Here is a 144,179-nt window from a genome sequence, read left to right as displayed (position 1 = left end):
GTACTTTGTACTGAGACAGTTTGTGGGGGGAAAAGTTTTGATACTACTATCATGAATGAAATGAATAACTTTATTGCTACTTTTATAATTTTACAGCATACCTACTACAGATGTCATTAAATTCATTTTACAACAAACATGAACATTTTCTTTATTTTCTCACAAGTGTAAATATGTACTAAGTCATATCTGCATGCCATGCCTTTACAGCACTATGCTTTTGTCCCTAAAAATGATATTATTAACATATGAAATGTCAAAAAAATGCTGGGATTTGAAAACTGGCATTTCAAAATTCGTGATTTGGTTTCTTCTAAAAGCAAGATATGCACGCATACATACATACATCTGCAATCCATACCTGAATATCTGATTTGTGGTCCAAAGTCCAAAAATGTTACTAATACTGCTAATTGCCTCTAGAGATAAAACCCTTTGCTAATAGATGCAACTTGCAGGCTTATGTGTGTTTATCACCATATACCAGGCTGCTAAGTCAACTGCAGTATACCTGACATCAGTAACTAATTACAGTATGATTTTAATTAAAATGGGAAATACAAACCTTGCCTAGAGCATGTCTATAATGGGATAACATTGTACCAGAAGTGCAAGCAACATGGCTTTGTGTAGAAATGTAGCAACAAATATTCTAGCATGGAAAAGTGAAAAGTGATGCAGCCAATGTAAGTGGTGGGCTACATGTTAGTCAGTAAAGGAAGACTGATGTTCTTACCTGCAGTATTTGCCTCTGTCTCCTTGAACCTTTGGGAAAATTTAGAAAAATGAATGACGGGACAGGAACTCAGATGCTGCTTTTTATACATTGTATGTAATAGTTTGACTGCCACATTCTGCCAAATTATTAAAATGATTTTCATTTGGGATAGGTATATGACTTTTTTTCTGGGAGGGGTGAATCCATAATTTATTATGCTGAGTTGTTATATCAGTATCAAAAGTGTATATAGTTCTCCAAAATACTGACATTTTCTGTCAGTAGAAACATTACGATACCAAAATGTCCTGTACTGTCAGCAGAACTGTGCCTTAGCCAACTTCTCAAGGAGTTGTGTTTAAGTTCTTAATGGAGAAATGGTGCTGTCTGGAGTATTTTTTTGACTTAGTGTCAAAGTATGATCCTCTCAAAGCTTTTCTAAGTGCATTTAAACTGGGATTAAGATATAAATTGTTATGTGTGGGTGCCAATTGCAGATTTTTATAGGAATTTCACAAAGACATCTTGGCACGTTGCATTATAATAGGTTTCTATTAGAGAGGGTATAAGAGTTAACATAAGTGCAGAGAATGTAGAAAGAGTCCAAAGTATATCTGTAATGCATTATTATCATGAGAAGTAATACATATATATATATATACATATATATATATATATATGTGTGTGTGTATATATATATATATATATATATATATATATATATATATATATATATATATATATATATGGATATATATATAGGAGCACTTTATAAGCTCAAAATCCTGAAATCTCGAATTTCGGAATCTCAAGTGGAAAGATCGGAACATCGCAACCCCAGAAGCACGAAATTCAAAATCTCGAATGTCGGAGATTTTGAATTAGCGGTTCTGGTGTTGCGCTGTGTTCATGGATTCAAGTAACTCTTTATGTTTAAGGGTGTTGGGTAGGGGCTGTAGTATGTGTTAGTGTGTGTTGTTACTGTGATGTGTATGTGCGAGAGGAATGTAGTTTGTGTGGTGATGTTTCGTGTGTATGTGTATGTAGTGCGACCTTGGAGTTAGAATATTTAAGTGGGGGGGCTTGCCCCCCTGCATATAATAAGGGTAGGTGTGTGTGCTTGTTTAGTTGTGTGCATGTGTGTTGTATGTTTTTTGACAGTGTCGGGAGATGTGTGTGTCTGTGTCTGTATGTGTTGTGTAGTGTGTGCTGTGTGTTTTCGTGGTTTTGTGGTTTCGGGAGTTTGGATTTTGTGGGTTTGTGGTTTTGGAATTTAGGGTTTTGTGGTTTTGTGCTTTCGGGTATTTGGATTTTCCACTTTATGGGCTCGAGATATACATATATATATTTATATATATATATATATATATATATATATATATATATATATATATCTCCAGAAAAGTGGCATTTCAAGTAACTGGAAAGGTGATACCACCAAAGCCCCCCCCCCCCCAATGATCATAGCAACATGGGCAAATCAAATTCAGCAAGAGCTGCCTTTAAGTTCTTAAGGGTGGAATGGCCATCATAGGTGAATTCTGTACTGACATGGCCAAGTATAACTTCCTGAAATATTTTCCATGCACTTTCAAATGGACTGTTAAACATGGCTAGCAAATTCAAGATTTTATATGCATTTGGCAGTTATAGTTTGGCATGTTGCATTACACATGGCTTCTCTTAGGAGATGATAGCTGACTTATATTTAGGGTGAAAAACGCAACACATATCTAAAATATATCTATGTTGAGTTGGCCTTAGATTGGAATAAAAAAATTGTGTACATTTTTTTCAGAACAGTGACAATTTCTTTCATTGGATTTATATGCAGTGACAGACATTACATGATGATAATATTATGAAAAGCGTTACACATAAAGTGACCAAGTTAATTTTGTAACTAACTATGAAGCTGTATATTCCTGAGTTTATTATTATTATCAGTTTTAGAAGTGTGTGCATAATCTGTAGGACTACAGTTACAACCACTGTAGTATCAACAGCAGAAATATTTATAAAAGTATATAGTATATAATAAACATTAACACTTTATAAATACAGTGCCCACTTCAGTGCTTACATTATATAAAAAAAAATTACAAAATAGCTATTCTTTGTAACCATGTTTGATACTCTCCTCCCTAAGACTGTCCCACCTATGTAGTAACTTCCATATTCACTAGGACATCTAGTCAAGAAAGTGGATTATTTAACAGTGTGCAGGATAATTATTTATGAAGGCATTAAAGAGGATATGCTGAAAACTCACAAATCCTAATAATCATGCATATAATTTCATACAGAATGAGTTAAGCAGAAAACTTACCACTTTGTCTACCACAATATAATGGACCAAATGTTGAACTGCTGTGATGAATCATATCACCACTTTTTTGTACACCTCGATCTCCACTGCAAGTCTGTGAAACATAATGAAAAATTATTCATCGTGTGAATAACACCAATAAATAGCTTGTTTAAAGTGAAATATGGAAGCTGCTGATGTTCCTTATAACTCATAAACTTTCACAAATTCTTAGCAATATAAGTAAATATTTAGATCAGTTACACTGTGGTTCACACTTTGATCTGGGTGACAATAGAAACCTTACATGAATGAGAGTCATCACCTTCCTAGGGATCAGCACTTAAACTATTGCTTATAATAATAACAGGTGACAAGAAATGAGTTGTGCTATGTGCTGCTTCAGCAATGGATGGAGAATTATCTCAGACTGTCTTTACTCTGCTTGTCTTAATTCATTCTCTATAATAAACCATTGTAAGCATGCAGTGTAACTTCCAATGTGCAGAGCTTAAACTTTTAGATAAATTAAATTATGTCCTTTCATTTCAAACTCATATCTCTGGAACCATAAATAGTGAAAATTCATGGACTTTCAGAAGCCATGTAGCTGAAACAATGGTATGTCCTTAAGGGGTCTTTTGCACATACCCCATAGGCCTCCACTACAGGAGGTTTAATGTTCATAGGTTCATAGGTAGGTACTAGGCTATTGGCCCAAGGGTCTATGTAAGCCTAGCCAACAAGGTTCCTTGGCTTATGCCACCCAAGAAAGTTATTTTCCTGTGCCACTGTCGAGCAGAGACACAGAAGTGATCCCCGGGGTGTATTTCCTATTTCCCATCCACTCATCAAGATTTTTCTTGAAGAGTGCTAATGAAGAACTTTGCTTGACATAGATGGGTAGCCTGTTTCAGAATATGGGAAGTCTCTGGGACAGGAATCTATCCCTCCAGCATGTCCTGTTTATTGTGGTGACAAGGTTTAGGTCCCTAGAGCGTGTATCTCGGAGGGATTGGGATTTCTTTAGGTGTAGCATGGCCAACAGCTCTGGGTTTGACATAGCTTTATATGTTAGGCAGAGATCAACTCTGAGTAGGCAATATGCTACGGAATAAAGCTGGAGTTTTTTGAGGCAGTCAGTGTAGGGCATTTGTTTGAGGCCAGTAATCCTCTTTATGAGGTACTTCTGTGGCCTTTCCAGCTGCTGAAGATGTCTTGTGAGGTACATTCCAAAAGGGGCATTGTACTCTATAATGGGTCTAATGAGTGTCCAGTAGAGGGGAACAATGACCTATTTTTTCCTGGCTAAGAACCCTTTTATGATGAGGTGTGCCATGTAGAAGGACTTCCTGACTACTGTGGTGATGTGACTATCAAAGGAGAGACTACTGTCCACCTGGGTCGCAAGGTCTCTTATCACACATTCGGTGTTAAGTAGATTGCTGCCTATGTGGTAGTTCATGGTTACAGACTTTTTATCAAAGGGGATGACACTGCACCTTTTGGCATTGAGCTTGAGGCCATGGCTCTGACACCAGGCATCTGTCTCAGCAAGGCCCTAATGTAGGATGTCCACATCATTTGGGGACTTGACTATGGCTCCTAGTTTGCAGTCATCTGCGAACTCCATTAGCCAGAGGCCTTCTGTGTGAGCCTGTACTTCAGAGAAGTAGATACCAAACAGGAGAGGTCCCAGGACGGAACCCTGTGGTACTCCATTTGTCACTGCTTTGAGGTCAGATTTGGAGTCTGCAACTTTTACAGTGTGGGTTCTGTCAGTGAGCCAGATAGCATCACATCTTCTGATGTAGGGATTTATACCTAGTTTAGTGAGTTTAGCTCTAATTCCAGAATGGGGGATGGTGTCGAAAGCCTTGGCGAGGTCAAGATAGGCTGTGTGAACCACCTTACCCTCATCTACAACTTTGGTGACTGCCTCAAAGAAGTCAATCAGGTTCAGGAGGCATGATCTGCCTTTCACAAACCCGAACTGGGTGGGATCCAGAGTTTGGAGGTTACCAATGTCTTTGTTTATGAGTTCCATGATGATACATTCCATGGCCTTGCAGACCAGGCTCGTCAGGCTAATAGGTCGATAGTTCCCGGGATCAGTGGTGGCTCCCCCTTTGTGGAGTGGGATAACTGTTGCTGTGCGCCATTCAGTGGGCACAAAGCCTGATGCAAGGCTATTATTGAACATGGTGCTTAAGTGGGGAGCCAGTTCATTCTGAAGTTCATGTAAAACGCAGCCTGGGATGTTGTCCAGTCCCATGGATGCTGTGCTTTTGGCTTTAGAGAGTGCAGCTTTTACCTGTGTAGTTGTGATTACATGGACTCTGCATTCTTCCTGTATATATATATGGGCCCTTTAGGGGGATGGGAGGTAAATTATGCACTGAACCTATCTGCCAGGATGTTGGCAATATCAGTTGGTTCTATAATTTTCATGCCGTTGTGCTGTAACTCAGGGCAGATCTGGGTGTTGCCATCGAGATTCCTGACATAGCTATAGAATGCGTTATGGTTCTCCTTAGAATTAGTGTCGATTTTGTTTTTGTAGCTAGCTTTGGAGGATCTTGTAAGGGATGTCATCTTCTTACTGAGGCTGTCCAGGGAGCTCCCCCACTAATGGGATTTTACTCTCTTTTGCAACAGTTTTTTCCTTTTGTTGTACAGTTTTTTTATGGCAGGGGACCACCAGATTGGCTTCCTTTTTTGGAGGATAGCGTCTTGGTTCTGTTTGGAATAGCACGATCCATGCACTTGTGTAAGTGCTTATTGAGTGCATTTGTGTAGGATTCAGCAGCTGTAACTGTATTGTCCATCTGTATGGGTGTCATAAAGTTCACCACTTCTGTCTTAAGAAGCATGAAGTTGGCTTTGAAGAAATTTTTTACCGTGGTTTCCTTAATGGGGGGTGGGGACAGGATGTGGATATCAAGGGTGATTAGCTTATGGTCGGATCGGACCAACGAGGAGTTGACTTCAGGTGTGGTACACCGGCCACTCATGTTGGTAATGACTAGGTCTATGATATTGTTGCCTCTGGTGGAGGTGTGGATAAGTCGATCCAGGACATTGGAGTTTTTGAATTCCAGAAAGAGTTGAGGTAAGGAGTTGGTACATGAGTAATTTTCCCAGTTAATGGTGGAGTAGTAGAAATCACCCATTATTAGGGTGTTTGGTTGAACCCTAATATTTTCTAGTACATAAAGAAAAGAGAAGTGGGAATCCAGGGGCATGGATCTGTAGCAAGCTACAATTTGGATTGCAGTTTTGCCCAGAGTTAGTTGCACTTGGATAACCTCAGATGCATTATGCTGAGCAACTAGCCTGGAGGTGTGGATATCCTTAATGAATATGGACACACCTCTGCCTTTGGTGTTTCGGTCCGGGTTACATGGCCAGAAAGTGTGGTATGAGTTTTAGCCTAGTAGTGCAGGGGTGCTCTCTGGAGCCTTGAACTAGGTCTCAGTCACTGCACACATATCGATGTTCTCCATTTTAAGGAGTGCCTCGAGTGAGTGCATTTTGAGATTTAGACTTCTAGCATTGAGTAGCATTACCTTCAGTTTTTGCTTGCCTGTTCCTGTTACAGTGGTGAATTTGTTATTTGAACCTTGCCTAAAAAAGGCACTATAGGGGCAGCAAGAGCCTTAGCCAGTATCCAGAATCCCAGGGGCGACAGGTGCAGGCCATCTGTGGCAAAGCATCATGGTCTGTTGACCATGTCATCTCAAGCAGACAGATACTGGATCCCCTTAGAATGACACCAGAAGCTTAGCTAATTGTTGAAGTCAATCATTTATTCCTTGTACTGCGGTATCATTCTGGGCAATGGCAGAATGCTACTCAGGGCTAGGGTCATACATGCCTGGGCTACAAGATCGGAGAGCTCTTCCATGTCTCTTTTCATGTAGTCCAGGGAGTTACATCTTAGGTAATTCACACCAACATGGACAATGACAGAGTCATATTTGTACTTGTTGTGGAGTGACCTGAGTGCATGGGTTATATGGCGGATCCTGGCACCTGACAGGCAGCTGACAGTAACCTTCTCCTTGTTTAACCTGGTGAGTAAGACATCAGTGTGCCTGACTATAGAGTCACCTATGACTAGTGTGTTGTGTACGTTGATTTGCCTTATTGGCTGTGGTTGAGTGGCACACTGAGTCTGTGGGCTATGTGTCATTTGGGTTGTGTTGGGGAATAGAGATTGCTTGTGTTTCTGATTTGGAGGTCTCTGTTGCTTAGACAGATTATTATTGAGAGCCTCCGTGAATGTTTTTGTGTTACTATGTGTGGATTTTGGTGGTTTAGATTTAGTGACACTATGTGATGAGTGTGGTGCAAATGTTTACCTTCTCCTCATGACTGTCATGTTCAGTCTTGGTTGGAGAGAGCTTTACCTCCAGTTTGGCTAGATAAGTGCATCTCTCACAGGTTGTAGTGTTGGGTGGTAGGAGGAGAGGGTTGTCTGTGTACATGAGGCAATTTCTAAATTGCCTCAAGATGCCCAGATTCATCATAGACAGGAGAGAACACTGGGAGCTGACCCTTGGACATGCCTGAATAAAAAACTATTTTCCTCTAGATAAGTGAGGAAAGTGAGTACAAGAGCTGTTTTTCTCTAAGCAAGTGAGAAAAGTAAGTACAAAAACTGTTTTCCTCTGGGTAATGAGGAAGGTTGAGTGCTATAGTAATTAGTAGCTTATTTAGTGCTTACAAGTTCTGAACAAGTGCTGAGCACAAATAAGCAAATTTAAGTGCTAAAACTAAGAATCTGTATCTGCACTAGATGAGTTACAGGACAGAAACAAGTGCAAATGCAGGCTTTCAAATCAGAAAGTTGAGAGAGATGGAAGAGATTGCCCAAACGGCCAATAACTACAATTTCTGGGCCAGAACCACTCCTTATGTGGTAGACAGGTTACCTAGTGCTTACCACTCCCACTGATATGCTAGAAGGGGTTTACTATCAAAATGTCGATCGCCCATCGTCGAAACCACTAACGTGAACTCCGAACAGCGACTGTTGGGATGTCGAACACCGATATTCTGAAATGCAAAATCTTGCCCCCCGTTGGACCCATGGTAGCACTTGTTTTGTGGTGTAGCGGTCAACAATGTTGACGTTCGGTGTTTTAGTTCGATATCTTGAGGACTCGGCATTACAGCTTTCACATAAAGGAGTCGACAGTATGTACATTCGATGATGGGCGATCGACATTTTGATAGTAAACCGCTAGAAGGCTTCTCTTCAACACAGAAGGGCTTGGGGGGCTCAGAAGCTTACATACAATCCTGGATACAGCAAATCTGTATCTGGAACACTAGTTACAGGAAAGGTAGGAAACAGGCTTACAGTTTTTTTTTTTTTTTTTTTTTTAACAGAAAAGTAGCAAAAACAGTAGTAAAAACAATTTACATGCAGTACAAGCTAGCACACTTGGGTATGTAGCAATATTAGACCAAACACAGTTTAAAAAATGCAATTAAATTAAAAAGGACTAAAAGCAAGTGCAGAAAGAGTTTATTAGGTAGAATGTGGTAAAGAGATGGGACTGGGGGAGTGTCCCAGATCAAATCTACAGTGGGGCGGGCAACTGCAAAAGCCACCAAATTTAAACTACAAGCCAAAAATAGGAAGGGCGGGTGAGACAAAACATACACATTTAAGACTTTAGCTTGGCTGGCTGTCTCTTGCAATTTTTACACAATGATATAAAGAGGACAGAGGCACTTCAAGAGGGCAGCAAACGAGTTCTATGGTCTTCCTTTAATTCACTGAAAAATAAAAAGTATAATTTAATAGCTAATTGTGCTACTGTTTAAATACCTAATTTTGTTTTATAGGTCAAGCTCAGTGTTCATCTTTCTTATCACTTATTTTGATAACATAATGGATAAAAGCGATGTGCCAGAGAATGAAGTACCTTTCAGCAAAAAGCAGAAATGTATGTCTCAAATTCGTCAAGGTGCAAACACGGCTTGAGTACAAGATGTTTATTACAAATCGAGTTAAAACACTAAGTGCTTTCGCGTCTGGACTCAGACGGTTCTTCAGACTTTAACAAAATTGTTGCAACAACTCTAAAACACAATGAATTGCCCATTCAAATTTGACCAGTGAAATGTTCTGATTAATTAAAACAAATCAACAACAAACGCAAGCATTAACCTAGTCACTCCATATAGAAAATAATACTGGGTATCAACAGCATTGCAAACACCCTTAACTAATGAAATATTATTTGTTCTTCAATTTACGTTCCATCTTCATAAATAGCTATATTATATATATATATAACAACTCAAACTCATGCATATACTTGAAACCACAGTGAATGACTTTATGTGACGTTGCTGTTAGCTCTGTAAGAACCTAAACAAGAAGGGAACTGCAATGATGGTCTAAATACATCCAAATAAAACAATTGCATTGGATTATAGATGACTACTTTGAAATAATGGAATTTTATACTGGGGGTACTGCCTATGTAATGGCATACAGCAATATGTATATATTCAGTTTCTCAGTCCGTTCATTGGAATAATCCTACTATGGCTAATATGAATGCATTGGAAATGCAAAATGTTATAATAACTAATGTACTGCAATCAAATTGTACTATATAATCACTGTTACTCACTCGTAACTACCTTTTCCTGATGTATATGTTTCAGAACTTACTGTATATAGAATCATATATGTTACTGACCTCTCCCCAATTTGTAAAACTTAAGAGAAATCTTAGACATTTATAGAGTTATATTGCCATCTAGTGTTTACTATAATGAACTGCATTTTGAAAACTTTCATTTCCGGTATAGGTTGAATAAGTTTTACGACATGGGGAGAAATCAGCAATATATACGGGAATTGCTGGGTCTCCATCAGCTGACAATATCTTGTGGAAGTTGCCACACTGGTTGACCAGAGTGCAGTCATATCTTATGCCCTCTTCTTCATATGGAGGGTCATGTCAGTGACCCTACAACTCATGTGCAGGACTACCCGTTGTATCCACCCACAGCCTTTATTTGGTGCAGGATTTCCTGCTGCATCTGGATCCTGAAGACCTTATCTACTTTATCCTTCTCCAGGATTCTCCTTTCATGGATCCACAGGGCCTGCAGCAGAACCTCGGTCTCCTGTGGGATGAATTTTCAGAACACTCCATTCTTTTGGTACCATGACAGTTCCAGTATCCCTGCTGGATGACAATTAGCTTGATCAGTGCATTGCACAGTTTTGCAGCACAGGACTGGCCACATTGACTAAAGCCCAGCACCTTGCTGCCACATCTGCCTTCTGTAATGTTATGACATAACTGTTATGACAGACTGCCAGACTGCAATGTAATTATGGGCATGTGGTCTGCACAAACTGCACCTTGCTGCACTCAAACTGCATGCCCAGCAATAACTTTTTTCTGGCTATGCAACAGATACTCTGTATTCTTTCTTGATCCCCACCCTAAAAAACTTATGTCAACTCCCATATCTACTTTCTATGGTTTCACAAGTGCACACCCCATAGGACTACAGCCTGTCAGTCTTGGACAGTAAACTATAGATAAATGTCACATTACCACAAGGATAGTTGCTATTTTTCCTGTTGCCTGTTGTGTGGCTAATTGGAAGGCTGTGCCCAGCATTGTCACATGCCCTGGGGGTTCCCTGTGTTCTTAGTAAGTTCCACACCTACACTCCAACACAGTCTTTTGAATCCCTGTTATAACAACTATAGTATTAGCACACAACCAACTGCATGGCATGACTGCTGTGAGTGGTAGTCATATTCCTTGGAGTTGTAATTATAATGTGGTGCACATTTCCAATTCCTACAGTCAACACTTCTATCTACATGTATCTATAACATGGTCTTTTGAGTATGGTGACTATACTGTTCATTGTACCATTAAGAGGTTGGTAGTACAGTGATTATGCTAATTGGTAATTTAATGCAATAACCCAATCTGCTGCATGCATGTGTACTGTGAACAATTGAAGTGCATGGGGTATTGTAGCTGGACTGCACTACTACACATCTGTATCACAGTGATGGCCATGGTCAATGCACTACTCTGCTGCCCATTGTAGCGTTGCTTACTCATGCAGTTCGCAAAGAATGTGTGCGTGCCTTTGGTGCATGGCTGGCCAGCTGTCACACTGGACTATGCTACTGACCACTTGACTATGCTGCCAATTGATGTTCATCTTGTGGCGTTCTGTAAATAGTCATGTTGTCCCAGCAATCATTTTCATTCCCAGACTTGATCTGGCAGGTGGCAATGGCCTCTGCAGGATCAGGTGCAGGACAAGGGAAACTAAACTCTTTCTGAATCTGTTGCACATACACCACAGGGAGCACCCACTGGAGGACAGCTGTGGGGGTTCCAAATATAAGGTTAGTAGCTGGTGCTCATTCACTAGAGTGCTGAGTGATGTCACAGGTGTTTCCTGCTCTAGTGAGGAGTGCAGGCACAAACATAGTGATGTGAAGAGTTGCTTCTCAGACATTCTGTGCCAGTGTGAAGAAGAGCTTACGACGAGTCAGGCTCAGCATCAGAGTAAGGTTTAACTTCTGCTGACAGATTCTACAGTAAAGGCTTAAAGCAGATGTATAGGTTGCTTCTGATATCCATGATTAGGCTTTCTCATTAATGTGCATTTTTGAGTTTTGCACTGAAGAAGGAGAGTACACAAACAGGCTTTCCTGCCAAAGGAAGCAAACCAAACTCTCTAGGAATCAGGATAAGTGTCCTGTGTTCCTGCCAGCATCAGGATAAATGTGCTAGATTCCTGTCAGCATCAGAATAAGTGTGCTGGATTCCTGCCAGCATCAGGATAAGTGTGCTGGATTCATGCCAGCATCAGGATGTGTGCTGGATTCCTGCCAGCATCAAGATGTGTGCTGTGTTCCTGCTAGGCTTGTTTCACTGCTTCATGTGCTTTTACGCTGGTATCACTTAGTTTTGCAGTGCAGTTTTAAAGCTAACCATTGTAGACTTCTTCAGTGCTTGTAGAACTATTATGGTTTTAAATAGCTTTCTGTCTGTGCTACTGTTCCTTCCTGTGCAGTTAGGCTATTTTTCTCCTTTGTAGTAGTTCATCATCGGGTCTGTATTAGATAATCGAACTTTCAAAAGTTTGACTGTCATATGGTCAACACCATATGATCGAACTTTTAAAAGTTCGAACATCTAATAAAAAAAAAAAAAATACACAAATAACCTACCTGAACGTTTTAAGCAAGGGGGGGGACAAATTCCCTGCACCCTCCACACCCCCCACTCTTTAAATATACCAACTCTGAGATCGCACTACAGTGCAGAAAAGGGAAATCTTCCCATTCTGAGCTGTACAGAGATCTCCATTAAAATGTCCAAACTTTCAAAAATTTGATCATATGGTGTCGACCATATGACACGCGAGCTTTAGAAAGTTTGATTATCTAATATAGACCCTTCATAATCTTATTGTTATTATCATTTCAAAACTCTCCATTTTACTTGTCAGACTGCCATTTCATAATGCATTTGCACCTCTATTACTGTCCTTCAGTATAACAGATATTCCCAAAATAACATGTGTATGAAAAATGTGCTAAAATCGTGTCACTGCAGAGAAATCTTTAGTGTTTCATTAATAAAAATATTTGAAAATGTTACTTAATTAATTAATTGATTATGTAATGTAATTATTGAATAATGTTAATTGATGAGAGTGTGTGTATATAAATTTTATGTCCACACTCAATTAAGTGTGATCCTTGAAGGCGAATTGCCGAGGTACCAGATCGCTGTTATTAAAGTATACTGGTAAAGTGCTGGCTTTTGTGTTTTTTTTCTAAATCTTTAGTGTTTATCTGCTCTCTAAAAGGAGAAATTAGTGGTCCATTGCCTGCTCATGCTGTTGTTTTTAGGAATGCTATTTTTGGTGCTGCCTCAACCTGTGCTGTACTTCCCTGCATTTGTGGTACCGTATTTGACAATTCCACAGACGTGTCCATGTTTTTTTAAATTGCTGTCCACTACCCAGCAAATCCAGTGTTTGGGAAGCCAGAGGATCTTGTCAGTATCTTTGGGGCAGATGCTGCAACTTCTGGGTCTTTCCATGCAGTTTTGTACAAACAAATGTATCCTTTTATCAAGAGGAAGGGCCACCCAGGAAAAATATGGGTGGTCTTTAACACCCCTTGCATGATCCTCTTGGAGAAGTCATAGGGATTGGTGGTGACCCCTTCATCAGCTTATCATTTCAGAGATTTTTTCAAACTTGGAGTAATTTGGGCACATGGTGTAAAATCAACATCCTCTACATTTTCAATAACCTGGATGAAGAAATTGTGAAAGGGCGTCCATCAACATCCTTTGACAATTATACTGGACCTCAGAGCTAGCAGGCATGCATATAATGATGAAGCTTGCAATGGTCCAGATACCTGGAAGTGATTCTGCAGAAAGCATTAAACACCACAGCCCTACTGATAGAAAAAGATAAGAATGATTGGAACAGGTGCTAAAAATGGCAAATGAAGGACACCTCAACATCAACAACCCAGCTCAGGCTACACTGATACTGGCACCTCCTGCCAAAGTTCAAAGCCAGTCAGGACCAGTATCAGCATACAGAAAATTAATGTCAAATTAACCCTGATTACCCAGCCTTCAGAAATAGAATCGATTCCTGTCTACCCCAGGAATGACACCGAGAATCTCAACTCTGAAGGCTGGATGGCTGACCCTGCCATCACTGACATTGACATCAATAACAATGATACTGGGACTGACTTTGACAGAATGACCCTAAGCCCCACTCCTGAAGGACCTCTTGATGGCAGCAGCATTGCCATCCATTCCACGGATTCCATTCAAACCACTGTTAAAGTCAATATCAAAGGAGTTGGCACATAAAAATCGTGTTCCTGACATGAAGACTATAGCTGCCATCAAACAAAAATGCACCAATAATAAGTCACAAAGACAATCATAGTGTTCAACCACGACAATGAAAAATTAAAAAAAGCACTGTGAAACAGCAGGAAGCAGCAAGTCAATCTTGAAATATAGGAAAATGGTAGTTTAACGTTCCATAACTTAAAAACATATATGGATTGACCAGTTTCATCCCCATAAACTGGGACTTCATCAGAATCAAAGGGAATTCAACCAGATAATTTAAATAACAAATAATTAATGACCTCACAACAGTTAATACAATCCTTAAAGGTACTACTTTATGAAAAATTCCCCTTCTAATAAATAAAATTTTAAAAAAAAGATAACAGACATACTAAATCTCGACATCTATTAGACTACACTGCACAAGAAAATCTAAAGTACATTATAAAATGTACATAAAATATTTAAAACACATTTAAAAGCATTAAAATACATGTTAAAACAAAGTGCCCTCAAGTAATGGCTTTCCTAGTTAGTATAGGTTTGAGGGAAATCATTTCATTTAAACCTGGTGTTTGTATGGCTTGCAATCAAATTTGCCATTTCATTGCTCTTTTTTCAATGTAAGATCTATAGTCACCCCCTAGGGGTTAAAATTATACATGAACAAATTAAATTTGGCTTGTTTATTTCAGGATTAGGACACAGTTCATAATAGGAAAAAAGGGAAATTAAATAAATAGAAAAAGCACTATTAACCCACCCTTAGACCCTACTTTAAACATTTTGGAAAAAGCTATCATTGATGATCTACATGCCTTGAAAATAAAGGAAGAAAAGCAACATCAAGTTAATAATTTAAATAAAAAAGAAAATGAGTTATTGAAACAATTAAGAAAAGATAAAACTATCAGAGTCATGCAACCTGATAAAGGAGGAGGTACAGTGATTTTTGACGCACTACAATATTCCCGAAAGATTTTTGAGATGCTTAGTGACACTGACACATACTCTATTGTTTCAATTAATGAGATAAATATTAGTCATCATACAATACATTATTTTCTTGAGGAATATTTGTTGGATGGAAGAATCACTAATGAGCTTTACACATATTTAAAAGTAAAGGACCCCATACTGGCTACAATATCTGAGATTCCAAAACCCACAAAGGCCTTGACAATTTGGCGTTTAGGCCAATAGTGTCTGGGCAAGGTTCTAAGACCTATCCATTTGGGGTGGTCATTGATAAATGGTTAAAGTACATGTGTAATAGTGCAGACCATCTCCTAAAAGATTTGTGGGATTTTCTTAGTAGAATAAAGGACACATGGGAGGAAAATATTCTATTTTTGACTATTGATGTGGTCGACCTGTTTACATCTATACCTAGAATGGAAGGGATGGAACTGTTTTCTGATAGTATACAAAGGAATACTAATTTTTCCAATGACAAGGTAAATTTAATTACCGATTTTATTTGGTTTAGTTTTAGATTACAATTATTTATATTTTGAGGGTTAATACTTCAAACAAAACAAAGGTGTAGCTATGGGAGCATCACATGCTCCCATCTACACAAACCTTGTGTTTTTAGAATGGGAACATAATAAGGTTTTTAATAGTGAGCTATTTAGGTACGTGAAGACATATGTACATTTTAATTATTACATATTTGTCCTTTATTAACTATTTGAATGGAACATCAAACTTTTTGAGATTAGTAGTTCTGATGGTATTAATTATTTAGACACTTACATTCAAAAGATGGATAAGGGGTTTAAATCTAATGTTTATAGAAAACACACATTCAGCAACTCATACCTGGAGTACACTAGTAGTCATCCCTACTACCAGAAGAAAAGTATCGTGAAAGGGCAACTAGTGCGGGTTGCTCGAATGACATCAAAGGCAGGTGATGTTGATAGGGATTTGCAAAAGGTAGCTGAAATCTTTCATGAGAAAGGTTACCCCATTAGCTTGGTGGAGAAGAAATTGGATTATGTAAAAAGTGACTAGGGTAAAAAATATAAGCCATTATTAGGCTGTGTTTTGCAAGAAAGGGAAGTCCCAGCTTAGGAAAATAATGTTGAGAGAGCTATGGTTATGCCCTATTGAGGAAGAGCTCACCAAGTTAGAAAAATTATTAAAGATAATAGCGCTATTTTAAAAAGTAACCCCACAATATTGTCCACTGCAGGAGTTAAGCCTACCTTTGTATTTAAAACAGGAATTAATCTCAAGAAAAGTTTGGAACAAAACCTAGGAAGTTGGAATTTAGATAAAATAGGTACTACCAGATGCGGTAGGTGCTCACAATGTAAGTACATTTATGATACAAAGACGCTAACTCTGGAGAACATGTTAAGATCTAAAGTGAGTTTTGTAAGTGGGAACTGTCAGACAGTTGGGTTATATATCTTGCAAAATATAAATCCTGTCCAGCATACTATACTGGAAAAAACGAGAGATGGTTAAGGGCCAGGATGTATGAACATCACTACCAGATTTTAACAAAAAACACAAATAATGCATTATACAAACATTCTTTTCTTTCTTCTTTCAAGATTAAGAATTGGATAAACACTCTACAAATTGCCCGTTTTAATAATTTCTTGTTTGGCATTTTAGAACATGTTATTCCGAACCCTAGGGGGGTGACTATAGATCTTACATTGAAGAAAGAAAGATCAAATGGCAAATTAGATTGCAAGCCATACAAACACCAGTTTTAAATTAAATGATTTCTCTTAAACCTATACTAACTAGAAAAGCTACTACTCGAGGGCATTGTGTTTTAACATGCATTTTAAAGCTTTTAAATTCTTTTGATGTACATTTTATAATGTACTTTAGATTTTCTTGTGCAGTGTAGTCTAATGGATGTTGAGATTTAGTATGTCTGTTATGTTTTTTTAAATTTTATTTATTAGAAGGGGAATTTTTCATAAAGTGGTACCTTTAAGGATTTTATTAACTGTTGTGAGGTCATTAATTATTTGTTATTTAAATAAGTTTTTTGAATTGCCTTTGATTCTGATGAAGTCTCAGTTTATGGGGATGAAAGCGTTCAATCCATATATCTTTTTAAGTTACTGAACATTAAACTTCCATTTTTTTTAATATTTCAAAACTGGGTTGCTGCTTCCTGCTGTTTCACAGCATTTTTTATATTATTCATCAAACAAAAATGTGTCAGTATCAGCAGTGTCACCTGACTCTTTGAACCTGACATCATCTGGATGAGCACCAGAATAGATGACAGTGAAGTAAACCAGGAGATCTTAACTGAAAACAGGGAAAAGAAATACATCTGTGCACACTGATACCAGCGAGGGAGGAAGCATTAGACATTTTTGGCTGGATCTTAATAAAAGCCTCCATTATTTTTTTTTTTAAATCAGTCTTGATAGGAAGAATTGAATGATTTCTAAAGGATTGTGTAGAAAATAGCCTGGGAGATATAAAGATTTATGCATTTCATAATCTGATAGAGAAAGCACTAGAAGTTCTGGTTGCTTTAGTAGGAGTCTTTTCAGAAAACATTCATTTGAAGTTTAGACAAACTAGAAGGAAAATGTGTAGATGTTAATTTCTGTTTTATTCTTGTCATTTTTAGCAATAGGTCATGGAAGTGTAACTCTAACTTCAACAGATTTATGCTTCTTTTTCTTCTCAATCTTTTTGTGTTTACTCTTAGACCTTATTGACACATTTAGATAAATGACATATAATTTGTTTCTATCTTGTGGTGCAGTTTTTCACCAGCATTTACATTTTTGAGCATTCTACTCTCCATGATAAACAAACTTCAAAAACAACCAACTAGTATGATCCTGTAACACAACGCAATAAAGACTTACAAACAACAACAGTAAAAACAAATAACAGAGCAAGATACAAAACAATAGCAGTAAGGGTGAGGGACTAAGAAATATTGTCAAGCCCAAAGGAAGGGACACATAACTGTAACACTGTCCAAAATCAGATAAAAGTCATGATCTGACCTGAGAGCTGACCAGAATGAAGAAGAAAACCAACAACTAAAAGCAAACATGATTTAGCATTAAACTTAAGGTGTTTTTCTCCCAAATTAATGGATGTTTGATTGAAGTAGCTTGCGGCCATTTTTATGATGTTAGCTCAACATGTAGCAAATGAGATCTGCAGAAGAAGAAGAAGAAGATAGTTTACAGAACATTATGCATAAATAGGGAGGGCCTAAAAGTCTTAGAAAGGTTATTTTGCTGGGCTGACAAGAAGCTTGCAGCTTTAGTCCTGGTATTGATGAGAATGGACTTCCTATACACACCTACATGCATATATATCTATCTCTCTCTCTCTCTATATATATATATATATATATATATATATATATATATATATATATATATACATACATATCATGCGAGATAATGTGATGAGATACTGTATATGAGTCCAGACCCCCCCCCATAAGCAGTTGTTTCATCTGTAAATGACGCTTCTTTCATTGCATATTAAGTGCATAATGTGTCAGTTTTCAAATTATGTTTCTTAGCTGTTTATGCATCTATAGGTTATATTGAAAGGGTTTGTTATTCACTACATATATATGTATGTTTACATTTTTGACCGATTAGTGATATCTGCGACACTTACTGGTTTGCAGGTTGTCCCCTCAGTTTCCATGCAGACTTGTATTTTGCAGTGCAGGTACACCACAGTTTCATTAACAAATGAAAAGACTTTGAAATTAAACTGGGCTATGCTTGAGTTCCCATTCTCAATCATCTGTGTGAAGGAATTCGGCAAAGGGCAGCTAAATTGAAAAAAAGAATACAGAAAAATTGGTCAAATTATTTCCATTACATACAAATTCTGTGTCATAAGCAGGTTGACCTTACTATAGAATATCAGTACTTTAGAGAGAAGGAATCCATGCAGGTAAGATCAGTGCTCAATAGATTTGTCTCACAATGGTTGAGAATTAATTAAGTGTAAATTTGCATTCTTTCTGAATTAATTGATTGTTTATTCATATATTCACTTATTTACAGATAGATGAACTAGACCACTACAGATCTTTTTCAGTCACAAGCTTGTTACAGTAATAAACAAAAATATCAACAATAATGAGGCAGGCTTCACAAAAAGACTTACCTCCTTAATAATGCACAGCAAAGTGTAACAGTGCTAGGAACTCCAGTGCGGCCCTTCATGAAAAGAACCTACATCATCATCGATTGCACTCAAGAGGTTGTAGCACTTATGTAGGTAGGTAAGTCTTGTTTTTTTTTGAGCTGAGAAGACAAGGTGGTAACTGTTTATAAAAAGAGTTTGAGTTAAAAAGTCAAGGTGGTAAGAATATCTATAAGTTTTACATCACTATGGACAGTGCTCTAGAACATCCGGTCATGAATTAAGAAGGTCTTGCATTATTGGGTTAGGGAGTTAAATTGTACAGGAGACACAAAACAAGAGATTGACATCATTAGCTTCTGGCTCTTGGCAGGTGCAAATGTGGTCAGATTCCACTTTTTTATTGTTGGTATCTGCCATTGGGTGAAGTATGTCACCAAACCACACAATACAGTTCTGAAATAGATATCTGCAGATATCTTTGTATATCAGGGACAGGTAAATGAGACCTGTTCCCCTCCAAACCTGACCAGGGCACAATGTTTTAATGACAGTTTAGCTGGGAACAAGTCCATTATTACACGAGGCATGCTTCATAGCACTGAGTTGGCACTTATTGCCAAAATCTGACTCAGTTTTAACTGCAGGCCTGTTCTTGTGGCCAGACTGCCCCATGAATTTTCAGTTTTGCATTATAGCATTGATAAATCTGGTGGTTGAGTTGCATCATTCACTGTTTCACCATTAAGCTAAAGAAGGCTGCAGATGAAGCTTCCAACTCTGTTGAGTACATCACACAGTAGGAGCCAGCTGTCAACACCACCTTGTCTACCATCCACGGGGCACTACAAATATGTTTTCTTCAGGAGTTCATTGACTGTTTTACTTCCTCCATTGTCATAACCTAGATGATTAATTCTGACTGACTTCAACATATTGGTGGATTAGGAACTCGTAAAATAATTCATGTGAGTAAAACAAGGATATGGGGTTGCTCATGTGGGTTTCACTACTACCCATATAAAGAGGCATATTTTGGATTTGGTATTCCAGCTTGGAGCTATGACCAGTGACTTGATGGTAAATGGTCACATGGTCAGATCATAGCTTTATTCATTTTTTGGTATGTTTACCTCGTTTAGTGCCCCAAGACAGAGTTTTGTTTCTCTAGAAAACACCCCATGCTGTATCCGATCCACTAGTTTCTATCATTCATCAGCATTTGCAGGAGGTCAGGGTAGTGGATGCTAAGGAGGCTATCAAGGCCTACATTAAGTTCCTGACATTCTCTTTTGATTTCCTGGGGTGAAAATGTATACATGCTGTCCATCTTGAGCCACTTAATCCAAGGTGCAATCTTGAGCTCAAGGAATTAAGATGGATGAGATAAAGACCAGAGAGAAAATGACAATACACTCACTTATTGGAGGATAGGCTTTTGTTCAATTAATATTATTTTGTCTAACATGTTGAGGTTACCCAAAAGAAATCTTTATTTTTGTTTTTCAAAGCCTTGGCAGTGACAAATCACAACCAGTTATGGGAACTCTTAGCAGTGACAAATCAAAGAGTGTCATTCTTCCAGGTGGCAGGAAGGCTTAGTAAGTCATGTTGCATTGAAACCTGGAAATCATTACCTGTTGAAGAATGTGAATTTGATGTTAGGTACTTTGCCACTAAGTTTGCATCCATCATGTCTAGTATTGTCCCTGCTGTACTTGTAAGAGCCTGCAGTAAGTTACACCAGTTCACCATCATCTTGTTCTTGGTTCAAGTCTGATAATCCCCATGATGAGTTTATCACTACAGTTTCCAGAATGTGCCCAACTAGTCATGCTTTGCATCCTTGTCTTATCAAGTCTAAAATATCTTGCTTGGATGTCTTGGGTCTGACCTTTTTCCAGATTACCACAGTGTCCGTTTTGAATTTTTTTTCCATCAGCATCACAAGGAGCTTGGGTCACTCCTATTTTTAAGAAGATATGCTTGGATGATGATAATCTGGATACACCCAGGCTTATCTCAGGCCATAGCTTTATTAGTACGGTTCTGAAAAGGTTATGTATGGGCACCAGAATTCATTTTCGCATGTTACTCAGATGTATGATCTAGTCTAGTCTGTTTTTTTTTTAATCTAAACATAGTGCAGAAACTTCTGAGATTAGGGCATGGCAATGCTCTTACGACATTTTGGTCTATTTAGATTTCTCTTCAGCATTTGACACAATGGATAAAGTGATCTTCCTGAACTCTGTGATCCATATTCATCAAAGGCAGTTTTATTAAACGTAAAAAGATTGGAGTGCTTTTACCAAAACTACTTTCATTGACAGTGGAGTTTGCCTCTTTCTCCGCTGTTATGTGGCTATGGAGTAGGTATATATAAATTAGGAGGGGTGTCCCCTCACATATGGGTGCAGGAGGTCTTCCCTCTTTCAAGAAAAATGGATCCTTGGATGTTCACTGAAGGTAGACTTGGCAAATACTTTTGAATATTAGACATTTCTGAAAACTGCTTTGGGAAAGTCAACATGAATGTACGGTATTTATGGTTTCTTATGGTAACAGTTTGTCTCCTGCCTTCCTGACCACAATGAGTAGGTTGTATCTGTAGTTAATACTCCATCATACTTCCCCTCTGACATGTGACATGCTACAGAGTTCAATTATGGGTCTGCTGCTGCCATTATGAGACATTATTTGTAGAAGAGGCGTTAGCTATCACTGTTACGCTGATGACGTGCAGCTTTTCCTCTCCTTCCCTCAAGACAATAGGTTAGCTTTAAACAAACCTGTTACAGACACGGAATACATCCATAACTGGTCAGATGATAACCAGTCTAAACACAATATCACCAAGACATCTGCTATACCCATTCATGTTTCCATTCATAGTTCTTTTGTTGATGTTTTGTCGTTGGATATCATTCAGACTTGTGTCAAAGCACATAATTTAGGTGTGATAAATGATAACTGACTTACCCTCTGATGGAACAGGTGTCTGCTATCATCAAGTACTCATGTTATTAGCTGAGGGATATCTCCCTGATTAACCACCTTATCCCTTCAACTGCTTTAACATTTCTGCATGCTCTGCTGTATTCACAGCTGGATTATTTGTAACGACCTTTACCTGTAGCTTATGAATGCTGAGTTGCATAGGCTGCAATTGGTGAAGTATTTTGCAGTCTGTCTTCTTAGTGAGGTATATAAAAGTCACTATATTATGCTAACGCTATGGAGACTACTGTCTGTTCAGTCTTGTGATAATTGCAACGTTTTTATTCTAGTATATCTTGCCCTTCTCCCCATCTTAAGGAACTTCTCACAGGATATCAGACTCCTTGCATTCTTCATTCTTTCACTTGTAAGTTGTTGGAGGTTCCTAGGATTGTTACATTCTTCAGCTGGGCACTCACCTGCCCACCAAGCACTATGTCTTTAGAAAAAACAACAACCAATCCACTGGAACACAATTTATTATAAAAACCCTGATGTTTCGGCAGCAGCCGTCAAGGAGTATGGAAAGTACAAAACCACAAGCACATTTATACCATTACACAACATCAATTACTATAATTATATAATTAACCAATCTTAGTTAATTAGATTCAATTTAACAACATTTTCCAATTAAAATCTTCATTTAAACCCGATGGATACAAAGTTTTAAATTTTAAAATGTATATTGCTTCCTTGTGTTGCAATAATTGTTTAATACTTGCATTATTATATTTGTAATCACATACTTGTTCTAAAATGGTCCCTTTTAAACCACTACTATCACTATTATGAAAATTTTTAAAATGCATTGCCACTGGGCTATCTTCTTTTTCATTATTAATGTCTCTAACATGTTCCAAAAGTCTGACTTTAAATGCTCTTTTTGTTTCACCAATATAAAATTTATCGCAAGGGCATTTCAATGCATATATTACTCCCTCAGAGTTGCAATAAAAAACATTATTAGTTTTAAACAAAACATTATTAATGCTAGAAAAACTGGAGACAATAAAATTGCAAGCCTTACATTTACCACAAAGATACGTGCCCTTATTCTTGATGTTATAATGTATAGTGTCTATAGGCATACTAAATCTACTTTTCACTAGAAAATCTTTTATATTTTTCCCCCTTATTTAGGAGAATTTAAGTTCAAAATTCAACCATGTTTTAGTACTGCCTAATGAGCACAAATAATTCCAAAACTGAGTAACTATTTTGGTAAATTCTTTGGAAAACAACCAAAAGTGGTCACAAAATATAGTGTTTCACTATTCTTATACAGAACACCAGCTCAACGTGTGTCATTTTTGTACCATAAACTAGATGGGCCAATGCCCATTTTGTTGTATCCAAAAAAACGCTTATAGCTATCTTCCAATATTTCATTACTATAGCCTCTTTTGTAAAATGATTGCAACAGTAAATATAATTCATTACTAAATGTATCCCTATTATTACATAACTTTGATATTCTTAACATCTCTCCATAAGGCAGAGCTTGAATAGTATGTGGAGGATGACCACTAGTACCATGGACATATTGAGTACCCCCATCACATTTTCTATTGACTGACGTCACCAGATTCTTGCCATTTTAGATGTCAAGCACCACATCCAAAAAAGGGATTGTAGTGCCCATCTTTAAACCATCAAATTTTAAAGAAAATCTGTTATGGTTCAGATCTAGAATAAATTGCCTTACAAGATGTTTACCTCCCTCTACTAAAAAAATTAAATCATCCACATATCTAAAATATTTAACAACATATGTATGAAAAAAACTATGTCTATATATAACTTCTAATTCAAAAAGACCCATAGCCAGATTAGCATAAGTAGGGGCAAAAGCTGCCCCCATGGCTGTACCCTGTATTTGATGGTATAAATACTCATTAAACTCAAAAAAATTATTAGTTAATGAAAAATAAATCAGCTCAACAATGTATTCAGTTGCTGGGTAGTCACCAAAAAAATGTCTAACAGCCTCTATGCCAAAAGAATGGTTGATGTTGGTATATAAACTCTTAACATCTACTGTTACCCAATACATGTTCTTATTCCATACAATCTCGCTGATTTTATTTAAAAAATCAAAAACATCAGTGAAGTATGAGGGTAAACGAGTAACATAGGGCAAAAGAAAATTATGCAAAAAGATACCCAGATTATGCAAAAAATAGTTACAACCAGAGACAATCTGTCTTCCTGGTGGCTTTATCAAGCTTTTATGTATTTTGGGTAAACAATAAAAATAAGCCATTGTACAACCCTCTATATGAAATTTGTTTTTGATGTCTGAAGTACTGAAATATCCTAATCTTAAACCCTTGTTTATGAGTTCTATATATGTAGAAATGGAAACATTACAAGTATCAATATCTACTCTTTCATAAGTTGTAATATCATTTAGATGGTCCATGCACATCGTTAAGTATTGTGCCGAATCCATAACCACTAGTTTATTACCCTTATCGGCTGGTTTAAAAATAATTTCTCTCATATCACTTAAAGCTAGTAGAGCCTGCCATTCATTAAAGTGCATATTATATTGGATGTTCCTTTTGTCTAACATAAACTCATTAAAAGCAACATCAACAAAATGATTCACCATACTAACAAAATTAGAGACGTCATTATTTAATACATTTGGAGTAAAATGACTAGTAGATGGCACCTTATCAGTATTAAATTTACAACAAAGATTAACCATATCTTCCGATACACAAGAATAGAAACTGTCAGATGAAACATCCATGCTATCATCAGAAGTACTTTGATAATGTCTTTAGAACCTCCCACCAGCATGGTTGAGGTTCAACCTGACACCTGTCTTTTTGGGACAAGCTGCCTCAGCTATATTTTCTGAGCCTGCATATGCCTGCTGTTATATTATTTATGAATGTATACTTGTTTATGCATTTAAAATTTAAGTAATCTTAAATTTAAATCTCAATTTGAATTCTTGTGAACTAGCTAAAACATCACCTGAACTTAACACTCTATGATTGTGTTTCTTTGTTATAAACTGCTTGACATAATAGCATTGGTGACTATTTGTTACTTTTTATAGTGTTCAAAGCAGAAAATTGTTCTGTGAGAAACAAATTGGAAGCCACACAGTACTGGTAGTTATGAGACAATGCTGTTATGGATCTGAAAATCTTATTTGTGTGAAGATATAATCAGATGCAATGTCTGTAGCTATCTGATTATTTTTAGAGGGATGACTAGCAAATGAGACAGCATATTCTAGAGTGGGTTATAGGTCACCTTTGTTAACAGAGTATGAGTAATTAAATATTTTATTTATTTCTTTTAATAGTAGAGCAGGTTAAATGGTTTGAAGCCCCTTTTTATCAGTGACCGGGTCAAATTTCATACTTTGTATACAGATTCAAGGTCCCTGAAGATCATCATGGGTTCTATGTTCAGCATGAATTGTTTTAAAATTGACAGAAAAGGCATATCATTTAATTTTAAATTTTGCAAGTCTTCTTATTTTCCTTGATAGTCCGCTCTATACTCTAGGTATTTATGAATGAAATTGTTTTCTTTTCTTGGCTGTAAGTCAAATGGTCAATATATTCACTGAGTCTCAGTTTGTCAACCTGTAAATAGTATGTCGACAGGACATCAGGCCCCACCACAGGGCCAGTGGTAGTAACGATTCTGGTAATTCAGTGGCATATGATCCATCAGAACAGGATTGCTTTTAAGTGAGTTGACTACTAAGTACAAAAGCTAATGATATTTTATCCAAGATATTCTACTGTCTATTTTTTTATGAAAATGAAGAAAAAGGTGTTATTATTAAGTATTAAAGAATGACTTCTGCAGGTCAAGTTAGCAACCAGGAAATCAAAGTGGAAAGTCTTGTAAGTCTTAATGAAGTCTCCATGACAATATTCATTTTATTTATTTATTTATTTGTTTGTTTATTTATTTATTTATTTATTTATTTATTTACTTATTTATTTTATTTGTTTCCTGGGGCAGATCATATGATTAAAAATGACCTATTGCAGGCTTAGCCTTGGTTGCAAGCAAGACAAAATCAAAACATAGTGAGAACACCAAATAGCAAAATAAGATAAACATCTGAAATAAATATATAGTCTTACATGTAATGTCCAGGCTATAGAGGAAAGTACTACATATCTGAGCTACTAAATACTGTATGTATTATATATGAGACAGTTTTTGCTATGTACATATAAGACAGAAGTTGTAGTATTGAGATACAGATGAAGCGTTTCAGTGACTGAATTAGTCAAGTTTATGTCATATGTCTAATATTATGGCACCTGCATTTATATTGCATTTACAATAAATGATAACAGAAAATAAGTACTTTTTGTAGCTTAAGCATCTTACGCTAGTAACCTGGTAGTTACGAAAAGAACTTAACCATCTTACACTGGTAATATCTCATAAAAGTACACTGAATGAGTTCCATGTATTTACTATTCTAACTGGAAAAGAAACAGAATATGCACTGTATTTGATGTGACATCAGAAAGAAGCAACATGTAACAGTGCCATAACTTCAGCAGATCTTGACAAGATGTCCTGCATAATGATTTTAACAGCACCATATGACTTTCTGTGCATTTAAATCAACTGATAGATCTTTAGAAACTATAAATCCCTCAGATTGTTGCAATTATCAATGGCTGAAATTATGTTGTTATCTTTAGAATAGAGATACTCCTTATCCTGCTTAACAAGATGTATAATAGCACATCTTTTCTTATAAAATCCAAACCTGTGTGGCCTTATTGGTCCAGTTAACTATAACATTTATTTGGCCATAAATGTTTTGGTGCAATCTATTTGTGACTAGTAAATCTAAAGTGGTATTGTTTGTGAACTTACTACCACAGACAGATGAGTGAATCACCAGTATCATCGCAAACAGAATAAATAAGATGGAAACCAAAAATAAGCCTTGCAGAACATCTTTGTATACAGGTTTTGAAGTTGGTTAACAGTTACCTGTTCTAGCACATGAAGATCTACTGCTGAGTCAGATGTTGATCCACTAAATAATGTCTGGATTGACCTTATGAAGTGATAATTGAGAAACAATTTCTCTCTGTGGAATATTATCAAAAACTTTCTAGTGGGTTTAAGAGACTAGAGTCTATAGTAATAGGCACAAAAGCAGTTAATGTTTAATAGCTGACAGTAAGGCTAATTATACAAAATAAATTTACATGCAAGATCACAGCGTTCATTACTCTACAGAGGAGAAAGTCACTCCAGTGACATAGAGGGATAACGACCAAACTATGGTCCAAGTGGGGTCTATATCACTTTGTCAAATCCCACATCAGCAAATACCTCTTCATCAAACACCTATTTATCGAAGTTCCTAATCAGTGAATGGACTTTTCAGCAAAATTTTTCCTAGACCAAAACAATGGTTAGCCACCATCTGGAATTTGCCCTTTTCAACACTATATTGCAATCTCCTAGTTGGTATATTTAGTTGGGGGGCATAGCCCACCCAACCTGGGTAGGTGTTAAGTTTTATGATTTTGTACTCAGTTGTTAGGGTGGCCTACTGTTGGTTTGCCCTAGGGAAAATTTTGCTGAAAAGTCCATTTACTGATTAGGACCTTCAATTAAATTGTGTCCAACGAAGAGATATTCTCTGATATGGGATTCGACAAAGTGATATAGACCCGTCCAGGTGACCTCGGTTTAATTAGTGGCTTGGGTGGCAGACTGAATAACAAAGATGGATGAGTGTTACCATCCTTAAGAGAGAGGGAGGTCTTATGGGCATTCCATGTTTGAAGATCCCTAGTGGAGGCTGGGGGTGTGAGAAGGGGAATGATATGGTCCAAGACAGAAAAAGGAGGAGGACCTTGCTTGAGCTGCTGTGGAGGAGAGGTGATAAATTAGTACCCTTTCATTGCATGGAGACTGCAAGGTAGGGAGAGGTCAGGTTAGGTCATAGGTAAAAATATTCCCTCACAACAGAAACTATAAACATCAAGGCCTAGAGATAGTCCAGGTGTAGAAAAGACAGCAATTGGAATGGCCACTGGGGCAGCATATTATACAGAATGAAGTTTGGAAGCCAGAAAAATTTTAATTATTGTACAGAGAGCAGTGATAATAATGTACAAAACATAATGAAATATGCATTAGTGTACAGAAAATAGAGAATAATAAGGTTTATGTACTGCGAAGCAGAATATATTTATATAACATTTGTTTGCCAGGATAGTCCGACTGGACAACAAGTGTCCATTTTCAGCGGAGTCCTGGAGAGAAAAACTCCATAAGTTTACAGACGGAAGAAAAATTTGCAAAAGAGACATTACAGAGTAGTACAATACAGATTGTAGACTTTACAGCCGTACATATACAATAAGAGGATATCCCCCCTTTGGTTTGAAAATACAAGTGTGCAAAATACACAATCAATGAGTACAACGTAGTTCAAGATGATATTTGCAAAAAAATAAATATTTATACATTTTATTTATGCATTTATTGATTTATTTAACTTTATAGGTTAAGTAAATATATGATCCCTTTCCAGTTATGACCTAGTTATATAAAAAAAGCTTGATGATACAAGAAATACAAAAAAGAAAAGCATAACAAACAAAACCATGACTCAACTATATATAGAAAATATAAAACATAGTGCAAGAACAATGCTGACCTACAAAAAGTAAACAACCAGGATAACAGATAATTATGTAACAGCAAATATATACAAAATGAATGCATTTAAAAGGATAATATAAGGGATATCACAGAGTATATACGAAGTCAGGAGTCCAACGACTAATTCAGAGTTAAGAATATAGTGGTTGTTGTAACTAAACAATATAGCTCTGGAGTAAAATAACCAGAAAGCAATAGAATTAATTTTGACAAAATCACCTCCCACATTATTAACATACAGAAAATTACTCTCTCAACCTTTCAAACTAAAAACATCAAAATCTTAAACAAGCAACACACAAAGGAATGAAAAAAAAATTCTTTTTTTTTTTTTTTTTTTTTTTTTGTCGTGGGCAAGTCTTTCTGCGCTCCTAGATTTGAAAGAAGGCCTGCATACTCTTGAGTGTGCTGTGGAGATGTCAAACAAGATGGCCACTTAAGAACATAGCTTATTCCTGTGTAAAAATAAAGGTAAAGGAGCAGAGCTACAAAATAACCAAGTTTCATATAGTGGAAAGGAGTCTAAGGGGAAACCAAAAACATACGTGTGAGTAGCAGAAAAGAGTGGGAAAAGAACTGAGTGTGTATAGAGCAGAGTGGCTGGAGGGAAAAAATGACAACAGAATCAAAGTGTACCAAATGCCCAGAAAAGTTTGCAAGCTAAGGATTTATCTGTTGTTAAAAATATTCCAAAGGGCAGGGATATGAAAGAAAATTTGCCTCTAATTAGGAAGAGAAAGGAAGGGAAAGGAAGGGGCATATGAGTAGAATGACTATACCAGTAAACTAGGAAATATAAGCAGGTCCCAAGCAGTGTTAAAATAAGGTCATGGCTATATGATAAAAGGCAGAATAAAAAGTATAAGTGTACTATGTCATAGGAAGAAGTGTAGGGTGAGGCAGGCAGATACAATGGCAAGCCCACAAGAGAGGTACAGTGTAATTATAGAGAAGGGTGCAGAAACAGAAAGTGGATGACTTGAATCAAACGTTCTGGCTCACAGAACTAAAGCTGGAGATTATAAAGGAGCAGGTGCAAAGATATGAATGTAAATTACTGGAAATGAAGCACAGATTACACAAAGTGAGTTTACAAATGCATGGCAAACAAATCCTGAATGGGTAACTTCAGAATGACAATGGTGGCCAAAGGGGTGGAAGGAGAATACCCCTCTGTATAAAAGACTGGGTCATCAAGCTGGAAAAAGAAAGGAATGGAATGGACCAATAAGTAGATAGAGTGCAGTGTCTGAAATCCAAAACAATGGACCAGATGCAAGAGGTAGGATATAATGGTCAACTTACACTGCCATAAAGGAGTAGATACTAAGACAGTAGGCATAGCAAATGAGCTTGATGACGGGAAAATAAAACTGAAGGTGATGGAAGACTGTCCAGACCTGTTACATCAGCAAAAACTGGGGCTGGACCCAGTGCTACAGCAGCTGAAACAGGTGGGGATAATACAGTTCCTAGCGCCACCTAGTGTACTCAGCATGATGAGGAGAAAGAAGTAGGAGAAACATAGACGGGGGGGCATGCCTCTCGACAAAGCTAAAAATGACTGTGGAGACAAAGTCCCAAAAATCATGGTCAATTTTTAAACATTACTGTAATTCACACAAAGTTAATATAACAACAGGTTTTGCATCAACATGCATTTTCTAAATAATAAGAAGTATAGAAGTATAAAATCTGGTATTATTGACTGACTGTAATCCTTGGTAATTTACTAGAAAATGAAACAAATTACGAGGGACAGGGCAAAAATATGAGGCAAAAATCAATGACCTACTAAAAATCCAGGGACAGTTTAGAGATATGGGAAGAGCTGCTGTAGAAGAAAAGGTAAGAAGACATGGCAGCAATAGTGGTCAACTTAAAACTGAGACAAGATGTTAAGGTTTTTCTGCAGAAGAGACAGAAGAAATCCTGTTATGGTCACAAGTCAAATGGGTGATTAAATGATGTTTCTCATATGGACAATATATTGATATGGTTTTATTTATGAGACTGTTTGATAAATGCTATTACACAGGAGGGAATAACCACCAGGCCCACTGGAGACAAGTAATTGGCATGTGTTGTGGCGGACAATGCAAGTGTTAAATAAATAATAATACTTTGAATTAAGAATTAGGGACTGTGTGTGCTCAGTATAAATTCATACAGATTAAATTTTGCTTGTGGAACATATATTTGTGTATTCAGAATGGGACTAGAAGGCAAATTAGTTACTGCATTTGGTAATTGACAGAGTAGCTGTGGTTACTGGGGAGGTGGGATTTAGCCAAGATATTTTGAGGTATTTGCTTCTCATAAATGTTTCATTAAAGATAAAATATAGATAGCTACCACATATTATATCCTGACAATCACTATCCTTTCTCTTTCTCCCCCATGCAAACAAGTTACATAAAAGCACTTCTATCCAAGCTAAAGCCCTGCTGCCTCACCGCTGACCCACTTCCTAATGAATTTCTAAAAATTGCCACTCCCTCCATTACCTACCCTATATGAATCCTCATTAATAGATCCATCTTAGAAAACTGTCTCCCACCTCTATGGAAAATATCCCACATCATTCCCCTTCACAAAGGTGGTTCTTCCAGAGAACTCGCTAACTACTGTCCAATTGTCATCCTTCCCCCCTTGTAAAAATCCGAGAAAAGTCCATCCACAATCAACTCCTCAACCATCTCCTTATGCATATCCTATTATCCAGTTCCCAACATGGCTTTAGACCCAAACATAGTACCAACACTGCCCTATTATCATTCACCAACACTATTCATTATCTATTAAATGAAGTAATTGTGGTCTCCTCTATCTTTCTTAATTTGTCCAAGGCATTTGACACTGTTTCTTACCAATAGCTACTTAACAAACTTTCTTCTGATGGCCTCAATTCATCATCCCTGTCCTGGTTCCATAGCTATCTGTCCAACAGCCGGCAGGCATCTAAATGGGAAAACAACCTACCCCCCTTGCTCGCTATCTCTACCAGTGTACCCCAAGGTTCAATACTTGGCTCTCTTCTCTTTAGCATATTTAAAAATAACTAAACTGCCCTCCATTGTCCAATATGCAGATGGTGCTTCTCTCATCTGCTCAGCCCCCTCACCCCAAGACCTTCAAGAAAAAATCAATTATCCTTTCAAGACATAGAAAAGCAGCTCTCTGAACACCAACTCATTCTAAACTCAAACAAAACTAAGGTAATAGTCTTCAATAATATAAAAATCCATATCAAGCCAGTTCCCACTATCAGTTCTCTCCTCAAATGGTTCCAGGAAAGTCCCTACCAACCAAACTAAACTTTTAGGTGTCACAATAGATGAAAATCTAAAATTTGACAAACATATTTCTCTGAAAATCAAAAAAGTTAATATCAAACTTGGCATCCTCTATAGGGCTAAACCTTTCCTAACCCACAGTGCTAGACTAGCCACTTCTCAGACACATCTGTTCTCTACTCTCCTGTACATCTCTCTCATATTCACAAACCTGCACAAGTCTGACATCAATAACCTAGAATCCTTTTATAATAAAATTGCCAAATTTGCTTCCAGTCTCCCATACAGGACCTACCATTGTACTGCTCTCTCTCAGGTCATCTGGCTCAAACTCCCTAACCTGTTATCCCTTAATCAGCTCACCATGGCCCACAAAATTATCCATCAACCCAGCAGTCTTCCTGATCTTGCTAACCTTCTCCAACTCAGTTTCAGTCTTAGGGCACTCATATCTTATAACTGATGCTACAGGTGTTCCACACTCACAACCAACACGACAACCCCCTCTATTCCCACAAAATTGCCAAATTATGGAACACTCTCCCTCAGCAAATCACACAAAACCCTAATTATCAAGAATTCAAAAAACTATTAAAACTCCACCTTTCCACTGATCGGCTTTGTTCCTACTATTCTCCAGGATAACTTCATCCTGGCTCTATTTATTACTTTCTATTTTTCCCCATATGCTGTAATAACGTATTCATACATTTTTGTTCACTGTTATTTAACTATACTTCTGGACAAATTCCTCACAGTGTTATTTGCAAGTCTTCTTCTGTGAGTGCAATTAAGTTGTATTGACTGTATTGTATACTTTTTCATACTGCTTTTAGCCTACTTAGTTACATGTTCAGTGTTAGAAGTTTCTAACTCTATTCTGTATTTTCCGTAATGTATCAGTTATTTTATACTGTATGATTATATTGTAACTTGTGAAGCTTTTCTCCCCGGGTCTCCCCTGAAAATGGGCTCCTAGCCCAGTCAAACACCACCCAGTTAACAAATGTAATAAATAAATAATAAATAAATATTATCTGTAATATGATATTAAGAAAAAAATCCTTTGTAATGGGTAAGTTATATATTTATGGGGATGAGGTTTAAAGGTGCAGGGAGTAAAAATCTACGGCAAGACAGAACTGGAAGTTTAAGGAAGATGTAGATGCTGCGGACAGGAAGAAAGGAAAGAGATAGCTAAATAAGCCAGTACAGGAGGAATAATACCCAGAGAGAAATATCCATGTGGCTGTTAAAGCAGATGAGTGAAAGTAATTTTGACCTATCTTGTCTAGGGGGAGGGAGCACTGGTGCACCTTAGTGGTATGTCCAAAGACCTCAGGGTACAGTTCCTGAGTAATGGGGAATGGATTGGGGTGGAGGGGTGATGACAAGATAAGATAAAGCAATTTGAAACTAAGTTGTGGCAGAAGCAGATAAAAATGAAGAAAGATAAGAAAGAACAAACTGAAGAAGACATGATATGGATTGATAGGATTATTGCTGCAGGTGGATTCAGATGAGTTAGAAGAACACATACAGGTGAAAGTAAAGAGGAGGACAGGTAACTGGAGATATAAAGAAGAAATCAATGTGCAGTTATTAGTATATAAGCTAAAGGACTCAAAGAAAGGTGCCCAGGTAGTGTAAATTGAAATAAAGAGAGATGGGCAAGTTATGGCAAACAAAGCGGTAAGAGAAGAAATAAGGACATTCTATGACAAACTGTATATGAGAAAGAATGAAAATGGAATGAAGGTAGAGTACTGGAAATGGCCAGAATTAGGAAAGAGCTTATAGAAATGATCCTTAAAGAGGTCAATGCAGGAGAAGTTTTAGCAGCACTAGGACATATGGAAAAAGTTAAGGCTGGCCTTCTGGAAGGTTTTCCAGTTGACTGCTATAAACTGTTAGGAATTTTCGGAATGCAGATGGGGGTATATTGTGAGCCTGTCCAATAAAACAAGAAAGAGATGCCTGAATCGATATAGCACTTGGAAATAGCATTATATAAGGGAAGGAAGGGAAGATCAAAAAACAATAGACCAATTTCATTATACAACAATTTATATGAAAATTTGTCAAGGCTATGTCATTGCATTTCATACTCTATTGTCAATGGCAGTGGGGGGGTGACTACAGCTGATGTTCATCCACAGACCACTGAAGCGTGTTAGAATGAAAAGAAAATTTGAGCTTTGTAGTATGCATAAATATTCAGAAGGTTTTAGACTATGTAAATTTGGGTTTTATGACAAAAACCCTCTAACAGTTATTGGAAGAAGAAAGGGCTAGAAATAGTACAAGGAGTCAAACATTCAAATTAGGGTAAATGCAGGCCTGATATACAAAGTGAGATTAGGCAAAGAAATGAGGTAGGGATGCCTGCTGTGCCTGTGGAGTTTTCTTTTAGTCATGGAGAAAGTAGTACTAAAAATAAATAAACTGATAGTTGTAGAACTAAGTGTAAAAGGAATAGCATACATGTATCTGCTGATGACTGCATGTCATTACTGGAGGATGTAGAAGAGGTGCTGCTTCAGATTTTCAAGATCTTTGAGGAAGTTGGGTAACAGTCCAGCTTGATATATCATCCCAAGAAAACTATGGTAATAGGTGTAGGTGGGGGGTACAGAACTCATTATGATTGTCTTGGTCTAAAGTGGAGTAATAGTATTTCACTGTTAATATATACTCAAAAATAGAAGTCTTGTGAGATATGATTAAGGGAATGCTACAGTAGTGGACCATTAGGGTGAATACACTAAGTGAGTGAATAGAAGTGTTAAGAGCGATGGTGCTATTGTTAGCAATTCACATACAAACGCATGTACAGATTAAGCCAATAGCAATATGGTTATGGAAATTCAGAAGGAGTTTGATAGATTTAGGAGAAAATGAGGTCCCTGAAGGCAGTAGGAGGACAGGGTACTTCTGAGTTTAATTGTTATGTAGTGGAGGTAAATAAAGTGTAAAGGTGGACAGGATTTGGAAAATGAGAGGATTAGATGAAAGATTTGGAAGGATGGTGGCAGGAAATGGGGAAGGAATATGTTTAGGTATTTTTAGGGACAGAGAGATAAAAATGGAAGCTGGAATGAGGAAGTTTATAAAATAAGTGGATGAAACTGAGAGATCTTCAGGGATATGAATTAGTGATGTGATGAGAGAGTACCAGCAGTGAGTATTCAGGAAGATATCAAGGGACTGGGATGAAAACTGGCAATATTGAAGAACAGATGTGTAAAAAAGGGAAAAATAGGTCAATATGTGACCTCTGAGTAGTTGAACAAGTCATATGAGCTGGAAAGTAGAAGACTGGTTAGTGTATGGGGAGTAATCAAGAGGACAGATGTAGCTGGGAAGGATGAGAGGCAGACAGGAAAAGAGCATACTGGTACAGGAAATGTGGCAAACTGGGGAGGTATTGAAAAAGGGAGACTAGGATGAAAATATAGGAACTTGGGAGAAAAGGAGGATGAATTTAGCTTCAGTAAGCTAAGGTGAATAAAGGAAAGTTGGAATAAACAAAGAGTAATGAGAAGTGGGCTGAGGTACACAAAACAGTGAAGAGCTAAAGGCATCGGCCAATTTAAGTTCAGCATATGAAACTGCAAGATCAGTAGTTTAAGACTCCTGTGATATTATAACAGTAGGGCAAAATGAATGCTTAGAGTGTTGCAGATGCAGAAAAGAAGAAGAAAAAGAAGAAGATACCATTCATATGTGGTGACGATGTAACTTAGTGCAGAAAGAATGGCAGACAAAAATGATATGGAGCAGTTTATATAATAAAGGGACTATGGAAGGCTGGATGCATTGCTTAGGTGGAATAAACAAAGGGTAGGTGAAATGGAAGAAAAAATAAATGTAAATAAATGTCCCACTGTACTCATCTCTCATTAGACCCATTATAGAGTACAATGCCCCATTTGATATGTACCTCACAAGACATCTGCAACAGCTGGAAAGGCCACAGAAATACCATACTAAAAGAATCACAGGCCTAAAGCAGATGCCCTATGCTGACCATCTAAAACAACTCCAGCAATACTCTGTGGCATATCGTCTACTCAGAGGCGATCTCTGCTTAACATACAAGGCCATGTCAAACCCTGAGCTGTTGGACACGCTCTACTTAAAGAAATTCCAATCCCTCAGAGCCACACGCTACAGGGATCTAAACCTTGTCATCACAATGAACAAAACCTACTGGAGGGATAGGCTCCTGACCAAGAGACTCCCCATACTCTGGAAAAGACTGCCCATACATGTCAAGCAGAGTGCCTCCTTGGCCCTCTTCAAAAGGAACCTTGACGACTGGATGGTAGATAGGAAATTCACCCTGGGGATCACATCAGTCGCCCTGCTAGACAGGGGTTCAGGGAAGTAAATATCGTGGGAAGAAATATCCAGGGAATTATTATGGCTAGGATTGTATAGAACCTAGGGCCAATAGCCTAGTACCAACTTATGAACCTACGAACCTATAAGAAGATGATATTAATGGCAGAGTGGCTAAAAGGGGAAATTGCTAAGGGATGGAAATTGGAGGTGATCATTAATATCAAGATAGAGAAGATAAGGTAGTTGATAAGATAAGTAGAGGGGAGTAAGGGCAATAGGAAGTGTGTTAAAAGATTCAAGGAAAAATGGAGTATGGCAAGATAAACAAGATGAAGAAAGGGGGAAAGGAGGAGAAGAAAGTTTAATAATGTATTAAAATAATGGAGAGTTTTATAGAAGATGGTGAGGACATTTTTTAATACATACAAAACAAGCACAAACTAAAACAAATGGTAAAGGATATGCTTAATAAGAGTATCAAGAAAGTTAAGCTCCACACCTAACGTTTCAATACATTTAATATTATGTTTGACCAATGATTCAAGCAATTTACACCCTTGTTTATCAAACCGAGCCAGCAGATCAACATGAAGGGCAGAATTTTTCTCTAGACCTGTTGGAAACTGTCAGATTAATCCTTTGAGTACTTGCTTATTTTCAATATGTTCAACAAAATAAGCACTGGTTGGTTAATGACAGCACTGTCTGTATAAAGTGGGTATTGACTTGGTTGGTTATGGTATCATGGTTAGTAGCTTGGTTGCTTGATCCAGCCACACCAGCTGTGTGAATCCTGATATACCGATGCACAGTTGTGGGTTATAGCTTAATTATTTAATGTCTGTTCATTTATATTACTGAATGACTATTAAGAATGTTTTTTAATAAGCTGGGGCTATTCTCCTTGGGCCTCCACTAAAAAGTTTTTTTTTTTTGACTAAACCCAGTCGAACAAACCTGGAAAACAAAACCAAAGTAAAATAAAAATAAAACAAAATGTAACAATTTTACATTCAAAATTTGCCTAATATCATTATTTCACTAGTAAAGGCATCATTTACAACTGTACACTCACGTGTGAGGTCTGGCAGTTGAAAGAAATTTAACGCCACTTTTAAAGATTACATTGAAAGAGATAAAAGACAAGTTAAACAGATACAGATACTGGAAACTAGTCAGTTAAAATGTGAGTGCAATGAAAATTTTTTTTAGACCATCGGTTCATTAGAGTGATTTATTGTCAATAATGCTGTATTCTTTTATACTCAGCCACTATCCTCCATCAAAGAGGAGAGCCTGCAGTCACTGCGTCTGACTTCAGTATTGCAGGAGCTCTGCCACAAGGCCCTACACCTACAGGCTTACTGGGAATTATCTTTGCATAATAGCCTGCGGTCACTGCAGCTGACCTCGATACTGCAGGAGCTCTGCCACAAGGCCCTACACCTACAGCTTTACTGAGAATTATGTCATTATATAATATAAGCACATTTATCATGAAGAGCCATGCTGTGTATTAATTTTTGGTTTTGTTTTAGTATTTCCATCACCTACCATATTTCCCCTTACAGCAGGCCAATACAAAATTCAGTTCAGCAGAGCTTCTTATTGCTTTCCTTCAAATAAACAATTATAAACAATTATACAATTCTTCCTCTAAAACGTGCACGCTGATTGGCCAGCCCAACCAGCGTACCCGTTGTAAATCCCTCAATATACTAACGGAAAAAGGTCCGGTCGCCCGGACTTTTTCCATTAGTATAAAACACTGTCTCGCTATGTTAAAAGAGTTTAACATAGCGACACAGGTTTAAAAAAAGCAACGCAGATCTCCGTTGCTTTTTTTAAAGCTGTCTCGCTATGTTAAACTCCTTTAACATAGCGACAATGTAAAAGCAACGGAGATCTTGCAATCTCCATTGCTTTTTTTTTTAAACCTGTCTCGCTGTATTAAATGGGTTTAACATAGCGAGACAGCTTTAAAATAAGTAACGGAGATCTCTGTTGCTTATTTTAAACCTGTCTCGCTATGTTAAACCCATTTAACATAGCAAACAGTAAAAGCAACGGAGATCTTGCGTTCTCCGTTGCTTTTGCCCACACTCTGATGTACTGCGTAGGCATGCAGTATATCAGAACTGACGCGAATACCAGACAGCTGCGGAAGGGCAGCAAAGAGGCATTATACAATGCCATTATTTAAGAAAAGTAATTATTTCTTTTCTTAAATAATGTCATTGTATAATAGCAATAACCCACTTCTGGGTGTGGATAATGCGGGATTTAACCACGGTTGTCTTTGTTTGGTCCCTCGGGCTTCGCCCTCGGGACCAAACCACGCCAACCGTGGTTAAATTCCGCATTACCCACACCCAGGCATGGGTTATTGCTATAGTATGTGTTACTGTCCTTTACATCCATCTTGGTGACAATTCAGCTATACTGGAAAATATCCTTCAGAGGTATGAGACAAACAGGATAGAGATGATTCAAGGAAAACCAGGTACATTTCTTTAGTTATGCATCATGTACCGGATTTTCCTTGTATTTTTTCTGTCCTGTCTCTCTTGTACCTCTGAACTGTTCGGATTTCAATTTTTTTTTTTTAAGGTCAAGAAAACTAAAAAAGCTACAGCATATATTAACAGAAAAAAAGTCTAGGTGACTGGACTTTTTCTATTTGTATATGTTTGATTTACAATGGGCATGCTGGTTGGGCTGACCAATCAGCGTGCTTGTTTTTGAATGTTAATGGACAGTCATTGTATAATATAATCCTATGCTTTTCCCTCTGTGAATGCATTGTGGTTTGTTTATTTAATTATTTATTTATCTTAAAATAAGAAAATGCTGCTATTGATTTTTTTATATTAAATAAATAAATGTCAAGCTGTTAATGGGGGAGCTTTATCTTCTCTAGTCCCCCTCCCCAGTAAATTTGTCACTGTTAACATTTTTTTTTTTTTTTAAATAAATTTATAAAAAAATTCTAATAATAATACACCCAAATAAAAAACGTGGTATAACAACTAATAAATAACTGTACACCATGATGTAGAAAGAGAAAGCTACAATTAAATAAGCACTCAGCTTGAAAAATAATGTTCAGAATAAAAACATGCAACTCAGACCAGTCTTGTCTCTGTCTATACATTTCTTTTAAACTTTTCATTAAGTTTTAAGGCTAATAGTAATTCCTTAATCGAATGTAAACTGTGATGAAAAAAAAGGTTGCTTGGATGTCCACATTGTACTATTATAATGATTAGTTCATTAAAACAGTAAAACGTCATAACTGGATTTTCACCTAAAACACTAAACAGGAACTGACAGCAAGGTGAAGGAAATGATATTATAAATTTTGCTAAAATTTACAAATGTAAGTTCCAGTTTCATGTCATGGAAGGACAGAAGGCTGACTCCATCCAAGATGACATGTTGGTCTTCCTGGACAAGCACTGAGACTAGCATAAGCAGTGGATAATAACTGACCTTTCCTGGGAGAATGTAGTGGAATGACTAGCGACATTTGTTACACCTACAGGACAGGAACTTCTGCAACCAAGAAAAGTACACATTGGTAATGCTATCATATAGACAAGTACTGTTGGAGTATTACTACAGGCCCACAGAGAATGAAGCATTCTGCTTGCCTTCCCATCCCCAAAATGCTTTACTGTTTTATAAGCTTAAATCACTGTTGCATTACAGTCCCAATTTTGAGGGGGGGGGGTGAGTCATCTCAATTCAGCAGGGGTAAAAACTGTGAGAAAACCTGCAGTGATGAAAAAGATGTTCAAATGCAGTAAAATCTGAAGTCCTGTACTACAATAGCAGGAAAACGGGAAGAAGAAGAGAACAGAAAGGACACAAGAAAAACAAATGGACAGTGGAAATGTAATGGAAAAGAAAAAAGCAAACCTCAAAGATATACTCCAGACACAGAGAACAGAGAATGTGTCACTCAGTGATAAGCCTTTGGAGAAATAAGGAAGGAAAGTCTCACATACCCCCAACACTGTAAAGGAAGGAAACCATACCTCTCAACCTGGAAACATCAAAAATCTGGACAAGGCCTATGAAAAATAGGTACAATTCTGTGATTATCATATAATTCACATACATAATTATGTAACCCCACCCACTCCAATGAAATTGTGGGATACCAACTTTCAAATGCAAACTAAAGAACAGATAACCGAAATATGGCACCAGAGTCCCCCTGCAGGAATTCCAATCACTTGGTGCATTTTCTCACACACACACACACACACACACACACACACACACACACACACACACACACACACACTCTCTCTCTCTTCACAAGAAGATACCTCAACTCATGATCCGATCCACCATATGGGTATATAAGATAACAGTGACTGACACTAATCTCATTATATGTCAATGGGATGGGAATACATCCCTACTTCCTTATGTCTAACATGACTCATACAAAGCAGACTTGAAATGGATTATGGGAAACAGAAAGGGTTGAAGAAAAACATAATCACATTGATATGTTAAGGCGCTTTGACATTCATTGGTAGTAAAAAATATTACAATTCTATAAGAAGCACTTATTTGTGATGTTGACACATTGAAATAGCTCAGAAGACAAAGACAGAGTGAAAATATGGTGAACCAGACAATATGTAACAGGCATATGTACATTGACAAACTCACTTGGTCAAACGGTATAGTTATTCGAAATTACAAAGTGTTGTTTATGGAAGGTAGCTAAGAAACTGGCATGGACTCTTTGTGGACTCTGCTAAAGGCCTCAGTCTGAGGTGGTGGTAAGGAGCTGTGGCCAGCAGACAGCTGGGTATTTGTTATTGCAGTAATTCTAGGACTTGTGAGGGAATCCATCATGTTAAGGAGATCTTCCCACTATTCTACAAAGAAATGTGTCCAGAATCCAGATCTAATGTATACATAGTGAAATGCCAGGATGGCAGCCACAACAGCACTCAAAGAGAAGGCACAAGTTTGGAAGGAGTTTGGTAAGGTGATCAAGAATAACCCACAAGTGGCCTCTAATAGGTTCTGACAAACTCTATTGTGGGTCAGGAAATTGGGGCAGAATATTACCAAAACAGTTTTCAGCAGTGGTGCAGGAACACTGACTCTGACTAGGTAAACTATTAGGAAGTAGAAGATCATTACATTTCATAATCAGTGAAACAGATGCCAGTTTTGTAACTAGGAATTACAGATTTTAGAAAAATGTGTTGCCATATTGAAATATAATAATTGCTAAAATATGCTGTGAATTTACCATGCAAAGCTAACAGATCAACCTGTTTTAAGGCAGTAAAGAATTACCATTTACAGGGATACCATCATCCTGACATTCCATCTAAGCCTTTATATGCTGGGATACGCCATCACATATAATTTGTTAAATGGCCTTTCCTGCAGAGAGCGTTATGCCTTTCCATCCTATTGCCTAGCACTGCAGTACTAACATGCAAAAATGCCCTTCTGATTGTCCATATTTGCACCTAACTCTCTTTATAAGTAGTGGACTGCAGCATCACTGGCCTGGCAGAGAAGCAGACACTGAAGATATTAACAATAGTCTGAGCAGCCTTTTTCCTGGTGCCTATACACACATCATTTCTCTGTTCATTACTTTATGGGTCACTTAGTTTCAGTACACCTAATACTCCCATATGATGAGATGGAGAATTAGAGATGCAATACTGAAATCCTGTTCTGTGACTTATACTTGTTTGCATAAATATTTTTTAAACAAAATCCTATGTTTAATATGTAGGTGGTAAAGTAAAGTCTTGTTTAGCCTGTTTTGAATGAGTCATCATATTGCTAAAAAACACAGTATTATCTGTCAGCCTCACCTTTGTAGGCTGTGTAAGAGAAATCCCATCTTGAATCTGCAGCACAATTCCAGTTTTGTTTCTCTGTAGTCATGAGAAACAATTAGTCATTATTCAGAGTCAATGTGTTTTAAACATTTAAGAAACTATGATATATATTAAAGAATGTTATGGGAAAAGCAAATACAAGAATTATATAAATACTGTCACGGCATAAGTTTGCAAAGATACTGTAATATTATGGCTAGGTTTCCCAGTTATAGTTCTTTCACTGTCCGTAACATTTATATATTTTTGTAATAATTCTAAGCAGGAGCGTCTCATACTGCCCTCCCACCTAGAAATAAAAGAAATACAGAAAATAAAACATAAACTTTAAGAAATATATTTTTTCTTTTTTTACAGAGTACCGGAACTGCCGCGCATGCGCAGACTGCCCCACAATCTCTGCGAACTCTGAATGCCTCAGTTAGCAGTCCAGATGCTGATTTGGCATAGTGGTATGTTTCTCTGACTGTTTTGCACAGGGTCCCCTGGGTTAAAGATGTGGCAGTGAAATGTATGGTGGTAACACAGCATTGTATTCTAGCAACTTTCCAACATTATACAAGCAATTTTTAAAATGTGTCCCTGGCCTTTTGCCCCCAACCCCCCACCCCCAATAAATTTTGGCTTTTTCCAGATATCTTGTGCTGCAAAGTTTAGAGATACAGCTGAGTGTCGAGTAGATTTTACAAGGAGCTGAGAGCTGCAGGGGAATACAAGTTTAGTGCTGCTTATGCTAACTCGGCTTGCATTGTTAATAGCACAACAGGTAGTATACTTGCTTTTGATGCAGAAGGCTGTGGGTTCTACTCCCACAGTAGGTAGATGCATTGCTGATACTGTACTGTGTTGTAAAGGGGGTGGATGCTGCAGTCCTTTTTGGCAAAGATACCTAGTAACTATGAACCTGTTATCAGTTTGCTATCCATTCCCTATTGCGGTATTACTAGCTTATCATTTTTTAATGCATGCAACATAGGCAATTTATTCTTCAAGGGCAACAGGCACTTTATTTGTAGATGGAACAAAGACATATAAAGATTTTTGCTAGCAGCAACCTCTTTATTAGTTACAGATTTCTTTAATGTGGATTTTACTACTTCAGAGATTGTGCATATTTACTGATACTGGTGGACTATAGAAGGTTGAGCAGATGTTTTATGATGGAAATGTTATGAATTGGGCAGTTTTGTCATTGGTGCATGCAGTTTGTTTCTTTGTTTACTGGAAAAATGTTCAAAACAATAAATTTAAAATGCCCTCTAACAACTGTACTGTATTGTACAAGGAATATAATGTAATACAGGCAGGAAGGTGTATCAAAGAGCATGTGTATGTTTCATGTTCAAGGGGCCTATAATTTTGAAAACAGCCCAGAGTTAATCTTTATCTGCCACTGGCAAAATGTATTTTCTTTGAATGTGGGTTTCAATGCTGTTTCAATGCATGTGAGTTTCAAGGGCAGAGAAGTTTTTATGCTAAGTCTATTTTCATTGTGAGACTGAATTGCTTTGTTTAACAGATATCTATTAGGGTTTGTGTGTAAAATACAAAATAAAACTTTCAAATGAAATCTAAATCATCGCAGAAGTAAAGCAGTATGCACATTACATTGTTTATGGTAAATGGGGCAAAATAACAAAGGAATGGGACGTTGGAATGGCTGCAGGGGGGAGGCTCCATTCGACCATGATTTTGTGAGGGGGGGAAGGGTAGCAAACTCAGACAGCCCCGGTTGAACTATACCTCTTAGTTGTCCATATTTTTGCAGAATGAATAGATATTTGCTTCTTATTTTTGGTTTGTTCCTCATAAAATTTGTGGTTTTCTAGCAAATCATTTAGGAATGAAGTCACTAAATGACAGACATTGAGTTTCTGATGTCATAACCTTCAGAAAAATGCATGCTAATGCAAAACCTGTTATTCTATCAACTGTCTTAAGTTTATACAAGAGCAATTTTAGTAGTGTTTGTACGTTCCCCCAATATATTTGACCTTGTCCAGATTTCCTGCATTAAGAGGTTGAGAGGTACATGCAAATCACTTTGTAGAATTAGAAATATCCAAACCTCTCAATTGTCCTCAATTTTGGCTCAAAATGTTGCTCTCCCCTAATAATCTCTCCTCCAAAATGGCAATTTTGGAAGAAAATGTGGAGGGTTTACAATTATATATAACTGTAATGATCAGAGTTATAAATTACTTTTACTTCAGAAATGCATGTAGATGCTCTTATTTTGTTAGCTACTCAAGTTAACAGTGTTAATATTAAAAAGGTGTCCCTTTTTTGACAGGTTCCCAGCTGTATTGTGTGGCAACTTTATATTTTTGTATCACATTTTTGGTCTGTTTTTCATAAAATTGTGGTTTTCTGGCAAATTAGTGGCAAGTCATTAAAGATTGAAGTTAGAAAATAATGGCAGACATTTGAGTTTCAGATTTTATACCCTTCAGAAAATTCGTACTAATGCAAGGTCTACTACTGTTCTATTATCTAAGTTAATAAGAGCAATATTTAAAAATTGTCCTTATTTTTGGGCCTGTGTCCCACTTCTAGTTCTATGTATGGCTTTGTCCAGGTTTCTTGCTCTGAAGTTGAGAGTTATGAGTGTCAGAGCCATCACTGTCAGCCAGAGACATTTCAAATTATGACATACTTGTTGCACCCCACTCCCCATTTTAGGGGCTCTGGATGTGTCCAAGGAAGGCAAGGAGCAGTTATGCAGTGTAAGTGTGCAGAGTATTCCCCCTTCCAAGGTAGACCACAAGTACAGCCATGGCTTTTCATCTGTCCTTGATTTTGCAGAATGTTCTGGTTTTCTGTCAGATTTTTATACTGTTGATTTATGCTTATTATTATTCAGGAAATGCATGCTGTCACAGTGCCCTGCTACTCTGTTTATGTAGCAATGATTTAATGAGCATCAGGTAAGTTGTCAAAGATTGTAAGATATAAGTAAGCTTTAATAAGCATACTGTTAAAGAATTACAAGCATTGAAAGCCTTTTCGTTGTTGTCATGCAGAGAATATTTACATAACTAGATAATGTATAAGACTTGGGTATTGAAATGCATATGACAGTATTTGTAATAAAAGGACAGGATTACAGTATTTTCAGAAGCTCATTACATTTATTGGAGACTTGCAGTCATCTTTTGTTGGAGACTTGCAGTCATCTTTGCAGGCTTAACCGTAAAATAAACAGAATGCCAATCTATCATGTGTGGTCCATAACTTGTGCAGGAATCCTTTAAGCAATTTATCTTGAGCTTGTTTCTTGTTTGCTGTTCATTTTTTACTTTGATCATGTCTTCCCCATGAAACAAGTAGATAGTTGTGTCAGGCAGCAGGTCTTTTTTGGATAAGAAACATTTTAACAAGTGGGGGTATCACAGAGATTGCTACTTTCAGCATGTTACTTGATAATTTTATAAAGCTGAATATAAATTTATAATTAGAACTGCAGTGCAAGGAGTAGTGGTTTGAGTTGAGTGCTGCTTGTTTTTTATACTTGATTTTGACTAGCATTCCAGTAATGTATTTAAAAAGTAATTTATTTTTTCATGCCTCACAACCTGTTTCCATCTGGATATTAAGTAAGTTGTCATGTAGCCAATGCATTGAAATATTTTTTTTCTTCTACACTTCATTTTGTCTTGATTGGACTCTCGTAATGACTGTTTGGCACCCAGGGCAGCGTATTTAATTAAAGTTCCAGTTGTTGTGGTTTTGAGCATAGCTCCACCCCTTTCTAGTTGGCCCCACCTCTTCCCATTGGCCCCACCCATTCAGCTGTCTCCTGCAGCCCTCCTTTAATTTCAAGACACCAGCCGCCACTGATTCTAAGCAAAATGTATTCAAATAAATCTGGAATAAAGCTGTGCTTACTCAACACTGCAACATCATTCTTAAACAAAACAGCATGCCTTTTTAGGGAAGTATACAGGACAATGAACTGGGCTGGCATTGCAATAGATAAATAACAAAAAAAGGAAATACGTCAATACTCATGATCTGATCTGGTCTGGTCCATCATAACATGTGAAAGCAGCTTCTCTTCCACTAGCGAAAGCAGCCAGCATAAAAACGTCCTTCCCGCTTGCAACAGAAAGCAGCCAGCATGTTTCCTATCCACCAAAAGTTTCTCTTCCAGCAGTCCCCGCTTGCAAAAGCAGCCTTGCTAGTAAATAAAGTCCTTCCTGCTCACCAGAAATGTGTGAAAGTCACTGACAAGCTGATGAGAAAGCGCTGCAGCTAGCATAACTGCTCGTAAAAGTAAATAAAGTCCTTCTCCCTTCCAGCTCGGCAGAAATGTGTGACAGACTAACAGTCACTGACACACTGATGAGAAAGCAGCTAGCATAACAGCTAGTAAATTAGTAAATAAAGTCCTTCCTGCTCACCATAAATGTGTGACAGGCTGATGAGAAAGCAGCTAGTATAAAATATGTTTCCAGCTTCCCGCTCGCTAGTAACAGCCAGAAATGTGCCCTTCAGCTGAATTCCAAAAGGCTGATGGAGCTGACGTCAGTTCAAAAAGCGGAATTATTTTTTTAAAAAAGCTGGGAAAAAAATCGGAAATGAAGGGTGCCACTCGGGAATCATGGCACCCCATTATTTGGACCCCAAAACTCGGTAAAAAAACGAGTAATTCGGTACGGTTGGGAGGTATGAAGGAAACAGTTGCCAAGACCAGCAATAAAACAAAGTGATACAGCATGGACATGAACCCAACATGTAGGACAACACAGTAAGGAATCAAATAGTGTAAGATCTCTAGAATGGTATACCAGACACCAAACCTGTCACCCCAATTTGCGGAAGTGTAGTGCATCCAGACTGATCATGAAGGACAGCTGACAATGGCAGAGAGCACTCAAAGAGGAGACCAGGTGAACCACAAGGATGTGTGCTACTCTGCATAGTGAAGATATGGACACAAGCCAACAAATGACAAAGGCAGACACAAGAACCAGGTGGCCCACACACAATCCAGAGCTGGGGCAGCCTAAATCATGTTCATCAACAAAGGCTGGAATGTATTAATACATCAGCAAAAGTGAGACTCAGAGCAGGTATGAGACCCCCCCCCTCCAAAAAAAAAATTAACCTCTATAAATCCACACAATTATGAATAGGTTCTACATTTAGATTAGAACATCAGGGATAAGATCACATTTCTCCAGAACACAGAAGGTACGATAGTCAGAATGGTGGGTCATACCTCAAAAAAAAGATGCTGCTCCCGCATGTGAATAATGTATCTTTATAGACTAAATAGAATACCAGCCAACAAGTATTTCCAAATAGTTCACATTGAACTGGTCCACCTGTCACTTCTCAGACATTGCCTGTATTCCTACCTTCCACTTTCCAAGGAGGTACCACAACCTGCAGTATGAGGCTTCCATGAATGTATGGTAATGGGAAGCCATGAATACAGAATAGTGCAATGTTTTGTAAAGAGTGAACTGTTACATACTTGCCTGTTACTAAATATTTTATACCATTTTTGCCACATTTGATCCTGGACTGCATATCTTCATTGGAGGTAGCTGCATACCTCTCAACTGTCCAGATTTTCACAGAATAAAAAAAAATGTGTTTTTCTAACAAATCACATTGGATTGAATTCACTAAATAATTATACACAGTTGGGTCTCAGACTTTGTATCATCCATAAAACGACACGCAAAACCAGCAACTTTCTAAGATTATAAGAGCAATATTTAAAAATTTTTGCAATTTGGCGGACTTTGTTCTGCCATTATTTTAGGCTTTGTTCTAATTTCTTGTGCTAAGAGATTGAGAGGTATGGGCAACTGTTTTTTTTTTTTTTTGTGTGTTTTGTTTTTTCAGTGTAATGCATGTAGGAATGGTTTAAGTAGCAGTCTTGTAGTTTACATCCTTAATCATTAACTAGGAAGGATAAACATAGATTAAAAAAATCATGACCAATCTGTTAGTATACAGACAAGATACCTTTATGTATAACCATGGAATGATGTTTAAGAATCAGTTTCTGCTCTTAAATGATGAGCTGGAATTATATCTTTCAACCTGTTAGAGCAAAAAATCTAGGCAAAGCCATGAATAATGGGGAACAAAAGCCCAAAAATAGGGACAATTTTAAATATTGCCCTTACAAACTTAGAAAGTTGATAAGCAGGTTTTACATTAGTGTGATTTTTCTGAAGTCTGAAACTCAAATGCCTGTCATTATTTTCTGACTTCAATATTTAATGTTTTGCTAATGATTTGCCAGAAAACCACAATTTTATTAAAAATGAACCAAAAATATGAGACAAAAAGTCTGGACATTCTGCAAATGTCTGTACAGTTGAGAAGTATGTATGGGATGGGAAGAGCAGCTCATGTAAAAGGCAACTCTTTCTCAGTGGAAATAGGTAAAGGGCTACCATACCACCATCATTAATACAGTGCAGTGGCTAGGATTCCTCAGTGGAGTATGGCACCATCTCTGGAATGAAGAGGATCAAGAGGTATTTAATATTACTGCATCATTTTATTCTACAGTAGATACAAAAGGAAAACATGCTTATCCAAAGATAGTCAGCCACGGCAAAATCCTGTGTTCATGTGGAGCAAGACCTGTATCAGCATCCACAGATAAACATAATGGATATAAGGAGAATTCATATAATCAGAAAGACCTCATTACTAACAGGTGAAGAACAGACTCAGCCAGGGAGGGATATTGTGGAAAGTTTCCAGCTGTAACGAGCTACCATGAGTACCAATAGAGTGGTGATAATTTATGAAATCATATGGTTATTTGTGAATGCATATCACAAGTTCAGGGAGACTCAGCTATAAGGTCACTAAGGCACTAAGGTCATCATTAACATTATCAGTATAGGTAGCCCTCTGAAATATGATCTGTGCTGTTTCAGTCTCAGCTGTCAACTTTCAATACAGAAGCAAAACCTGGATATGAGAGCACCACAATTAATCTAATTGTGACGACTTCTAATCCAGATATACATATTTAATTCTGATGCATTTATACCTGCTGTTTATGAAAGGATATGCTGGTAGATCCACCGGTGAAGATGTTGCTGTTGCCCAACATTCTGTAACAACAGTCTTAATTTTTTCATTCTTGGTACCAACTGCTATTCGAATCAACACATCATCATTAACATTTATGAAGTTATTTTTGGCAATTGGATTATTCCCACTGTATAACTGAATAGCAGTTTCATAACTGCCAGAAGCCTGCAATTCTTCAATAATCCTAGAAGTAAAAGAAAAAATATTAATAAAACTGCAATATTATATACAACACTTAAATGAGAACTGCAGTTCCACGTCTTCACAAATCTGAATTATGACATAACATGAAATATTGCTGTGGAATAACAAACTTATTGATGAGTCAGACATTATTCAAGATGTACAAATGTGTATCATCATATATACAACACTTTTAAATTAAGGGCTGATGATTTCAGGTCTATACCACTCGCTCAACAGCTACCTATCATTTGCTGAATCAAGAACTGGATCATCTAATTTGTTATTCTGTTGCATCACTTTAGATTTAAACTTCTTCATGCTTTTTTATGTTTCAGGTGGTCCAATATAAGTAAAATGCATCATACATATTGCTATAATGCAGCCCCTGAAATCTCTATGGGTTGATACATATGTTCATATTTTTTCATTGAAGTCAGTTGTCAGTGAGAAAAACCTATCTTGTTAAGACACAGATGGTAGATGTCTTATATTTTACAGATGTATACCAAGTTGGCTACTTTCACATAAAATAATATGACAAAAAGTACATCATATTTCAGAAATAAGAAATTTTAATTGAGATCCTCTCTGCCTTCAAATATCTTGCCCTTAGATGAATTTTTACTAACCAAAAGCAACAGACCATCCTCTGGATTCATGAACAGTCCATGCAAGAATAGTCTATTCTTGCATGGACTGTTCTGTGTAGGAATTCCGCAGCAGTGTGCCCTACATATTAATGAGTGACTTACGGCACTTTCAAACAAGGAAGTAGCACAATATTAGAGCCTGGCTCTAACATTATGCATTATTTCAGTGTTCGCAGTCACTGAAATGTAAAACTGAGCATGTCAGTGTCCATGGACACTGAAATAAGAAAAAAAAGTAAGCACACAATTCCTAAGAAGTAGCCCGCACAGCACATGACTGTCACCAGAATGGCCAGATCCCTGTCCCACATGCCTGAAACCAGCTGATAAATATATGTAATAATGTAAAGATCCTTTTTTTATTTTTTTACAATGAAAAAGAAAGTTTAAGCAAAGTGCAGCAGGTATGCATGCCGTGGCACTTTGCTCAGCCCAGCTTATATGCTGTTTGAGAGTCAAATAGAATTGTGAAGGAGAAATCCTCCTTGCTAATGCAGCATAGTGGTTAGAGCAATTCCAGCTCTGGCCAATATATTTTATGTGTGGAAGCAGTTGTAAACTATTTTTTATGAATTGGAATGATATTTGTAAGTCACATGCCTCACGTATGGCAGTGTAGGGATGGGAAAATGCCATATGGAAATGTAAAAACTTTTCTGTTTTTATTTAAATAATTGTTTGCAGCCAGCTAAGCCTGTTGCAGCTCTGTTGGAACTAGCTAAGGATTGCTTAAGCATGAAAATATAAGCAATCCTTAGCAACTGTTAGCTTTGCTTAGCTGGTTTAAGCCTTGCTAAGCAGATTTGCGCGTTGGTAAGAGACACCTACACAGTTTAAGCACCTATTGGTTTAACATTGTTTTAGTGCCGCTTAGCGCCATGCAAACCCACGCAAACCCACTTACAACTGCTTAAAAGTGCCTTAATCACTCTGTATCCAGCAGCCTTTCTTCTGGCCAGCAACAAATTAATCAGCCACACTCAGTCTTGAGCCTGGGATGCTATACACCATAGTCACAGCAATTTACACCAGGCCATATTAGCTGTGAGCTGGTAGGATGTTTTTACAACATATAATGCAGTATAGTCAGTTTACAATAGGAAAGACACACTGTGCAATCAGGAATGATTATCTACAAATATATACATAAAAACAAATATTTACATAGATAGATAGATAGATAGATAGATAGATAGATAGATATGTATGGAGATACATATATATGTATAACAATGTGCAGATATATTACCAAGAAATACTGACATATATATATATATATATATATATATATATATATATATATATATATATATATATGCATACATGTCTCTAAATGCCCATACAAACATATGCTGCTGATAAACCACCCATAAATGGCCCAGCATGCACAGTTGGATATGAAAGGGCACATAAAACTCACATCTGTCCCCCCCAATCCAAATAATAAGTGAACAGTATGCTGCTACAAACCCATGATAGCCCACATACAATGGCCAGACATATACAGTGACCTCTTAGCAACACAACTACAAAGAGTGAAGATAGTAAACCTGTTGTTTTTGCCAGAGCCTTCAAGAAGTAACACATTACAAAAAATACTTGCCTTAATTAGAAGAAGCAATGAACACCTTTGTACATCTAAATACACAGCCTCCAATTACAGTCCTCGGTCAACCCCCTAGGGGATAAAGTATCACATTTAAAAACATTCTTGATTCCGTACATAAAAATTGATATTTTATGACTGTTTGACCAAACTGAGAAACAGACTTTTTCCACAACAGTACCTTGTAACCCACTACACTTAATTATATGCCTATACACAGCCTCCAATTACACTACACAGTCAGCTCTAGGGCTATCCATATTTAAGAATTTAAACTGATTCTGTACATAACAAAACTTCTTTCATGACTACTAAGCCCATGGTGAGAATTATTGAAATGTACAGCTATAGAACTGTCTTCTTCCTCATTAGTAATATGTGTAACATGTTCTAACAGCCTAGTTTTAAAACACTTGTTATTCTTCTCCACATAAAATATGTTACAAGGGCATCTAAGAGCATTCTCCATACACCAATCACTTGAATGTACAGAGTCTCAGGTTGCCCACCCTTTCCTCTCAGCAGGAATGACAGAACAAAATAATGGTAGACCCTACCTATCAACCTCCTACTGTATGGCATCTGTCCCAAGCTTAAAATAATTTAGGACTGCGGCCCAAAAACATGGCCATAATAGAAATATTGCTGTTATAAACTGTGAAAATTGCTGGTGTTACAGTGTTTGTTGTAACATATCTTTTCTGAAGGATATAAAATCTGAAACACAAATATATGTTGGCATGTACTGATTGCAATGACCAGAGTATGCTACTGATTTGCCAAGGACAACACCTGTCTGGGTATCAGACCAAACATAACAAGCAAACGTCTGGCCATTATGTGGATAGCCCTAGAGTTAAGAGCTATACAGACACAGAACATTGTCAGACCGAAGCCCAGGCAGAAGTAGCATGTTCAGACAAACCCTGTTAAACAAGGAACATTCAAAACATATAACAGCAATACTCACATTCTGCCCCTAAGTCTTTAATCTTCTCCACCATTTAGTTGTCTTGTCTCCACAGATCTTGTTCTAAGATGTATTAGCTCACACACCTCCAGGATCTCTTCCTGACAGGTAAGGAAAAAGGCCAATGCCCACATCGAGTACTCAATTTTAGGAGTGTGTTGCTATGACATTGGCAATTGGAATAACTGCACAACTGCTCTGTATGCACTCAGCAACTGGGAAACACCAATTGGTGCTCAGGCCATCACATTTTCATGAGCATTACCTACAAAAGACAAGCTGCCATCTATTCAAACCACCTCTGTCATAGACAGTCCATCAGTGCAAAGCTGAAGTAGTGTGAGAAAAAAAAAATAAAAAAGGATATATCTGTGAAATATCCAGAAAAAAAGGAATGTGAAACAAGTAAGCATGTAATTGAATGCAGTAGGTGGCCTGTAATAATGGAAAATAGGACTTTGAAAGCATATGTCTCAACACGACTTGTTGTACTGATGTACTGCTGAGCAGCACTGATGGCCATAGCAAGTGGGTCTGTCTGTAGTGATTATGCCAGCTACTGGGATGTTGTACATATCCATATGTTACCTTTGCATATAACTATGATACACATTTTGTCTTGTAAATGTAAAACAACTATACAGAGCATGTGCAGAGTAAAGTACTGCTGCAGATGTGTGTGCTGAACTGCATGATATATACTGAGCTCATACCATTCAACTGTCCAGTGTTCTGCACACTGACCATATGTGTGCCTCATATTTGTAGTCATTTACTCATACAGTTGTGTTATGTCAGTCAAATCCTTGCCAAATCTGTGAAGACTGACATTACAAAAAACCCTTCATTGTCCGTTGGCTTTTTCCATTCAGGATTGCCATAGTGGATCATCTGTTGCCATTTCTGCCTGTCCTCTGAATCCTGCTCTCTCACACCAACCACCTGCATGTCCTCTCTCACCACATCCAGAAACCCCATCTGAGGCCTTCCTCTCTTCCTCTTACCTGGCAGCTACATCCTTACCATCCTTTCCATAATATACTCAGCACCCCACCTCAGCACATGTCCAAACTGATGTAATGCTGCCTCTCCAACACTGTCTCAAATCCGTCCAACATGGACTGAGCCTGTCATATGCACATTGCTAAACCTGTGCACCCATGTCACACCATGCAAATCATAACATCTGTAACTCTGCCATGTGCAGCTCTGACCCCTGCCTTTTTGTCAATGCCACTGTCTCCAACCCATATAACATAGGTGATCTCACTACCCTCTTGTAGACCTTACATATCACATTTACTGGTACTCGTCTGTCGCAAATCACTCTGGACACTCTTCTCCACCCTCTCCATCCTGCCTGAACTCTCTTCTACACTTGTCCTCCATAGTCCTCATTAATCTGAAATGTTGATCACAATCATTTGAAAACATCCACCTTTGCCAACTGTACTCCATGCATCCTCAACATTCTGCTATCCTCCCTCTCATTCACATACAGATATTCTGTCCTAGTGCTGCTGACCTTCATTCCTCTCCTCTCTAGAGCATATGTCCACCTTACAGGGTCTCCAAAAGCTGTTCTCTACTCTCAATACAGATCACAATTTCATCTGCAAACAACATGGTCAACGGGGACTCTCGTATGATCTTGTCTGTCAACCTGTCCATCACCATTGCAAATCAGAAAGGGTTCACAGCTGATCCCTGATGTCATCTCACCTCCACCTTAAACACATCCATCAATCCCAATACAGACCTCAGTGCTGTCATACCATCCTTGTACATATCCTGTACCACTCTTACATATATAACTTCCACTCATGACTTCATCATACAATACCATCCTGTCTAGGCACACTGCCATATGCTTTCTGTAAGTCCAGAGAGTCACAGAGCAACTTCTGACCTTCTCTGTATTCCACCAGTAATAGTCTCAGAGCAAACATCACATCGGTAGTGCCCATTCCACGCATGACACCATACTGCTGACTACTACTCCTCACCTCGCCTGTGTAAACTAGCTTCCACTACTCTTACTCATAACTTCATGCTGTGACCGGTCAATGTTATCCCTCTGTAGTTATCACAGCTCTGTACATTAACCTCATTCTTAACACTGTACTCAAGCACTTTCTCGCCACTCCTCATGCAACCTCACACTTTCCAAGATATCAGTAAACAGTCTAGCTAACACACCACTGCCATTTCCCCTAAACAACCCCATTGTTGTAATGTGGATCAACAGGCTTGCCAGTATTCATCATCTTCATAGCTATCCTTACATCCTCCTTGTTAAGCCATTGCACTTCCTGATTCACCATGCCCACATTATCATACCTACTCTGGCTCATTTTCTTCATTCATCAGCCTCTCGAAGTACACTGTCCATGTGCTCAACACACTCTCCTCGCTTGTGAGTACATATACCTCATCATCCTTTATCACCCTTATCTGCTGCACATCTTTCCTAGCTCAGTGCATCTGTGCAGCCAATTGGTACAATTCCTTTCATCCTTCCTTAGTGTCCAACCTGTCATTGAACTCTTCATATGCCCATCCTCACCCTTTGCCACCTCTCTCTTTGCCATGAACATCATCTCCTCATACTTCTGCCTACTTTCCTTATCTCTCTGACATATCCCATGCCTTCTCTGTATACTGCCTAGTACTTCCTCAGTCCACCAACAGGTGTCCTTGTACTGCTTCCTCCATCCATATGTCACCCCAAGCACCCATCTAGCTGTCACCCTTACCAGCTCTGCTGTACTTAACCAGATATTTGTTAGATTGTCACTGCCACCCAGTGCCTGTCTCAACTCTTCCCGGAACCCCACTTCACAAGCATACTTTTCCAATTTACACCATTTGATCCTTGGTGTTGCCCCCACACTCCTCACCAATATTCTCTGCTGCCTAAATACACTTTCACCTGTCACCACTTTACAGTCTCCAATCTCCTTCAAACTGGCCCTCCTACATTGGATATATTCCACCTGTGTGCATCTTACTCCACTCTTCTATGTCAACATGCTCCTCCCTCATGTTATAGTGCATATTCACCACAGCCATGTCCATCCTTTTTGCAAACTCCACTACCATTTCACTGCCTCCACTCCTTTTAACACCATACATACCCATCAATTCCCCATCCCCTCTGTTCCCTTCACCAACACGCCCATTGACATCTGCTGCAGTGACCAGTCTGTCACCCTTGGGTACAGTCATCACCATGTCATTCAGCTAACGTCACATCTCTCTTTCTCATCTATCGCACAACCAACTTGCATAGCATATGCACTAATAACAGTCATCATTGCACCATCAGTTTACAGCTTCAGAAACATCACTCTATCGGACACTTATGTCATCCTCCAAAAACACTCTTGGCATACAGTTCCTTCAGCAGAAGCCGTACCTCCTTCCACCTCCAGTCCACACCTTGATAGCACAATTGTGACCTGCCTACCATGCACCCAGCCATAATCTCCTTCCATGTGGTCTCTTGTACACACACAATATATCAACCATCCCCTGGCCATCATATCATCTAGCCTGGTACCTATACCACTCATACTGCCAGCATTAACAATTCTTACCCTCAATACCACCCTCCTAGCCTTTGCCGTCTCTTCCTGCCATACGACTGTTAGACATCCTCCAGGGGATGCCTGTCAGTGCAAAGGCTGCTGTGCTATTGAATGACTCAAGCAAGTTACAGCAATATTGAGACACTGTCACTGATTTTGTCCCATTGCACCCATGTATGAATGGCATCCTACATGTGTTCTGCTGTAACAGTTTGAGAGGGATGACTGAGCAGCAAGAGTATGAATTTAGTGAGCCATACTGACATAGCCCAAACAGGTATGTGAGGTATTAGCTATGCACATGTCAGTATGAGTAGGTGTATGTGTCCACCTCATAAGAACAGACATGGGATGCAAAATGTCAGGTAAAACAGCTGTACATGTTGTACACATGTGTAATCTTAGTTACTGTACACCCAAAAGAGTGATGTTTCTACAGCTACTGGTTGTTGCATTTCCCTGACACAGCCATGTTTAGTACAATAAGCATGATTATCATTACTAAATTTGAGAGGTGTCCAACTGTGTTATGACTTTGTGGCCATGCCCACTACAAACAAGTGATTGAACACATACATGGCTGTATGGACTCAGCAATACCTTACGTGTCATACCTGCCTCCACCAACATAGAGTAATTCCCTTTGCTGGACAGCAGCATTACACAAACCACAGACTTGGTCCCTATAGTGGCTGTGCAGGGCAAAGTAGGGGCAGGAACCAACCTGGCAGCAAGTCAGCCATTGTCCAAACAAGCATATGAGGTCACAGACAGATTACTGTAAGGCCAACTATGAGTACAAATTGGAGACATCCACCAGGGACAATCACATGGCCATCTTCCCATGTGTCTGCAATTTTGGAGGCAACATACCAACCTAACCTGTAAAGTTGGCCAATCAGATCACATACACACAACATAGCTACAGGCAACCTGATGCAGATAGGGTTAGGACAAACATCCCCCCTGGCTCAGCATCACTATAGGTGAATATGTACTGTACCCATACCTCTCCCATCATCACCAGTGAGATGGTACATATTGCCTACTGACAGGCAACAAATGTAAGTATTCATGGGATGTCATATCATCCCTGTCTGCATCCTACATGAACTCAGACATGTGCTCCCAGCTGCATTACACACTGTAGTCACACCAATCTGCAGCACCATCCACACATCATCCATATGGAAGATGGTTAATGTCATCCATTTACACAGACCTGAATGAGGAATGATGGATTATGCAAACAACTTGCCCTCACTGCAGGCAATATGACTTATCAGGACCAGGAGTGCAATGCACGCTGATACTGTGCTGATAGATGACAGGGGTATGGTGTGGTTGTGAGTGGTGGCTACTGGTATGGTTGTGAGTGCTGGCTACTGGTATTCAAGGCACAAGTGCAGGTACTGGACATACTGTTGCCAAATGTATGAGGTCCTGTGATGTGTTTCCCTGTTAGTGTCTACCAGGTGCAATGCACATCATTGGCGGGAGACATTTCCACCAGTAGAATGCAACTTGATAATGGAAGCCATAATACAGAACCACACAGTACTGTTGGGCTGAGGCCAGCAATATCTGCGGGAGAGGAGCACCCTGTGGGATGACCCTGACAACAGGGTAAATTAGGTGGGCCTGCACGTACATACATATGAGCAGAAGCGGCATCATGCCACCAACCTCATATGCCATGCCTGGCAAAGGGCTGCTACCGTGGCCAGGGACCCCACAACTACAGGTGGGAGGCCAGCCATGCAGCCCTCACTGACAGCAAATGAGGAGCTCCTTGCCAATCTTTCTCCACCCATCACAGTACAATGTCAGGGTACAAAGCCCCACTTGCTGGAGGTGGGTGGCATCCACACAATGGACAAGAAAACTGCAGGTAAGATCCCAGTGGAGATTAGTAGACTACTGTATGAGACATACTTGTATCTGTACAATATCTACATGCATGTGCCAGGTCAGATTGCAGTTGTTGATGGGGATTTCTAATGCACAGAAGTGCAAATCTATGGTGAAGGACAGCAAATTGTGCAGTATTGGATGTTGTACTGTAAATGTGCAGACATGCTGCATCCATCCTTTACCAAGGGCACATGTGAGTCTGCTGATAATATCTCTGTCCCACAGCTACATAGGACACTCTGGTTTGTATATGGGACAGCAGCCTGAAGTTGGTGAGTACAGAATTGTTCAGTTGTGCTTTGGCAATAGCCCAGGCATGTGGAGGGCATGCAAGTTACCATGCACACAACTATGACTAATAGCCATATTGCTTTATGTGCATATTCACTTGTGGTGGGTTTAATTGTACTGCATCACAGTGGTCACCCTAGGGGTCTATCTGAAGAGAATGTAACATTCCTGTAGCATACCTCACAACCTGTCAGTGCAAGACATCTGGACAGACACCAGCAAAATGTGTTGGACAAATTGACTAAGGTAGGGACATATATAAAACATTACTGCAATACAGTGGATATAAAATGTATACACACACCTGCTAAAATGCCATTTGTTTCTGATATATGCTGATTGAGACCACAGTATATCAGTCTACACATTTCCCTTTAATGTGACCGCTTACATGAACAATTCACTTGTAAAGCCAACCATCTGGACTCATGTATTGCGCCTGCAAGCCTGGACAAGTGTGAGGGTAGCAGACATTGTGTCAGTATGCTCTTTCAGTCAGGTATGATATCCTGATGCTGACATATGTGTCAGTACACTCAGTGTGGCCTATTTGGCAACTATATCACATACATGGGCATTGTTAAGGCAGACAGAGCACTAATAGGTTCCAAACATCTGGATGGTCCAGACACAACTGTACAGAGGACTGGTATGGCCTGTACAATGATTTCACATGCTGCATGTGAGGCAGATGCAATTATCACACTAATTAAAGTAATGGTATCAGGAGGAGGTCACCTGCCATGTATGGTACACACATCAAAATGGTATCAGACACACACACACACACACACACACACACACACACACACACACACACACACACACACACAGATCAGTATTGATATTAGAACTCCTACCTATCTATTCATGTCTACTATAGTGTTACACAGTTATCAGACATGCCACGGAGCTTACACAATTTCACCTCCTCCAAAGGTACTTGTATGGTGAATGACATCAACAGAACTACTAAATTAGGATGAGTATGGTGTTACACAACTCAAAATTATATAACCTTCACAGTACATGATTCTTGCACAAACAGTTGCCAGTATTGTGATTAGAACTCCTGCCTATCTAATTATTTGTATTATAGTATTACGCAGTTAGCAGATGTGCCACACAGCTTACACAATTTCAACTTGTCTAAAGGTACTTCTAAGGTGAATGACAACAACAGTACTAGTAAAGTGAGATGGTGGAAGTGTAATGGGTGGTACACAAATCAAAATGGTATAAGCCACATAGTATCTGATTCACACACACACACAGTTGCCAGTATTGGGATCAGAACTCTTGCCTTCTAGTTATTTCTACTATAGTGTTACACAGTTATGAGATGTGCCACAGAGCTTATAGAATTTCACCTACTCAAAAGGTGCTTCTAAGATGAACACAAACACACACACACACACACACACACACACACACACACACACACACACACGCACACACACACACGCATACACACATGCACACACACATGCACACACACACACACACACACACACACACACACACACACGCACACACGCACACACGCACACATGTGCACACACACACACACTTGCCAGTATTGGGATGAGAGCTCCTCCCTATCTAGTTATATTTACTATAGTGTTATGCAGTTATCAGACTCACCACAGAGGTTATACAATTTTACATACTCCAAAGGTACTTCTAAGGTGAATGACATCAACAGGACTACTAAATTGGAGGGAGGGGAAGGGCAAAGTGTGGAACACAAGTTAAAATGATGTAACCTACACAGTACATCATTTGCACACACACACACACACACACACACACACACACACACACACACACACACACACACTTGCCAGTATTGAGATTAGAACCCCTGCCTATCCAGTTATTTGTACTATAGTGTTACGCAGTTACTGCACACACTACAGAGCTTGCTGGACTTACAACTGGCCAAAGGTGCTGATAACTGCACAGCGGAGGTAAAGTATTACAGGTGGCAGGAAGTCTGCCTTCAGTTTCTCCATACATCTTGCTAGTTCTTTCTGTCTTACACTTCAAATACCATTATAGCTTTGCACTTCAACAGGTTATTGTATCATTAAGTGTATCACACCTGGGAGCCATCAGTAGTACTTGTTCATCACAAATTATCCCCAGTACTTACGACTTATGACCACCCCTCCTGGCATGATTGGTGCAGTTTTCTGTGCTTTCACCCATTAACCTGGTGCACTTGTCCATTCTGAGGCACTGTTGCAACTGCCTCATGTACACAGACAACCTCTCCTCTAAACTCAAAACACTCATACCAGGGAGAGTTATCCCTATATCACCAAATTTGGAAATATGCACTTTCCAGCAAAGACTGGACTAGCTGGTCAAAACGATAAGATCAAAACCTGCACCACACCATGTGGACCACATATCTCACCACAACACCACTATGACAGCCTTGGCATACACTGAAAAGCCACATGCATGGTGGGAGGGTGGCCTAATGGTTAAGGTGTTTGCTTTATAAACACAAGGTGCAGGGTTTGAGTCTCACAAGGGATAATTGGCTAGGCTTAAAATGGCTCACAAGGGCAGTTAGCTTAGTACCAATCTATGAACCTATGAACCTATGCTTACCTTCCAGGAGTACTCAATGGACATTAACACAAACAGCACAGACCAGCAAGACAGACACCCACTCAGACACCACGGCATAGCACATGGCAAAGGACACATATGTCACCTACACAGTGTGACCCTCAACCTAAGCTCCTAAGGCTGACCACCTTGCACAATACAGTGATCATGGGTGACTAAGTTCTGTTGCACACAGAAGTTCCACTCACTATGTTGATTATGGAGGAGGTAACAGCCAACTGTCTATCACGTGCCAGCATCCAACACATGATACACCCAGTCAGGCCACTCCATAACAGCTACAAGTGTCACTCTTCCATCATCCATGTGGGTGTAAATGACCTGAGACACACCTTCCTGGGCTACATGACAAGAGACATGGTTGAATACTCAGATTATGTGGTCCAGGCAGGTATGACAGTAGCCCTGAGCAGTATACTGCCATCACACAGAATGATGCTGCAGTATTATCAAGATATAATTGACTGCAACATTAGCTTACGTGTTGTGTGTCATTCTCAGGGGAGCCATGATCACTCTGCTTGGGATAACATGATTGACAGACCTCAATGCCTTGCCAGACATGGCCTAAATCTGTCAGACCTGGGTTTCCAGCTACAGGGTAAGTCACTTGCCAACCCTATAGTGCCTTATTAGGCAGTGTTCCAAATCAAATTACCACCATAACAGCTAGGCATGTATGCAATCTGAGGGTCATGCTGCTCAACAGTAGACATTTAACTGTCAAGATGCAGTCATTCAAAGCACTCCTCAGACTGAAGGACATTGAAATTTGTGCTGTAACGGAGAGGTAGCTCACATTAGCAGACAGCAGCCCTGCACTAACAGGCTATGATGCATTCCACAGCTGTCAGCACCAAAACATGGACCACACCTCAAAAGGTGGCATTGTCCCAATATTCAAAATGGATATGCACACCTCCAGACTAGTATCCCAGCATAAAGCATCAGAGGTACTTCCGGTAAAATTGACTTTGGGGAATAGTGCAATCCAGACCATAGCCTGCTATTGGTCCCCGGCTATGTCGCTAGACTGTCAATGCACATTCCTCAACACCCTGGCATCTATGAAAGTCCAACCTAACACTGACATAGGAAGATTCAACTATCCCTCTATCATCTGGGGAAAGTAGTCAAGCACCAGTACACTGGCCCAAAGGTAAATGGAATTCATCAGTTCCAATGCCCTGGATGGCTCATACTGACCCCCAGTAGAGGATGCAACAACCTTGACCTGTGTTAATTACTTACATATGGGTCTGTTGCTTGACCACAGTGGTCAATCCCTACCTGGTCAGATCCAAACATGATGTAATCAACATGGACCTCAACATCTCACCCATACCCCCCACAAAGGTAACCACCTCGTAAAACCTCTCCAATGCTGATATTGCAGTCATAAAAACAGGGGTGGATGACTTCACTGCACCATGCCAATGGGAAATAGCTGCATGAATGTTGCATCATATACATATGCACTGCACAAACATGTACATGGATGCATGGTACTAGCCATAGACAACAGAACACAGACACTGTCTTCCAAACACTGGAAGCCAATATGATGGTCTCCTGCTATGACTAAAGCATACAACAGAAGGAGGACACTGTAGCAGGAAAAGGCGGTGCCCCAAGACTGGTGAACCCCCTTATTAGCCTCAAACACAACTTGGGATCCCTCATGGTATCACCTACAGGCAGCTATGAAGGCAGAATTGCAGCAGACACTGACGACAGTCACCAAAGCCTTTGATAGTTATATCAACAACCTCCTCAGTAATAACCACAAGTGATGTGAGTTACTGCACAATGCTAATTCCTATCTTAAGACAACAGATCTTGGCCACAGTCTTGCCAACACATTCAGTGCCAGCTTTACCCCTCTATCCCCCCAAGGGGACAATCATAATGGTGGATGAATGCCAGGCACCCAGCATTACTGCAGGCCAAATTAGACCTGCATTGTCCACAGGCAAGGATACAGCTTCCATGGATCCCCAACATATCAGTGACTGTGTTCTACATGACATACAAAGAGACCTGACACCACATCTGTGTGCCCTGGTCAGTCACAGCCTCACCTCAAGCTTTGTCCTCCCAAAATGGCACACTGCTACAGTCATCCCTCTCCATAAAAGGGTAGCAACTACAGACCCTGTGGATTATTGGGCCCTTAGCCTGACAAGTCTATGTACAGGTATGGGCACATCATCAAGGACCTGATTGACTAAGATATGGGTGATCTCCTAACTCTGAACCCAACAATGTTTGGCATTGTGAATATCAGATCATGTCTGCTCAACCTGGTTAACATCTTTCAGTGAGTCACCAGGGCTGTGTATGACAGTAAGGCACTGCATACAGCCCACCTCAATCTGGCCAAGGCTTCTGATACCATTCCTCAGTCAGGGATTACTGATAAACCCAACAAACTAGGCATTAGCCCCTATATCAGTGGGTGGTTTGCAAATTGGTTCACAGAACACACAGTGTGACAGTGACAAACTCCAAGTCAGACTGGCAACCAGTCATGAGTGGATTCCCACAGGGATCAGTACTGGATAGTGTCCTGTCCAGCATCTACTTCTCAAGAGTCCAGCCCAACACAGAGGAACTTTGGCTGACCAAGTTCACAGAGGACTGCAAGCTGGGAGCTATCATGAACTCCACAAGTGATGCAGACATCCTACAGAAAGGCCTCACTGAGATCAATGAGTGGTGTGGAAACCATGGGCAGCAGCTTAACAGCACAAAATGCATCATCATCCCCTTTGGTAGAACACTCAGTTCCCAGTAAGTTCCACATCAATGGGAGCCCAATTAACATTATAGGCATTATAAGACATCTGGGGACACAAGTTGACAGCAACTTCTCCTTTAAGTATCGCATTGCCACTGTGGTCAGGAAGTCCTTCTATATGGCATATTGCATTACCGAGGGTTTTGCATCCAGGAAGACAGAGGTAATGATCTATGTCTACTATTCCCTCGTTAGACCACTCCCCAAGTATTATGGCCCATTTCCCATGTACACCACTAGACACCTGCTACAGCTGGAGAAGCCACAGATGCACCTCACAAAGGGGTTCCTAGGCATTAAACACACATCCTACAAAGACAGACTTTGAAGACCAAAGCTATTCTCTGTGTCATATCACCTAATTAGTAGTTATCTGTGCTTGATCTACAAAGCCATGTCTGACCCAGCTGGTTTAGAAATGCTACATATAAATACATACATTACCATACTACAAACAGACACACTTGCCAGATGTAACAGCAGAACCCATACCTAACTAGTGATTTGTACTATTGTGTTATACCTTTACCACATGTGCAACAGATCTTACTGGGGTAAGAGTTGGCCAAAGGTGCTGATATGGAGAATAACATCAGCAGGACTGATAAGGTAGGGCAGTGGGTGGGAAACATATCAGAATACCTCTACTTACAAACATACATGCCCACACACACATTTGCCGGAAACAAGAGTAGAACTCCTGCCAAATTAGTCATTTGTGTTATAGTGGTAAGCATTTATCACATGCAGTGCTGAGCTTACAGCTGTCCAAGGTTGCTGATAAGGGACTGGCATCACCTGGCCTGATAAGGTAGGTCACTGTGAAGTGTTATGGGTGGGAATGGCATAAAACTGTTTCACCTATAATTAAACAAACACACAACTCCCTCAGTCTTGCACACACAACTGTCTCTCACACACACACACACACACACACACACACACACACACACACACACACACACACACACACACACACACACACACACACTACCAGGACTGAGATTAAAACTCCTACCTAGCTAGCTATTTGTACTGTCATGTTATGTACTTATCACACGTGCCACAGCGCTTATGGGATTAAAGCCTGATGGAAGGTACTTCTAAGATGATTGATATCTGCAGGACTGCTAGAGTAGGAAAAGGAGGCTTTACTGGGTTTGAATGGACCCGAATTCTTTTAGTTGTGAACAGACACACACACACACACACACACACACACACACACACACACACACACACACACACACACACACTTTAAAATTTGCCAGGATTGAGATTAGATCTCCTACCTAACTAGTTATTTATACTATAGTGTTATACAACTATTGCATGTGCCACAGAGCTTATGGGACTGGGTCTAACAAAAGTAACTTCTATGGTGATAGACACCTTCAGGACTGCTAAGGTGAGACAATGGGAAGTGTACTGGGTGGGGAAGGCCTGTTTATTCCTAGATCCTACTGACATTTCTCTAAGTGTATGAGCATGCCCTGTGTGTCCTTCTATAGTACATGTGGGACTCCATTCCAGGGATTTTTGTACTCCAGTCTGGTTTGTTTTGTGCTACAGCCATACCTCTCAACCTGCTGGTGCAGGATATCTGGAGATAGCCTATCAAAATGTGGGGACAATGGGCCATACAATGATTGTGACAATTTCTCTCAGTGATGTATGGGTTGCTAGGGTTACAGGGCTTGTTTTAGCAGACATCTGTCATATATGCTATTTGACACTGTCATGTATTGTTTCAGTACCTTGCGACATACCTCCTCAGATCATCACAGTGATTTACCAGAGGAATACAGGATGGATGATGCATACACAAGGTTTATGGGACAAATGCTATGCATTCTTGCACAATCCAGCCTGTTGAGGGGTGTGCCTACAAGCAGCTGACTGCTGGTGCTGCAGAAATGGTCCAGCACCTTGGCGATATATTACAATGGTGGAATCGCTGTGCATTTATGTTCTGGCCTGGTCTGATTTCCAGTCCACAGTTGGGTAATATAAGTCAGACAGGATTAAGGTGACAGGGAGACTTCAGATAGATTTGTAAGGGATAGGATATGTGGGGAGGGGTGTCCTGGGCAGATATCTTTGCGTATAGCTACCAGTACTTTGCATTGGGTTCTCCTCAATGGTTGACTGCACTTGGAGGGCATTGTGTGTGTCAGACTGTTTGACCAGCCTGGAGGTATGTGTTTGTCACACATATATGTATGGCCCACCTCATTTTGCTTGGATGGCCACATGTTGGGGTCAGGATGTTGCATAGGATGAGTGATCAGGGAGGGGTGTGTTACTCCCCATGGCTGTGGCTCAGGGTTCTATGGGTGCGGACATGTCACCATCTTCCAGGTTTAGGCCTGCCTGCAGTGAGTGTATTCCCATGTTTAAACTCCTAGCCCTGCCTGTCAACTATACAGAGTATCACAGAATGTACACAACCATGACTCATATGTCTTGTTGGTTACCCAAACAAGTGTGGTTTTCCAGCAAAAGTGTTTTGCAAGTCACTCAGGGTTGAAGTCAGATATTACTGACAGTTGACATTGCAGCTTCAGACTTCGTACCTATCAGACATTCCATGCTAATACAAATCATTCCATCAACTTTATAGCATTATTAGAGCAGTATTTCACAAGTGCCCTTCTCTTTGGACCTTCATTACCCCATTATTCATGGCTTTGTCTCACTTTCTGGCTCCCTGAGGCTGGCAGGTTTGCTACTATCAGTTGTCATCATGGCCATTCTTTGCATTTTGTGGACTGTGTTATGTTGGTGTTATGGCCCCCATGACACTCCCTAAAGGGCACTGTAGGTGAGGCATAGGCATTTTCCAGAGGCCTGTAGGCCAGGTGTGACAGATGCAGGCCATCTGTAGCAGGGCAGTGCATTCTGATGATCATATGTTCCCAGGCTGCCGGCAGAAGACACCACTGGGATGGCACCAGTAAATTGACTGTGGGTGTTTTTAACAATTGCTTTCTGTTACTATTGTGCCAATGCTCTGGGTGACAGCTGGGTGCTGCTTAAGTCTAGAAACATGTTACTGCATTTCTATGGGACTATGGGGGGAGGGTGACATGACTGTACATAATACACATCTGCACAGACTGTGCCGATATTTGCTTAACATTTTGGTCCCATGTAGCATAGTGGTGTACCCTGTCTTTCGGACTACAGGCATAACAGTATCAACCACAGGTCAGATTGTTCTGGCATAGACATTTGTAGTCTCAGACTTCTTACCATTCAAAGTCATACTGCCACTGCCAGACCTGCTGTGACATCACTGTGTAAAGGTCTGTGGATGGGGATTTCATGGATGTCGCCATGTGTGGGCCTTTGCCAGGCATTTCTCTATGGTTGTCTACAGCTGATCTGCTGTGTGGGGTTGGTGGTTGGTTTGGGACCACCACTTTGACATCCATGCATATGACCTATGACCCCCCCCCCTGAGTTATTTGGCTCAACACATATACTGCAGTGGTATTTGTCAACTAGGGTGGTACTGCATGGTGTGGGTAGGGCAGTACTGGGGATATACTTCCTGCTGTCCCACAGAGCTGTCAGCTGTCTGCTGCTATCCCAGTTAACCACTCCATTCCCTTCCATGCTTGATCAATATCATAGATATGTTATCAGAAGATTCCACTCCGTTAGTTTATTTTGTTACAGAAATTGGCTTACCTTGTGCCTGGAGCTGTGGTGAGGGTGGTGCTTGAGGGCTTACTATGTCAGATGCACACAATACACTGCCTATACATGGCCAGGTTTAGATGGTGTGATGTTTGGCATCCATTTTACTATGTGTGCAAGTCAGACAGTGAGGGAGATCAGTCCCTGAGGCCCTACAGTGTCAGTGTATGTGCTATGAATTGCCTCTTTGCCAAGGTTAGGGTATACTGGGCACGCTTCCATCTGCATACAGGGACAGGCTTAGGATGTTCCTCCTCCGTGTCACTCTGTGCCTGTGGGGGTCTTGGCAATGGTGGGGGGCTGTGTGGCCTTCCCCATTTTGCTCCTGCTGCAGCTGTTTCCACAGGATCATATTGTGTAGCATGGCATATACTATGACCATATGTGCACATGTGGCTGGAGAGTACTGCCAGGCTCCACCAGATATGTCAATGCAGTGGAACTGTGACTTGAGCATCCCAAACACATGCTCTATAATGATCCTGGTTTGTGCATATGGCTCGTTATGGCACTCTTGTGTGGCTCTGTGTGCATTTCTGATGGGTGTCATTATCCACTGCTCCAGTGTGTAGCCAGCATCCCCTACTAAATGGCCATATGGGATGTCCCCCCCCCCCCGGCAAACCACTGATACAGCTGTTAGGAATGCCAGATGTGGGAGCCGTGATAGCTTCCAGGGCAGCCAGCACACATATTAATGATAATGCTCTGGGCATTGCACATGACCTGGCAGTTGATGGAGTGGAACCCCTTGCGGTTTATGTAGACCCTACCCCGGTCACCAGGTGGTGCTTTGATGTGGATGTGCATGCAGTCTATGGTACCCAGTACCTTCTGGTAGTCTGCTACATGGTGGAAAAGATGCATATTGCGGGTCCTCTCCTCATGGGTGGTGGGGAATTTAATGTCCTCCTCGGCATGTGGTCGCATGGCATCCAGGAACTGGTGGAGTATCCTGGACACAGATGCCTGTGAGACTCCCATGATATCCCCAGTTGGTCTTTGGAAAGTACCTGTAGTTAGTATTTTTAGAGCTACACATACCTTGGTATCCACTGGGATGGGTTCCCCTCTGTTTTTTCTCCATGTGAGATGAGACCGGCACAGCTCCACAATTTGCTGCAGTATGTCCCTGTCCACCCTGTAGCGCTCTACTATCTCCAGATCATGTAGCCTCTGGTAGGTTATCCTGGTCCTGAACACTCTTCTCCTCCTCCTTATCAGTCTAGGGAGGTTGTCAGCATTGTCCTCTTCACCACCCTCAGCCTCTTGCACATACTGATGAATGAGAGCGACAGCAGCCACTAAGATTTTGTTAGTTTTATTAGGTAAAATTTCCCCGTCTGTGTACACTGGTGGTGTAGTTTGTGGGAAAAAAACAGACTGAAAGGTGTTTGCATAGTTTGTAGTGGTGTGCTGCAGATGCTGCCTTTGTGATTGGCTGAGTAGGATACATTCCACCTGTCAGCTCTATTACTTGTATTTGAGTGCCTCTATACTGCTATTTCCCTTTTTTCTTGTTCCACTTGCCATTTCCTGAATTTTTTTTATTTTTGTGGTTTAAATCCTGGTGTGTGCCTCGCACACCCATTAAGGTGAGGTAAGCAAGGCCATACAGCCTTGGACACACACCCTTGCTTACATATACACAGTGCTGCCATTTTCTGTGTCTTTTTTTTTTTTATTTTGTTTAAGACCTGGTGCGTGCCATGCAAACATGTTTAGCTGGAGTAAATAAAGTTATACAGCTTCAGACACACACCCTTGCTTAGCTGGGCTTAATTAAATGCAAACCCGGGCAACAGTGCTCCAATGTGCTTACAGCAAGCACAACACACCCTTTTCATGTTAGTTGCTCCTCCTGCCTACATGATCCTGCTCTAGCACTTACATGGTTAGGTGCAGGTCTTGGACTTAGAATATTTTGTGATTCAGTAAATTTCCCCTCATTTGCATACCCCACTGCCTTAGCCCATAGATACTGGACTGACATGGAGCCTTTCCCCTTGACAACCACTGTTAGTTGGTATTGTTTTGATTCAGCATGCCATAGACTATAATGGCAAAATGCAGATTTTCTTTAAACTTGGGTATAGTCAACAGTTAAATGAACTTTCTGGGCCAATGGTTCAAACTGGAATAAAGTTCTTGCCTTTCAGCTCCCCAGCTTCTGTTTTTAGGACAAAAGGTTAGCCCATCCTCTCCAAGGGTAAGAGCTCTACAGCCCACTCTTTCATCAGATCAAGGTTGCCAGCTTTTGCCTTCCTAACAGGGAAGAGGAGGGGAGTGAGGAGTGTGCCATTCAGAAGGTTAGGCAGAAACACCTAGCTCCATCATCTGGGTGGTATTGGATTCCTCACAAGGGAGGTCTTGTCAGGAAGCCATGAATGGGCTCAATAGTGCATGGCATCCCTGGCAGTCATACTTCTTAGTGCATCATACTTCTTAGTGCAAGAAATCTGGACAAAATCTGAAATAATGGGGGGGGGGGGGGGGACAAAGGCCCAAAAATAGAGGTACATTTTAAATATTCCTCTTATAAACTTAGAAAGTTTCTAGAAAAACATTTCTGTTTAGCATGCATTTTCTGAAGGATACGAAGTCTGAAACTGAAATGCATGCCATTATTTAGTGACTTCACTCCTCAGAAATTTAACAGAAAATCACACATTTTATGAAGAACAGAACAAAACAAAAATATGAGGCAAATATTTAGACAGTTGAGCAGTAAGCCAGCAAGGTGCAGCATGAATATCATATGGCCTATTGCTGCCAACTACACATCTTCTCCACAGCAGATGTCACTAATGCAGTGGGCTGATGCTGCTTTCTCCCTCTTGCCATCTTCCCTCATGAAGGGCAAGTCAGAGCTGGCCACTCAAAACCATCCTCTTGGTTCCTCCAGCATGTGTGTCACTATTCAAATGTAGTTTCTCACAGTTTATTTGCAGTTTATTTGAGTGCTGGCTTAGAGGCCTAAGGAGCTGTTGTTGAGCTGTTTCCTGTGGTCCAGAGGAGTGAGGTTTGATTCTCTCGGCCTCCATTGCTTAACTGTGTGACTCTGAGAAAATCACTTAACCAGACATCACTCTGAAAAATGTCCAAGGATATCACTGCTCTTCTGTGGAAAATAAATAAAAAATGATTGAATCACAGTCAGTACTTTATTCCTGATGACAGAGAAAGACATTCATATTTATACTTTTACCTGTATTTCAGGTAAATGAGTAACCTTGGTCAACATGTGGGATACATACTGTGGTAAATTAAGTTTGGGAACAGACGAAGTTGTCACAGGACAGCTTTACTGTGGGTGGGGGAGGTAGAAGTTGGGATGTAAGGAGGTAGGTAAGATGAGTTAAGTGTGTGGTTTGGGAACAGCTGGAAAAGGGTTAAGCAAGTGGGAAGGAGGGAAGAAGTGAGGTAGGACTTATGAGTGGGTCTTAATGGTTTTTGAGGTGGGATTTAGTTTTGGGAGACACATTTGGTGTGATCTTGTTGAAGAAGCAAGGTCACGTCCTTGATGGCCTAAGGTGTGTAAAGATAGGCCTTGGGTGGTTTCCAGTATAAGGTGAGTGCAACTTGTTTGAGGCTACTTACAGGAAGGGCTGTTTTTTTTTCTTCCCTCCCGACCATCCCTCTCAAGAGGAATGGTGGTAGGGTGTCTGTGCAGGGAGGGTATGAAAGGATGGGGGTGCTGGATTACAGTGTATATATATATATATATATATATATATATATATATATATATATATATATATATATATATATATATATATATATATAAAATAAAAATGAAGAGAGAGAGAGAGAGATGGTTGAAAGGAAAGGGGATGTATGTAAGATCGAGGCAATCAGATGATAGGTAGAGGGCAAGTGTGTATGTTAACTACTCTTGTTTGCTCATTGGTGGTATAGTGTAAAGTTATTTACTGCAGCATGATCCTAGGATGTCCGTTGCCTTGCAATGGGGGTGGTGTTGCTGTGGTCACCTTTTGAAGTTGCTGAGGTAGGATGATAGTGGTCGGTCGTGATGTCAGAGTCTTTTCCGTAGGTAGGGCTTGATTTCCTTGCTGACTAGGGTAGCCAGGATTAGGATATGTGGTGTTCCTTGTTGGTTCGTTGGAGGTAATGGAGTTTTCATGGGCATGCAGGGCCATTGTGGCAGCATGCGCATGAGCCATCTGGAGGTAGTATGTTTGTAGTGTAGCTTCAGGGGGTAGTATAAGGAATATCAGTAGTGAGATAATGGGAGATAGTTCTTCCCGTGCTTCTGGGGCTTGGATGTCTGGATTTGTTCTTGTTGTTGGGGTTAGTGTTGTCCCTAATGGACAGAGTGCTTCATAGCGGAAGGAGGAGCCGGCAATGCATGCTTCTCACTTAGGAGGGCACTGCGCATGCCTAAGCTTGCTGCAACAGCAGTTTTATATATATAAAAAAATAACAATAATAAATAAAACATTATTACTGCATCCTGACATCTGTAGGAGTTTATTGTTTTATATTTATTACTGCAGCCTGACATTTGTAGGAGTTTATTGTTTTATATTTAGAGTCCTCTGGACATCATTCCTTTCCAATGGCCAGGGCTGTTGACATTAGAGGGGGGAAGGCAGAAATAATGACGGCAGGTGACGTTTTCTCGGGTTTAGTCATGTTAATGCAAACCCTATTATTCTGTCAACTTTCTGAGTTTGTAAGAGGAACAGTGCAAAGCTGGCCCTATTTGTCCATCATTTTAGGTTTGTTTATGAGGCATGGTTGCCCCGCTTGGCACATAAAAACAAAAAATATGTGTATATATATATATATATATATATATATATATATATATATATATATATAACAGAATAACAGGATAGTTGGGAAGGAAGGATGACAGTACATGCTGGTAGGAAGACAGGTTCAAAGGGGGGCTGGGGATAGTAGAGGGACTTTAGAGGTTGGTAGCTCTCAGGGCTTAGGCCATATTACTCTGGTCATGAGGTGCATGGCTCTTGGTTTGAGGCTTGGTAGGGATGAGTATTTTGTAGATTAGTGAAGGAGTTAGATTTATGCTAGTTGACATCAAAAGATGGTAAAAGGGGTCATGGGCTAAGTGACGTCTACAAGGTGAACGGGATTGCCAGAGTAGAGAGTCCTGGTACATTGCTATAATTTCATGGTCTAAGGTCCGGGGTTTGTATCTATGCAGGTATGTTAATGTTAACTATTGTTACTGGAATTACTTGGGGATTGGTATTTAGTGTTGTTAGGTTTAATATTCTTAGATTTGAACTGATGTTTTGGTTAGATTTAATGCAGGTTTATTTATTTCCTGCTCTAACTGTGTTTTATTTCTTTTCTCCAGGGTGAGTGGTGATCATGGCAGAAGCATTGAGACAGAATTGAGTCAGCATTGTGGCACAAGTGGAAGACCTGTTTAGAGAGATCCCTAATGATGTTCCAGCCAGTACCCAAGGTCCAAATACATGAAGGAAGCAGCAGACAGGGTCCGAAACTTGGAGATCGAGAGCTAAGAGAGCCTGACAGACAGCAACTGAAAAGACGACAATGGAGGTCATAATGCCGGTGGCAGCACTTTCATCTTCTACAGGTAATGATTCACCAGGTTTTGTGGGGGTAGAGGTGGTAGGTTCAGTTACGGGGAGTGTTTCAAGTTTGAGTGGGGGTGTACAAAGCCCTACACTGGGTGGTGGCTTGGAGGATCTAGCTGATTGTGATTTGGGTTTTGATAATAGCCTTTCATTGTTAGAGGAGGATTTGGGGCCTGGCCTAGATGACATAGGGTCAGAGTTTGGGTCATGGCTGGGGGACTGGTTGGCAATGCAGACATTATGAAAGGAGGGAGCACCAATTCTATTGACCCCACACATACTGCTCGTAGTGAAGGAGAAGATCTGGAAAGGGGAATTTATTGACATTTTTGAGTTGATTGATGTGGATGGGGTTCAGCAATTGATGGAAGCGAAGTCAGCTAATGTGAAGGATCTGTTGGCAGCTTTGGTGGCTATAGGTCGCAAGCGAATGGTTAGGTTTCGGCCTAGGACATGAGATAATTGGGTCTTGGAATTTGTATACTACATGGCAGTGTGCTTGGAGAGGGATAACTCATTGGCTCTTCCTCTTTTGGCTTACTTTTTGACTATACAGAAGGTGCAGAGGTTACAGCCGAGGAATGCATGGTTTTGGTATGATCAGAAGTTTCCTAAATGAAAGAAGGTTGACAAATCTATGCATTGGGAAGTCAGACACCCAGATGTTTGGCTCTCTACCATGATGGATGCTTTTGGGGTGGGTAACAGGGTGACTCAGCCAGCAGAAGGGGCTGCAGGGGTATGTTGGGCCTTTAATGCAGGAAAGTGTTCATGAGTAGGCTGCAGGTTTTCATATGCTTGTTCTAAGTGTATGGGGCACATGCAGCCACACAATGTGGTGGGGGTGGTGGTCAGTTTGGTGGGCAGGCATCATATTTTGCAGTCCCAAGAGGTTGGAGTGGTTCCTGCATGACAGTGCAGGGAGTATGTGGCCATTTTAATTTTCAAGGCCAAAGGGGAGCGTTTTTTCAGGGAGGTAGGGGACACTCAGGGGACCCATTCACCTATTAAGGTTCAGGTCTTGATTGAGTTGCTGGCAAATTATCTGGTGCCAGCTGTAGCTGGAGAATTAATTGAGGGTTTTTCTAGGAGTTTCTTGATTAAGTCTTCTTTGGTGGGTGACTATAAGGTGGGGAAAAACTTGAGGTCTGTGAGAGGGAGGGAGGATGTTTTGAGAGCTTTGATTGAGAAGGAGTGTCAGTCGGGGAGATTGTTGAGCCCTTTTGTTTGGCCGCCTTTTCCTGAATTTAAAGTGTCACCTCTAGGTCAGGTGCCCAAGAAGAAGCTGAGTGAGTTTCATTTAATTCATCATTTGTCATACCCTGAAGGCAAGTCTGTTAATGATTTCATTCCTGTGGAAGAGGTTAAAGTAACGTATGCATCTTTGGAAGATGCGGTCTGCATCATCAGAAGTTTTGAGGATCCCTGGATGGGGATACTGAGTCAGATATTCGATTGTTGTTGGTGTGGGAGAAGGAGTGGCCTTTAATGGGGATGGCAGTGGGTGATAGTTTTTATTTTGACACTGCTATGCCTATGGGATGTGCAGTAGCATGTGCTACTTTTGATAAGTTTAGCACAGAACTGCAATGGATATGGAAGCGTAGGGTAGATGAGCAGCAAACAGTTCATTATCTAGATGATTTTTTATAGGTGGGAGAAGGAAGAGAAGGGGCCCAGGTGGCAATGCATGAGTTTGTGGGGATGTGCAAGGCCTTGGGAGTACCACTGGCTCAGCATAAATTGGAAGGTCTGGCAAAGGAGTTAGATTTTTTGGGCTTGACAGTAGATGCAGGACAGGGTTTGTTTCATTTGCTGGAGGATAAGGTGGTTTGGCTGCAGGAGAAAGTCACCTGGGTGAGGTCCAAGAGTAAGGTCTGTGTGAGGGATGTGATGGAATTGTTCGGCTTGATGAATTAGTTAGCTTGGGAGGATTTAGCATTGTGGTTGGAGGTTTTACATCAGTTTAATGGGATCTCATTTTGGCAGTTGGATTGGGTTGGTCAAAGGGATTTGCAATTGTTTACAGATGCAGCTGGGGGGTTGGGCATGGGAGCTTACTTTGCAGGGCAGTGGTTTTCAGTGCCATGGCCTGCTCACTCGTCCGAAGATTGGAAGCAGGATGTTGCCTTTTTGGAGCTCATGCTTGCCCTACTTCTGTTCCCTCTCAGGAGGATAATTGGAATTGGTGGAAGACTTGGAGTGAAAGGATTGGATTGGTGATATGCTAAGGTGAGCAAGGATGCTGCCTTGTTATTGCAATAATAAGTGAGCAAGTGGGGGCTTCTGTGGTATGGCAGGAGCATTTGAGGGGAAGGAGGGTGGTATTTAATTCAGACAAAATAGCGGTGGTGAGAGTGTTGCAGGCTAAGATGGATAAATCCCCTTGTTTGTTATTGGTTCTTCGTAAACTGGTGTTATAAAGTTTATTGATTATTTTTTCATTTACAGGGTTACTTGTGGCTGGGGTTAAGAATGAGACAGCTGATAGTTTGTCTCATTTTCAGCTTTGCAGATTTCAGCAGGTCACTCCAATGGCAGTGCATCCCTCAGTCATTCCAGATGAAATTTGGCAGATTGGCCAGTAATAATTGGCAGGTTGGTGCAGCAGTCATGGGCAGTATTTACAAGGAGAGGTTACGGTAGGGCATTGTGCAATTCTGACACTTTTTTGAGGTAGTTACTGGATCAAGAGTGTGAGTGGTTGGAGAGTTTGTTGTTGTGTTACTTAGCCAGGCTGTGGAAGCAGGGTAAGCCAGGTCAAATGGAGTTGAAGGTCCTGCTACAGATAAGAGATGGCCTGTGACTTAAGGGATTTTAAGAGTGTTGCTAAGGGGTTTAGGTAGAGTATGTAGGTATTTGGATGATTATGCAGTGTGGAGTAAGGTAAGCATGTTGATGTATTGTGGGGCTTTTCATATTTCTGAGTTGTTAGGTTCCTTGGTGTGGGATGATGTGCATTGCCCAGGGCAGTGCATATCAGGTTGAGGTCTTCGAAGATGGATCAGGAAGGGAAGGGGAAGCCAATAGTTTTGGAAAGGGTTGAGTCAATTTGAAGATGTCCTGTGGTGTGGGGAAAGAGATTGTGGGTGGTTAAAGGAGGTAGACATCAAGGGTTATTTTTTACATCAATAGGTGGTAGGGCGTTGACGGGTGAGAAACTGAACTTGATTATGAGAGGGGCTTTTAGTAGTGTTGGTCTAGAAGGGGATAAGTTCTCTTCCCATTCTTTCAGGATGGGTAGGGCATCGGATTTAGCAAAGAGAGGAAGCTTGATTGAAGTTATCAAGAGGGTGGGATGGTGGTCTTGCAAAGCCTTTTTGTCTTATATTAAGTAGTTTGGTCAGAGGTTTCGGTTTACATTTTTTTTTTGTTTTCCTCTCTTAGGTGAAATAAGGGTCATTCTTTCATATATTGGGTTGCTAGGTGCACAGTGATTAGATGTAATGGAATGAATTTGGGTTTGGAGTGTTTCAGACTGAAGGTCACCCTGGCATGTTGTTAGAGGTTTGATGTGGAACCGGATATTGCAGGTATTCAGGCCTAGATCTACAATTGCCCACTCCCATCTAATCTCAACACTTCTCTATGCCACCCTAGTTTATACTAATCTGTCCAAAAATAATCTTCTAAAACTGGCTAAATCCTACAATAATATTGACAGATTTACCACAGGAAAACCATTCAGAACCCACCACTGTCAGAACCTAAAACTACTAGGTTGGCAGGAACTAGACAATCAGCTTAATTTTAACCAACTTACAATTGCCCATAAGACCCTTTACCGTCCTCATAACACTCCAATACTTTCTAGCCTGATCACCCCCTATAATAATCTTAACACCCTACGCTCATCTAATAAACTACTAGTTTGCATAAGTGAATCCAATAACAAGGCAGGTGACTATCTGTTCTCAAACACAGCTGGTAAAAACTGGAACCTTCTACCCCTTACATAACTATCCTCCCTAACACTTAAAGTTTACCTGGGAACACACTGGATTTGACCTGTGGTAACCCTGACTAACCTTTGACTTATTTTCTATCACTTTTTCTTCTTCTACCTCCCTTTGACTAACTCCTTGTTTCTTGATATCAGAGAAGTCAGGAATTGTAAACTAAGTAACTATTAAGAATACTTCTTGAGAATTATTTTACCTAATGCTATCTCCTAGATTGTATATACAGTCATATTTAGTGAATTTGTAACAATGTATTAATATTTGTACTTGCCAATATTTTTGTAATCTTTATTACAGTAATCAACTATTTTCTTTGGAGCTTATCTCCCCGGGCCTCTACTGAAAATAGACATATATCCAGTTAGACTAGCCCGGTCAACAAATGTAAAATAAAAAAATAAATAATTTACCATGTTTCAGGGTTAGTGGGGATTGCTGCATATTTTGGTGATTCATTTAAGGGGGAATGATTTGGGTAGAGTTCCAAAAAGGCAGTTGGTTTATCACATTTGCGAGGCTGTCTTAGCATTGAAAAGATTTTATCTATCAGTGGTTTTGCTTTGATCTGAGATTATTCCCAGGTTGTGTTGTAGGGAGGCAAAAAAGTTTTCTGTGGTAGAGAGGGCCTGAAAGTATGCTAACTTTACGTTGGTGAAATATTTGAAAGAAGTGGGGGTGTGTACTATATGGCACAGAGAGTTTGAAGACAGAGATCCCATGTGGTACAGGACAGTGGGGTTCATCTCAGTGAATTTGGTCTGGATTTGTTTAACCTTAATTTGGGATTAATGGTGGAGGACCTAGTAAAAGGGGGTATTGTGTGAGGGGGAACAGCCTTTTCAGGCTGGTGGGTGGAGAAGAGGGACAGGCTTGCTCCTCTTCTGTTCCCCCTCAGGAGGATAATTGGAATTAGTGGAAGACTTGGAGTGAAAGGATTGGATTGGTGATATGCTAAGGTGAGCGAGGATGCTGCCTTGTTATTGCAATGATAATTGAGCAAGTGGGGGATGCTGCTTATCTAAGGGTGAGCAGTTATGCTGCCCTTATGTTTATTTATGTTATTTTATTGCAATGATTTGAATTGAGTGTTTCAATAAAGCTTTCATGTTTACTATTTTATTCATTACAATAAAGGTCATTAAAAGTCTGTGGGTGTCTGTGTTGTTTTTATTTGAACCATGACAAATGAAGTTTGGGAACAGACAAAGTTGTCACGGGACAGCTTTAGTGTGGGGTGTGGGGTGGGGGTGGTAGAAGTTGGGATCTAGGGAGGTAGGTAAGATGAGTTAAGTGTGTGGTTTGGGAATGGCTGGGAAAGGGTTAAGCAAGTGGGAAGGAGGGAGGAAATAAGGTAGGATTTATGGGTGGATCTTAAGGGTTTTTGAGGTGGGATTTAGTGTTGGGAGGCACATTTGGTGTGATCTTGCTGCCCTCCCAGCCCATCCCATTTTTGGTGATGGTTGGTGGGCGGAGAGGCGGAGAAGAGGGATAGGCTTGCCCCTCTTCTGTTCCCCCTCAGGAGGATAATTGGAATTGGTGGAAGACTTGGAGTGAAAGGACTGGATTGGTGATATGCTAAGGTGAGCGAGGACGTAGCCTTGTTATTGCAATGATAATGGATCAAGTGGGGGATGCTGCTTATCTAAGGGTGAGCGGTTATGCTGCCCTTATGTTTATTTATGTTATTTTATTGCAATGATTTGAATTGAGTGTTTCAATAAAGTTTTCATGTTTACTATTTTATTCATTACAATAAAGGTCATCAAAAGTCTGTGGGTGTCTGTGTAGCTTTTATTTGGACAGTGACAATTATAATGAAGAGAAAAACATCACTGTTCTTTACTGTCCCAGAATGTCATAGGTGATATGTCACATTCACCCTGACTTCAGAAACTACTGCTCCTTACTTTTGTTTATACTCTACACTTTTTCTGTTGTCTTGTTTGAACTTTTGCATGCTGAGATTAGCTTTGTCTAATGGTAAGTAGTTAGGCTCTCTTTCCTTGAATGACTTTTCTGTGGTATTCAGTTTGTAGTTACATAATTTCTCTGTAAAGGATTGCTTACTCTGAATTTCTTATATTGTGGCTGCTCCTGGAAAGTGTGTCTTTAGCAGAGGACTGTCAGCACCCCATGCATATCCCAGTGTAGTTCATAATCATTGGTGCCTCATTCTGCATGTTATGAAGTGCAGAACTGCTTTACATGTATGTATCAGCAGAGGATCTAGCACCATACATGCTCCATCTGATAGCACCTTTGCACTGTCACTGGGAGGGTGATGGAGTCAGTTGTGGCTACACCATAGTACTAGGTTGTACTGCAGTATGCCTTTGCCATGGGCAATACAATGTGTGCTGTCACATGATAGACTGCACTGGTTTAACAAGAGAACAACTGCTGTAGCTCATATAGTCTCCACTGAGTGCAACATCGTTTTTTTTTTTTCCAATGATCACATAGTCTGACTTGTATTTTAGTGTGGTTAGTCTAGAATAACAGATCTATAATTTTAATCCCCCCCATACACACACATACATGTTATGGAACACTATGTGCATGTCCACTTTGTACCGGGTGTCTTCCAGGAATGCCATGGTTTATGTAAACACTTGCTGTCCAGCCATTTTTATGAGATACATATGGTCCTGCTATGCATTTTTATTTTTGACCAGGTCTACTCAATTGCACAAATCTTATTAATACCACTGACAGTCTCAGCAATCAGATGGGCCTTTAATATTAATACTCACTAACAGCAGAATGATAGGGTATTAGCATTTTTTTATACAAAACTTAATAAAATGTTGACTTTGTGTTTCATGGTAAACATTCCATGAGAAGAATAAAATGAAAAGTGAATTTAAAATGGCAACAATGATTTATAACAATTAAGAAGAAACCGGGATACCTATATGATTAGGCTGAGACATACCAAACCTAATGCTTTACAATAACTAAAAATAAATTGGATACCTATTTTGATTAGGCTGAATCACACCACAGCTTTTAGACATATTCAAGTGGTCTATACAATCTTATTTAGTTTAATCATCTGTGTCTGTGGCCAGGTGAAGTTTGTCACTTCTAATAAAATGCCAGGTTAGAAATTTTAAAGTTTTAATTATGCCATTAAAACGCAAGGTAACCCCAGTGAAGCAGTGCTACTACAACGTAATCAATATATGACTCCAAACAAAGTTTAATGTTGCAGACTTAATGTTGAAGTGTTGATGTATGAAAATTTTACAAACAACAGAAGTAATGTACATAAAATAGAAGAAATGTATGTTTCTTAATACAATCAAAAGTAAATACTTTCATTGCAAAGTTGTTATAAAATGGTTCATTTCTACAACCGCATTCGGTAGTTTTTGGTTTTAATATGTCTACATTTTAATTTATGTTACTGTTACCAATGTTTAAAAATACTTAAGCTATATCAGTGTAAGCCATCTAATTCCTACACTACTATGGTACATTTCCTCTAAGAAAAAAAAGCCACATCCATATCACTTTGTCAAAAGTAAACTAATGCAAAAGCAATTGACTGAAAGTAAAATGATAAGCCCACTTCCCAAACTTACATTTTTCCAGCTGAGGGAATGCCTTGTGATTATGATGCAGTGAATATTCTGCCCAGTACTTAAATTAATCAAAAAACAAATCTGGGTCAGAGAAACCACAGCCATTTATTCATGCAAGTTTTCATATAAAAATGCTTCTTTAGCCAATCTAAAACAATCAACATCTTTAGGTGCTTAAATGATGCTACAATTATTTACATGACATATGCTCAATCATACCATAAAGCCATAGCTTCTAAACATGATTTTAAGCCTTACAACATATATACAATATATATATATATATATATATATATATATATATATATATATATATATTGTTTTTTTAAGTGGTGTGCAGCTGTAAGCTACCCTTCTATCTGTTGTATTTCTTATTGTTCTGTCTGCTATCTTTATCACAGAGGCCTTGCTTCAAAATGTTCAGATCTTTAAAGGAAAAGTCAGGTTTTGAATCAATAATGTTAATTAACACACCAAAGGTTTTATGAATATTCCAGTGGCATATTATTATTTCCATGAATTCTTTAGTTTGTCTGCTACAATTAACAGGAAATCTAATCTTGTCTGATTCCTTCTTCTAATTGCTGAGATTGCTGTTATTTCTATAGTTAAATACTAGGAAAGCTCTGGTGTCCCTTTCTGACAGCACCTTACCTTTTATATCATAGGTCATGCTGTCATTGTAAACTCCTACCTTAACTCATCAGTTAGCTTAGTTATCTGTTACATATTATTCTTGCTATCAGATGTACATCTATTTACTCCAAGCATTTGCTCATATACTATATTCTTAAATATAAATTCTGGCCAAATACCTGTCTTATGCAGACATGCATTCATCCGAGTTGATTTTATGTGACCAGAGATTGCAACCTCATTGTTCATAACCTTTATTGTCAAATTAAGAATTCTATGTGGTCCTTATAAAGTTATGGCTTAAATCTGAGAAAATCTGTTGTACAAGACAGACATTATAAAAGTTATTTAAAATTGTACATGTATCTTCCCCATGTTAAATATATCATCAACGAAGCATTTGTAAAACAAAATAGATTTAAAAAATCCATTCTTAACTTGATAGTATATACTGCTGCTCCCAAACTGACAATACCATATATATGTGTTAGCAACTGCAGTGCAAATCACCATTCCAGTGAGGTGTCTATAATAGGTATATTGAAAGATAAAAATACTATTTTCCAGAATTAATAAAAGCAGATCACATATATTACTGGTTAATGTATTAGTATCACTGAGATGCTCAGATACCATTTTTATGTATGCAATCAGCAGGTGGATAGAAAAGAAACACAAATGGGATTGCTTTAATGTGATAAAAGTTGTAGCATCAAACAGTCTATACTTTAATACACAAGCCAGACAAGTACCCAACCCTCCACCCCTTCCACAATAAAAAAGAAAAAAAAAGAGAGAGCGAGAAAGAGAGAAATTTCTGCTCAGGGGATAAATCCCTCATCTGTATCACAAAATCCTCAAACTCAGCTGATGACTCCTTATATTTCAACTATGTCACAAAACTATGGAACTCTACTCCTTAGGAAATCAAAATGTTAAATAATCCAACCTTCTTTAGAAGTCAGCTTCAGGATCACTTAAACACATCAAGACTCTGTTCCCCGCACTCCTGACTAAACTCAGCCAGTCCATAACAGTCCCAACAGCCCTGTCCTCCCTAACTCTTTTTATGGCATCATCTAACATAACTGTCCATCTTTACTGCATTAATCATGGCAAATCAAATTTCACTTACCTCTCCAAATGACCAGCTTATCATGTATGCCATCCTACATTATGTATCTAAATATTTGCCACTACCTTAAACTATCACTTCCTGGACCGACTACATCTGATACCCAAAAGTCTTGTTGATCATTGAACAGAATTTGCATGTATGTAGTTTTATATTTTTGTACTGTGTATCTTAATTTGTATTTCATACTTTGTAACTGGTATATTGTCATTAGGGGCTTCACTCCCCAGGAAGCATTCTTTGTTATCCCAGTCAGACATCCCCAGTAAATGAATGCTAAATAAAATAAAATAAATAAATATATACATCCTAGAACATTTTACTGCCCCTGCCAACTCAAGCAGCTATACACATCTTAAAGTTTCTGCAATCAGTTTTAGGTGAAAATAGAAACTAAAAAGGGACTGTTTAACTTTTTGATTGAGATTCATTTTCTTCTTGGTTAGAAGATATTTTTTTCTAAAGTATAACATCTTGTTGACTCTGTTTTAGAGGTTTACTAAAAATGAATCATAAAGTTTTGATTATTATTGTGTCTCATGCTGTAGATTAATTATATAGTCATACTGACAGCTTATTATGTAGCAGTGACTGATTTTGTTTTTTACATTAGTGTCTTTTAATTTCATAAAAATCCTGCAAGATCATGTATGGAGCTCCTACATGAGTTGTTAGGCCATTTTGTATAGTGGAGAGAAATTATCTTTCCTAAATGCCTAAGAGTTTTAGATATGTGGTGTAGTGAATGAGTGTGCTTTTGGAGATGGCTGAAGGTAATGAGCACTGATTAGTGTTTAGCTGGGGTATGGCTGTCCTTTGGGAGAACTGAATGTATTGGTAAATGGAAGGCAAGTGAAAATAGCTGAACACAGATGGTGGTTAGTTGAGAGATGTGATTTTTCTTAAGGGGCAAATCTCTGTGTGGGCTATTAGGGTGCACAAGAATTTCTTGAAGTAATGTTTGCCTTGTGAGTATGTGAGGATATACTTTAGTAAAAATAAATATATTTCTGGGAAGGTGCTACAGTTGTCAGCTTGATAGCTGGCAATTCTTGGTCTTGCCTTACACAAATATGGCAGTAATGACAGGCAGGAACATTCTTATGTTGTGAGGGTGGTGTCTGATTAGACAGAGAATTAACTTCTTAGGTAAATAGACATATGGTAGAAGAACCCTTAGCTGTTTAACCCTGCTGATTTGTTTCAGGGACTATAAAGGGGGTATGCACATGAGGAGAAAGCATTCTCTCTGCCTCTTTAGGTGTGTCTGTAGCACACCAGGCTGTGTGTTCCCTCAGGAACTGGGAGCCAGAAGGTAGTATATATCTATGGAAGAGGCCCTAAATATATGGGGCTGTGGTGTTCTCTGCATAATTTCTACAGACTGAAAAGCATATAGTAGAAAAGAGCAATTTGGCATTTTGTGCCCAGATATGAGTGAAGGAATGATTTTCTCTTGGTGTAATGTGAAGACTGAAGTAGGGACTCCAAGAATTGGAAGAGTAATGTGTATATTGGGGGTTGGGTTGAGTGCTGTTCACTGGAGAATGTTTTGGCATTGCAAGGAGTGCAGGGAGTGGAGGTCAAAAAATGGAGCAGTGACAAGTATAGAGGATCTACCTGTTGAGAATGAATAGAGGTAAAGGAATGGTAACCAGAAAGTATGCCGTCTAGGAATAAGGCAAATCAGGCTAGAAGAGTGGAATAGTTTGTGGTTCTCTCCTTATTTCTTTCAACTAAGGTTATATTAAATAGTCAGAAATAGGTAGAAACAGCCTGTAGGATTCAAAGAGTTTAGTCCAATGCCGTCTTCATTGTATTTTTCTGAACTGCTTCATTATTGATTACTTGTATAATAAAATAATTTGGTTTCCCTATACCACTACTTAATTTCTACATCAGTACATTTGAAAATATGAGAATCTCACCTCCCTGCTTATCATACTCATTAAACATTATTTAAAAAAGTAGACTCAAGAGAAACCTAAGTTTGTGCAAACTGATTGTAATTATATTTATGGTTGAAAATCAAAGCTGTTTGAGCAGAGCAAAACAGGAGTAATGCACTTTCATTTTACTAATTGGTATTTTTTTAAAAGTCTGAAACAACAAGACCTACATAAAGTGCAGTATTCTTGCAAAAATATATCCACTATAGCATTGGTGGAGTCATAATAGAACTACTTGAAGACCAAATATTTATCCAAACAGGTGAACAGAATGGTATCAAACACAAAAAAATTTATGAAGTTCCATTTGATTTATGTTTGGAATGAAATCTCTTAACTGTTGGATGGCGATTTTCTTTTTAAGTTTACTACCACTTGAAGGAAACAACAAGGGCTCTACTAGATAAGAGAAAAATAGAATGCCAGATTAAGCTGAATTTGTACAATTTCCCAGGACTGACTATATCTTATTCAATCTACTAGTGACTTTTGGGACTACTGTACACACAGAACTAATATCAGTTACTTTCCATAAGGTAATACTTTTTCACTTTTGGCTTTTCATTTTTAGGTGAGTTTTAAAGATAATGGATCATCTCTGATATGTTCCACTCACTGGTCTTGTCAACTCTGATGTAATCTGCTTAGTGGTCTTCTTATATGTCCACATTTTCATAAAAGCTTTCAAATTAGCTCAGAATTTAAGGTTTCTCATACTCACCATCAACTGCCATGTTGCAAACACTATAACGCTATAGTCAGAATGTATATCACCAAAAATAGTGTTACCTTCACCAATGTTACACTTTATTTGTTTAACTCACCCGCACAAAGATAGACTTTTTGTCAAGGCAGGAGCAATGTAATACATTAAATAGCATCTCAAGGCCTGCTTACCCATACAAGAGGCCTTGCCTCAGAAATGCAGAACATATGGAATGATGGTCTATGTACCAACATGTGTATTTTACTATCAGTGATCTAACTGCTCATCTGTTTTATTCCACATGGTATTCTGTGCTCCTTTTGGCTTATTACACAATCAAGCATGCATGCTAACTTTTTTTCAAAACATTGAACATGTACCTGATTCTAGAGCTGATAAAACTCTTAGAGCAAATATATTCGACATCTCAGGAGAAGGTACCATTTACACTAACAAAGCTACTCAGTCCCAAAGAGTTTGAATGCATGATCCATTAAAACACATTGTAATTCCTTCCCTCAGCATCAACTGCTGAGTTGTTGTATCAGTGAATGTAGCTTGATAAGGAACACGTTCTCCTCCTTAATCATGTACCTGATGAAGGACTGTTATAACATCTCCCATATTCTTGAGTCATTGTCACCAATTTTTTCCACTACATCGCTGAAACTGCAAGTTACAAAGTCTCATAAAATCATACATTAGGAAGTTGAAATAAGCAAAGTCACATATAAGCATACATTATTGACCATAGATTTCTGGATAATAAAGTTGTAACAGAATAAACAGCATACATGTTGTAACCAAACTCAAGCTAATAAAACACAGGGTTATTATTCAGTGTATAAAACAGCAGGCAGTCTAACACATTTGGTGTTATAAATTCTTCAGCCTGGTTGTAAAGTAAAAAAACATTTATTCCAAATAACATAAAAATATGTGAAGCACTTTAATACCTCTATTGTTGGGACTTCTTCAGAACCATTGTACTACAAGTAAGATTTGCTTAAATAGATCACAAAACTTCACTCAATTAATTAAGTAAATGCCTCTCATTCATAAAGTATACTTCTATTCTTTCTTAAGTTGACCATACTCTAATATTTTCTCCTTAACTTAAGAACAATTAAATCAGACACAAATTTCATTATGAACTACCACAACCTAAAATTCTTTATACTATATTAAATAAAAAGTATTGCTAAATGAATAATGCATTTAAATTCTTTGAAACATTTAAATATGTTAATAAAATGAATAAAATATCTCCACATATTAAGTTATGAAATGTAAAATCCATCCACTTCAATAGTACCATTCTTTCAGCCTACCCTTTAAAAATGTCTTTCCAAAACTGAACTATGACAAGTTTGTAATAATGATATCAAAAGGCTTAACAACCTATAATTTTTGTGCTCTGAATTTTAGAATACAGAGAATAGATAAATTCTCATTTAGCCCTGGTAATACTGTGGCATTAAGTTTGAATTGCCAAAACAATTCTCTCCTTTCTAATTCCAGCTCCCACCATCCTCCTCTTGGGTTCCTTGGTATAATATCTAAAATCTCAAAATTAAATTTTGTAAAACCTGGATATTTATGAGAATACTTAAAAAGTGCATTGTTAAAATTACTCTTAGAAATCGCATACAGGCGTTCATATATCTGCTTCCTTAGCTGTCTCTCTGTTTTACCTATGTAAAAATACTCACACTGTTGACATATAGTTATGTAAATTACCCCTTTGGTAGTACAATTACCTTCTTTAAACACAATATTTATTGTCAACTCATATAGAGTAACTCCAATTCCTTCCAAAGTATAACTACACTGTTTATTTATTTTTTTATTTTATTCATTTTTTTTGTTTTTTTTTAAAGGATAGTCCAAAAAGCTCTTCATACAGATTACACAGATTAATATACACACATAGATTGCATAGAAAGATTAGGGTAAACAACAGATTGATCAAAGCATTTTTCAAAGGTAATAAATAATGTCTGATAAATTTTTTTTTTTTTCTTCTCTAGTAGGATTGAGGATAGAGAGTTAGATTAGGTAGGTAAGGTACTGCTAGATACTAAGAGGTTGTATATATAGCAAGAAAAGCAAGAATTTTTTTCATTTACCAAGTTTACATGACCCACAAGAGCTTGTCCCCTTAAGTTGAGGTGATTTATTCATTTTAACATGTTCAAACAAAAATCTGAAATTCTTTCTTGTCTTGTATAAAAAGTGGAGTACTGTGCCAAGGGTCTCAATGATTTCAGGGTTATTTTTCAAAATTACCCAATTGTTGCTAATAATCCCCCAGATTCAGCAAGCAGCCGTGCAGAAAAAAGTTATTCCTGCACGGCAGGGACCGTTTTTGTGCAGCACGGCAGCGCACCATGCATATGTATGAAGGCTCACTGCCATGCTGTAAAACAAACATGGTTCTGTGTTCGAGCACAGGGGGTATGTCTGAGAGCAGAGCTCTCACAATACACATGCCCCCTGCACTCCAGACTTGCTGTTCAGCAATTAAAAACAAGCGAGAACAGTTGTAACACCCCCAACCCATCAGGGTAAGAAATCTGGACAAAGCCATAAGGGACAATCATCCCTACCAAGCCAAAAGTTGTTAGAATAACAGGTTTAGCATAAGCACATAGTGCACAACTCCCAACCCATCAGAGTAAGGAAACTAGACAAAGTCATAAGGGACAATCGTCCCACAAAGCAGAAAATTGATAGAATAACAGATTCAGCATTAGCATGGATATTCTGATGGGTACAAATAAAGAAACACAAGAAATAAAATTTATATACATATATATATATATATATATATATATATATATATATATATATATATATATATACATACACAATAAAGTTTAAGAGTAGTTGCTCGGCTGTGCCGGTTGCTTAGTGGCGCTTAGCCCAGCTGAAATGGTACGGTAAGTTAAAAAGCAATAGATATCCACCACAAGCATATATGGAAGAGTGCAGTGGTCAGAGCATATACCTTGCATGTAGTTATTCATGGTTTGAGCCTCATCACAGCCCTTTCCATTTTGTATGTGTGAACATTAAAATTTTAATTACTTGTATATTTATGTAAGAAGTAACTGATTTTTCTCAACCAGAGTAGTGTATTAGGTCCAGATGTGAGGTGTCAGTGTAATAAAGTAGTGAAACCCCCATATAAACACAACTGCCTCATACAGTATAGTCACACAAGAATAAATTAATCACAGCAAATTGGAGGATGTCAGGGAAGGTAAATAAATTTACATTATGTAATGAATGATGAATCAATCCCATACAGGTGGTAAATCTATATAATAAAACATAAGCAATGCTAAGCATTACACAGCTATGTTGACTGGGTGCAAGCATTGTGTACATATGAATACTAAGCTATGCATAACCCAGCTAAGTGGATTTGCCCATTGGTAAGCAATGCTGAACCTGCCCCTTCGTGCACTGCCAACTTTGGCTAAGCAGGTTTGCCCATAGCTTAGCTTAGCTCAGCATTTTCAAAACCATCCAGTCATGGCAAAGTGTGGGAAATCAGCCATATTTATACCCTGCAGGCGGGGATACAGTTCATAAATGGTTGTAGCTCTCCACTGTAGGCATACCTCAAAACCTGGAGAGATCAAAAATCTAGACAAAGGCCCATAAAAATAGGTACAAATCTGTACGCTGATCAACATAAAATTTGCATACATAATTTTGCAGCCCCACCTACTCCAATGGAATTGTGGGATACCACCATTCAAATGCAAACTGAAGAACAGACAACCAAAATATGACCCCAGAGTTCCCCTGCAGCCATTTCAATGTCCCAACTTGGCTATTTCGCCCCCTTTACCATAAGCACTGCAATGTGCATACTGTTTTACTTCTACAATGATTATTTGGGTTTTATTTTACATTTTATAACACAAACACTAATAGAAATCTGCTAAACAAAACAATACAGTCTCACAATGAAAATAGACTTAGCATTAAAACTTCTCTTCCCTTGAAACTCACATTCATTAAAATAGTATTGAAACCCACATCCAAAGAAAATGCATCTGGCCAGTGGTGGATAAAGATTACCTTTGGGCTGTTTTCAAATCATAGGCCCCTTGCAGATAAAACATACATGTGTTCTTTGATTACACCTTCCTTACTGTATTAAATTATATTCCTTGTACAATACAGCACACTTGTTAGAGTGTGCTTTAAATTTATTGTTTTGAACTATTTTCCAGTAAGCAATGAAACAAGATGCATGAACCAATAATGACAAAACTGCCCAGTTCAGAACATTTCCATCGTAAAAGTCTACTCAAACTTCTACAATCCACCAGTATCGTAAATATGTACAATCTCTGCAGAAGTAAAAGTCATCTGGAATTCCACATTGCAGAGATCTGTAACTAATGAAGAGGTTGCTGCTAGCAAACAAATTTGTATTTCAATTGTTTTGTCTACAAGTAAAGTGTCTGTTGCCCTTGAAGAATAAATTGACTATGTTACATTAAAAAATAAACTAGTAATATTTCAATAGGGAATGGATGGCGAACCCACAGCCTTCTACAGCAAAAGTAAGTATACTACTACCTGTTGTGTTACTGACAATGCAAGTAGAATTTATACACACACAAAAACACACACACACAGATACACACACACACACACACAAAAACACACACACACACCTCTTGGCTAGCAGTGGAATACACAGTATCTCTTGGCCAGCAGTGGACTTAGAAATAAAAATCTACAGTAACAAATGAACTTAACTTGCACATTAATCTAAATGCAACAGCAAACTGCAGTAATGGTTGAATTATAAGGGAATACAAATGCACAAGAACAGCGAAAACCACAGTAAAAGTTGAATTATAAGTGAAATGAGCTACATACACACACACACACACACACACACACACACACACACACACACACACACACACACACACACCCTAAATCTAAATGCATCAAAAATTAGTATCTACTTACACACTAAACTAAATGAATAAATACAGCAGCGATAATCTGAATGCTGTGGACGTACAACTTCAGCAGTGGTTGAATTATATGGGAAATGCACACTGCCTGGAAAAGTATATTTGAGGCAAGAGTGTCCAACACACAGCATTTACCCACAAAGTCTCTGAGAAGTGCTTGTTTGTGGCTGTGAATGTTGGGCATTTGAAACCATATTTCAGAAAACATTGCATTATGTTATTTATACCATTTTATGGTTTCATTTTAAATCCCATCTAGACTGGATAAATGGTTCTTTCTACCTACAACAGTGGACAACAGCAAGACATTGTACGGATTTATATCAGTCTCTGTAAAACTAGCCTATGAATGGAACACATTTCTAATGTTGAGATAATACGCAAGTACCTTTATTTTATTTTTTTGTTGTTGAATTTCTGTTGGTGGCATATTTAAATATGTATTTTTTAAATAAAAGCAGAATTACCTGAGTGACAACCACCTTTATAACCCATTTGAACAAGCTGCTCCAGTCCTGCCCACAAAGTACAGCAGGTGTTCAGTGAAAAGAAATTAGTGATAGCTTCTCTGCTTTCAGACAAATCACACCATTATGTTGTGCTGTATAGACGACAATGCATGCACTTCCCTAAACTGGTCTGGCTTGCTTCTAACTGAATGCTTCCTTAAGAGCACAACATTTCCAAGTGAATATAAATGGAGAGGAGACACATAAATACAACACAAAAACGGGTCATCACCGGACATCCAGCTGTGCCTGACAGTATGCGATTTGGCCCGCACTTTGCACAGTTTAACTAACTATATGGCAGTAGCGCAACTACAGATGTTTATAAATTCTGCCATCAAACAACTTTCCTGAACAGTGAATCCCTTAGGTGAGTCTCAGCTTGCACATTCACATTACAGATAAACTAGGTAACAGCTACAAACAAATACAATAATATAAATCTGTGAAACAGTTACACAATTGCACACACAGTTATACAGTTCTTGGCTGCCAGCAGATACAACATAAAATAATACAATATGGGCCAGGACATGACAAATAATAATAGCTGTTCATTGGACTCACCTGGAGGACTCAGTAAAATTTAAATTATGCCGCCCGCCATTGCTATTATAGTCCCTATTCCCTCCGAATCCAACAACAGGCAGCAGCTGATGTCATCATGCATGCCCCTGTAGGCTGGTGATGCGTGGTGACATCAGCCAAAGATTTAAAGTGGTAACAACTGGTCATAATAAAAAAAAAGACAGGACATTTGGAAATCAAGGGGTGCCACTCGGAAATCGTGGCACCCCATTATTGGGACCTCAAAACAGGAAAAAAATGAAAGATTCGGTATGGTTGAGAGGTATGACTGTAGGCAGCATGGCAGGTGTTGGAGAGGGGTCTATATTAGAACATCGAAGTATTACTACATCGAAATTTCTAATATCAAACCATTTCACTCGAAACACCACAACATCGAACACTCAGAACAGCAAATTTTTTACCAGGGAAAAAATTTGCTGTTCCAACTAACATACACACAGCACAAGCACACCAAAATACATAATCTACACACATACACTTCACAAAACCCTATACTAAACCATACGTACTCTACTAGCTATCCACTTACCTTACCCGCTCCCTAACCCATAAGTCCCTATCGCACACTCACCTTACCCGCTCCCTAACCCTAAAGTCCCTATCGCACACTCACCTTACCCACTCCCTAACCCTAAAGTCCATATCGCACACTCATCTTACCCACTCCCTAACCCTAATGTCCCTATCACACACTCACCTTCGTTCGCACACTTACCTTAACCTGGTCCGTAACGTTTGCTCTACAGTCGAGGAAATAGTGAAGCTGCAGAAATGGCCCACCAAATACTTTACCTAGGAAAGTATTCGATATTCTGCAGCTTTGCTATTTTCAACGTTCAATGCAAAGGGTTCGATATTAGAACATTCAAAGTAGTAATACTTCGATGTTCTAATATAGACCCGTTGGAGACGGCATGCACTTTCAGGCGCAGCAGTTGGGCATACAGGAGTCCAAGGTCATGGTAGGAATCCTGGTAAAGAAAACATGACTTGAGACTGCTGCAGGACCAGTACCAGGGCTCCCAATATAAAGCGGAAGTCTGGGAAAGTCTTGCCTGTGATCTCACCAGTGCCACAGGTATCCCTCAGACTGCTGAGCAGGTCCGGCACCACTATGCTGACTTAAAACAGAGGAAGAGGGAGCTCTTGGAACAGTGGGTCCAAGAAGCAAGAGACAGGGGTGATGTCCCAGCAGTGCGTAAGTATTCATAGTAATAATTGTTTACCAAAGTCCAGCCTGTGTATGCGATGGATAGGTATGCATAAATGTTTCTCTATTTTCATTACAGCTGCAGCTGAACAGGCTGCGAACCAGGAAGCCCATGCCAGCAGGTTGCAAAGGCTGTGTCACGAGGCTGGTAAGTAACAATCCTGCTTGTAGTAATCATACCAAATAAATATAAAGGAGTAAATTGTGACCTGGCACTGTAAAAAATGTGTATGGTTTGTACTGAATAAACCAGACAATATGACAGTAATAGTCCCATATAGGTCATATTTAAATAAAAGTGTAACTGCCTGGCAATAAAGTTCTAAATCCTGGACTGATTGTGTTTACTCTTGTATTGTATAGCTTCACATGTTGCATTCACCAAGATCTGATATGCGAAGGGTACTTTTGTGTCAACTGTTTCTCACACTGTGCTACATAAAAAATATGTTTAGGAATGTCTGCATAAGAATGTTGTAATTACAAGGTCAAATTGTACAACAAAGAGAGACTTAGACAGAAAACACTGAAGAAAAAAAGCAGCACTTTCTAAATAGCTCACTCTGATGAAACACAAAGTGCTTTATTTTTAGCACACACAGCCATGGTTCGAATCACAGGAGTGGTAGTAAGCTGTATGCATAATTTTAACTAGGAATCTGGGAATATGGGTGACGTGCAGAGCTGTAGTAACTACAGAGGGATAAAACTGATCAGTCACAGCTTGAAGTTATGGGAAAGAGTTGTGAAAGCTAAGTTAAGAAGGGAGGTGATGATTAGTGATCAGCAGTATGGTTTCATGCCAGGAAAGAGCAGTACAGATGTGATGTTTGCTCTGAGAGTATTGATGGAGAAATATAGAGAAGGTCAGAAGGAGTTACATTGTGACTTTGTGGACTGGGAGAAAGCATATGACAGGGTGCCTAGAGAGGAGTTGTGGTATTGTATGAGGAAGTCGGGAGTGGCAGTGAAGTATGTAAGAGTGGTACAGGATATGTACAAGGGTAGTGTGACAGTGGTGAAGTCTGCAGTGGGAGTGACAGATGCATTTAAAGTGGAAGTGGGATTACATCAAGGATCAGCTCTGAGCCCTTTCTTATTTGCAATGGTGATGGACAGGTTGACAGACGAGATCAGACAGGAGGCCCCATGGTCTATGATGTTTGCAGATGACATTGTGATCTGTAGTGAGAGTAGGGACCAGGTTGAGGAGACCCTGGAGAGGTGGAGATATGTTCTAGAGAGGAGAGGAATGAAGGTCAGCAGGACTAAGATAGAATATGTATGTGTGAATGAGAGAGAGGATAGAGGAATGGTGAGGATGCAGGGAGTAAAGCTGGCGAAGGTGGATGAGTTTAATTACTTGGGATCAACAGTTTAGAGTAACAGTGAGTGTGGAAGAGAGGTAAAGAACAGGCAGGGTGGAGAAGAGTGTCAGGAGTGATTTGTGATAGACGGGTACCAGTAAGAATGAAAGGGAAGGTCTACAAGAGGGTAGTAAGACCAGCTATGCTGTATGGGTTAGAGACAGTGGCATTGACAAAAAGTCAGGAGTCAGAGCTGGAAGTGGCAGAGTTAAAGATGTTAAGATTTGCACTGGGTGTGACAAGGATGGACAGGATTAGGAATCAGTATATTAGAGGGTCAGCTCAGGTTGGACGGTTTGGATACAAAGTCAGACAGGCAAGATTGCGTTGGTTTGGACATGTGCTGAGGAGGGATGCTGGGTATATTGGGAAAAGGATGCTAAGGATGGAGTTGCCATGTAAGAGGAAAAGAGGAAGGCCTAAGATAAGGTTTATGGATGTGGTGACAGAGGACATGCAGGTGGCTGGTGTGACAGAACAATAAGCAGAGGACAGGAAGAAATGGAAGCAGATTATCCACTGTGGTGACCCCTAACAGGAACAGCTGAAAGAGAAGAAGAATCTGGGAATATGTGTAGAAACAGTCAGGTAGTGTTAACTAGTAGAATGTAGCTATAAGACAGTTGAAGTATACACTGTACACAAACATACCACTGCCCAAACCAAGGCCATAGGATATTGTAATAATACATGCAGAGTAATGATAAGAGCAATGATCATTAAAGTTGTGAGTACAGCAAGGATATACACTTTGTTAGTTGACATCTGTCTCTCCCCCCACCATATCTGCAACAATAATCTAAACACACAAATCAATGGGTATGTTTTACACCAAACCTACTGTTGGGACATATGTCGTACTGTTCAATAAATATTGAAATATGTTTCTATTAATGTTCCATGTTGAAAATACTATCATTGGTGGCCTGTTGCTATCAATGTAACCTGCATGCCATTTTAATGGCCACTGTAGTTCCATATATGCATGTGTTATCTTTGCTATGCAACTGTTCCAAATCTCTTGTTTTGGGTTAATGGGAATATCTATGCACGCTGTTATAACTAATCCTGGATTGTGTTGACTATTACTAACCCACACATGTTCTAAAACTGTAACATCATAGCACGTTTGGGAAGGCCAGTACCAGAGGACCCACCTCTCCCACCTCATCTGGCCATGCCACTGGGGCTCAGCATGTCTGGGACCCACCCAGAGACCTCCTTGTGTGCTGGCCTGCACCACCTTTGGGTGGAACCGCCTCAGTGGATAGGGCTCGCCCCCCCCGGGAGTGGACGTGGACAGGATACTGTCACCCGAAGCCATGTCTGGGGTTTGGTCCATAGCAAGCTCTGAAAGGAATTTGGAGATCTGCTACACCAGCTTAAGGGTTGTATGGCTCAATTAGAGGGTCAGCCTGCCCCTCCTGCTCATCCCCAAACACAACCACCTTCGGGACCGTGAAGGTGCAGTGGTGAATGCCCATGGGTGGGGACCTCAGTCCCACTGTTTTCATTTGGAGGCTCATGGGCTTCTGATTTCCAAACACCCCTCCCTGTCCAAGGTGTTTACCCACCGCATGTGTCATATGCTGCCCCTGTATGCTGTCTTGTCTGTCTTGTCTGTCTTTTTACCCAACCTACCTCCCCAAATATACATACTATCCTTCCCCAAAATCCCACTCTCATCTTAAAAAAAAAGGCAATCTGTTCCCCCAAAAAATTTTCGCCCCATACATAGCTGTCCATTTCATACACGTGTCCACTGGACACATGTAATCTGGTCTAATTGGCTTCACAACACATTATTGTTGTCCTCACCCCTCTCTCAGTGGTTTGAGTATCCAAATATACCTCCAAATTCAGTATATATGCACAGCTGTTGCTGTAGACAAAATGGACAGCTCTGGACCTTTCATACGCCCATCCTACACATCCCTAGCTACTTTCCCTATTGTCTTTCCCTCTGCTTGCTTCCTTTTTCACCACTTTGCTATAATCCCTTTTTTCTTTGCTTTTAAAAAAATTAGCAAGGGGGTAAGCAGAAGTAAGCAGTTTTAAGCAGTAGTAAGCTGGATTAAGCCTGTTTGCACTGCGCTAAGCAATACCTAAACAGATTAAGCACTTTTAAGGCTAACTGTAATCATATTTAACCGGAAGTTAGCAATGCTTAACACCATGCAAACCCATGCAAAGGCGCTTACAACCGGTTAAAAGAGCCTTAATCAAGCTGTATCCAACAGCCCTTGTTTTGCCCAGCAACAAAATAATCAGCCCTTGCAAGTCTCAAACCCAGGACCCTGCACACAATAGCCACAGCAATTTACCACTAAGCCATAGATATGTTTAATGTTTTCTAAAACATATCATGCAGCATAGTCATTCAACAGTAGGGAAAATCTATTTATATATGTATATATATGTGTGTGTGTGTGTGTGTGTGTGTGTGTGTGTGTGTGTGTGTGTGTGTGTGTGTGTGTGTGTGTATATATATATATATATATATATATATATATATATATATATATATATATATATATATATATATATCTACCTGACAACATCGACAGTTCACAACACCGACAACGACATCACCGACACCACATAATCGACAGTTCACAAACATGACACCTCACACACCCGACACATCATAACAACAACAATCAATAAACAAAACAAATCCCCTGTCCAAAAACCACACACACAACACAAGCACACCAAAATCCTTACAAACCAACACTAACCCTTACATACACAACTATCTACAACCCTAACCGAAACCCTAACCCTAAGGTCCGTCACTATCGCACACTCACCTAACCCCTAACCCTAACTCACTTAACCCCTAACCCAAAACATATCACTACTGCACCCTTACCTAACCCGCCCCTAACCCCTAACCCTAACTCACTTATCCCACCCCTATCCCTACAGACCGTCAACATCGTACGCCTTACTGCGCACCTTACCTAACCTCTAACCCTAACTCACTTATCCCACCCCTATCTACAGACCGTCAACATCGCACACTTACCTTACTCGCACCCTTACCTAACCCGCGCCTAACCCTAACTCACTTATCCCACCCCTATCCCTACAGACCGTCAACATCGCACACTTACCTTACTCTCGCACCCTAACGTCCGTCACCGCAAGATACTTACACATCCTTTCCCCATCTCGGTGTTCTCCGCGTCGGTGTTTTCATCCGTCGGTCTTCTGATATATATATATATATATATATATATATATATATATATATATATATATATATATATATATATATATATATATATATATATATATATATATATATACATATAAACATATAAACATACACACACACACACAAACACACAGATATATATATATAAACATATGTATATAGTGCATTCTGACATTGGATGCACACTCTGAACCTCTCACTGCAAAACATCTGGCCAAGGGCACTGCAAATGGGGGCGGAGGGGCCCAAAATAGGGACCTCTTGTAATTATTGCACTAATCCCTTCCTCCACAGCTGAACTGTTCTGCCTTGCAACAAAATAACCAGCCCTTGCAATTCTTGAACCCAGGACACTGCACAACTTACCACTAAGCCATCTGAGTTGTAAGATGTTGGAATGATTTCTCTAACATATCATGTAGAACAGTCAGTCTACCATAGGGAACCTACAGTGTGGAAGCACTAAACATTCTAATGATACATACACACACACACACACACAAATATATATATATATATATATATATATATATATATATATATATACATATATATATATATATATATATATATATATATATATATATATATATATATATATATATATATATATATATATATATATATATATATATATAAAACATCCATTATTCCTAAAGTTGCCACCTTTTCAAATAGCCAGTGCCTGATTCTTTCCTACAAATGAGAATTACTGCATGAAACATATACTCACACACAGTGCAAAAGAAATGACCCCACACCATTTGCATACATATAAATGTTTATTTGTGTACTATGTCAGTTGTTTATGCCATTTCTTATAGCATTTAGGTGTTTGAAATACATAACTGATTAATGCAACTGTCAAAGAAAATATATGATACAGTAATCTGCAAAAAATAACATACTTTGCTGTCTAGGCTAAAACCTTCAAGTAGTACAACAGTAAAAAACACACTCACCTTGATGACAAGAATCAATCAACACTTAATTACAGATGTAGTTCAACAGCCTCCAATTACATTCTGTAGTCAATCCCCTAGGGGGAAAGTATCAATTGTCACAATTTAAATGCATCCATTACATAACAATGCTTAACTTAAAATGTTACTATCACACAAACAGAACTATGTGTAAGACAGTAAGCTCTAGCTCACCACTGTTCCAATGGTGAAACATATGAAAATGTACAGCCATATACCTTAATTTTCTTATTACTGATATCCCTCACATGTTGTAACAGTCTAGGTTAAAACCATTTTATTCCCCTCCTCCATAAAATGTCTTACAAAGGCATATAACAGTGTTCTCTATACACTGACCTGCAGACTGTACAGGGTCACACATGCTGTCCAGCTGTAGCCCTCATATATATGGACCCTACCCCACACCTTGTGTGGGAGTCCACAACATCACTGGAATGGTAGCAGGAATGTCAGCACTAAATAATGATAGACCATTACCTATCAACCTGTTTCTCCATGATATCTGGACAAAACCTGGTATATAAGTGGAGGACAGAGGCTGAAACACAGGACCATATTTGAAATATCACTGTCATGCACTGTAAAAGTTGCTGGTGTTACAGGATTGGTTGCAACATACCTTACTGAGGAATATGAAGTCAGAAACACAAATGGATGTTGCCTTGTACTGATAGCAATCAATGGAGAGAATGCCACTGATATGTCAGGGACAAGACCTCTGTAGGGAACAGACAAAACATAACAGCCAATCCTCTGGCTATCGTGTGGATAGCCCCACAGTTGAGAACTATGTAGACAGACTGCATTCCATGCAAAACTAGCATGTACACACAAACCCTGTAAAACTACCAGTATTAAATGCATATAACAGCAATACTCACTCACTGTCCTTAGATCTGGAACCTTATACAAACATGTAGTTAGCCTGTGTCCACAAGTATTGTTGTAAGGGGTATTCCTACCTGCTGTCTGTAACACTGCTGCCCCCACACATGAAGGATGTCTTCCATACAGGCAAGGTAAAGGGACAATGTCCACATGATGTAGTTATCTATAGCAGTGGCTTGCTATGACATTGGCTACTGGAAGAACTACACAGTTGCCTGCATGCAATTAGCAAATAGAGAACAGCAATTGGTGCAGAGGCCATCACCTGAACATGAGCATCACCTACAAATGGCATGCTCCATCCTATTTAAACCAACTCGATCCCAGTAGTGGAGAGAGAGAAGGAGACCAAAAAAAAAAAAACCATAAAATTAAAAGCCACATAAACAAAATCTAAAAAAAAAATAAGAAACAAGAAAACAACTTGTACACAAAAGGAACCTAAAGTTAAACCAGGTATGTGAAACATGTAAGCATGTAATTGAATGTAGTACTTGGTCTGTAGTAACGGGATAGATGATTATGAAAGATGTATATGTGCCATCAATATTTGCCGTAATGATGTCCTGCTGAACAAATGCTATGGACATAGGATCTGGCTCTGTCTGCACTGGGCCATACCTGTCAACTGTGCAGACCATCACAGAACATCAGAATTTACCCATCATAGTGTTTGTTCTGTTCCTCAAAGCATCTATATTAGTCTGGCAAATAGCTGGAGATGGAAGTAATGAAGTAATGACAGACACATGAGTTTCAGACCCTATCACCTTCAGAACAGTCATGGTAATCTGAAATGTATCATGCTACAAACTTCACAGGTTTGTAATAGGCATATCTATGATCTGTCCTTATATACCCCCCTAATGTTAGGCTTTGTCCACATGTGATGCTCTAAGAGGTGGATAGGTTGAGTCACAGTTGAGGAGTCTGACACACAATGAGAAAGGACAGCTCACATATGGCAACCACTACAGTGTCTGTCAAACAGTCATGTCTCTGCCACTGCTAGGCCAGTTAATAGGATGTTGCCCATATCCATATGTTACCTGTGGAAATGAGTATTACACGTTTGTATTGTAAATCTAGTATACCTATATAGGGCATGAGCATAATAAAGCACTGTTGCAGATGTGTGTGTTAAACTGCATGTGATACATTGAATTAATATTCAACTGTACAGTGTTCTGCTGGAAAATGTTCACAGTCGTGACAGATATATGTAGTCATTTACACATATACTTGTGTTATGGCAGCTATATTGATACTTTATCAAAATTAACTTCCCTGTTTTGTCACCCAGTGATGTGGACCAATGACCAGAAGTCCTGGTATAATAGGTTGAGATGTATGATTGAGCTTCAAGACTGTAAATACCGTGTGCCATACTGATAAAGAACACAAATGCATACCAGGTATACCTTGAGCATGTGTATGTATGCATATGTTCAGCTGAAAGGCACAGAAGTAATAACATGGGTCACAATCAGTCCAGAAAATAGGATGTGCATGTTGCACGTGTGTAATATCACTGTCACTGCATACAACAAAATAAAATCTGTACTGCTACTGCTTGTTGCATTGCCATGATACTGATATGGGTACTACAGTAGGCATGCTTATCACATAGTAATCGTAGAAGTGTACAACTGTGTTACGACCCACTGTTCATGCTTACCACTTATAGCTATATCAACACCCATATACACTGGATATCAAAGTGTACACACCCCTGTTGGAATATCAGGTCTGTGTGCTGTATGCCAATAAGACCACAGAAAGTCAAGTCAAAATGTTTCTCACCTCAAATGTGACCCATAACCTGTACAATTCTATTGAAAAAAAAACAAAGCTGTTTCATGGAATGTGAGCAACCATTGCCAAGTGAAGATGTGATATGACGTTAGAGTACAAACTAAGACAAATGGATGCTGTAATCATCTCAGCAGGTGTTTACACAACATATCAGTGTAAGGGTGTGTACACACATTCAACTGGCTTACTGTACTGAGTATTAATTCCCATATGTGTTCACAGGACAGGTTATGCTCCTTATTGAACTGAGCAGGCTATAGGACACATCACAGGTGGGGATTGTGTTGACATGTGCTTTTGTGGGGTCATGTTCCAATTGCACAAGTACCATGCATTGTAACAGGGGTGTGTACATTTTATATTCACTGTAATGAGTACCTGACATGTACAATCAGCCTCCACCAATGATAGAGTAATCCCCTTTGGCGGACAGCAGCAAGACACAAAGCACATAATAGATTGCTATAGTGGTTGTACAGGGACACATAGGTGCAGACCACAACTTGGAAGTAAGTGCACCTCTACTTTAGTAAGCATGTAGGTTCATAGGTGACTTCCTGTAAGGCTGACTATGACTAGAAATCAGATATATCCAAACCACCAAGGCCAATTGCAACCATGTCTCTAAATATGTACGCAGTTGCAGAGGCAGTAACACAAGTCAACCTGTACTGGGGGTAAAGCACACCTCATACACACATGCCATGGATACAGACAACCTGCATCAGACAGGATAGGCAGGAAGAGTGGCACTCTGTCCACAACATTAGTACAGGGGGATATGCACACCAACCACACTCCTGCCCGTATCAGTGGTGAGCATGGACATAATGCCGACTGATGGCAACAACAGCAAGTCTCCATGGGGCATGAGAACATCACAGTTTGCCTCCTACAAGAACTCAGGCATGTGCTCACAGTTCCATCATACACTACAGTCAAGCACAAACATGTCACCATCCACACACCATCCACATGGAAGATGGCCACTATCATCCCTCTACACAGAAATGAATGGTGAATAGTGGATTATGCCATTAAGTGTCCAACACTGGGGGGACTGGACAGGTCAGGGCCAGGAGAGTAATGCAAGATGTCAAAGCCATGATAGCTTACAGTGTTATGGTATAGTATGGATTATCTGCAAGTAAAATCCACTGTTGATGTGCATGTGGACAACCATATGAGGTCCTGTGACCTTTTTTCCTGTTTATGTCTTCCAGGTACAATGCCCCGTGAACATTTGCCAGTGTTCACGAACCTTGAAAATGACACAATCATCCAATTCCTCATTCAGCATCATGCCATACTATTCGGCCACAGGGACTAGGATCTGCAGGAGAGGAATGACCTGTGAAACAAGCTTGTCCACAGGGTAAACTATGTTAGCCTGCACAACCGAAATTATGAGCAGGTGCGCCATCAGTGCCCAGATCTAATCCGCCACACCTGTCAGCATACTATTGCAGTTAGGAGAGACCAGCAAGCCACAGGTGGGGTTCATGCCATCCAGCCCCCACTGACACATGCTAAGGAGCTCCTTGCCAGCCTCAGGGTACCTGCCCATCAGACAAGCCAGCAGGCTGAAGACAGCGTTGTGGAGGTGGGTGCCACCCACACAATGGACAAGGAGTGTGCAGGTAAGGCTCTGGGGCACATTACTAGATCACTGTTGCTTATCCATTTTCATCTGTAAAGTATCTACATGCATAAGTCAGATAAGGTAGTTTGTTGCTGCAGTGTAATAATGAACAGATGTACATAATCTCTAGTATTGTGAGTTTGTACTATCGATGTGCTGAAATGCTGCTCCCACCCTGTACAAATGCCACAGGTGTGACATTACTTCTCTCACACAACTATTTAGGTCCCTCTGGTATACAACTGGGGCAGCAGCCTGTAGCTGGTGAGTATGGAGTTGTTTTGTTCAGGTTTGCCAATACACCGGCCATGTTATGGCCATGTTATTTGCTATGCAAACATTTAACACACCTACCCATAATGCATGCTGTACATGTTCACTTTTTGTTGGTGTTAACTGCACTGCATCACAGTGGTCATCACGGTGGCATATCTGAAGGGTATGTAAGAGTCCTGCAGTATACCTAACAACCTGTCAGTGCAAGATGTATGGACAGAGATGAACATAATGGTGGGACAAATAGCCCACAGTAGGGACATGTTTGAAACATTACCCTTATACAGTGGCTACAACAGTGTATACACCACTATTATAATGACAACTGTTCCCGATATAAACAACGGCAAACCACAATACCACATTCCACACCTTTTACAACTTGTAATGTGACCCTAACATGAGCAATGAATGTGTAATATGGAATCCTATGTTAGGACAACAAATATGGGAATACATACCTTAACAAACACTGAAATCATATGTGTGCACACACTCCATATACTGTATTGTGGAAGCAGCTTGTGATGTACTGACAGCATTCGCTCTTGAGTACACACCTTCCATCAATTACAGGGCCTCGATGTCACACCAAGTAATGGTCTGCTGTTTATGAAGTATGTCCATTACATTTGCCCACTCACCTGCAACAGAGACAACACCATATATATATATATATATATATATATATATATATATATATATATATATATATGTATATATAAAACGTATGCCCATAACCTGTAGTGGAGTCATACCTCAGCACCATAACTTTCAACCTCTTAATGCAAGGGAATGTAATGTAAGTATTGCAGTTATAAATGTAGAATGTTGCTACAGTAACGGGTTGTGTCAACAGACATGTTGTGAAGGAAGGATCTTCTGAAACTGACATGTACGCCATCAGTTATTGACAGACATCATAACATCATCATAGTGAAGTACTACACAAATTACTGTAATGATCCTGTGGAATACAGCAGAAATGTGAGCAATAAATGTGGACAGTCTGAAACAATCTGGTCAGTCGAGAGATTTACACAGACCTCCTTAGTGAAAGACATGTGGACCAAGCCTGACAAAGGGGATGTTTACAGCCGTGAAAATGGATTATATAATAAAAACTGGAGTAAATAAGTTCACACAGTTGATGCATTCACACCCTTCTGTCTGTCCTAACACATATTAACTGGAGGAGCAGAGGTCCCAAGCCTACATACTTCCCAATAGTTAGTGACATAAATCTTCACAGCATCCCACTACTTTGTCAGAAATACACAACACGTATGGTGGCCAGGCAACAGTACATCTGACAGATATCTGGACATAACATCACACTAGGTAAATACACTGAGCTGCTGCTAGGCATGTTACCAGGCACTGTCTAAACTACAGGCAGACTGCCACAACACTAACCCAATTTACCTATGGGGAATACACATGTAATTGCAAATATAGCAGGCACTATAGGCATGTAACAGCACGGAGTATCAGACACCAGTGTGAAAGTGCATACCCACAACCAGTCTCAACACAGTCACAGTCACATTAGGGTAAGTCTAATTAACAGTACAGTATATGGACTGTGTGAACAAAACTATCATCATATTTGCCACTCACACACTAACCCTACATATACTGGCCCAATTCACAGTGTAGTCTGATGCATGAGTGTGGTATGGGATATGTCTCAGTCTGGCTCTACAAACATATAAGCTGATAGGGTTCCAGAAACTGGAGCAGCATGCAACGTCAGATAGAACAGGAAAAATAACACTGACATCTACCCCAGTGTGTACACAGGCCAAATAACATATTAACAATACATTGCTACACAATATTGACACTCTGTCAGCAGTCATCATAGGTACACAGACTTCACTACTGTACAGACTACAACAGAACGTCCAGGTTTTGTTCTCAAATGTAAGGCCTCCTATACATAACATGTCTGGCACTCTGATATATCACTGGCTTGATATCAGGAATGATGTCAGTAAATAATGATATACTATACATATGAACCTCTTACTGCATGACATATGGACAAAGGGTTGACAGACTTGGGGGACAGAGGCAAAAACACAGGGCCAATATTGACATATTGCTGTGATAAACTGAGAAAATTGCTGGTGTAACAAGGTTTGTTATGACACAGCTCTTCTGAGGGATATGAAGTCAGTAACACAAATGGATGTCACCATTTACTGACTGCAATCATCAGAGTATGTTACTGCATTTATAAAGGCAAAAAATGCGTGAGTAACACACCACATCTAAGACTCCAAACACTGGCCAGTCAGCAGATAGCCCTACAGGTGAAAGTTTTCTCAACCATATAACACTGTCATGCCAGACGTTAAATCATGCAGAACAGCCATATCCATATAAACCCTGTTAAACCAATATTACTTCAAATGTAGAACAGCAATACTTACATTCTGTCCCCATGCCTGAAACATACCCTCCAGTTTGTTGGTCTATCTCCACAGTGTTTGTTGTAAGAGGTATTTCCAACTACCCTCTGTGATGCTGCTTGTCAGACACCCACATGAAGTCCTGCTCACAGTGAAGGAAAAGGGCCACCACCCACATTAAAGTGCTTAGTTATAGGAGTGTGTTTCCATGCAATTGGCTATAGGAATGATACCACAGCTGTTCCACATGCAATTAGCAAGTGGAGGACTCCAATCCGTGCACAGGCCATCAGCTGATCATGAGCATTACCTAAAAAAGTCAAGCTGCTGCTTATGCAAAATGGGTGTATTTTTCCACATCTATCAGAGAGGGAGAGAGAGAGACAGAGAGAAAGGAAGAAAGGAAGAGAGAAAGAGCCAAGAGTGTATGTGTATGATCCATGGGTGGAGAGTGGTCTCTGGGTATTATAATGGTTGCCTATATTGTTCAATAATCCATACTGTCACACAGTCATTGCACATGGCAGTAGACATTTATAACTGTGGATTGTCTACAACAACCTCTACAGTGTTTGACAACTGTTGGCCTTGTAATGTGGACAATGGGACATATACGTCCTCAATATAATAATGTATCAAAATCCACATTGCAATGGATCCTGTTATTACACAACCACCCCAACAGGATACTGATGACACACACACAAACACACTTACCAAGTTTCAACCCCGTACCTGGCTATGTATTGCGATTACAGTGTTATGCATTTATTGTGCACGCCATGGAGCTTACATGTTGGAGAGCTGTCCAAAGGTTTCTTTAAAGGTGAGTGACATCATCAGCAATGCAAAAGGATGGGTAAGGGAAGTATAGTAAGTATAAATGTCGACAAAATCAGGTGTCAACAAAGACAAACACACACACTCTCTCACACAAACATACACATTATCACAGTTGCCAAGACCAGGATTAGAACTTCTCCTAACTAGTTTTCTCCACTACAATATTATGCAGTTATTCCGAGCACCACGGAGCTTATAGGGTTGAGACTTGGCCAAAGGGTTATTTCAAGGAGACTGACATCAGCAGGCATGCAAAAGTAGGCAATGGGAGGTGTAGTGAGTGTGAATGGCCTCAAAAGCATTCATCTTCACACACACACACACACACACACACACACACACACACACACACACACACACACACACACACACTTGACAGTACTGAAATCCATAGGTTCATTGCTACACAGGTGTGTAGTAGGTGAATGGCCCCAAAGGCTCTACAAGGCTAGGCCAAAGGAATACCTTGGTATCAGGCCACATGACAATAATCCCCAGTGGCTCAGGGATTTAATCCCTGGAGTGGTTCCCAGGGGTTGGTACTGTATTCACCATCCACTCATCTGAGTTTCTATTGTGGGTGGCCAGTGATGTGCACTGCTTCCCATGTATGTGATCTATATTCCATAACATGGACAGTGTCTTGGTTGTGCACATGTCCCACATGCATGTTCTTTGACGTGTGGAAGTGTACTTGAGGTCTCTGGGGCATGTTATGTGGGCAGATTGGTGTCTTCTGCTGTAGCATTCCTGACCACATTTGGTGAGACCTGGCTATGTAACTGAGGTTGCGACTGCACATACATTGACAGTATGATACAGGTATTCAGTGGAGTTACTGATGTCTATCCATTCAGGGCTTGTGTATAAGGCATGGTATTCCCTTTGTGGGGTACGTTTGCAGACAGTTGTTGCAGGTGTCCAGTGGGGAACATGGCAAAAGGGCTGCTGTACACATTTGTTTGGCTACTGAGGGGATGGAACAGGGTGCCATGTCCTTTTACTTGCTGGATAACACACACACTCAGTCAGGAGATGTAATACATCAAAGTACTTTATTATGTCAGTGGCACTGTTGTGGTCAACAGGCATGTAGTCCACTGCTATCACACCATTTTTACTATCTGTGAGGCAATATGGAGGGGAACTAACTAACAATATAGTGGCTGTTGCCTAGTCAAGTGTGTTTATGTATGATACGTGGGTGGAGAGTGTTTTCTGAGTAAAAGAGGGGTTGCCTATTGTAAGAATAATAGCATTCTGTTTTTAATTAGTATATTCACTGTCTTTTCAAAACTGTTGCTAGCATGATTATTGGCTTGAATAAGAAGCTGCAAGAATAATATGAAATATAAAAGGTAATTTAGAAATAGTACAAAAGATTAAAATTAAAAAGTAGTAAGTATGCTGGCAAACATATTTAGCTTAATTAGATATTGGCATCCATGCATAAAGGAGTATGTTACTGAGAAACAAAGTTTTGTAAAAATAGCCACGCAGATGGTAGTTGGAAGGACATCAATAAAATAAAGAAATGTAGAATCAAGCAAGATAAAGCTGGAACATTGATAACACTGGAACACCAAGTTTCGGATAATGCAAGACTGACTTTCCAAGGGCCACTGGACATCAGAAAACCAAGGACAATCATAAATTAAGAGAACAAAGAAAAATTGTTACATCAGACTAAGTAAAAAAAAAATCAGACTTTGGTATAAATATGAGTGTATATAAAGAAGCTTTCAGACTTTGCCATAGAGAGCTGAGAGTATCTGTATAGCATGCTTGTAGATCCAAAAGAAGAATGTAATAGTAAAATAATATTAACTGAAACAGCTTGTCTCAGTGTACTCATTGTACTTAGTACAATAAAGTAATAAAGGTAGTTGGACACAGTAAATAATCAATATACTGTGGTATGCATGTGTACTAATGCAAGTAACAGCAAGAAACCAACAGAAGACATGCATATAATTTTTCACCTATATTGTTCACTAATCCATACTGTCACATTTAGGGCTGTGGATTATCTACACCAACCTCTCCGGTGTTTGACATCTGCTGGCCTTGTAATGTGGACATTGTGGCATATACTAGGTCCTCAACATAATAATTTAGCAAAACCCACCCCACAATGGATCCTGTTATTATGCAATCACAGCAACCCCCACACAGGATACTGATGACAGATGCATACACACACACACACACACACACACACACACACACACACACACACACACACACACACACACACACACACTTGCCAGTACTGAGATTCAGACACCCACCTAGCTATGATTGCTACTACAGTGTACTGCATTTATCACACATACCATCGAGCTTATAGGATGGATGTTGTCCTAAGGTACTTCTCAGATGAGGAACATCACCAGCCCTTGTAAATACTGGCATTGGGTGATGTAGTGGGTGAGAGATCCCAAAAAATATTTTACCCTACACACACATTTACATTTGCCAGGGTTGAGGTTCAAACCTCTACCTAGCAATCTTTTCAGAACATTATGTTACACATTTACCACATGCACCACTCACCTTACATGGTTTAGGGTTGGCAACAGGTACTTCTAAGGTGGGCGATATTTGCAGGACTGCTAAAGTCAGGCACTGAGATGTATACTGGGTATAATGGGATCAAAATCTTTGAGATACAGACATATGTATGTACACACACAAACACCTGGCACTGATGAGATTCAAACCCATACCTATGTAGTTATTGCTACTACATTGTTCCTCATTTATAACACGTGCCATGGAGCTTACATGTTGGAGGTATCTTTGAAGATGAGTGACATCAGCAGCAGTGGTAAAGGAGGGATAAGGGAAGTGTTGTAAGTGTGAATGACCACCAAATCAGGTCTCTACAAGAATACACACACTCTCGCTCCCACAAACACACACAGTTTCACAGTTGCCATGTCTGGGTTTAGAACTCCTACCTAATTAAGTATGCTATACTACAATATTACGAAGTTATCACAAGCACCACAGAGCATATATGTTAGAAAGCTCTCCAAAGGTATCTTTGAAGGTGAGTAACATCAGCAGCAGTGCTAAAGGAGAGGTAAGAGGAGAGTAGTAAGTGTGAATGTCCATAAAATCAGGTATCATCAAAAACACACACACTCTCTCACACAAACACACACAGTTTCACAGTTACCATATCTGGAATTAGAACTCCTACCTAACTAGTATGCTACATTATAATATTATGCAGTTATTGCAACTGCCATGGAGTTTATATGTTGGATAACTGCCCAAAGGTATCTTTGAAGGTGAGTAACATCAGCAGCAGTGCTAAAGGAGGGGTAAGGGGAGGATAGTAAGTGTGAATGTCCATAAAATCAGGTATCATCAAAGACACACACACTCTCTCACACAAACACACACAGTTTCACAGTCAGCATATCTATGATTAGAACTCCTATCTAACTAGTGTGCTACACTACAATCTTACACAGTTATCGCAAGCACCACTGAGCTTATATGTTGGAGAGCAGTCCAAAGGTATCTTTGAAGGTGAGTAACATTACCACCAATGCTAAAGGAGGGGTAAGGGGAGAGTAGTAAGTCTGAATCATGCCATCCAAAATAGAACCAAGATGCTCTCCTCCAAAAAAAAGAAGCCAATCTGGTGGTCCCCTGCTATAAACAAACTATACAACAGAAGGAAGAAACTGTTGCAGAAAAGAGGAAAATCCCAGGATGCAAAAAACCCTCACCAGCCTCAGTAAGAAGCTGAGATCACTCATAAAATCCTCAAAATCTAGTTATGAAAATAAAATTGCCAAAGATTCCAAAGACAACCACAAGACATTCTATAGTTATGTCAAGAATCTAAATGTCAATGCTCAGATCTGCTCTGAGCTACAACAGAATGGCATTAAATATACTGATCCCAAGGATATTGCCAATATCCTGGCAGTTCGATTTAGTGCCAACTTCACCCCCTCTCACCCCCTAAAGGGCCCATCTCAATACCCAAAGAATACCAAATTTGAGTAATCACAGCCACACAGGTAGTAACCGCACTCTCTAAAGCTAAGAATACAGCATCCATGGGACCAGATGACATCCCGGGCTGTGTACTACATGAACTACAAAATGAACTGGCACCTCACCTAAGTGTTATGTTTAATCATAGCCTCACCTCAGGCTTCATGCCCACTGAGTGACACACAGCTACAGCTACAGTTATCCCACTCCACAAGGGGGGATCCCACTTGGATCCTGGGAACTACTGCCCCATCAGTCTGATGAGCCTGATCTGCAAGGGCATGGAACACATTATCATGGAACTTATAAACAAAGACATTGGCAACCTTCATATACTGGACCCCACCCAGCTTGGGTTCATGAAGGGCTGATCTTGTCTCCTGAACCTCATTGACTTCTTCAAATCAGACCCCAGAGCTGTGGGCGAGGGTAAGACGGTCCACATAGCCTATCTGGACCTTGTCAAGGCCTTCGACACAATCCCCCACTCTAGAATCATAGATAAACTTACTAAGCTGGGCATAAATCCCTACATCACTCAATGGGTTGCCAACTGGCTTACTGACAAAACCCAAACTGTAAAAGTAGCCGACTCCAAATCCAGCTCCAGACAAGTGGCAAGTGGAGTACCTCAGGGTTCAGTCCTGGGACCACTCTTATTTAGTATCTCCTTCTCTGAAGTACAGGCCAACACTAAGGAACTCTGGCTAACAAAGTTTGCAGATGACTGCAAACTGGGAGCCATTATTGAATCCCCAAATGATGTGGATATTCTACAAAAGGGCCTTATAGAAACAGATGCCTGGTGCCAGAGCCATGGGCTTAAGCTTAATGCCAAGAAATGTATAGTTATCCCCTTTGGAAAAAAAACATGTACCCATGAATTACCACATAGGTGGCAGCACATTAAACATTGAAAGTGTGATGAGAGACTTAGGGACACAGGTGGACAGTGGATTCAACTTTGATAGCCACATCACCACAACAGTCAGGAAATCCTTCTATGTGGCACAGCTCATCACTAAGGACTTTTCATCCAGAAAAAAGGATATCATTTTCCCACTGTACTCATCCCTCATTAGACCCATTATAGAGTATAATGCCCCGTTTGGTATGTACCTCACAAGACATTTGCAACAGCTGGAAAGTCTGCAGAAATACCTCACTAAAAGAATCACAGGCCTAAAGCAGATAACATATGTTGACCATCTAAAAAAACTCCAGCTATACTCTGTGGCATACTGTCTACTCAGACGCGATCACTGCTTAACATACAAGGCCATGTCAAACCCTGAACTGTTGGACATGCTCCACTTAAAGAAATCCCAATCCCTCAGAGCCACATGCACCAGGGATCAAAACCTTGTCATCACAATGAACAAAACATGCTGGAGGAATAGGCTCCTGACCCAGAGACTGCCCATACTCTGGAACAGACTGCCCATACATGTCAAGTAGAGTGCCTCCTTGGCCTTCTTCAAAAGGAATCTTGATGATTGCATGGGAGATAGGAAATTCACCCCGGGGATCATGTCAGTCACCCTGCAAGACAGGGGTCCAAGGAAGTAAATATTGTGGGAAGAAATATCCAGGGAATTGTTATGACTAAGCTTTTATAGGCCCTAGGGCCGATAGCATAGTACCAACCTATGCACCTATGAATGTCCATAAAATCAGATATCATCAAAGATACACACACACACACACACACACACACACACACACACACACACACACACACACACACACACACACACACAGTCACACACAACTTTACATTTAACAGGAATGAGTATACAAATGCTAGATAAATATTGATTTGTACTATCATGTTACACAGTTATCACAAGCACCACAGACACTACAGGGCTGAGGGCTACCAAAAAAAATGTCTACAGTGATTGACATCAGCTCATCATGTGATATTGGCCAACTGGATGTGCAGTTGGTGGGACAGACCTCATAATGGAATTCTCTCTGTCACTGTCTGTATCTATGTTCCCCACATCTCTGTGTATGTATGTTTGATATATTATAGTGTATTAGCCTTGGATATGTGTGAGTATTCCTATCCAATGTGTGTGCGAAGCATGAATGGTGTGCAATGTGGTGTCTGTGCACAGACATCTGTGACTGACAGATATGTATAGTCCACTGTGTTGTCAGACATGCGCTTCATTTCTCTAAGTGTAGGGGCATGCCCAGTATGACCTTCTGTAGTGAGTGAGTGAATCCATTTCAAGTAGGATTGTGCTCCAGTCCAGGGTTTGGTGTTCTACACCTACAGCTAGCAACCTGTTTCTGCAAGATATCTATAGATAGGTTGACAATATGGAGTCAAAATGGGTGACAGATAGGGGGATACTGTAACTATTGCTGTCTGTGCGGCTTGTGTTACATGGTTGGTGTTAGCAGAGATATTCAGATATATGTACTGTTTTACACTGTGATGTATTAAATCATCAGCTACTGACAGATATAATTATTTGCTCACAGTTATTTCCTGGGAAATACAAGATGAATGAATCTGTATCCAGTATTGTGGTCCACAGCCTCAAATTCTTGCACTCTCATGCCATTCTGGAGGGGTAGCTGCAGACACTTGCTGATGGGTCTGTGTAAATGGTCCAGCACCTCAGTACAATGGTGGCTGAGGATCCCCTTCTTGGACATATATCGACTTAACAGAATGGCCATACCCTGCTGTGGCCATACCTCTCAGCTGTACAAATTCAACCAGGTTACCCAGAGGCAGGGCTCATATATCTGGTCAGTTCCCCTTCACACTGTGGTTTACGAGCAGGTTTGTAGCCACCCATTACTGGGTTTGCAGGCAGAGGTAGTATGGGCACACATCAGAGTTTCAGACTTCACACACTCCATAACGTCCATGCTTCCACACCCCCCCACTCTGTTATTCTATCCTCTTCTTAACATTATGCAAGCGATATCTGAGAAGTATCCCTATAGTTGGCCCTTCATCCCAGTGGTATTTATGGATTGGTCCACAGTTCATGCAGTAGGACATGGTGGGCATGCTATAGAGATTTGTCAACATGGCCTTGCATTTGTGTTCTGTTGACTGCGTTAGGTTGTTAGTCGGAACCTCATGAGATACCATACATTGGCACTACAGGTGAGGCACAGGCCTTTGACAGAGGACTGTAGGCCATTTGGTAGTGATGCAGGCCATCTATTGCAGGCCAGTACACTCTGTCACTCCTACATTCCCAGTCTGCAAGCCAGTGGAGTCCCCTGCAGTGACAGGGTAAGCGTGCAAGGTGTTAATAGCAATAGTTCCTGTCCATATTAATCCATTGATCTGGATGCAGGTAGGGTGCTGCTTACAGCTAGGGACACACCTGCATTTGACACCTCTTCAGCATGCTGCATTCTGTGGGTATTCCCCATACAGAAGTGGGGGTCATACTGTATTCATTTCCAACAGAAAGGATATGACCTGCGTGATAAACCTGTGGCTGATGGTGGGGTGAGCTGAGTGCATGTGTGATATGGAAGCTACTTGCAGCTGATTCACAGATATACCTGGGACATCCCCCTTATGCTGCCTTGTACAGGAACATAGGCAGTCTCTCATTACTTCATAACTGTGCCTTTTGTTGTCTGCCAGTGATTGTCCAGACTACATCAGTATTTCAAACTACACAGACAACTAATGTGCTGCTAACCTATCTGTACAATTCCAATGTTGTGTGCAGCTGACAGTTACATTTTATGCACTCAGTCTAGGGTACTTCCATCTGTGTATTGTGTGTATGTATGGGCCCACATTCATGGCATGTCCATCTTTCAGATGGTGACAGATATTGACATCTGGACAGTGAGTATGGATGACTGCTGGCATGGGTATTGCTGAGAAGCATCGCGTTTGGCACTGAAGTTGATGGAATATGGCACTGTCAACCACAGTACTGCCCATAGGTCACAGAGACATAACCCTCCATGCCTACATGCTGACCACTTCCAGACAATATTGAACACACAACAACCTAACACATGGACCCCTGCATATTGTACACATGCAACAATCTATTCTGTAGATTGGGCCAGCTCGGGTAATCTGTGCTCCACTGATACTACTCCTCACACTTACATGTTACTGCATTTCTTCATAGGATTGTGGGGGGGGGGCACAGCTGAAAACTTTAAACATTTGCTATGACAGTACTGGTATGTCAGTTACTCTGTTGGCTTCCATTTCATTTTGTATTCTGACCTATCATGCAGACTGGAGGCGTATCAGTAGAGTACAGATCTTAGGTTTTATTGACTTACATTTCAGTTTCAGACTTCCTACCCTTCAAAACTAACATACAACTGCCAGACCTATTGTAGTCTGTCTGTGTAGGTCTGGAGGGGGTCTGTTCACCATGGCCATAAATTAGAGACCTTAGACCAGCCTTTCTTTATGGTCATCTATACCTTTCCTGCTGGCTGAGGCTGGTGTTGGGTATGTGAGCCTCACTGACATCCATGTGTGTGTCCTATGGACACACATTTGGGCCACCACATGTACTGCAGTGGGATTTGTCACCTTGTCTAGTACTGCCTATTATGTTGACACCAGTATTTGTTATGGAATTCATGCTGCCCATACAGCTGTCCACTATCTCCTGCCATCCCATTCAGCCATCTAATTCCCTTGCATGCTTGCATCCATACCATAGATACAACTATCAGAACATACTGCTCCATTCAGTAATTGATAGGAAGACTGACTTACCTTGTGGCTGTGCCAGTACTGAGGATGAGGATGGTGCTGGAGGGCTGACTATGTTGGATGCACATAGTACACTCCCTATACATGGTAAAGCACAGGTAGTGTCATGTTTGACATCCCTTTTACTGTATGTGAGAGTCAGAGAGAGAGAGAGAGAGGTGTCATTCCCTGGGTCCCTACCATGTCAGTGTATGTGCTATGCATTGCCTCTTTGCCAAGGCCTGGGCATACTGGGCATGTCTCCTTCTTCCTACATGGGCAGGCTCAGGTAGTTCCTCCTCTGAGTCACTCTGTGCCTGTGATGGCTTTGGCAATGGTGGGGGGCTGTGTGGCCTTGCCCCGTGTTGTTCCTGCTGCAGCTGTTTCTGCAGAATCATATTGTTTAGCATGGCACATACTATAACTATTTATTTACATGTAGCTGGAGAGTACTGCAAGGCTCCAACAGATATGTCCAGGCAGTGGAACCGTGACTTGAGCATCTCAAACCCATGCTCTATTATGATTCTGGTTTGTGCGTGTGCCTCATTATGGAATTCTTGTTCAGGTGTGTGTACATTTCTGAGGGATGTTATCAGCCACGGCTCCAGTGCGTAACTACCATCCCCCACTAGGTGGCCATATGGGATGTCCCCACTGGCAAATGACTGATACAGCTGTGTCATATGCTGGATGTGGGAGTTGTGATAGCTTCCAGGTCTGCCAGTAGCATACAACCTGGCAGTTGATGGAGTGGAAGCCCTTGCGGTTTATGTAGACCCTAGCCCGCACACTGGGTGGTGCTCTGATGTCTACATGCATGCAGTCTATAGCACCCACTACCTTGGGGTATTCTGCTATTTGGTGGAAGAGACGCATATTGCTGGTCAAAGCCTCACGGGTGTTGAGGAAATATGTGTGCTCACCGGCATGTGCTGACATGGCATCCAGGAACTGGTGGAGTATCCTGGATGCTGATGCCTGTGAGATCCCAACGGTATCCCCAGTTAACCTTTGGAAGGTACCTGTGGCTAGTATTCTTAAGCCTACACATACCTTGGTATCCACTGAGATGGGTTCCCCTCTATTGGTTCTGTGTTTGAGGCGTGGCCGGCACAGCCCAACAATTTGCTGTAGGATGTCCCTGTCCACCCTATAGCACTCCACTATCTCCAGCTCATGTAGCCCCTGGTAGGTTCATAGGTTCATAGGTAGGTACTAAGCTATCGGCCTAGGGCCTATACAATCCTAGCCATAACGATTCCCTGGCTATTGTTTCCCACAAATATTTACTTTCTTGGACCCCTGTCTAGCAGGGCTACTGATGTGATCCCCGGGGTGAATTTCCTATCGCCCATCCAATCGTCAAGGTTCCTCTTGAAGAGGGCCATTGAGGCGCTCTGCCTGACATGTATGGTTAGCCTATTCCAGAGTATGATGAGTCTATGGGTCAGGAACCTATCTCTCCAGCATGTTCTGTTCATTGTGATGACAAGGGTAAGATCCCTGGAACATGTGGCTCAGAGGGATTGGGATTTCTTTAAGTGTAGCATGTCCAACAACTCTGGGTTTGACACGGCCTTTTATGTTAGGCAGAGATCGCCTCTGAGTAGGTGATATGCGACAGAGTATAGCTGGAGTTTCTGTAGATGATCAGCATAAGGCATCTGCTTTAGGCCTGTGATTCTTTTTGTGAGGTATTTCTACGGCCTTTCTAGTTGTTGCAGATATCTTGTGAGGTACATACCAAAGGAGTATTGTATTCTATAATGGGTCTAATGAGGGATGAGTACAGAAGGACAATGACCTCCTTTTTTCTGGAATAAAAGCCCTTAGTAATGAGGTGTGCCATGTAGAAGGATTTTCTAACTGTTGTGGCTATGTGGTTATCAAAGGTGAGACCACTGTCTATCTGTGTCCTTAGGTCTCTTATCACTCTTTTGGTGTTTAGTGTACTGTCACCTATGTGGTAGTTCACAGGTACGTGTTTTTTTCCCAAAGGGGATAACTATACATTTTTTGGCATTTAGCTTGAGCCCAATTGCACATAGCAAAATTCAGTTATTTTTGGAAGATGCTTTATATCAAGGTGTTTTAGCTGAAGATATATATAACTTCTTAAAAAGTGAACATCCATTTATTCCTATAGCCTTCGGAATACATAAAGTTCATAAGACTATTTTAGATTCCCCATATGGAGTAATTGTAGCAGCACATACACCCCCCACTTACCCATTATGTGTTTTTATAGACAGAATTATTTAAAATGCCCTTCAATCTATTGATTATTTACTAAAAGATTCTTGGGGCTTCCTTTCCAAGATCAAACAAAAACGGTACAGTGATACATGTCGTTTTTCCACCACAGATGTTTTTGATTTATTTAAATATATACCACACCAATAAGGCTTGAAATTATTTTATGAAGATAATAATGAATTGGCAGATTTGAATAACATATTAATTAAGTTCATTATGCAGGTTATGGAAATTATTTTGCAAAATAATTTCATTCATTTTGAAGGTAAATATTTCAGACAGATAAAAGGTGTAGAAATGGGGGCTAGTTGTACCTCCATTTATGCAAACTTGTGGATGCGGTCTTGGGAAAAGAAATATATTTTACATCTGTTTTTTAAAATAACATTATGTTGTATATTTGCATTTTCTGGATGACATTTTTATTATTTAGAAAGGCATGGGAGAGGAGAAAGACAATTTTATGGATTTATTAACAACATTTCTCCAGTTTTTAAATTTACATATACATATACCCATGCTGATAAAGCATTGACTATTTGGATATAACCTTGTATAAGGACACTGAGAACAAAGTATTTGCTTCAAAGGTTTTTAGAAAATCAGTTTGGGTTGCAAGGATGTGCTCCAGTGTTTTCAATTTTAAATTAAAACTTGTTATTTTTTTATTTAAAAGTATCAAGAAAGGGGTTACCTCCCAAGACCTTATTTTTAAAATTAGTGAAGAAATGTTAAAAGGGTGAAAAACGAGATTTAAACCACTATTATGGGAAGTCCCACCAGGATTCCATAATGACATTAGAGTTTTGAATACATCTCACATTCTTAATATGGTTGTTCCTTTTGGTAGTTGTGCTAGAGACATTAAATATATTATTAGTAAGAATTGTGTGATTTTTAAAAGTAACCCTGAAATCACTGAAACCCTTGGTGCAGTACCCCATGTTGTATACAAGACACAGAAGAATTTCAAAATTTTGTTTGAACATGTTAAAATGAATAAATCACCTCAACCTAAGGGCACTAGCCGTTATAGGTAATTTAAACAGTGTAGTTATATTGTAGAAGGAATTGGAGCTACTCTGTGTGAGTTGGCAATGAATATTGTGTTTAAGGAAGGTAATTGCACAACTAAAGAGAATTTATATAGTTGTATGTCAGCAGTGTGAGTATTTTTACATAGGTAAAACAGACAGGCAGATGAGGAAGCAGATATATGAACATCTGTATGTGATTTCTAAGGTTAATGATAACAATGCACTTTATAAGCATTCTCAGAAATGTCCAGGTTTCATGAAATTTAAATTTGGGATTTTAGATATTATACCAATGAACCCAAGAGGATGATGGTGAGAGCTGGAATTAGAAAGAGGGGAATTGTTTTTTCAATTCAAACTTAATTCCATAGTAGTACCAGGACTAAATCAGAATTTGTCTATTCTCCCCTTTCTAAAATTTAGAGCACAACAATTGTAGGTGATTAACACCAGGATTCAGCAAGCAGCCATGCAGGAATAAGTTATTCCTGCATGGCAGAGACCATTCTTGTACAGTACGGCAGTGCACCATGCATAGTTATGAAGGCATGCTGCCATGTTGTAAAACGGACACGGTTCTGTGTATGAGTGCAGGGGTGTGTCTGAGAGCAAAGCTCTCACAATACATATGCCCCCTGCACTCCAGAATCACCATTTGGCAATTTCAAATAAGCGAGAATGCTCATAACACCCCAACCTGTCAGTGTAAGAAATATGGACAAAGCCATAAGGGGCAACCACTCCTACCAAGCCATAAAGTTGATAGAATAACAGGTTTAGCATAAGCATATAGTGCACACATCCCAACTCCTCAGAGTAAGGAATCTGGGCAAAGCCATAAGCAACAATCGTCCCACAAAGCAGAGAGTTGATAGAATAACAGGTTTAGCATTAGCAGGGATATTCTGAAGGGTACAAAGAAAAAAACACAACAAATATATTTTTTTTATAAATCCGATAAAGTTTAAGTGTAGCTGCGCGGGTGTGCCCATTGGTTAGCTATGCTTAGTCCAGCTTAAACAGCACAAGAAGTTAAATATCAAGAGACATCCAACTTAGGCAGTACTGGAATAGTGTAGTGGTTAGAGCACATGCTTTACAAGCAGCCATATCTGATTCGATCCCCACTGTAATCAATTTGCATTTTACATGTGAAAGTTCTACATAAACATTTTTTTATAATTAGCTATGAAATAACATAATATTTGTTAACCAGAGTACTGTAGTAGATCCAGATGTGAGGTGTCAGTGTAATAAAGTTGTGAAACCCTCATATAAACACAAGTGCTATATAGTATAGTCACACATGAATAAATGTAATGAAAGCATATTGAGGGATGTCAGGGACAGTAAACAGATTTCCAATTTGTACTGAATGATGAATGAATTCCATATAGCAGATAGTGTATAAAATAAAAAATAAACAATGCTAAGCATTGCACAGCTCTGCATATCAGGTGTAAGCATTGTGTAAATATGACTGCTAAGCAATAAGTACCCCCAGCTAAGTGGATTTGCCCATTGGTAAGCAATGCTGAACCTGCCCCTTTAAGCACTGCCAACCTTAGCTAAGCAGGTTTTCCTGTAGCTTAGCTTAGCTCAGCATATTCAAAACCATCCAATCATGGCAAAGGGTGGGAAATCAGCCATATTTAAAGTCTACAAGTGGGAATATAGTTCATAACTGATTGCAGCTTCCCACTGTAGGCAGTATGGCAGTAGCTGGTGAGAGCATGCACTTTTGTGCGCAGTGCTGGGGCATACAGGAGTCCAAAGTCATGGAAGGACTCCTGGTAAAGACCCATGATGACAGACTGCTGCAGAGCCACTAACAGGGCTCCCAATATAAAGGGGAAGCCTGGGACTATCTCGCCCGTGATCTCACCAGTGCCACTGGTATCCCTCAGACTGGTGAGCAGGTCTGGCACCACTATTACGACTTGAAGCAGAGAAACAGGGAGGTCTTGGACCAGTGAGTCCAAGAAGCAAGGCAGATGCTATACATATATATTTGTATATATTTCTATATATTTCTATATTTCTCTCTCTCTCTCTCTATACATATATATATATATATATATATATATATATATATATATATATATATACACATGAGTCTAGGACATTTCACTGAATGCACATTTCACTGAAAGTCAAATTAGTGTGCACTTTTCACTGAAAGCTCAATTCAGTGAAAACGCAATTCACTGAAACACATTTCACTGAAAGTTATATATGGCCTTTTCCCCACTGTAGTGCGACCCTGGAGTTAGTATATATATATAGTAAGGGGGGTGCCCCCCACATATTTTAAATATTTTGAAGTACATAGATGGATACTTGCAATTCCAATATATTACTCTTTTCTGAGCATAATATATATTTAAAATATGTGGGGTCTACACCCCCACACCCCCATTACAATATATACTAACTCCAGGGTCGCACTAAAATGGGGAAAAGGCCACAGTTCAGGTTTGTAAAAGGCAGATCATGTCTCCTAAACCTGATAGACATCTTTGAAGCAGTCACCAAAGCCATAGATGAGGGTAAGGTGGTTCACACAGCCTATTTAGATCTCGCCAAGGTGTTCAACGTCATCCCCCACTCTGGAATTATAGATAAACTCACTAAACTAGGTATAAATCCCTATGTCACAATATGGGTTGCCAACTAGCTTACTGACAGAACCCACACTGTGAAAGTAGCAGACTCCAAATCAGACTTCAAACCAGTGACAAGTGGAGTACCACAGGGTTCAGTCCTGGGTCCTCTCCTGTTTGGTATCTACTTCTCTGAGGTACAGGCTAACACAGAAGGTCTTTGGCTAACTAAATTCACAGATGACTGCAAACTAGGAGCCATAATCAAAACTCCTAATGATGTGGACATGCTACAAAAGGGCCTCACTGAGACAGATGCCTGGTGTCAAAGCCATGGTCTTAAGCTCAATGCCAAAAAGTGCATTGTCATCCCCTTTGATAAAAACTCTCTACCCATGAACTGCCACATAGGCGGTAGTCTACTTAGCACTGAAAGTGTGATAAGAGACCTTGGGACGCAGGTGGACAGTAGTCTCTCCTTTGATAATCACATCACCACAGTGGTCAGGAAATCCTTCTATGTGGCACACCTCATCACAAATAGTTTCTCATCCAGAAAAAAGAGGTTATTGCTCCCCTCTACTCATCACTCATTAGACCCATCATAGAGTACAACACCCCTTTTGGTATGTACCTCACAAGACATCTACAACAACTGGAAAGGCTGCAAGAATATCTCACAAAGAGGATTACTGGCCTCAAACAGACACCTTACATAGACCAACTCAAAAAAGTCCAGCTTCACGTCGCATAGTGCCTACTGAGAGGCGATCTCTGCCTAACATACAAAGCTATGTCAAACCCAGAGCTGTTGGACATTCTCCACTTAAAGAAATCCCAATCCCTCTGAGCTACATGCTCTAGGGACCTAAACCTTGTCACCACAATAAACAGAACATGCTGGAGGGATAGATTCCTATCCCAGAGACTTCCCATACACTGGAACAGACTACCTATCTATGTCAAACAGAGCTCCTCATTAGCACTCTTCAAGAAAAATCTTGATGATTGGATAGGTAATAGGAAATTCACCCCAGGGGATCACTTCTGTGGTTCTGCTTGGCAGGGGTACAGGAAAATATTTTTCTTGGGTGGCAAAAGCCAGGGTACCTTTTTGGCTAGGCTTGTATAGGCCCGAGGGCCAATAGCCTAGTACCTACCTATGAATCTATGAACCTATATATAACTTTCAGTGAAATGTGTTTCAGTGAATTGAGTTATCAGTGAATTGTGCTTTCAGTGATTTGTGTTCAATCATTTGAGTTTCAGTGAAATGTGCATTCAGTGAAATGTCCTAGACCCATATATATGTGTGTGTGCGTGTGTGTGTGTGTATATATATATATATATATATATATATATATATATATATATATATATAAATATATGTATGCATGTATATATAGATTTTTTATATATATATATATATATATATATATATATATATATATGTGTAAAACATAGGCCCATGACATGTAGTGGAGTCATACCTCAGCATCATAACTCTAAACCTGTTATTGCAAGGGAACGTAATCTATGTATTGCAGTTATAAATGTAGAATGTTGCTACAGCGACAGCAGTTGTGTCAACATACATGTTGTGAAGGAAGCCTCTTCTGAAACTGATTTGTATGCCATCAGTTACTGACAGACCTCATAAAATCATCATAGTGAAGTACCACACAAATCACAGTAATGATCCTATGGAATACAGAAGCAATATGAGCAATAAACATGGACAGTCTGAACCAATCTGGTCAGTCAAGAGGTATACACAAAACGAAAATGGGGATATATCAGAAATATTGGACTAGATAAACTCACACAGTTGATGCATTTACACCCTTCTGTCTGTCCTAACACATATTAAGTGGAGGAGCAGACATCCAAAGCCACATACTTCACACTAGTTAGTGACATACATCTTCACACCAGGCCACTGCTTTTTCAGAAATACACAACACGTATGGTGGCCAGGCAACAGTACATCTGACAAATATCTGGACATAACATCACACTAGGGTAAATACACTGCACTGCTAGGCATGTCACCAAGCACTGTCTACACTACAGGCAGACTGCCACAACACTAACCCAATTTACCTATGGGGAATACACATGTAATTGCAAATATAACAGGCACTATAGGTGTGTTACAACATGGGGTAAAAGACACCAGTGTGAAAGTGCACACCCACGACCGATCTCAACACAGTCACAGTCACATAATGGTAAACCTAAGTAATAGTACAGTCGATGGCCTGTGTGAAAAATGTCATCATCATGTTTGCCACTCACACACTAACCCTACATATACTGGCCCTATTCACAGTGTTGTCTGATGCCTGACTGTGGTATGGGACATGTCTCAGTCTGGCCTTACAAACATATAGACTGATAGGGTATCAGAAAGTGATGCAGCATGCACTGTCAGATAGAATAGTACCAAGAACACTGACATCTGCCCCAGTCTGTACACAGGCCAAATAACATGATCACAATACACTGCTACATAATACAAACACTCTGTCAACAAGCAACATAAGTACACAGAGCTCAATACTTTACAGACTACCACAGAATATCCAGATTTTGTCCACAACTATTAGGCCTCCTTTACATTACATGTCTGGCAGTCTGATATATCACTGGCTTGATATCAGGAATTATGTAATTAAATAATGGTATACTGTACATATCCACCTCTTACTGCATGATATATGAACAAAGGGTGACAGACTTGGGGGACAGAGGCACAAACACAGGGCCAATATTGTTATATTGCAGTTATAAACTGAGAACATTGTTGGTGTAACAGGGTTTGTTGGTACATATCTCTTCTGAGGGATATGAAGTCAGTAACACACATGGATGTTACCATTTCCTGAGTACAATAATCAGAGTATTCTACTGCATTTATGAAGACAGAAAAAGTGTGAGCAACACACCAAATCTCAGGCTCCAAACTCTGGCCAGTCTGCAAATAGCCGTACAAGTGAGAGTTTTCTCAGCCACATAACACTGTCATGCCAGACTTTAAATCATGCAGAACATCCACATCCACTCAAACCCTGTTAAACCAACATTACTTTAAATGTAGATCAGCAATACTTACATTCTGTCCCTACGTCTGGAACACCCCCCTCCAGTTTGTTGGCCTGTCTCCACAGTGCTTGTTGTAAGAGGTATTTCCAACTACCCTCTGTGATACTGTTTGTCATACACCCACATGAAGTCCTGCTCACAGTGAAGGAGAAGGGCCAACACCTACTTGCACTGCTTACGTATAGGGGTGTGTTTCCATACAATTGGCTATACGAATGATACCACAGGTGTTCCACCTGCAATTAGCAAGTGGAGGGCTCCAATTCATGCACATGCCATCAGCTGATCTTGAGCATTACTTACCAAAGTGAAGCAGCTGCCTATGCAAAATAGATGCATTTTTCTACATCTACCAGAGAGGGGGTGAGAGAGAGACAGAGGGAAAGAAAGACAGGAAGAGAGAAACAGCCAAGCGTATTTGTGTATGATCTGTGGGTAGAGAGAGGTCTCTGGGTATTATAATGATTGCCTATATATAAATGTATGGCTGTGTATTGTTTACAACAACCTCTATGGTGTTTGACAACTGTTGGCCTTGTAATGTGACATTGGGACATATGGGTACTCAACATGAAAATTTAGCAAAACCCACCCTGCAATGGATCTTTTTATTTACACACTCACACCAACACCCACCTATGATACTGATGACAGACACACACATTTGCCAGTACTGAGTTTCAAACCCTTACCTAGATATGTATTGGTACTATAGTGTTAAACAGTTATTGCAAGCGCCATGGCTGTTATATTTTGGAGAACTGTCCAAAGGTATCTTTGAAGGTGAGTGACATCAGCTGCAGTACTAAAGGAGGGGTGAGGGAAGTGTAGGAAGTGTGAATGACCACAAAAGCAGGTGTCAGCAAAGACTAACACACACAAAAACACACATTTTACAGTTGCCAGGACCAGTATTAGAACTCCTATCTAACTAGTCTGCTACACTATGGTATTATGCAGTTATCATGAGCACCATGGCAGTTACATGTTGGAGAGCTGTCCAAAGGCATCTTTGAAGGTGAGTGACATCAGCTGCAGTGTTCAAATGAGGGGTGAGGGAAGTTCAGTAAGTGTGAATGACTACAAAAAGCAGGTGTCAACAAAGACTCACACAAACACACACATTTTCACAGCTGCTGGGACCATAACGCTTACCTAACTAGCTTGCGACACTATAGTATTACGCAGTTATCACAAGTGCCACGGCAGTTATATGGTAGAGAGCTGTCCAAAGGCATCTTTGAAGGTGAGTGACATCAGCTGCAGTGCTCAAAGGAGGGGTGAAGGAAGTGCAGTAAGTGTGAATGACCACAAAAGCAGGTGTCAACAAAGACTCTCACACACACACACACACACACACACACACACACACACACACACACACACACACACACACACATTTTCACAGTTGCCAGGGTCAGGAATTGAGCTTCTACCTAACTAGTTTGCTACATTATGGTATTATGCAGTTATCGCAAGCCCCACAGAGTTTATAGGACTGAGACTTGGCCAAAGCGTTATTTCAAGGTGAATGACATCAGTAAGCATGGTAACATGGGCAATGGGAAGTGCAGTGTGTGTGAATGGGTCATCAGTCATTCCTCTGGAAACACACACACACACACACACACACACACACACACACTCAGTCACACACAACTTTACAGTTGACAGGACTGAGTATACAAATGCTACATGAATATTGGTTTTTACTATTGTGTTACACAGTTATCACAAGCACCACAGACACTATAGGGCTAAGGGCTACCAAAAGGAATGTCTACAGTGATTGACATCTGCACATCATGCAGTATCGGCCAACTGGATGTGTAGTGGGTGAGACAGGAACTTATAAAGGAATTTTATCTGTTACTGTCTGTCTCTCTCTTCCCCACAATCTCTGTGTGTGCATGTTTGACATATTATAGTGTGTTGGCCTTGGATATGTTTGAGTATTCCCATCCAATGTGTGTGTGATGCATAAATGATGTAAAGGTTGGTGTGTATGCACAGACATCTGCAAATGACAGATATGTATATTCCACTGCGTTGTCAGACATGGGCTTCATTTCTCTAAGTGTAGGAGCATGGCCAGTATGACCTTCTGTATTGAGTGTGTGAATCCATTCCAGGTAGGGTTGCACTCCAGTCCAGGGTTTGGTGTTCTCAACTTACAGGTAACAACCTGTTTCTGCAGGATATCTGTAGATAGTTTGACAATATGGAGTCACAATGGGTGACAGATAGGGGGATACTGTAACTATTGCTCTCTGTGCTGCTTGTGTTACATGGTTGGTGTTAGCAGAGATATTCAGACATATGTACTGTTTTACACTGTGATGTATTATGTCATCGACTACTGACAGATATAATTATTTGCTCAGTTATTTACTGGGAAATACAAGATGAATGAAGCTGAGCCCAGTATTGTGGTCCATAGCCTACACATTCTTGCACACCTGCTGATTGGTCTGTGTAAATAATCCAGCACCTTGGAAGTATGGTGGCTGAGGATCCCCTTGTTGTACATATATCAACTTAACAGAAAACAGCAAAACAATGCTGCCACGGTTTGGATTCACTCACCAACCACTTTATTGAAACAGTTCCAAACAATTAAAAGATTGAGTGCTTTCTTCCCTATGCCCAGGGATTTCATCAGAATCTGTATATGTTAAGCTTTTCCCCCCTTTTTTTATATATACTCTATGAACAATGATGATATCACTCATTAGGCGCTAATGAGGCATGTTTAAAGTGCAACATACTTAAAATCTTCTATTACAAAATTCTAAAAACCTGTATAAAATACATATAAATCCACTAAACATACTCTCTGTTAAAATACTGTTCTCCTTCCCACTTTCTGTCCATTAACACATTCCATTTATGATTCATTTCATAAAATCCATTTTTTTACATAATAATGGCTTTATTGATATTATTTCATTTAACCCTGGGGTTTGACTTGCCTGCAATTTTATTTGCCATCTTGTTTCTCTTTCCTCTATGTTCCCAATGTAAGTACATTTGTACAGAAGAGAATGTAATAATTAACAATTCATTACAAACTGTAGTTAGATTTGAGAGAGTAAATTGTCAAACTACAGGAGCAATTTATTTGACTATGTGTAAATCCTGTCCCAGTTTTTATGTAGGAAAAACTGAGAGAAGATTGAGGGACAGGATTTATGAACACACATACCAAATAACAACTAAAAATGTTAATAATGCCCTATACAGGCATTCTCTTAACTGCCTGGATTGTAAAGAGTTCATATTTGGTATTTTAGAAAAAGTGTTACAAAACCCGAGGGGGGGAGACTATAGAAGCCACATAGAGGAAAGAGAAACAAGATGACAAATAAAATTGCAGGAAAGTCAAACCCCAGGTTTGTAGCCACCCATTACTGGGTTTGCAGGCAGGGGTAGTATGCGCACACATCAGAGTTTCAGACTTCACACACTCCATGACATCAATGAATCTACACCCCCCAATCTGTTATTCTATCCACGTGGTAACATTATGCAAGTTATATCTGGAAAGTATCCCTATAGTTGGCCCTTCATCCCAGCAGTATTTATGGATTGGCCCCCAGTTCATGCAGTAGGACATGGGGGGCATGCTATTGGGATTCGTCAATATGGCCTTGCATTTGTGTTCTGTTGACTGTGTTAGTTTGTTATTTGGGACACCATGAGATACCATACATTGGCACTATGGGAGAGCCATGGGCCTTTGACAGAGGACTGTAGGCCATTTGGTAGTGATGCAGGCTATCTGTAGCAGGCCAATGCATTCTATTACTCCTACATTCCCACACTGTGAGCCAGTGGATTCCCCAGGGGTGACAGGGTAAGTGTTTGAGGTGTTAATGGCAATAGTTCCTGTACATATTGCCCCGTTGGTCTGGGTGCATGCAGGGTGTGCTTACAGCTAGGGACACACCTGCATAAGACACCTCTTCAGCATGCTGCATTCTGTGGGTATTCCCATACAGAACTGAGGTCATACTGTGCTCATTCCCAACAGCAAGGATATGACCTGTGATAAACCTGTGGCTGATGGTGGGGTGAGCTGAGTGCATGTGTGATATGGAAGCTACTTGCAGCTGATTCACAGACATACCTGGGACATTCCCCTTATGCTTCCTTGTTCAGGGACATAGGCAGTCTCACATTACTTCATAACTGTGCTTTTTGTGGTCTGCCAGTGATTGTCCAGACTACATCAGTATTCCATACTACACAAACAACCAATGTGCTGCTAACCTATATGTGCAATTCCAAAGTTGTGTGCAGTTGACAGTTAAATGTTATGCACTCTCTCTCGGGTACTTCCACCTGTGTACTGTCTGTATGTATGGGCCCACATTCATGGCATGTCCATCTTTCAGACAGTGACAGATATTGACATCTGGACAGTGAGTATGGACAACTGCAGACATAGGTATTGCTGAGAAGCATTGTGGTTGGCACCGCAGTTGTCAGAACATGGCCCTGTCATCCACAGTACTGCCCATAGGCTACCAACACACAACCCTCCATGCCTACAAGCTGACCATTTCCACACAATATTGAACACACAACAACCTAACACACGTACCCCTGCATATTGTACCCATGCAACAATCTATCCTGTAGATTGGGCCAGCACGGGTAATCTGTGCTCCACTGTTATTACACCTCACACTTACATGTTACTGCATTTCTACATGGGATGGGGGGCACACCTGACGACTTTAAACATTTGCTATAACTGTAATAGTATTTCAGGTACTCTGTTGGCTTCCATTTCATTTTGTATTCTGACCTATCATGCAGACTGGACGCATATCAGTATTGTACAGATCTTAGGTTTTATTGACTTACATTTTGGTTTCAGACTTCTTACCCTTCAGAACTGACATACAACTGCCAGACCTGTTGTAGTCTGTCTGTGTAGGTCTGGAGGGGGGCTGTTAACCATTGCCATCAATTGGAGGCCTTAGATCAGCCTTTATTTAAAGTCATCTACACCTGTCCTGCTGGCTGAGGCTGGTGGTGGGTATGTGAGCCTCACTGACAAGCATGTGTGTGTCCTATGGACACACATTTGGCCCACCACATGTACTGCAGTGGGATTTGTCACCTTGTCTAGTACTGCCTAGTATGTTGACAGCAGTATTTGTTATGGATTTGATGCTGCCCATATAGGTGTCCACTATCTGCTGCCATCCTATTCAGACACCTGATTCCCTTGCATGTTCACATCCATACCACAGATACAACTATTAGAGCATACTACTCCATTCAGCTATTGATAGGAAGACTGACTCACCTTATGTCTATGCCATTATTGAGGATGGTGCTGGAGGGCTGACTATGTCAGATGCACATAGTACACTCCCTATACATGGTAAATCACAGGTAGTGTCATGTTTGGCATCCCTTTTACTGTATGTGTGAGTCAGACAGAGGTGTCATTCCCTGGGTCCCTACCATGTCAGTGTATGTGCTATGCGTTGTCTCTTTGCCAAGGCATGGGCATACTGGGCACGCCTCCTTCTGCCTACAATGGCAGGCTCAGGTAGTTCCTCCTCTGAGTCACTCTGTGCATGTGATGGCCTGGGCAATGGTGGGGGGCTGTGTGGCTTTGCCCCATGCTGTTCCTGATGCAGCTGTTTCTGCAGGATCATATTGTGTAGCATGGCACATACTATGAACATTTATGTACATGTAGCTGTAGGGTACTGCAAGGCTCCACCAGATATGTCCAGGCAGTGGAACCGTGACTTGAGCATCCCAAACACATGGTCTATTATGATTTGGTTTGTGTGTGGGCTTCATTATGGAGTTCTTGTTTGGGTGTGTGTGCATTTCTGATGGGTGTTATCAGCCACAGCTCCAGTGCGTAAACAGCATCTCCCACTAGGTGGTCATATGGGAATTCCCCACTGACAAATGACTGGTACAGCTGTGTCATATGCCAGGTGTGGGAGTCGTGATAGCTTCCAGGGCTGCCAGCACACATATTGAAGATAATGACCTGGGCATCGCACACAACCTGGCAGTTGGAGGGAAAGCCCTTGCAGTTTATGTAGACCCTATCCTGCTCTCCAGGTGGTGCTTTAATGTGTATGTGCGTGCAGTCTATATTACACACTACCTCAGAGTATTCTGCTATTTGGTGGAAGAGATGCATATTGCTGGTCAACACCTCACGGGTGTTGAGGAAATATATGTGCTCACTGGCATATGCTGACATGGCATCCAGGAACTGGTAGAGTACCTGGATGCTAATGATTGTGATATCCCCATGATATCCCCAGTTGGCCTTTGGAAGGTACCTGTGGCTAGTATTCTTAAGCCTACACATACCTTGGTATCCACTGGGATGGGTTCCCCTCTGTTGGTTCTGTGTGTGAGGCGTGGCTGGCACAGCTTAACAATTTACTGTAGAATGTCCCTGTCCACCCTATAGTGCTCCACTATCTCCAGCTCATGTAGCCCCTGGTAGGCTACCCTGGGTCTGTACACTCTTCTCCTTCTCCTCACTGTGGGGTGGTTGCCAGCATTCTCATCCTCACCACCCTCAGCCTTTTGCATTTATTGCTGTATGAGAGTGACAGCAGCTCCTAAAATGTTGTTAGTTTTGTCAGGTAAAATTTCCCCGTCTGTGTACACTGGTGGTGTAGAGTTTGTGGGAAAAAACAGACGGAAGGTGTTTGCATATTTTATAGTAGTGTGCTAGGCTGTTCCATATGCAATTGGCTGATTCTCATACATTTCACCTGCCATCTATGCTAGTTCTCCTTGATTGCCTTCCGAGTGCTGTTTCCCCAAAAAACAGTCTGAACGGTATTTGCATAGTTTATAGTAGCGTGCTGGGGGGCAGCCATGGTGGTGCAGTGGTTAGCATTGCCGACTCACAGCAAGAGGTTCTCAGGTTTGATCCTCGGCTGGGGTGCCTTCTGTGCGGAGTCTGCATGTCCTCCCTGTGGTCGCATGGGTTTCCTTCAGGTGCTCCGGTTTCCTCCCACATCCCAAAGACATGCTGCAGATGGATTGGACACTCTAAATTGGCCCTAGGTGTGAGTGTGTGCATGTGTGTGCCTTCTGTGGAAGGTTGGGCGCCGGGCTGGCAACTCAACACCATAAAACTCCTCTGCCAATCATGAGCGGACAAGGTGATCCACTGTGGTGACCCCTAACCGGGAAAAGCCGAAAGAAGAAGATAGTAGTGTGCTGGGCTGCTGCATGTGTATTTGGCTGATTCTGATACATTCCATCTGCCAGCTATGCTAGTTCTCCTTGATTGCCTTCCTACTGCTGTTTTCCCTTCCCATTGGCTTCCCGTTTAAGCCCCGAGGTGCACCACGCATACCCAGTGTTCAGATGTGAACAGAGCTGCTATTTCCTGTTTTTTTTTTGTTTGTTTGTTTAAAACCTGGTGCATGGCGCACATACCCATTTAGGCTATGTACAGAGTGCTCAGGAAGATCTGATACACCCCCTTCCTTAGCTGTGCTTAGCTAAGGGAAAACACGAGCAACAGAGCTCCAATGAGCTTACAGCAAGCAAGACACACCCCCTTATGAAGTCATTAATTTCTTAAACTTGCACTATTGTATTGCTGCACCTACACAGTTGGGTGCAAACTAACACTGAGAGGAAATCTGTGATTCAGTATCAGTCTCCTCATTTGCATAAAATAGAAAGCTAATTCATAGTTACCACACTCACACTCAGCCTTCCCCCTTAGCAACCACTACTCCCTGGTATTGTTGTCTTATGCATGCCATTGACTATCATGGCAACATGCTGATTTGAATTTAAAAGCTTATTTCCCACTTTTTTTCTTATTTTTGTCCTGATCCCGTTGGCACACCGCTGCAATATGCTTAAACGGCCAAAATCGGCCAAAAAAAAATAAAAGTTATTTTTTATAATTTTGCAACTATTTATCATGCCAATGGCCATATATTTAGCCATTGGCATGCTTACTCCATTGAATACATGCTTTCTTTGGAGCTGTCATGCATCCGTTTTGTAATTTGCAGAAATGTATTCAGTTAGTAACCAAATACATTTCTGCAGGTTACACTATTCCTGCACAGATGCCTGCCTGCTTCCTGGATCACTAATTCACCTCATTTGCATGGTTTTCACCTGAAAATGGGCTAATTAGCATATAGCAGTGTTGTCCGTGCAGGAATAGTGTAGGATCGCTCATGCACGTCCCAGGAGCTCGTTCCTGGATCACTCGTCGGCCATATTGCATGCAGCAGCCCTTGCACTATTCCTGCACACCATTCAGAGCTTGCTGAATCCTGGGGTAAGTCTTTTGAAATCATTATTACTAACTTGTCATTGTCCAGTTTTGGAAAGACATTTTTAAAGGGTAGGCTGAAAGAATGGTATTATTGAAGTGGGTGGATTTTACATTTCATAACTTAATATGTGGAGTTATTTTACTAATTTTATTAACATATTTAAACGTTTCAAAAAATGTAGATGCATTATTCATTTAACAATACTTTTTTATTTAATGCAGCTTAAAGAATTTTAGGTTGTGGTAGTTCATAATGAAATTCTTGTGTATGATTTAATTGTTCTTAAGTTAAGGGGAAAAAATAGAGTATGGTCCCCTTAAGAAATAATAGAAGCACACTTTATGAATGAGCAGCATTTAATTAATTGAGTGAAGTCTTTTTTATGTATTTACACAAATCTGACTTGTAGTGCAATGATTTTGAAGAAGTCCCAGCAATAGAGGGATGAAAGTGCTTGACACGTTATGTTATTTGGAATAAACGTTTTTTACTTTACACCCAGGTTGGACAATTTATCACACCGAATGTACTAGACTGCCTGTTGTTCTTTACATTGAGTGGTAACCTTGTGGATAATTAAGTTCCTACATGAGTAAGTATTAAAAAGTATGATTTGCAAATATCATATTAAAAAGACACGTTATTTAATTACATCAAACATTGTGTTTACTGTAAGAGTAGTTTGGATTAATCAAAAGTGTATCCACCTGGAGATTGTAGGCTAATTAGGATGGACAAAACACTCACTGACTGGACAGTAGCTGGCTCCATTTCATTACCTTGCTCTGATTTCCACAAACTTCTCCCTTACTTAATATGTGAATAAATAAGATAGCAATAATACAGAATTACTATGTCTGATGAAGTCTAATGATGAAGGTGTTCATCATGCCAAGAATGTTCACTCTGCTGGACTCTAAGGAAGAGTAAGAATTTTTTTCATGTACATAACTAAGGATATTTAGAGCTTAAAATACAAGAGTTTAATGTGGTCCATTGTAAAACAGTAGTTATTAGTCTAGCATTTTTCCAACGGCTATTATCAGTGCTATCTGTATAAATGAATGGACTACCAACATAAGATCTGAAAACTGAAAGGCCCCGAAATAAATCTTAACAGCTCTTTTCACAGCTATAACCAGAAGGAACTGGATAAGTAGTCCTAGCAGTTGTTATTACATCTTAGGTCAAGTAAGATCTCACTAAAACCAAAAAAGATCCAAATAATACCCCAACAGCTGTTGCCACAGCTAAAATTAGAAATATTTGACACAAGGCACCAACAGTTTCCTCCAGTTACTGGCTCAAAAATCAGCCCCAGAAGCTCTTATACCCACTAAGATCATCAAAGGATCCTGTGTATGGCTCCAGCTGTCATTATAACTAGCTCCAGTCACTTGCTTTCAAGCATAACCTAACATCAGCATGGTCTAGTTAGTCCTGAAGTAGGCCTGAGTAAGGTAACATCAGGTTTTTGGGTGATGTCTCCAAGAAGGTGGTGGGTACTAGAATCATTATGGCAGAATTAGAAAGACAGGCATTTGAATAAGGCTTACATGATGTTGCTCAATACAAGATTGCATATATCACTGATATTCAAACTTCACAGCTCAGAGTAGTAGCTGCTCATTTGTTATTGCTGCTTCCATACTAAAGCGATATGTTTGTGCTTGAGTGTATAATATTTTTATGTTCTGCAGGACTGCAGTCCCTTGGAGAAAGAGTGACATATACATATTTTTCCTGTCTGGTATTTATTGCTCATTCTCCAAGATGCAACAGCCTATGAATGAGATTTAAGTAATGGGATTTGGGGGTATTGCTTCCTGTAAAATTACTTTTTGTTGTTCATATGTTCATAGGTATGTACTAGGCTAATAGCCCTGGTGCCTATACAAGCCTAGCCCAAGAAATTCCATGGTATCATGCCGCCCGATGTTAGCTCCCAGTGCCATTGCCAAGCAAGGCCACTGAGGTGATCCCCAGGGTGGCTGCCAACAGCAGTTAGTTTCCCATGCCCCTGTCAAGCAGGGCCATTGAAGTGATCCCTGGAGTGAACTTTCTATTGCCCATCCACTCATCAAGATTTCTCTTGAAATGGGCCAGTGAAGTGCTCTGCTTGACATGAATGGGGAGTTTGTTTCAGAGTGAGGGAAGTCGCTGGGGTAGAAACCTGTCCTTCCAGCATGACCTGTTTATGGTGGTAATGAAGTTTAGTTCCTTGGAGCGTGTGGCATGGAGGGATTGGGATTTCTTTAGGTGGAGCATATCTAGCAGCTCCAGGTCAGACATGGCTTTGTAGGTCAAGCAGAGATCGCCTCTAAGTAGGCGATATGAGATCGAGTATAGCTGGAGTTTTTTGAGTCTGTCAGTGTAGGGCATATGTCTAAGGCCTAAGATCCTCTTAGTTAGGTATTTCTGTAGCCTTTCCAGTTGTTGTAGGTGTCTAGCGAGGTACATGCCAAATGAGGTGTCACATTCAATAATAGGTTTAATGAGGGACGAATAAAGAGGGATTATGACCTCTTTCTTTCTGGATGAGAAATCTTTTGTAATAAGATGTGCTACATAGAAGGGCTTTCTGACCACAGTGGTAATTTAGTTATTAAAGGAGAGGTTGCTGTCTACCTGTGTCCCCACATGTCTTATGACTCCTTCAGTGTTTAGTGGACTACCATATATGTGGTAGTTCATGGGCACACAATTTTTCCCAAGGGGAATGACAATGTACTTTTTGGCATCGAGCTTGAGGCCATGGTACTTGCATCAGTCATTGGTCTTAGTGAGGCCTTGTTGTAGGATTGTCTTTATTTCATAGGTTGTTGTTAGGCTTGCAGCCCAGGGGACCATTTAGGAGCCTAGCCCCCACCATTGTCTGGTTAAGTGATTTAATCATGATCATACAATATGCAGATGAAGGCTGAGGGATTCAAACCTTGTACTACAGAAACTATAGCTTACAGCCTTAGTCCTCAATGCCAACTGTCAGAACATTTATAAACACCACACTTACTTGACTACAGGTGTTACAAATGTATTTGTACATAATCTGTGGTTTTTGAACTATGTTTGCAGAAGGTTTGTTAATGGGGCTATGTAGTTTTGATGGCCAGCATTAGGTTCTTCGAATCTATAAAATATAATGTAATGTCTTAGCCTTTAGAAAAGAGTTATAAGGAAAACTACAATCTGTATATTATGACATTGCAATTGTTTAGACCTTCCACTGTTAATGCAATGATGTTCTAGGAATACTGTCAGGCATGCCCCAAGTAAATTGTGAAATATCACACCAAAGAACACCAATGATGTAGGGGGATAAAGCCCTGACTACACTCCAGGACACCAAAGTTGGTTAGTGGATTATAAAGCTTGATGGGGCAGTGAGGGAGGATGGCCATGCCCATTTTGGGAGAAGGGGGCATGTTGAACACATCTTCTCACAGATCCTGACTGAGGACTAGAGCTTGCAAGTGGGATCATAGTAATGGAGTGGGTACAGAACTGAGGTGGTATGCTTGATATGGCCAAGCAGCATGCTCTGTGCCATTCATGTAACTCTACAAGTGCCTATGCAATAGACACATCTGCATGGGGGTGGGATTAGGTTTGGAAAAATCTATCACCAGCTATAGAATGATAGTGCTGCACTTGATATGTCCTAATCTACAATGCTGGGAGGCTAACCTATTAACCCTGGCACAGAGGTAAGAGAAAGCCATGGCATACAGGTGCTCTTCTGTTTGGTAGACCACACCAGAGACACTATAAAGGTGTGGGAATGGTAATGCAGGGATTACAATATGCATCAGTGACTGTGGGATAAAAAAAACTAATTTGTTAAATTGTGTGTTGGTCTAAGTGCTTAACATCGATGTACAGATAACTGAATTACAATCCACTGGCTGAAAATCAGTGATGCTGTAATATCATTTATGAAATATAATACCAGACTGATAAAGATCCAGACCAGGTAAACGTAAAATCCACAAGCTGAGAAAAAGAGGAACCGAAACAATAATAATTATTGTTAAACGTGATATTGTATTCAAATAAAATAAAATTCAAATCAAGTGCTTTCCCCTGGATAAATACCAGGCTTTATCAAGATAAATACATTTTAAAACTTGCAAGCTTAAATACTCCATTGTTAAAACCATGTGACCAAGGTGTTAAAAAATCAATGTGCAATTAACTTTAAAAGGCACTGGTTCCAATTTAAAAATAGAGATAAAAAGAAAAAAATATTAAAAATAGTATGTACGCCATACATTAAATTACTACATTCAATAAAGTGCATTTATACAAAGCTCATAATAAATGCAACTTAAAAGGCATAAAAATCCTTCTAAAAATAACTAGCAAAATGCACACAACTCCTAAAAAAGTTCAGGCTAAAAAAGTTCAGTCTAAAAAACTGAAAATCATAACTTAGCCCTTCTAAGTTTCAATACACTAGAAATACTAATGCTTTCATTAAGACAAGGTGGTCTTGCTGCATTCAGCCTGAGCTGCCACAACAATTCTTTGTACTCCAGATGGGCCTCCCAATCTCCACCTCTATTGTCCTGCAAAACCTGCTCTAAAACCATAAATTTAATCTGCATGTTGGGGCATATGCTGAGGTGCTTAAAAAGGCATTGGTATCTTTCCTCTTAGAGATGTCATAAAGATGTTCATATATCCTTCTTCTAAGGGTTCTCTCAGTTTTACCTATATAAAACTGAGACAGTAGGTACACAGACCTAAATAAACCACACCCTTTGCCCCACAGTTGTAAAAATGCTCAGCCCTAAATTTGTAACACCTAGAGGGGATGTATACGAACATTGTTTGCATGCCCCACACTTATAAGTACCAAGTCTAGGATCAACACGCTTATTAGTAGATATAGGTCTTCCTTCAAAAAGACCTTTAAGGTTTGTATCTCTTCTTCTAACAAAACAAGGACGTTCCTTGATAATCTGTGTAAACTCATCTTGTTGCTTAAGTATAGGTCAATATTTTAAAATAGAGTGTTCCACCTGTGAAAAATCTTCCGAAAAGGTATAAACAAAACTGTTATGAAAATCAAACTGCTCTGACGGTTTTGTTTGTACATCTTGTACTGTGCCTTTGCCCAGTAAAGGAAGATAAAAAACCTCCCTATTAGTAATAACTTCTTGGGCTAGATCATTAACCAAGTACATTGGATAATCCCTTTCCTGAAAAAGCTGCTTCAAAAAGTTCACTTCCTCCTGAAAATATTCATTAGTGCTGCACATCCTTGAAGCACGAATAAATTGCCCCTCAATTATACCTTTTTTCTGGTGGAAAGGGTGACCACTATCAAAGTGTAAGTATGAGTTGGAGAAAGAACTTTTCCTGTATACTGTAGACTGGAAAATATAGTTAAAAGTATCCTTAAAAAGGGCTACATCCAAATAACTCAAATGGTCATTACTGGTGTTATAAGTAAATGTTAAAAAATTCGTAGTGGAGTTGATGTAGTAAACTTCTCTAAGAAGGATTTTAATTTTGCATTGTGGACTGGAAAGCAGTTTTATTTTAAGCAAGGTACTTTTTCCCTTAACAGTAGCATTGACACTTGTGCTGAACATGATTTTAAGACTTTTAACGACAAGCTGTATGCATACAAAAGTACGCAGTTAGAAATAGACTATTTAAAGGAATGCTTGCGTGTGCAGCGTGTCCCAAAAGGGCTACGCTGCTACAAGTTTCCTAACAACGCTACTTTTGGCTCCTCTTTATACAATAATTTGGTCAACATTTTTGATAAAGCAGGTTTAGACATGTTGGAATGCATGATCAAAGACTATGAGGAGAAGGCTGATGGCTTACTTAAGGAAGTGACTTTACTTAATGACTCGGTAGTTAAAAGTAAAAACATTTTGAGTGTTATAAAAGAGTATGACAGTATTTTTAATGAGGTGGACCAGTTCTGTTTAAAAATTGTTAATCGCAAAATCAGGAAACTGGAGCGTGACCTTTTGGAATATAGGAAAGGCACTGCCTACCCAATAACTGGTAGAAATAGGCAGGGCATTAGGCAGAACTTTGACCAGAACAATGAAGTGAACTTTACTGACAATGTTTCTAGTCCTGCCTTGGATTTACCCAGAAGAAGTGAGTGACTAGCTCAGAAGGGTAATCAGAATGGAACATCGGATTTTTCGTATCCCCCGGGCAGACCAGGGGGGGAGGAAGATCCCTTACCAACCGCAAGGTTGTACCAGAGCACGCAGATAAGGGATTCTAGCTGCATTACTAAATGCACCTCCACAGACTTATTGACTGAGTTAGTTCATGATAACTGTATGGTGGTTAAAAAGGATAATTTTACTATTCATAATTTTACTGACATTAAAGTAACTAATAGTTTTTTTGAGCTTTTTACTAGAGGATTCCAATTTGTTCCATTGCACCCTGTTAATTTAAGTAATGTACTGGTTGATTTAAAACTGTTTGTTAGACATTTGAATCTTGCTTTGCATTTCAAGGGTCAGACTCAAATTATGGAGGGTCTTTCTAGATCTAGTACATTTAATCCACCTCTACACCCGTTTTTAAAGGTGTTTGAGGAGTTGGTAGAGGTGGATTTAAGGAATTTTTGCTCTAACAGGACACACACCCCACCTAGAAACTTAAATCAAGTTTCAAACCAGTTAATAAAAGTGTTTAAAGAGGAAGAAGTACGGGTGATGAAACCAGACAAGGGTGGTGGCACGGTCTTGATGTACAACATGGAGTATGATATGTACATCCATAATATGTTACAGGATATTGATCGCTATGAGTTGATTTAAAGAAATGAATTGAACCTAGCATATTCTAAAATTAACTATATGCTCACTGACCATTTATTACAGGGAGCCATCAATGAAAAACTTTTTAATTATTTATATGTGAAGAATCCAAGAATCCCTGTAATATTTGGAATTCCTAAGACACATAAAGGTTTAACCCCATTGAGTTTTAGACTGATTGTCTCAGGGGCTGGTGGTATAACAGAACCTTTAGGGAAATTTATTGATTTTACCATCACGAAATTTGCATCTTTGGAAATATGATCATTTTAATTATATAAAGCCTTTCTTCCATTGAAAAGAAGAATTTAGTCCATCTTTGTATTAGATTTTTAATATTATTTAAGGTCTCTTTATAATTTGTTTCAATTGTAGTATCTAGGTTGTTAGTTATTATAATTCCCAAGTATTTAATTATATTATCGGTAGAGATATATTTATGGTATTTTTTATTTAGATCTTTTTTATTAGTATTTATAAGCAATACATTTGTTTTGTTCTCATTAAATTTAAGACTTGAAAAGTTTTGAAAGTTTTGAATTGAGTCCCATAATGCTTTGAAACTGCTATTATTATTTTTTAAGGTAATTAAAATATCATCAGCAAAAAGTTGAATTTTAAGCTCTAGGCTGTTGTCTAGTTGTATTTCTTCAATATTTTTATCCATTCGTATATTATTTGCTAAGGGTTCAATGACTAGTGCAAACAATAACGGAGAAAGAGGGCAGCCTTGTTTTGTGCCCTTAGTTATTTTAACAGATTTAGACAGACAAGATCCCAGTTTTATATAAGCCAATGATTTTTCATATAATGATTTTATTAACAAAGTGAAGTTGTTTGAGAAGCCATATTCTTCTAAAACTAACCACAGATAATCCCAGTTCACTGAATCAAATGCGCTATTTATGTCTAAGCTAATAACATTCATTTTGTTTTTTTGTGACATTTATATAATCAATTAAGGAAAGAGTTCTTTTAATGTTGTCATAAGTGTTCCTAACTTTTATAAAACCTGTTTGATCCTCCTCTATCAAAAGTGGTAGTAATTGTTTTATTCAAGCAGCATGTATTGCCATAAAAATTTTATAATCTATATTAAGAAGTGAAATGGGTCTGTATGATGAACATTCACTGGGATCTTTATTTTGTTTCAGAATTGGTGATATTAATGTGCACTTCCAAGAAGGAGGAATGTCTTTACCATTTTTAACTGATGTAAAGACATTCAATAACAGCAGCAAAGCCTCATTTGATAGTAATTTAAACATTTCTGGGGTGATATTATCTATACCTGGAGCTTTGTTTAATTTTAGCTTATTTACTTCAGCTTTAAGTTCTGTCATTGTTATTTGTTTATCTATTAGTTGTACCTGCTCCTCTAATAACCTAACTTTAACATTGTTTTTGAGAAAAGCTTTTAATGCTGAATGTGTTTCTGTTTTCTCATTTTGATTATTAAGTTTATGAAAAAATAGCCTAATAGCTTCTAGTATTCCTTCTAAATCAGATACTTTCTTTTTGGTTTCTATATTATGTATTTCCTTGATTTGATTTGTTTTAATAATCTTTTTAGTCCTATTTGCTATTCTTCGTTGGTTTTTAGGGTTCATTGAATAGTAACATAGTTTAATTTTTTCTAAGTTGATCATTGTTTTGTGGTGTAGCGTCTCTGAGTATTTTTTATTAGTATCTTCTAGTTCTTTTATTATGTTGATGTTTCCATTTTGAATATCAAGCTTTAAATTATCTACTTTTGACTGTAATTCCATCAATTCCTTATTCCACTGTTTTTGTTTATTTTTATACCATCCCACCGCTCTTCCATATAGGTATGCTTTCAATGCATCCCATATATATATTTCAGATACATCTTTTGTAAGATTGATATCTAGGAATGTTTGTGTCTTTTTAATATAAAATTCCTTAAAATATTTGAGATTTGTTATTTAAGATGGTATTCTTGTTACTGATATCCTTCTCTTGAAACATAAGTCTATCTCAAACGTTATGGTGTTATGGTCCGAAAATGGACATGAAATTGTCTTGGCTTTATTTAATTTAGAGGTTAAATCCTTTGTTATGTACACTCTATCTATTCTAGAGTATGTATTATGTCTATGGGAAAAAATGTGTAAAGAATAGTGACTCTGGGATAGCATACTCATTTATGTCAACTACATTAAAAGTTTCAACAAACTCAGATAACAACTTTGTTAAAGGTGATCTCTTACGTGTAGTTTTAGTATTTGTGTCAGTTTCTTTTATAATGCAATTGAAATCTCCAGCTATGATTAAATTGCCTTTGGTATATTGTACAATGTCTTCTAAGTGTTGTTTGGCCACTCTAACACCTAGTCCTGGTATCCAATAAATATTCACTAATGTATATATCATTTCATTGATAGATATTGTCAGTAGACAAAACATTCCTGAGTTGTCATGGAACGTATTTATGATTTTAGGCATTAAAGTAGTGTTTTTCCACAAAATTACTACTCCCCTTCGCTTCTGATTATAGGTGGAACTTACTAGTATTGTATAATTTTTATTGTTTATTTTATTTATGTCTTCCTGTGTAAGGTGTGTTTCCTGTAAAAATACTAGTTGTGCTTCACATAGCTTTAAATATCTATAAAGACTTCCCCTTTTGCAGCTATTATTTAAACCATTTACATTGAGATATACATTTTGCAATTGGATTTATATTAGCTTTGCTTTTATCCATATTCATATACTCGTAACAATGTGTAGATGTGTGTACATGAAGAGAATGACTTGTTCTTTCTTCTTCCAACAGTATTACAATAGATTATAGACACCCAATAAAAGTAAATTACAAGATCATAACTGAGAGCAATACAAGATAAACAACCACCAAACCCCTCCATGAGAAAAAACATCTCATCCTTGAATGATCTAATCATTCAAGCGATCTCTCTAAGTCTGCATTTCAGCATCCTCCCCCCCGGCCCCACCATATGGTAGTTTTATAATGAAAAGTATCTTATATATCTTTTAAGTATACATGTATCTGTCTTTACATATTACTTAAATACAGTCTTTATCTATTTTTAATATTTTATAAAACACTAAGGCAACACAACTATACATAGATTTAATACTTAACTATTTGGTTTTGTTTAAATTGTAAAGCCAAATCTTTTATTTTAATATATCTTTTGTGTAGCAATAATGGTTATGCATCTTAAAAATAATATGCTTGCTGTCTATCTCCCTTATAGTGTGAGTGGCATTCATAGATATCAAATTTATTGTAATGGTCTACCTATATATATATATATATATATATATATATATATATATATATATATATATATATACATATATATACATATACATACATACACATACACATACATATATATATATATATATATATATATATATATATATATATATATATATACACACATACATACATACACACATATATGCATACATACATAAAAAAAATGTTAAGCATTATATGCATCAGTTAACCATGCCACAAGTAGATTAAATCAGAAAGTATCCGTAACAATGAATATAACGTTATATTTGTATTGCCACTGGCATATTTCATCGCTAGTGTACCACATATGTCATATGTCAAATAGCAACTCATACTCCTTATGATATTACAGGATTTATCTGCAGCGTTATAACCGTAAGGTTGGAAAATATGAGAAGCAAAGTAGGCTTTAAATATGCTATAACACAATTGTTTGGCACTTATTACTGTCAACTCTTCTACATTCACAGGAAAAGATATCCTTATATGACCATCAACCATTTTCCTTCATTTTTCTCTTCATCCTTACAAGCTTGTTCTTTGCCACCAGCTAAATTGCACCTAAAACAATTAAATGATTTAATGGTAAGATTCCTATGGTATCCAAAAAAACCAAGGTAAGCTATGAAGTATCATCTAGATGATTGGGATATAGGTGGCATAGGTTTACCAGACATAGACCAGAATATTTGCATTCATCCATTATTAAAACAATATCATTATGGCTAAATACAAAATATACATCAAAATGGAAGCTAGTTCATGAGAGAATCTGGTTAAAATCAGGATTTGTAGTAGCAAATAAGTATACAGATTTCATACCAAACAATTTTCTATGGCTGATGAAGGAATATATGATGATACATAAGAATAAAAATATAAGTTCCAAATACATTACTTATACATTAAAAATTTTCCAAAAATCTTATTAATAGCAATCCTGATATTAAAGCACGGTCATTTCTTTTATATCCAGTAGCGTACACACAAGGTAATATAATAACATTTAATATGGAAGTAGTCAACATGCTTAAAGAAAAGGGATTAATATATTGGCATCAATTGCTAAACTCTGGAAAACCTCTGACAATAGACCAGATTAAACAGAAATTAAATATGGAAGATAGTTTGTGGTTACATGTACAAGAATTAAGACAGTATATATTAAGCAAACAAGAAACAATGCAACCATCAATAAGACAAAATGTTCCTAACCTTATAGAACATGTAATATTACTAACGAATCAACCCATTACTGGAAAGGGATACTTATCATCTATTTATAAAACACACAAAAATATAAAATGCATAATAATGACAAAATATGGAATTATTATAGATCAGTTAATGGACATGTGCCAAATGACAGAGATAAAAAACTAATTCTTCTCTCTCCAAAGCAGACATCACTTTCATTACATTGGAGACTTTTTACATGGCAATTCATACACAGATCTTATGTAACCCCTCATAAAATGGAACTTGTGTTTAAGAAAAATATTGGCTGCTGGAGATGTGATTTATCAATAAAAGCAGACTGGCAACATATGTTCTACAAATGCCATTTGATTAAACCATATTGGGATAAAATAAATTATTTTCTGCAAATGGTATTCAATGATAAATTCCAGATTTCCAAATCTATTATTTTATTTAATGTACCTGTACCCGACTGTGTGCCAAGAACAAAATATGTAATCTTATGGACTCTCCTAGCTATTGCAAGGAAGAACATTACATCTAACTGGAAATCCAAAGCTTCTCCAACTTTTAAGCAATTCATGAATATGGTGTCAGCAGTATCGCAATTGGAAATGAACACTATTAAAGGAAGAACTGAAAGAACTACATCATTATACGTAGCATGGCAAAAAGTAACTGAAATACTGGAGAAAAATGACTGCAGCAGATTATAATCAGGAAACAATTGTATAGAAAGTCAATTATATGTC

The sequence above is a fragment of the Protopterus annectens genome, chromosome 5.part0 (genome assembly GCF_019279795.1).
Source record: "Protopterus annectens isolate FY-2018-M chromosome 5.part0, PAN1.0, whole genome shotgun sequence".
NCBI classification, from domain to species: domain Eukaryota; kingdom Metazoa; phylum Chordata; order Ceratodontiformes; family Protopteridae; genus Protopterus; species Protopterus annectens.
The sequence above is the reverse complement of the archived record's forward strand: the minus strand, read 5'-3'. Positions refer to the sequence as shown.